The sequence below is a fragment of the Vulpes vulpes genome, chromosome 13 (genome assembly GCF_048418805.1).
Source record: "Vulpes vulpes isolate BD-2025 chromosome 13, VulVul3, whole genome shotgun sequence".
Taxonomy (NCBI): domain Eukaryota; kingdom Metazoa; phylum Chordata; class Mammalia; order Carnivora; family Canidae; genus Vulpes; species Vulpes vulpes.
Window position 1 is genome coordinate 56,044,498 of NC_132792.1, and position 130,191 is coordinate 56,174,688.

Here is a 130,191-nt window from a genome sequence, read left to right on the forward strand (position 1 = left end):
GGAAAGTTGCAAGTCCATACTATTTTAGCTACTACTTCACCCAGGAGAGGAAAAGATTCTTCCCTTTTCCCTACCACAGTCCAGTCAATGAGAGGCCCAGTTTAGCCAGTGTAAAACACTGTAGTCTGAACTCCCTGTTACTCCAATAGACTTAAAAAAAAAATTATTTATTTATTCATGAGACACACACAGAGAGAGGCAAAGACATAAGCAGAGACTGATGCAAGACTCAATCTCAGGACTCCGAGATCACAACCTAAGCAGAAGGCCGATGCTCAACCAATGAGCCACCCAGCTGCCTCTATTCTTGAGGACTTTTTGTTTACAACAGCCTCACAATTTCCTCTTTCCTTCCTTGAAAAAGTGTTCCTTTGCTTTGTTCTGCAGACTTGCCTATGGTTTTGCTGTAGCTTGCTTGTCTCAGATTGCAATGCTCTACTATTCCCAAAATAAACCTATTTTTTTTTCTGGTTAAATAACTGGCAGTTTTATTTATTTATTTTTACTTTTTAAAAGATTTATTTATTCATTTATTTAGAGAGAGAGACAGAGAGTTATGGGGAGAGGGAGGAGAGAAAGTATCAAGCAGACTCCTTGCTGAACACAAAGTCCTAGGTGGGCTTAAATTCTTACATCTTGAGATTACAACCTGAGCCAGAAATGAGAGTGGGGCACTCAACCTACTGTACCACGCAGGTACCCCAACCGACATTTTTATTTTTAAGATTAACAGAATAATTAAATTAAACCTGATTCATCCGAAAGTAGACGAGAGGAGGCACAAATGAATAAAAAACAGATGTGCAAATGGAAAATATATATCAGCCATAGGGGGTAAAAATATTTCAGAGCTGGTCAAGGAAAAATATATAACCACAGGTGGAAAGAGCACACACAAACTTTACTGGGCAATGAATGCTCTGACAAGTTTGCACAGGGGGACAGCCCTCACAACATGAGACTGATCAGAAGCAAAGTCCAGGGGGACAGAGAGGAAGAAAAGAGAACATAGTCGAGGGGCCAGGGGATCTCATAAGGGACTTACATGTCTAAGTGATGTCCCTTAGGAGCCCAGCGGGGAGCCTGTCTGGTTACTGGAAGCCTCCTCTGCAGTAGATGACTTCTTCAGGGCATTTGTTTATGACAAAAATACCTTCACACTTTGTACATGTTCTGAAAAAGATGTTTACATACAGAGATTAGACTGTCTATACAACTAATGTAAAAGATGCTGGCTATAGGAGGAGAAATAATTATTTAGAGCACAGAATCCAGAGCCATATTTTAGCAGTTCGAATCCTGGCTCCAGTATTTATTTTTGGGGTGATTTTGAGAAAGTTACTGAATGAACTCTTCTTGTCATCCATAAAATGAACATGATAATAACAGCATTCTCCTCACTGCATTTTAGTGTGGCATATATGAGTTTAGGTAAAAACTACTTAGGACAGTGCCTCGCACAAACACTATGTGAAAATAGCTATTATTCGTATTGTTTTTTAAAAACACTTGATAGGCTTCTAGTTCACACAGAAATACTACTTGTATGGTTGCTTTGTAATGTCTTTGAGAGTGTATATATGGTAAAGATGTATTTTACTTTTTAAAAAATAAGTTCTTGGGCAGCCTGGGTGGTCCAGCAGTCGAGTGCCGCCTTGGTCCAGGGTGTGATCCTGGAGACTCGGGATCCAGTCCCACATCCGGCTCCCTGCATGGAGCCTGCTTCTCCCTCTGCCTGTGTCTCTGCCTCTCTCTCTGTGTGTCTCTCATGAATAAATAAATAAAAATCTGAAAAAAAAAAAGTTCTCACGCAACAAATAAATACGCTCCTAAATTGACACATTTAAATACCCAATTAGGCTTATTTCTTATTAGTGTGGCACTCACCCTCACATGTACAGTATTTGATTACACTGCAATGGCTTTGGATATTTTCTGAAGTTTGTGAGGATGTATTCAAAGTATTTAGGCATCAGGACTCTAACATTTGGTTTGTGCTATTATTTCTGGCTGTATCTCAGGGGAATATGGAGAATATGATTGGAAATATAAAGAATTTATTTGAAATTAATCACCGCTCTATGTGACTTTGGCGAAGGTAGTGCATATTCGATGTTTCCATCAGCAAACTGGAGAGAATAAATGGTGGCTAGGTGAGCTCTCAGACATTTAGCCAACACAGCACCACTCTGTGACAAATGGAAATTCACACACACACATAAACTCACACACAACACAGGCAGAGGTTGTCCGACTTCAGTTCTCAAAGGAGCCTAAGATTTTTGTTTGTTTGTTTGTTTTGTTTTGCTTTGTCGATTAAAACCATATCAAAGTTATGGGGCGAACTTCCAGCACATCTGTTCTGGATAATATTTCCATAATCATTTCCTTCCATCGAACATCTCAGCAGTACCAAAGCAACGAGCCAAGGAGGAGCAGAAATCTTATTATTAGGCAGTAACAACACTCTCCGATTCTTTTCTTCCTTTCACGTATGATAAGTGAAGCCAATTAAAAACTTCTGGTGGAGTTCTTTCAATTAACATAAAGGTCCTTTGTACTCAACAGCTCGAAAATGGACACTCACCTCTCAGCCACGTGCAGATACGGGGCCTGGGGTCTGACTACTGCCAGGTCCAGGCCGCGCCGGCGCCCGACCTGGTTCCCGAGGCGGAGGGCGGAGCGGGCCACAGGTGCGACGTCCGCGGAACACACCGAGCCGCCCCGCCGAGGTCCAGGATGCCCGCTGCCCTGCGGCCAGATCGCTCCCACAGGGCGCTGTCGGGAAGTGGGCCGAGGGGCCCCTGGGGGAGCCGACTTCCACCGCGGGCCTGCGCGCCTGCCCCGCGCCTCTGGCTCACGCGGCGGCCTCACGCGGCGAGGGGGACACAGGAGTAGGAACCCCGGGCCCAGGGGTGGGCGGGGTCGGGGGGTGCCAGCATAGCGACTGCGCACGCGCGGTGCTTGCCGACTTCGCGTTCAGGCTTCCCGGGAACTTGCAGGATCTGCGTGCGCTGCGAAGAGCAAGGGCCGCCCGAGGGCGCCAACTTGAACACTCAGAGCTGCGAGGTTCCCTCTTCCTCCTCCTGCTGCGACGGAAGCGCTAAAGCCACGAACGCCAGATCTCGCGATACCTCAGAGCCCACGCTCCCCGGATCCCAGAAGCCAGCGCGGGCAACCAGCGCTACAGGGAGGCGCGTGGGGATTGCAGTCGACGGACAGGTGTCAAGGCCGCGGGGCCTTACGGAGTGTGACGTGATCACCTTTCCGGACTGCATCCAGAGACACAGTGGCAGCGCCCGGGTGCTTTTAAAAAATTGAAACTGATCTAATTTAGCCTTCAATTCTATTATATTACTGAAACGATCACATTATTTGGCTGAATTATTTCTTCAGTTCTGAAAATTATGATGCCAGCGTTGAAATAGCACCTCGGATAACTGTTTTAAGTCAACCTAAATAATATGATTCTTCGTGCAGCACATTAGTTTGAACTCCAAATCTGAAGTTTGGTACATTTGCAAAACAGGTAGCTCTGTTTGTTTAGCTCACTATGTTCAAGAGTTTACGGTTCTTTTAAAACCATTTTAGAAGTGCTAGATAACTCAGTATTTCAAAATATTGAAATATCTCCCAAATATTGAACTCAATATTGCAAAATGTAATATTGAATAGAAAAGCATACATTATAATGCGCCAATTATCTTAACAGATGAGGAGACAAATCTTGGAGAATTCTGCTTTGCGTGAAATACACAGATCACTTTTATTAGATGCAGATATTGAAATACTGAAATATCTCCAAATATTGAACTCGATATTGCAAAATATAATATTGAATACAAAAGTATACATTACACAGATCACTTTTATTAGATGCAGATATTGAAATACTAAAATATCTCCAAATATTGAACTCAATATTGCAAAATATAATACTGAATAGAAAAGCATACATTACAATGAGCCAATTATCTAACACATGAGGAGAGAAATCTTCTTGGAGAATTCTGCTTTGTGTGAAATACACAGATCACTTTTATTAGATGCAGAACATTAAAGAAATAACACATGGTCTGGTAAACTGTAAAAGTTGAAACAATAATGTTAATACTATTTTATAAGCATTGACCTCTGTCTTATGTCCACATTTAGAATGTTCATCAATGAGCTACTTTCATTAGCTATAGTATCTTCTGCTGTGATAATATGAAACAATATTCATTTATGTCATCAAGAATAAAATTAAGAACTGTTGGAATATTCATTTAGCAATTTTGACCATTTATAAAATGTAAAAATCATTGTATCTCTGGGGTAAAAAGATAACTGTTACAATTCTCAAGGAGCTTATCCTTAAGTTTAAAGAACTAAATATAATACAGGGCAAAAATCTAAAAATTTGTATGGTCAAATTAAAAGGGCATAATAAAGAAGCATTATTTAATTCTTACCAGGAGAATTGCAGGAAAATTCCTAGAGGATTTCACTTTAAGTGTGAAAGATCAGTAGTGTAGGATGCCAGATACATAGTTTCCCCAAGGTAAATAACAACAGAAATTATATTAATAAGAAGAACTAACATATATTGATTGCATACTAGTGTTTGATGTTAAGTACATTGTGCATAATATCTCAATTAATTCTTAGAGCAATCCCTATTAGGTATTATTCTTTCCATTTTTCAAATGAGGTAATTAGAGTGTAGAAAGTTAAATAATTTACTCAAGGCTGCATCTTGTGTACAAAAGCATAGGTAAGCAATATATACAAGACTACAGGGGTTCTTAAATGTTTTTATAAGATGATTTGATTTTCCGAAATAGGAAACAGAGTAATTCCAGTGAAAAAATTAAAGATGGATTGCAAAGGAATGGAAAGAAACTAAATGAGGCTCCAGTTGGAGACAATGTAATAGTAGAGGAAATTTATGATGAGCATCTAAACTAAGGACATTTATGAGAATCTTTATACTGACAAGAAAATATAGGGCTTCCCCACTGGGAGGGGGAAACAATGGGGAGCAGAAGATGAATATGGGTAAAGTTTTCATTTCAATCATGTTATTTAAGAAGGTGTAATGTGTCTTTTGGGAAAAAATGTTCCCACAGATCTGCTTTAAATTTTTATTTTTTTAAGCTACAAATGCTTAAGTTTTGACTACCAAATTTTGAACCACTTAATTTCTGGCCAGTGCTTGATAAATGATCATGATATTATTTCTTTACCATTTAGTCTCCAGCAAGGTCTATATGAGCCTCTCTTGTTTTTCCATTATTCAGCTCTCTTGTTTTTCCAGATGCCTGTATGCAATTTATCTCCCTTTTAACTGATCCTAAACACGTAGTCATTTATTTTCTGAAAATATATGAAGTATTTATTGCCTTGTCAATTTTAAAAAATTACTTTACATCCTTTAGTCTTTCCTCGTTTTATTCAAATTTTCACCTGATGCATCTAAATAAGTGATTGTCTTCTCTTTCATTACAAACACCTAAATAATCAAGTTGGCTTTGCAGACTTCTAGTATTAAGGATATTAATCATATTAATGTCAATAACCCCAATTTAAAAGACTTACAATAATTTTAATTTAAAATTATTTCTAAATCAAAATAAGGAATAAAGGGGACTAAAAATAATATTTTGAACATGATTACTTTTAATATGTTTACAGGGAAAGAGTAAATTCACCAGCAGAAAAAAAAATACCAAAATTAACATTTTACAGGTTTTTAGTCTCAAAGCACAATACATTTTTCATAGAAACAAATATATCACCATCATAGGTACCATAATATGGCAATATTTATACACAAGGCCATTTACCATTAATAAAATCAGTGGCAATGGTGATGCAATACATTAGTTTATCTTTGTTAAAATTTTGCTATCATACTTCCTGGCCTGCAGGAGTATTTGCCAGGATACAAAAGAAAAATGTGTGACCTCACTTTGAACAATACATAGAAAGCTCTGGCTGCCTGTGCTTAACCCTAGATTTACAATATTATCACTAGGAATGTTTCCATACCACTACTCTACCAAGGAAACAAATAACGCATTCCACTTACTATTAAAGCCATTCCCAAGGAATCAAACATTTTAATAGATTCATTTGGATATCAAGGTATTATTTTATACAAAATAAGAAGTGCAATATTAGGACATAATATTTGATCTGCCTAAACTTAACAGAAGAGAAAAACTATACAGGTATTAAGTGGAAAACAATTTCCCAATTTCAGATTATTTGGAGTAGGTAATGGCATAGTATTGAACTGGGGAAAATGTGATAATATGGTTCCTTTCATTTTTCAAGAGTTGTTTTTTTTTAAATGCACCAGATGATTTTCTGAGGGCCATTCACATTCAATGTTTAGATTCATTTTATTAGTGGCATATACAAAGCACCATATAAAATAACACATGAAATGTAGAACAATCAAGACTATGTAATTAACTATAGAAATAACTGCTAAGAAAATATAGCAATATTTAACACAGGATTTCTAAAACCATTACATATTCATTACTTTCCCCAAAGCTAATACTGTCCCATGTTTAATTTTTACAGAATTTATCTATCAAGATTTATATGCATTTGGCACTTTTGGGGGGGGGGCTGAAAATAGTTGATATCTTCTGTACAGTAATGTTACAATTTTATACAAACTTTAGAAATATGGCATTTGGAATAGTCTTTAGGATCCTCTTCCAAGTGTTCCACTTCACACAACAGCAAATACTCTGAATGCCTTTCCTCCTGGAGGATTCTGTAAACTGCAAAAAAATACAGAAAGTATACTGATGTCACCTCCACACATAATCCTCCAAATAAATCATGCTTACTTACGACAGTCAAGAAAGCAGCTCTATGAATCCAGATGGCCAACTTTCTTAGGCTACTATAATTTATAGTTATTGGAAAGCTTGAGTGAGGATGACATAATTCTTTAAATCTTGGCTCTATACTGGGCTGTAAGTTTACTAAAATTTAAGATGCACAGTGGTAATAATAGTATTTTATATAGAACTTAACAGATTCCAGATCATGTTTTCCTGAATTACCACCTTTGATTTTAATAAAGCAGAGTTCAGCAGCTGTTATTCCATTTTACTGGGGGAATATTGAGATCCAGGTTTAAAACTGACCAATATGGTTAAAACTTTACTGCAAGTTAAGAGGATAGTGATACTTAAGCAATATTCTAGAGTACTATTATTTTTGAGCACCTACTATGAATTTCCCAGATTAACAGATGCTAAATGCAAAGCTGTCTTTTTTTTTTTTACGGTGGCACTCAGATGGTTATGTGGAAGGCAATCTAGATACCCTGCAAAGCATATCCTTCAGTATCCTTTAGAGAAACTACTGTATATATAAAACCTCCACTGGCAATTTTAAATAACCCAGTAAACATCTAAAAGTTAGGGATTTTTCAGTATCTATACAATATACATGAAAGTTAATGTTACTTCCCCATGTACAAATGATTTGAAAAATGTGTATAGTTCTTTGCTCTTAACTTTTTAAAGATACTTGATAAAGTAAGTCATATGAATTTTCCTAAACCACTAAAATATATAATACTAATGGACTGAATAATATGAGATGACCAGAAGGTATTCATTTATGTAATACTAGATATCCAACTTCAATCAAAAAGAGAATATGGGGGATCCCTGGGTGGCGCAGCGGTTTAGCGCCTGCCTTTGGCCCAGGGCACGATCCTGGAGACCCGGGATCAAATCCCACGTCGGGCTCCCGGTGCATGGAGCCTGCTTCTCCCTCTGCCTGTGTCTCTGATCTCTCTCTCTCTCTCTCTCTATCATGAATAAATAAATAAAAATCTTTAAAAAAAAAAGAGAGAATATGGTTCTGGGGAAAATCAGACTCATTCTTTTGTCAAACACTTTGTCATATAACTGGATTAGAGAAATATCCAGTGCCCTGCTCACCTAGAAAGAATTACATATAAAAACTAATCTAGAAAATCCAAAGAGGATGAAAGAAATTTCTGTATTATAAAATCAATTAACAAAAGAGTGGTTCTGACTAATAATCCGATTTTCATGTTGATTTTTACAAGCCTGTAGGAGACAGGCACCTCTGGTACTACAGCTTCTCCCATCCCTGGAAGACCAACTATTTACACAGTATGCAAAGGAAACACATTGACGCAGCCACATAACTCCAAACCCATACTAAAATGAGTTGGTTATAAAGTGAGCATAAAGGGGTGTGTGTGTGTGGAAGGAGAAAGAGAGAGAGAAGGAAAGAGAGAGACTCTAAATATATAAAATACATGTGTACATTTTAAATTTTACCTTTCTGAGAAGATTCCATTCTGAAAAGAAGCAGTGTAAGTCTTTCTTTTGTCCACAGGCATGACGTCAACATAACCACCATGATTTCGAACCACCCCAGCATGTACTGCTGCTCTGCAGATACTGGACAGCTGAGGGGATGAGAAAAATCTTTTCGTTATTAGGAAATTCCTGCTGAACTTACCCTGCCTACTCTCCTATTAGGCTGAAGACACTGACACTTGTCTCTATATGGATATTCAGCAGTTACAGGTTGATGTTTTGTGCATAAAGGAATGTTTCAAAAGTCACAAAGTTAAAGCAAATTCTGAACAAGTCTGAAGCAGATCTTAAGGGTGGCTACAATGGCAAAATCCCTTCATCATTTAATCTAACAAACACTTGCCTTTACAAATAGCAGGCTTTTTCTGAAATGAAGCAATCAGATGCAAATTTGCCTCTTTCATCTCTTGAAGGGCCTATTTATCATTCTTAAATTTCAGCCTTGCTAGTCCCAACTAGAGTCACTGTGACCAAATGTTTACAGGCTTATTACCTGTACCTCATTTATGTTTAGTTTTGACTTAGAAACAGATCATAGCTCTGTATATCTTTACGGTCCCTTTTCCAAAATACAGGTATATGTTAAATGGGGAGTTTTCTTCTATGAAATAATATAATCTACTCAGAGAAAATTTGCCCAAGAAGAAAAATATAAAGAACAATCATAGCTTCTTATCTTTATTTGCAACATCTATCATCCTGGTTTAAAGGGTCGGATATAAAGTACTAGGAAAGTGCTATGATTATTTGTACCAGTTATATAGTCTTAACTGAATTGGATTTCTACGGAAGAGAAAATAATTTTCAGGTCTATGGATTTCTAGAAGTCGACTCTTTTCCTTTGCCCCATTAAAGTCTTTTCCAGATTTTGACATTTGCTTTAATCCTAATGTTCTACTGAAATTTGTCAATAGCTGAATACAGCCTGAGGAAATCCCACAAAATGAAACACTTGAACTGTTTCGGTAGAAAACAATACCCCTCATATCCGAGGGGTCTTTTCTGATCCCACTGGTGTGTTCTTTTTTTATCTCTATGAACATGTGAGTGACTTAATGTGCTTTTTTTATGTTCACATAAGCATGTGCATCTTACATGACCTTGCTTTATTACTGTGCTCTGAACTTTGTGGCATCAGTCAGAACTTATTAGATCAGAGAGCCTGAATGCCAAGCTGTTTAATCCTTTTCATGTTTTTGCTATATCACAAAATACCATATATCTAAAACCTCGTATCCTTACTCTGAGGAGGCATTTTATTCAGTTTAAAGTCCCTCATTGAATTAATGTTTGTATCCAATATGGTTCATAGTAGATGAAGTTAAAAATAATTCTGTACACATTTCAGTATTGTTCTGTTAAAAGAGTATTATCAGCATTTTCCCTAAGGCAATAAAAGTGCTTAGATATAACATTCACTAAATCCAAGCACTTAATATGTTTTGAAACTATTGTTTTGCCCATAACTATGCAGTCAGCAGGCATTCCTATTTGAGTTCAAAGGTCAGAAGAGGTTTTCTTTTTACGCCGCACTTCGTAAGAATTAATATATCATGAAAAAAAATTTATCTGTGAGAACACTGAAACATTTTTAATGAATTCGGAAATTAACTTTATTTCTAACAAATGAGAAAAGTTCAAAGGAATAGAAGGTACAAGTTGTAGCCATGTAAACAGAAAGAGACAGAGAGAAAAGTGGGGAGGGATGGAGAAAGAAGATATCTTTCCATATCTTGTATTTAAAGAGATCATGTATTTTGTGGTGGGTAGAAAGATTGGCAGTTAATGGCTGAATCTCCATCTGACTCTGTGCTGACCACACATAATAGTAATCTTTGTATTTCCAACTTACTCTTAAAAGGATCTACATAATAATACATAATCAACTCTGCATTGCATAATAATACATAATCACCTATGCACTGCACTAAGTAGGAAGATAAAATGATCTCAAGATGTAAGTTCTAACAAAACATTAACTCTAGAAAAATAGATGGCTTATAAGCATAGAAGTGTATAGGATATTTTGAAAGATTTTCACCAGGCATGACTAAAGGGACAATCTAAAAAGAATAATTCCTTTTGAAATCTCTGATGATTCTAGATAGGCTTATTCATGTACATTTACCTTTTTTTTCTTTTCTTTTGTACCTTTTTTTTTAACATATTTATGTGCAAGGTATGTGCTTAATTTCTAATGTCACTGTGTTCTCTAAGTTTGTTAAGGCAGGATGTAATTATGTCTTGTTCACAGGCTGGCACACATCAAATTGTTGATGAAAAAGTGGTGCACAAATTGCACAGCTGTCACCCTCAAGGAACTTCAAAATAATAAAAGAGATGGAGAAACAATCATAACACTAACAGAATCAGCTAAGTGCTAACAGGAAAAAAATAGTCATAGGGGTTGAAAGACAGGCTACATTATATATGTATTAGGAGATCCCGCAATACATTCCACAGAGGAAGTGGCAATAATTTAGGATGTGAAGAATGACCATGATTTTAACTAACAGAAAGACAAGATAAGCACAACATGAGGACTAATAAATTAGATACCAGCAAGACATTTCAGCTGCAGATAAGTGCAAAGCTGAAGTCTGGGAGGGATTCAGATGTGGAGAAAATTTCAGAGCTAAAGCTGAATTAAAAACAAAAAACTGACCTCAATGAACTCACCAACAGAAATAAGGTGGTAAATACTATTTCGGGCCTCTTTTCACAAACCTATTTCCATAGTACTCTATTGCATATATGCTTCAAGAATGTATTTCCTGAATTGGTTTTTGCAACTCTCTGGTTTAGGAATTTGTCATTTTTTTTTAAATGTCTGCCACATAAAATCTAAACTCTTCACCATGCATTCAGAACTCTCCCTTTACATGTTTCAAGACCCAGACCCCCACCATCCCTCACACAAAATTGGCTGCAGTCCCTTTGATCACCCGCTCAGAGATAAGCAAATCTATGTGTTATGCATGCATCTCACCTGCTGTCACTTCTCAGTCTTTGTAGATGCCATTCATCCCACCTAGAATGTGTCCCTCATCCAGTTTATCAACCCATACTTGAATTCTGGTTCAAAGAGCACTTGTCCATACTGAAGCCCTCCCAGCTAATTATCCTTGTCCAACTCCGTAATGTTGTCTATTACAACATCTTCTCAAGTGGTTTCCTTTTGTAAGTATTTTAACATATTATATGTGATTGATTATATGCTACTTAACTGCTCCTTTGGCAGAGAAAGATATTGTTTATACATTGACGATTTCTTAATTATCAAGTTAACACTGCAAATTACTGAAGAACCAAAAGTAAGATTTAAAAAAGCAAAATGAACTTTTCCTTCGGAAGGATGTCTCTGTACTGTTTAGTAAGTGTCTGATGTACAATGTATGGGTAGGATATAAAGAAAAATATAGTAAAAACAAATTATTATGCACTCATAATTGCAAAAGGATTGTCACTTTCAGTGTTATTGCTGACCAGCTTCTCTGAGAATGTCTATCAACATAGAATCTGTTCTCTTATTCTATGTATAAATGTACATACATACATTTAAATGTATATATACATATATATATACATGAAGACAGAGCTGCATAAATTAGGATACTTACATCAGAATAAACTCTAGTTCCAATTACACGAGCATAATGTGGATTTGCCTGCATACAGTTACGAGGACAGTAGACTCTGAAAAACAAAATACACATATATATTTTAAGTAGCTAGTTATTTCAGTCATTCTTACTAGTAAGGCCACAAACAGGCACGCACAATAGGTAGCAGCATTCTCAACCCTTCTCATCTTTTTTTTCTTCTGAAATAGGTCAATTTTACAAGCCAGGCAGTATATGCAATTGCTTCTGCTTAATTTACCCACTTCTGGCTTTTGGCACAAATGTGTTCTTTTCTTTTTTAACTTAGACAGGAAGCTTTCTAATTTAGGGATTAAGCAGAAAGAAACATCAGGGTGCATCTCAGAGTATCTGGGAATTGGTTTCCAACGTGTCTGTAAGAAATTGGTAAACAGATAACTTGAAAAACTTGACTCATTGTCTGCCTCATACATTTTATAGTTTCTTCTGTGTTCACATCTCTGGTATGTGGTTTTAATTATGATGATAAATAATTGATTCCCAAATTTATACCTTCAGTCAAGACCTCTTAATTCCAAATTTGCATGTCCTATTGCTTATTCAATATATCTACTAACCCTCATAACCATTTCAAACTCTAGTCTTTATCATCTGGTGTCTAGCTTACCACTATAGGTTCTCCTATGATCTTGCTTCCAACCTTGCCCCGTCTATTCTTTTATCCCCCTACTTAAAGCATACAGGTCCAAGCATATCATTCCTCTGCTCCAAATACTCCAGTGGTTTTCCATCTTATTCAGAATAAATGACAAGATCTTTACAAAATAGCCAATAAACCCTGCATATCCTGTTCCCCCACTACCTTTCTGATCTTATATCTTCCTCTTCCACTTTCTCCCCCAGATCCAGTCATACTGCCCTAATAGTTATTTCTCAAATGTACAAAAATAGTTTTTGCACTTATCTTTTCCTTTGCATGGAATATTCTTTCTCCAGATACCCTACTGCCTTACTGATATCTGATTGGCTTAGCTCATTTAAAAAACATATCCAAAGGCCTTTTATTTAAACACAGGGTCCAATTATCACTGTTCAAACAATTACATGTTTAAAAACTCACTCCAAGAGTTTAAGAAGCTATCAAGTGGAACTTTTTTTTAGCAATGGGCTAATTCATACATACATACAGATACACAGACACTCATGAACTAAAAAGAAATTAAAAATTACAACTGGAAAAAACAGAATTCATTTTAGTAAGTAGTAAATCAGTCTCAACAAAATGACTACATGAAAATCCTGTGTGATAAAGGAATCATTCATTTTCCCAAAACTATTCCAAAAAAACTTCAATTGTAACTACCTTTTCCAATTGAAGCAACTCGTTCTTAAGATAGCTCTTAAGAAATAGCTGCATTTTGGGACCCTTGCGTGGCTCAGTTGGTTAAGTGTCTGTCTTCAGCTCAGGTCATGATCCCAGGGTCCTGGGATCAAGCCCCATATTGGACTCCATGCTCCAGGAGTAGTATGCTTCTCAGCTCTTCCTCTGCCACCCCTCCCCACCCCACGCTCATGTTTTCTCTCTTTCTTTCTCTCTATCAGATAAATAAAATATTTAAAATAAAAAAAGAAATAGCTACATTTCTTATTTCTAAAATTTATATAACATTGTACACTTTAGCATATACACGTTTCTTATAACAACTAAACTAGCACCATTTAAATATAAATAATAAATGAGTCTGAGTTTTTATAACCTAAAGAGCTGACTTTTATAAAAGATGCTGTGGGGATTTCTATAGGAGGAATGTTGTCCCCGTTGACTGCAATGTTTCTTCCAGGTGTTTGAGAACAGCTGGGCATTCACTATCCATCCTGTAGTCATAAAATCATCTGCTCTGCCTTTAGGATCACACTGTGCAAGCTCTACCTTGACTATACTTAGCACTTAGTTTGTGAGAGGCAAAGGTCAGTAGCTCCAAACTGAGTTAGCTTCCACTTAGGCAAGTTCAGGTCAAAGACCGAAGGAGATTTTTACTTGCTTGTGTTCTACTCCCTGGTTTTAGCACCTTATTATGTACTTCTGAGAATGCAGATAGTGACCTGGTACACGTTCCTTTATACACAACTCAATCCTTATAAGCTTTGAATAAAAATTTTGATACATTTTAATGACACCTGCTTTTACATCTTGAACACTCAATAAGTTTCAAAGATAGAGTTCTTTATAAATATATGTAAATCAGGATATGATTTCTGCCCTTCCTCTCTGTGCCCCCATCCCCAGGCAAGGAAAAAAAAAAGATTTCTAGTAACACACACAAAACATATGATATTTAGAGGGCTATGGTATTAAATAATAGAGATTGCTTATTCGGCGCTATTTGCCTGCTAGGGAATCTCTCAAGGACACAACTGTACAGGTAAATATTGTTTCTTCATCCTCGTCTTGAGCTAATTTCCTTTCATGTATTTGCTCTTGGCATTTTCTCCAAGATTTATGTCCCAACTTATTTAAGTTATATGAAATTCTGAAACAGATGTACCAACCAGATGGTTCCCTAAAAGTTATAAACTGTTATATAAATAATACCATTATAGCATGCATAATTTATGAAACTATTAAAAATTCTATATAAGAAAAGAAAAGACAACCCTTTGTTTTACTAGACTTTAAAAGAAAACAGGAGGGAGACTTTCCAGACTACTACAAGGTCAAAATTATGTATAATTCATACTTCTACCAATTTGTTGTGTTGATAACAGTATGAGGTAAGATTAATTTTTTAAAGATTGCATTTATTTATTTATTTATTTATGAGTACCCACACACAAGGGGAGGGGCAAAGGGACAGAGAGAGAGAGAGAGAGAGAGAGAATCCCAAGCAGACTCTATGCTGAGTATGGGGCTCAATCCCACTACCCTGAGATCATGACCTGAGTGGAAATCAAGAGTTGGATGCTTAACCAACTGCCCACCTAGGCACCACGACTAAATTTAGTTTTAAAAATTTCTCTCTTGGGGAAATATTTCCCTTCCTGGAGAAACCAAAGAAATACAAAACATTTATCAATATTTTACATCAGTGATTTTTATTTCTTTTGAAAGAATGTTGCCATAAATTATTCCACAGATATTAAAATAACCATTTACTGAGCATCTACTAGAAGGAAGCTTTATGCTGTGAAGCTCTACAGAGATTTTACTTACTATTTGGTCCTCATAAGCCTGTTCACATGGCAGAGGTATGGCCTAGTAGCACACTGCATATAGCAGGTATTTTAAATATTTATAAATGGATGATTCTAAAATATTTGGGGTTTGTTTTTTCAGCATATCTTAATGGTAGAATTTACCAGCTTCACCTACTTGTAAGTAGTAACTACTTTTTATATCATCGTCTTTTATTACCTTATGAACAACCATTCTCATTCTTTAAGCAAAACACTGCTTTATCTTTAAAAGCTAAGTGATGAAGCTTTTCCAAAATAAACTTTTCCACAAAAAAGTGAGTTCCCTCCATTTTTAGTAACTACAGTTTATCAATTACAATTCTATCTCTAAATCTTACTACTAGTTCTTGGAATTATCATGTGCTTTCTTGGAATTAATGGAGGAAGTATGGATAGAATTATTTCTATCCTGGATATGAAAAGACGTATTTCGTCTTTCCTATGTATGGTTATGACTTATGGCCATAATACTTCTAACAATTTTCACCTTTGTGAGGTCAAGATAAATGAAGTACTTTTCCACTATTGTATAGTAGATAAACTCTATTATAATTTTCACAAAAATAGTAAACAAAACAAAAATAAAAGAAAGGCAGAAGATGGGCTTTTTGACTTACCAATCACACTTAAATTTATCCAATTTAGGAACTGGATGGTAATGCTTAAAAATATGTTACATCATTGTAGGTGTTGTAGTAATGACTTGTGATAGACCAAATGTTGGTGTCCCTCCAAATTCATATGCTGAAGCCCAAGTCCCAATGTGACTGTATTTGGAAATGGGCCCTTATGGAGTTAATTAAGGTTAAATGAGATCATCCTGATTCCAGGAAAGGAGAGTCTTCTCTCTCCTTCTCTGTCTTTGCCTCTCTTTCTCTCCATCCCTAACTCTCCTGCCTTGTGAGAACACAGAGGACAAGGCAGCCATCTGCAACAAGGAGAGAGGCTTTGGAAGAAACCAAACCTGCCAACACCTTGATCTTAGTCTTCCATCTTCCAGAGTTAGGTAAAGATAAATTTCTATTTTTTATACCACCCAGTCTGTGATATCTTGTAAGAGCAGCCTGAGCAGACTAAAACAAGTCTTCATGGCACAGGTGAACATACAGAGTATACCCACAGCCCTGGTAGTAGGAGAGAGCCAAAAGCACTCTGGTATTTGCAGAAAGCAGACTTGAAGTGCCTAGAGTGCAGAAGTTTGTGATGAACAACTGCTCCCTTCTGCTTCCCAGCTCAAGACTAAATACCTTTCATATCTGCAGACAGCTGAACTCCAGGCAAAAACAGGAATCACAGAGTAAGAGCCCCATCCATGTATATTCACTGGTCAAGAAGAATGAGAAAATTTAGAAAACATTACCTTGGACAATGTGAAGCAGGCTTATGAAACGGACAGAGCTGTTCCACAGTTGTTTCACAAGTGATAGCCTGGACTGAAGAGTTGAAACAGGAAACAGTAAGCAAATCTTTGGTAACAATAACATGCAACATGGTCTTAAGAAAATAAGATTTAAAAAAGTGCTAACCTGTTACTTTAGAGACTGTGAAGGAATTAGCAGACTGATATTTGCTGAAGATAAAAATATAAAGATGTCAATCATTTTTTAAATGAATCATCATCAACGTAACTTCTGGTATTATTTAGGTCTATGAATACTTTGTTTCTCCTGGAGCATTCTTACTTAAATATATAAATAAGCAGCAGTATAAGATTGCATCATCTATTTTAAACTAAGTTGATATTATCTTCAAGTAGGAACCAAATCAATGCCAACCAAATTAATCATTCTTGATACTGGAGAATGGTCTCTTCTCATGATCAATCCCAAAATGTATAAATAACAGCATAAAACCACACAGATTTATATCTACATACTTGTTTTAATTAAAATTTTTAAAGTTAAAATTAGAACTCTAAACATACAAATTCTGTCACCATAGAACTAAATTATTTAATCTCTCACAATAGTAAATACAAGGTAGTATTGTGAAAAGACTACTGAATCATCAGTACCTTAAAGGAGCGTGTTTTATTCACATTTTTGTTCCCCCAAGTATCTTGTAAAATATCTACAATGAATGAACTCCCCATTATATGCATCGTGCATCATTAAAAAGCAGGGATAGAAGAACAGGTAAGCTATTATATATCCAAATTTTAATTGGTTTATTTATACCCAGATTTTCAGAAAAATATCTATTACTAAGGCTTATTTGTGATAGTATTTGAATGACACACTCTTCACATTTCAACAGTTTCTGTTATAAATACAATAAAAAACTAAGTTCACACAAAAACAATAAATAGGATAAATAGTCCTTAATCCAACACCCAGTGTTTGGTTTACTAAAGCTAATAACTTTAATTATTTGTTGAAGGCAATTAATAAATGTCTGCTGAATCACTAATCTAATCAATAAATGCTTCTATAAAGTTTCACTTAAAGTAATCGCTAATGACTAAAACCACACATAAAGCCTTTGAACAAAATTGTATACATTGAATGTCATTCCACCAAATCTGTAAAGGTTTTTAATAAATTCTTTCTTATCATTATGAATCCTCTACTTGTGGAGTTTCATGCAATTCTATACTTAAAAGAAACTATGTCATATATCTTAAGCCATTCCATATGAGGCTCAAAGTTTGTTTTTTTACATAGAAGAAAAACACTACAAAGCTATTTCAAAAGGCCACATTGTTCTAATTTCTATAGAGTATATATCAAAATATGTAGTCTTCTAAAATATGTTTCATATATTTAATACAAGAAACATTTCAAAAGTTAATGCTTTTATGTTGAGTTAAATTACATTGAGATGGACAAGGGTACATGTATATGACATATTTAGAGAACTTTTCAGAATGCTCTTCTACCTATTAATCTAACTCATTAACAAAGTTACTGTTGCATAAAATAAACCATTTTCCATAAGGAGGGCAAGGAAAATATGCAAATCAATGAGCCTTCTCTGGAGTATTTTCTTTCACAGCTGAATAATCTGTTGCTTCACATCAGGAAAAACTGTAACTTGTACATTCTTAATGAAACTCCACAAAATGTGGAGCTTTAACATGTTCTTTATCAGTAAAACTGTTCAACTCTAAATTTACATACTTTGGCTCCTTTTTGTCTGGAAATTACAGAGCTCAAATGAGCCTTGACAATTACCAACTTCTCTATAAATTCTTCTATGCTTGGCTCTGAAAGAATCTGCCAACTCATTATTACAATTTAAAATCATCTCATCCAACAGGTCATTTGGGTACTTACCCAATTGTTTGAACACCATTTCTGTTGGATTTGATGAAATAATGTTTTCTTCCTTGTCTAGTGATATCTACCCAACCACCATCATTGTCTATTATACCATAATGAATTGCAGCTCTACAGATGCTGGATTGCTTGGAGAGAAAAAAAGGAAGAGAAGGATATTAAGATGTTAAGAGTTCTGCATAGGACACAACTAATTACTATTTACATGACTTTAAATTAAATGAACATATCTGAGCAAAATATCTATACTTATATAAATTGTTATTTTTGCATTTAAAAAATCAAATATTATAAAAAAAGATCCTATTCCGGGATCATTGTATTTATCGTACTTACCATTTCATAATGTACACTGCCAATAACTTTAGCTTTACTATCCAAACAGCCAGCAGGGCATTCATATCTAAATGAAAGAAGTTGGAATAAAATTTAGTTTCTCTATGTCAGTGTAAAATGAAAGTCTCTCTTATGTTTTTTCAGGTAATTTTGAGAATCAATAACAAACATTACCTATTGCAGGTTGTTCCTTTGCACTGATCTCTTAATCTTACTTCACAAGAAACAATCTGGGCTGAAAAAGAGAAAAATACCAAAATAATTTAGATAATGTAAAAGCTGTTGTTGTTCATCACAGATAATCTAATGTCAAGCTTTTGCCATCCCCAATTAATAAAATACAGTTGCAGATGCCATCTATGTCAACTTTAAATTTTGTGTAAATACTGCAGAGGCCTTACACATTTGCTGTGTGCTTATGACTTCATTTCTGTTACTATCATCTGCTCTTGTCCGAACGTGGGTGTCACGGACTTGGGACTGTTGCCGTTCAATTTCATTTGTTTCTTCTTCTCGAGGAGGGTAGTATCTGTCTGAGCCTTCTGTTAGAGAGAAAGGATTGAAGAACTGTGAACTCATCTGAAATGTGCACAAATTATCAAATAATGATATACCTAATCATATACCAATGATAGTGATATACACAGTCTATGGCTGTGTAACATTTAAAACTAGAAAAATTCATAGTTTTTGACACTGGTGTTGACTTCAGGTGGTCTACTGCATTGGAATACATGAAATACATGGATAAGGTTTGAACTCTTGAATCATTTATGCTTCTATGGGCTAACATTAAGTGGAGTCATTTCTAAACTCGCTTTATATTTGAAAGTGGTATCAGTGATTGCCTTTCATAATGGTACCATTTAGTCTACACAGTGATCTAATGAACTATTTGTGTGCTTAGTGTATTTGAATGCAGTTTCCCAAATGAAATCATTTTGTTAAGAGGATCACATTTAAAATTTTCAAAAGGGTCACATTTAAAATTCTTCCCAAAGGAAATTCAGCCTAAAGAAGGCTTGCGCTTTTAATTTACTACAATGTCAGTTTCCATGGAAAGTTTTTCCCTTTTAGAAGGAAACTTAATGTGCAAAAATTTATACTTAACAATGGAGAATTTAATTTTTTTCCAGGTTGACTTATATCAAGGCTTTGACAGTGAAATAATTTGGAAAGGTATGTTATTTTCATGGATGTCCAAGAACTCAGAACATAGAAAAGGGAAGTATGAATTCAGAGGAGAGTCAATTTTAAGTAAAATAGGGGTTTGTTGGTGAAGGGGCAAGTTAGGCTGGAAGTTTAGGGATGTAGAAGACAGAAAAACACACACACAATGAAAAATGCTTCCACGAATGAAAAATGGCTCATATAACAGAGTGAAATAAATTGTTACCTCTCATCTCATTATACTAATGAGTATTTGGTCGTCAAGGAAAAAAGACATCTCTTTATGGATACTAAAAAAAAGCTGCATTAATTTATTTTTTTAAGATTTTATTTATTTATTCATTAGAGACACAGAGAGGCAGAGACATAGGCAAAGTAGCAGCAGGGTCCCTGCAGGAAGCCCAATGTGGGACTCGATCCCAGAACCCCGGGATCATGACCCGAGCCAAAGGCTCAACCACCGAGCCATCCAGGCGTCCCTAATTCATATTTTCTAAAACAGTCTACTTTAATCTCCATTTGGTCGTTAATGACGAAAGAAGTACAAGGGAATAGAAATGTTCACCTGAATGCCCAACAAGACAGGATTATCACAAAGCTTTGTCATATAAGTTTTCTCTTCGTGTGCTGTAAACAGGATACCATATTTATATGTACATTTTGGCATGTCAAATACATTTCAGAGCACTGCTTTTACAACAGTTTTACAATACTACTATAGCTTTTTAATTTGTTACTTTGGCATGAGAAATTATGTATTCTGTAGTAAGGAACACAGAATTAGTATAATTCATTGAGCATGATTTAGTAAGATTCATGGATAGGTATTTTGGCAAAAACTCTTGAAGTGCTAAAACCAAACTGTATTAGACTGCTAAATCCTTCAAAATTGAAGACACTTATAAAAATAACTCTAGTCAATAACATACTAAGGTGGTTTTTAAAAATGTAAATGTATTTGGGGATCCCTGGGTGACTCAGAGGTTTAGTGCCTGCTTTTCTGCTCAGGGCATGATCCTGGAGTGCTGGGATTGAGTCCCACGTCAGGCTCCCTGCATGGAGTCTGCTTCTCCCTCTGCCTGTGTCTCTGCCTCTCTCTCTCTCTCTCTCTCTCTCTCGAATAAATAAGTAAAATTTTTAAAAAATGTAAATGTATTTGTCACTCTGGGGTAATTTCAAAGTAGAATTAGAAGTGGTTATCTGAAAAAATAAAAAATAAAAAAAAGAAGTGGTTATCTGATAGAATGATGAAACTTTAAGAACATATTAGGAATGATAGACTTCTAAATATTTTATTTTGAAAATATTTGAAATGGCTTCAAAATATTTCAAATAGAGTTCTGGGAACTTTACACATAATAGTAATAATAATTTGCTGTTTTTTTAAGGATTTTATTTATTCATGAGAGACACACAGAGAGAGAGGCAGAGATACAGGCAGAGGGAGAAGCACGCTCCACGCGGGGAGCCTGATGTAGAGCTCCATCCCAGGACCCAAGGATCCCGATCTGAGCCAAAGGGAGATGCTCAACTGCTGAGCCATCCAAGTGCCCTCATGTAATAATTAAATATGCTTTTTGCCTTTTAAGTACAAATGCTGGATTAAAATATAAATCACACAGATATTATGACTCAACGGCACATACCTTTGTAGCACAGATTTTCTCGACAGCCACCTCCAAAACTGGGTGGGCAAGCAGAACACGGACGTCCATGTTTATAGGGAGCATGGCCCCACCAGTTCCCCCTTAAAGAGATGATCCATTCTATTAAGAGGTAGTCTAATATAGAATCATTTAGAAGACACTGTAAAATATTACTATATTCTAAGTAATGATTTTGATGTATAGATTTAAAACATTTATATCTTCCATCACAGAGTCCCTTCAGTTACTAGGTTTATATATGAACTGCTGCCTCATTCTTTTGAAAATATTCAAAGTAAAATGCTATGTATACTGTTAAAAATTACAAATTTAAACTTTTACAGAATGCTAAGCTCTGTTATGAAATATTCATCCCTATTCCATTTGTTTTAATGAAGAGATCTGAGACTTAGATTTGACCCTAAGTACAGGTGTAATATTTTCAAACATAATCATTCAATGCTCTTTACAAAGGTGAAAATACATTTCTCAGTTAATCTGTCATTTTTTATCTCTAATAAATCCAAAGTATTAAAAATATTTATGTAATATAATAATGTAATGAGTAATACTGAAGACATAAAAATATAATTCCTGTCTTCACAAAGATCATATTTTCAATCTTTATATTCCTTTTAAGCAGATTTTATGCATTGGGCAACCATAATTGTTGCCATATTAAGCAAATAGAGTTAAAACAATACATTTTACTCAATAATTCACAATGAAAATGAGAAAAAATTGAGAATATAAAGTTACTTCATGTGGTCAGGCAAAATTTACATATAAAAGTAATGTTTTGTCCACTTACTTTGGGGAATAATTGCACACCAAATAGACAGCTTTGGGCCATATCTGCCCCCAGATGTTCATGTTATGACACAAATTAATGGCACAGCCTATTCTGCTACTTGTTGCCCACACCACCTACATTAAGAGAAATTTTCAGAAAAGGCTCAGAAAAAGTAGGCTGAGACAAAATAAGACAATATATCTCAGAGAGAAATGTATAAAACTGAACTTGAGAAATGAACCTTTATCATTCACGATGTAACAAGGCAATGTCAAAAGAATATTTTTCCTGAAACTTTGGGAAGTGTTTCAATTTAAAGAGTACTACAGGGCAGCCCCGGTGGCTCAGCGGTTCAGCGCTGCCTTCAGCCCAGGGTGTGATACTAGAGACCGGGGATCATCAGGCTCCCTGCATGGAGCATGCTTCTCCCTCTGCCTGTGTCTCTGCCTCTCTTTCTCTCTCTCTCTCTCTGTCTCTCATGAATAAATAAATAAAATCTTAAAAAAAGAAAAAGAGTACTACGGGTAAATAATCCTATCTGTAAAAGGTAAGTATCTTCAAAATATGTGTTTAGTAAATAGTTCAAAAATTACATCCTCACAAACCTAAATTGCTGTGTTAATGTTTCTATGAAGAGGCTTACCTAACAAAGAATAGAACTTCTCATCTTAAACTGTACTGGAACAAAAATGTAGAGGCTCAAACTTCTTATACAATGTACATTTTCATCGCATGACTGCTTATTAGGGAATTCAGTGCTAATCTTACTCTTGTCACAGGCAAAGGCGGAACAATTTGCTTTATATTCACTAATAATCAGCTATAGAAATTCTAGTAACTCAGATCTGTGGTGGGATTTATCTAGTTGAATTTAGCCTCAGTTGTTTGATTTAGAGGTTTACAACTAATCCAATACCAAAAGTAGACACTTAATAAAAATAAATAAATGTACATAAATGCTGCACATATGTAAATATTGAGTGTCCTGGTAAATAAAACTATATTTTTATTTTTTTGGAAAATAAAAAATAATGATACCTAACATTGAAGATGGTAAACTTCTCCCCATGTGCATTTCCTGGGGCCAGATTAAAAATGTTTCACACAGAAAATAATTGAAATAATGTCTTTTTTAAATTGATGTTTGGACTTTTCCTAGTAACTACGTTTATTATTTATAGAAATCGATAAGTCTATTCCACATAAATCAATATCTATGTTTTTTAACTAACCATACCAGATTACATAAGACACAAGTTTAGAAGCATAAGACACTTCGAAAAATGAAGTATAATATACCCAAAACATACCTGTGTATAATGAGTACACACAGGACCGGAACATCTGAATGGACAATATGGGTTGCATTCATGCTCATACGGGTAGCTAAAGTCTCTTACTTCATCATACCATGCTTGTACATGAAATGTTGGGGGCCTGTATCTATTTGAAAGACAATAACCACTGAGAGTAAGTAAAGTTGGAAAAAATGTAAAACCAAATATTGCAAAATAGATTGATGAAGTTTGGTAGAGAGATAGTCTTCTGTAAGTTATACATGTTAACTACTTTTGCCCATTACATTACTAACATGTCAATGATTTAAACAAAAATAAGTCTAAAATATTGTTGGTCATTCTGCTATGACATTTTAAAAAATTATTTGTATTATTTGTATATCGTGATTATTTGTTTTCCTTAGGCTCTAAAAGAAATTTTGGAAAATTTTCAGTGCTGAATTAATAAGCATTTCAAGCCTTTATGTTAATAAAAAAAAAAAGTTACATTTTACGCTACCTTCCCCAGTGTGCTCCCAAATTCTGTCCAATTGACGGAAGCAAATTTGCAGGTCCATGTTCCCATAGACAAGTTTCAGCCCAGGATTCTGCAGATCTTTCCAGTTCTACATCCCACGTCTATAGTTTAAAACAAAAACAACGTACAGATACAAACATATAAAGTATATGTAGAGTCTGGACATTTCTTTAAAATATTGTATGTTTCAGTTAGTTTCTTCCCTTCCTACTGCTTTGCAAAGTCAACATCTTAGTCTGCGTTCTCAATATCTCTCACTAGATTTTTTTGCGCTAGTCTCCTAACTAGTCTCTGCCGCCATCTTTTAACCCTCCAATCTTCCCCAAGGTATTTAGAACTACCTAAGTGAGCACAAATACATCTAGGTAATTGCTCTGTCTAAACACATTCAACAAATTCCCATATACATAGAGTCCAAGATCTCCTTGGTCCCATTGTTCCTTATCATAAAACATGCCATTTCTTGCTCTTGCTGGCATTGTTTGTCTTAAAACATCCTTCTCCCAATTATTTGTCAGACCCCTATTCTTTCTTCATAACCCAGCTTTACATAATATACTCTAGATACCTTCTCTACTTTCAGATGTAGGTTTCTCCCTCCTTGGGGCTCTTAAAACTTTGTAATACTTCTTCATTTAGCAGCTATTAGAATGCAATGCTAGTATTCGTCTACATGTCCATCTCTTTCATAAGACTATGAGTTTCTTGGAGGCAGTCATTTAATTCACTCCAGTATCTTTGGCCTATTTTTTGTACTTTGTGTCTATCATATAGACAAGATGATTAATAAATACTTATTGAGTATATGAATGATGAATTTGATTCCTATAAAACATATATGCATTATTATATACAACATTCAATGAGGGTGATTAATTTTTACTTTTAAAATAATTTACAAAGAAATATTTTTTTTAGTTTTTTTTTTAATTTTTATTTATTTATGATAGTCACACACAGAGAGAAAGAGAGGCAGAGACATAGGCAGAGGGAGAAGCAGGCTTCATGCACTGGGAGCCCGACGTGGGATTCAATCCCAGGTCTCCAGGATCGCGCCCTGGGCCAAAGGCAGGCGCCAAACCGCTGCGCCACCCAGGGATCCCCAAAGAAATATTTAAAATTACAAAATTATTACTGAAATTATTTTGAATGTCCTCGGTTTAATGTTCAATTTTTTATTTAGAAAACAGGCAGCATAGTGGTTGGTGTGGTGGTAAAAACATAGGTAGAGCTAGGTTCAGTCTTGGCACAATAACAGAACTCTGGGCATGTTAGGGGATAGGAAACTGGAACATGAGGACCCAACCTAAGGTGATAGCAATGCGACTGGAGAAATGCAGACAAACTGAAATCATGTTTCATAATTTAAATTCCTAGAAGTTGATGGATGACTGAAGGTAGGTGGTGAGGGGGAAAAAAAAAGGAAAAGATGAAGACGATGAAGGTTACCAAATTAGGAGAAAGAAAATACAGGAAAAGAAATAGATTGTTGCCATGGAAATGTGTTTAATGTATTTTGATGTAAATTTTGGGTGCCACATGAGATGTGTGTTATACATACAGCATGTATGTCAAGGAGAGAGTGGAAAGATATGACTGGGGTTCTGGGGAAAGAAATCTGTGAAGATATGAATTTTGAAGTTATTCACCTAGATATGACTTTCTTCAGGAAGATGATATAGAATGAAAAGAGGAATGAAAAGAAAATTCTGGGATTATTAACCTTGGAAAGGGAGAAAAAACAATGAATTAGTAAAATAAACCAAGGAAATTGGGATGAGAAAGGTGAAAGGAAAACTGTAAGAGGGTTCAATTGTAGAAGGAACGGGACAAGGATTCTAGGCGTAGAGTGGGCAACAAGATCAAATGCCACAGAGAAGTCCAGAAAGACAAGAGCTGCTAAGGGCTAATTCATGATCAAGAGTGATTTCAGATCAATGCTTAGGAGAAAAATCAGAGCACATGGGCACATACTTTACTGGAAGGAGAAACAAGAGAAGACAAGTATGCATTACTTTGTTAATGCTTCAGAAAGGAAAAAAAAAAAGAGAGAGAAAGAGAGATGTCCAGAAGCTAAAAAAAAGTAACATGCCAGATTCTAGGGAGAATTTGTTTGCTTTGATTTTTTTAAAGGGTGGAAGAAACCTTATCATGACTGTAGGCCAAAGGAAGGCACACTAGGGAAAAAGCAGTACAAAAAAAAAAAAAAAATTGGTGTGGTGATTTTAAAACACTCTTTTCCACAAAGGTGGAGTTAAATTCCCTTCCCCTCCCTTCAAATTTGAGGGGGATGGTAACTCCCTTCTAATACATAGAAGGACACTACAAGACTTCCCAGGCTAGGTTAGGAAATACAGCCTCTCTACAGTCAGTTCTTTATCTTTTAAGACACACATCTTGGGGCACCTGAGTAGCACAGTGATTTAAACATCCGATTCTTGGTCAGGGTCCTGATCTCAGAGTTCTCATCTCATGGTTGTGAGACCCAGCCCTGGGCTCCATGTTTAGCATGGAGTCAGCTTGGGTTTTGCTCTCTCTCTCCCTCTGCCCATCCACACACATCTTGACAGATCTGAGCCAAGAAATTAGAGTCTAGCTACCCTGAAGGGATAGCTGGCAAAATACTGTAGAGAGATCACACAGAGCCTAAAAAATCCAAGAGGGGTTTTGGTTGTTTGGGTTTTCCTAGCCCATGCATGAGGCCTAGCAGTTTGCAAGTCCAGGTCACTGCAAACTAACATGTGAGAGACCCAGAGTATGAACCACCCATCTGAGCTGGTAAAAGAGACCACAGTGATTAAGGGACAGGCAGGGCTAGACAAGGAAAGACAGACGGGAGGGGAGGGGGGGCTACGGAATCAGGTTCACAGAAATCCCAAGGATGCTGGGATATAAAAACCAGAGATAAGGGAATAGTCTAGAGGACTTGGCCCTGGATATTACGGAATATCTTTCTTAGACGGCTACAAAATAATCACAGAAATTCACCAGACCACAAAGAAATAAGTCATTAAGGATGCTATCAATAGTTCTTGCTCAAACCAAGACTGCACGACAATCTCAAGGCCACAAGCTTCCTAGTCAGTAAAAGACTGCCATTAAAGTGGTTACCTTCAGTGGCAACCTTGCCGGGGCCCCTCTCACTTCCAAGAGCTTTCTCTATATCCTCACTTAATAAAATTTTTATCACTTTACTCACTCTTTGTCCACAAGGTTCATTCTCCGACTCCATGAGACAAGAGCCTCGCTCTCTCACATCATTAAGACCCTTATTCAAGGCCAATCTACTCTTGTTTTATACATGATCCTACAATCTCAGATGTTAGTTTTTCTGAAGACATTGAAGATGGATGCTTTTCGTAGAGGATAAAGAACCAGCTCCAAGTTCACAAATACATTATATTGCAAAAGTTTGTGTACATATCTTTGTATAGACATTGAAATAAAATCTAAAGCATATCATTCAAATGCTTTAGGCTAAGTTTTCTTATTAGCAAAGTGAGTAACAGAAGATAACTCAGGTCCCTTCAAGGACTAAAATATTCAATTACTGAGTATGTACTATGGATAAGCTGTTTTTTAAGCCATGGCAATTTTTCTATGTAATGCACTACAAATATGAGGGGGAATCATTATCAAATGAACTATAATATAATGTTAAAATAAGGACACATTATTTTAATATAAGAACTGAAGTAGAGGAGCATGCAACTAAAATTTACTATTAATATTTAACAAATATTAATTAGTGACAGTTTGTAAAGTAATTATCTATTTAAAGAATATAATCAAGCACAGGTGTTTAGGTAAATTCAATAATACAAATCAAGAAGACTCTTTAAAAAACTTAATGAAAATACAGCTGTCCTGGAGGAAATATTATTATGAAAACAGTGTATTTTCATGCCCTAACATTATATTACGTTTTAAGGGCACCAATAATTCATAACTCATCCCATTTATTTTTTTGTTTTTTTTTTTACATTTGTTTTTATTTAAGTTCAATTTGCCAACATATCATATAACACCCAGTGCTCATCCCATCAAGTGCCCTCCTCAGTGCCCCGTCACCCAGTTACCCCATCCTCCTACTCACCTCCCCTTCTGCAACCCTTTGTTTGTTTCCCAGAGTTAAGAGTCTCTCAGGGTCATACCCATCCCATTTAAATGTAAGTTAGTCTCTACACGTTTCTATTTAAGTTCAAGTTTGTAAATAAAATCAAGATGGCCTGACAGACTTTTTTTTCTCTATGAACTATTCACCCAGCACTAATTTAAAGCCAAACCACACTTAAAATTACCATTTCTTTATAAAATGGGTACTTGAGGTGTGTAGAAATGAAAACCACTCTATTTTCCAATTACATCTGTAAGCTGTTCTTCCTTAGACCACAGTCAAGTGTTCAATGAATTTTTATTACTAAAAGAAACATTTAAAAAACTACTAAATTCTTTGTCTCCAATGATATTTTTAAAGCCAGTTCAACATGAAGGCTTTATCATTTCTTCTGTGTATTTGTGTGCCTATCTGAGGAATCCTAAATGTTAACAAAGGACTTTCAAAAGTAAACCTAGAAATAAAGTAATTTTGGCAATAAAATATTAAACTGGTAGAAATCAGAAAGTATGTAGCTATCTAAACACATACAGAAAACCAGGACTGCTATCCTCCCGTGAAACATGAGTGGACATATACAATTCATATTCCTATCATAATACCTGCAATCCTGCTCTAATTATAATAATCCACAGTGAGGACAGCTGGAAATCATTCAAGGATGTAGTTTTTAACAGAATTAATATTGGTAGGTTACCAGTAAGTCGTATCACTGTACATTAGGCAAAAATTGTCATTAGTGAATATTACCTTTTCCTTCTCTTTGATACTGAGAATAGTTCTGTCTCTTAAAATTGCTTAAGTATTTTCATATGTATCTTCTTGACCACAATAAGTTTATAACTCTTTCTAGATTAATAAAATTTGAAAATCCATGTCCTGGCTGGGATCTGTATCATGATAATTAGTCTACCAAAGAGAATACCCTAGGTGACGCTAAAGTAAAGTAGTTTTATAGAGTTAGATTCACCAACAAAGAAAATATATAAATGATTAAAGACATTTTAAGTAGACCAGCCTTAAATGGTCTGACACCTTTAAATGCACAAAGAAATTATTAACTAGAAACTCACATAATTTCATAACTTTAAAATCTCATTCTCAGTAGAGAGAAATAGGATTGTAAGATTTTCTACCATTTACAAAATTCTACCTAAGTGGACAAAGCTATAATAGGTCTTTTCAAAGACATGCTGAGAAAAATGCCTTTAAATAGTAAAGATAATTTTTTTTCCAAAACAACTGGAAAATATAATTAGTGTTGCATCAGCTATCTAATAAATGGAAAGAATATCTAAATAATATAGAAACAATACCTTATACCTTCTAATATATTATACTTTTTGCAAAATTGATACAGTTTTAGTGGATTTCCAACAGGGATAAATGCAAAAGACAAAATTGATCTTTGATTATCACACTATTAGGTAGCCTAATGAAATGACAAACATTAGTCCATAATATGATTTGCAATTTAATATAGACTTTTTAAATCTGCATTGCTTTATGGCAAAGTAACAATATTATAAAAACACAGTGGTTTGAAAAGGCAATTATGTTGGAAGTCTGGTCTAGGCTAGAAACTCTGGTCTACTTCTACCACTGAAAACTTGAAATAGCATGATGAAATTATTTTTAAAAATTATCTTAGCATTTGCAATAAATTTTGACAAAAGGAATTTCACAAACATTCTAGTTTTGAAACATATACATCTACATACCTAATTCAGAAAACTACCCTTATATCTCCAAGCCTACCTCAGTCTTGAGCAATCGATGGCTGTCAGAAATAATAACAGTATGCTAGCTTTCAATGGTATTGAAAATACCCTTTCCCTAGTGCTACGTCTTCTGAACATAAGCAAGTAAGGTCATTAGTCATAAATTTTCCTCTCGTTTTCTTGTATAGACAGTAAAAATAACCTTTTATTTGTTCAAAGTACTTCAATGGGTAATTCAAATAAATACACAGGGCACCTGAATGGCTCAGTTGGTTAAGCATCTTCCTTCAGCTCAGACCATGATCCCAGGGTCCCTCCTCGCTGAGCAGGGAGCCTGATTCTCCCTCTCCCTCTGCCTGCCACTCCCCCTGCTTGTGCTCTCTCTCAATCAAATAAATAAATAAAATCTTTTTTAAAAAATAAAATACATGATACACTCTGGAAGAGTTTTCTTTCTTAATTTATGTACTTTCAAATTTGTCTCTTGATTATGTCAAGTTTGGTTTCTGTTTCCTTATCTGAAATAATAAAAAGCTAGAATAAGTCTTTTCAAATTCTTTCAGCTTTAAAATTCTATTATTTTGCACTTATGGTTTCTTATAGAGTGCTCTGTATTACTTATAGAAATGGATAAATACTTGCAAACTCTAAAATAATCTTTCTTATGACAATTAAAGGCATTTCTAAGAAGCAAAAGCTATTTTGTGATTAAAAAGTGGGCAGATAGGGATCCCTGGGTGGCGCAGCGGTTTGGCGCCTGCCTTTGGCCCGGGGCGCGATCCTGGAGACCCGGGATCGAATCCCATGTCGGGCTCCCGGTGCATGGAGCCTGCTTCTCCCTCTGCCTATGTCTCTGCTTCTCTCTCTCTCACTGTGTGCCTATCATAAATAAATAAAATTTTTAAAAAAATTTAAAAAAATAAAATAAAAAATAAATAAATAAAAAGTGGGCAGATAAAAAAAAAGTGGGCAGAGGATTTGAATAGACATTTTTCCAAAGAAGACATACAGATGAGCAACAGAAACTTGAAAAGATGCTCAGCATCACTAATCAGGAAATGCATATCAAAACAATAATGAGATATCGCTCACACCAGTCAGAATGGTTAGCATTAAAAAAAAAAATAGAAAGAAATAACAAGTGTTAGAGAGGATGTGGAAAGAAAGGAACCCTCCTGCACTGTTGGTGGGAATACAAACTGGTGCAACCACTGTGAAAAACAATAAGTTCCCCTCCAAAAAATAAAAATAAAAATACCACAGAATCCAGTAATTCCACTACTGGGTATCTAACCAAAGAAAACAAAAACATGAATTCAAAAAGATATATCTACCTCTATGTTCACTGCAGCATTATTTACAAAAATAAGGTATGGAAGCAACCCAATGTCTATCAATAAATGAATAGATAAAGTAGTTATGTTATGTTATTAGAATACAACAGACTATTAGCCACAAAAAAGAATGAGATCTTGCCATTTGCAATAACATGGATGAACCCCTAGAGGATGTTAAGTAAAATAATTCAGTCAAGTAAAGAAAAATACCATATGATTTTATTTATATGTGGAATCTAAACAAACAAACAAGCAAACAGAAACAGACTCATAAGTGCAGAGAACAAACTGGTAGTTACCAGAGGGGATAAGGTTGGATAAACTGGCAAAATAGTTGAAAGGGATTAAGAGACACAAATGGCCAGTTATAAATAAGCAGATGAAAAATACAGCATAGAAAATGCAGTAAATAAAACTATATAACATTAAGGATAACAGATGGTAACTATAGTTACGGTAGTGAGCACTGTGTATCATATAGAATAGTAAAATTAGAGTATATAGAATTGTCAAATCTCTGTTGTGAACCTGAAACTAATATAACATTGTATACCAACTACACTTAATTTTTTTTTAAAAAAGCTGTACTGTGACTTACAAGATTGCAAAACCGAAAAGGTTTCAGATCTTCCAATTATGAATCTAGAGAAAAGCTCAACTATTTCTGAATTATCCCTATTTAAGAAAGTTTTAATATTGTCCAAAACAGATAAACTGAAACGTAACTGAATATGACAAGAATATATTCTCAGTAAGAAGTTAAAACCAGGCTTCTTTCAGTTTAATGCCGAAAACACAATGGTAAAACCTTTGAAATAAGACATAGACTTCTACATGTAATTTTTCTGCACAGCCAAACAGCACAGTATTTTTTAGTCAGCTAGTACATTTTTAAAAAATTGATATAGTTTTATGGATTTTCAAGATATAATATACATGTAACATATATATAATTTGTCTGCACAGCTAAAGGGAACAAGGATTTTTCAGCCAGCTCATGAACGTAGATGTCGCTGGAGAAAACCAAACCCTATGAAGTTATGTCTTTCTAAATACCACCTATGAAAGATAATTCGTGCTGTGCTATCACCTCTGGAAAAACAGGTTTGTAAATTATCCATCATGTGTCAAAAATAAATCCCTCTCCAAATCACTGTTGTGTTCTCCTATTTGAATAAGAAAGTGCAATCCAAAAATCTGACAGGATAAATTGTCAACATGATCCTCTTGACAGCAATAACTTGACCCTCAAAAAAGAATGTTATTCTATGCGAGTCACACATTTGACACTTCACGGGATTTCAGATTCAAATTCCAAATATAATGCCTCATTATACCTTCTTTGCTCCCTGTTGGTGGCATTATCTGAACTACAATGAAGAAACTGACATCAGTGAAATAAATAAATAAGCAAGTCAATCTATGTTCAAAGAATGTATGATGGTTTTTGTGTGTGTGTGATAAAGTCCTCCGGTATAGAAAGCACTATGGAAATCTGCAGCAACGCATTCCTTACAAACTACCTCAGGTGTTTAACTACTGTGCTTCACCTGTCCTGAAAAGACTTTGTAGTGACAGGGAAAATGCACAAGGCTCAGATTTCAAAGGGAACACCTGTGTTACTATGCACACAGGCCAGATACTGAGAAAGCTGCATTACCTCCGGGCATTGCACTTCTGAGGGTTTCCTGGAAGTTACAGAGATAAGAGGCAGATGTGCCAGTATTTTACTTAAAGCCCACTTTAAAACAAGGCCTTAAAACCTTAAAAAAGTAGCAACCTGTAATTTCAGGAACTGCCTCTTCATTTCTTTAAAATTGAAATATTATTGAAATGGAAATTTAATGTGTGGATAAACACACAAGATGATTTCAATTAAATCCACAGTTTGAATATTACACAGGGAGACTGAAAGTATAATGTATGGAAGAATGTCCTTGTGAGACAGCAGAGCCATTGACTGAACACAAGTCTTACACAGAAATGTCTATTGATTCATCTCATCTCACTGCCAATGCCCACACCAGTCTGGCCATAACTGACTCACATATGTACCACCCCTATTCAACAGGACCCTTAACAACTGACTCTCTGAAATTTTCAAGAGTCCATAAATCACCAGAAGATCTTTTTTTAAAATGTTGATTCTCAGGGCATCTGGGTGATTCAGTCAGTTAAGAAGCTGACTCTTGATTTTGGCTCAGGTCATGATCTCAGGGTCCTTGGATCATCAGGCTCCTTGCTCAGCAGGAAGTCAGGTGGAAGATTCTCTCTCCCTCTCTCTCTGCCCCTCCCCACCCCCACCTCATCCCCGGGGCCATGTGTGTGCACTCTCTCTCTAAAATAAATAAATCTTTAAAAAAATGCAGATTCTGATTTGGTAGTTTAGGAGACAAATCTAAACTATAGTATTTCTATATATCTGGTCCTAGGACCATACACTGAATAACCACACTTAGAGTTACAAGGTTCTAGCAAGGTTCTAGTCCAGTTTCTTGGCCAATTGAATCCATTAGAGATTTTCCCCAAAAGGAACTGTCCTTTTTCTGCTCTCCTACTTAGTTACTTAAACTTTATCCTTTCACCAAAGTCCTATTCACAATCTCTCTCCTTTTGGAAGTCATTCCAACTATAATATTCCATTTATCACACTCTTCTTTGAACCTTCTTAAACATGTAATTTATCAGTTACTATATATTCCCCTTGATTTGTCTCCATTGTTTTGGGTCTTAATTCCCAAACTAGAATTCAAAACAAACAAACAAACCTGTGTCTCACACTTTTTTGTGTACTTTTCATGGCACCTAATATAAAACATGGCATAAAATACATTGCCAGTATGTACTCATCAATTATCTCTTGTCCCACAACTGGCCTGGGAATGAGCAATAACTTAAATCAAAGACATATGACCTAAATTCTATGCTTCAAACGTACATGTGTGATATAAACTCAGATGGAAGGGTATTCATAATGTACCTATGCTAAACAAAAGGTAAACCTCTGAAAAGCTGACCTGTTGGATTATTTTTGTACATGTAATATCTTTGTTTTAATTTTGTGATTAATCCAAGGTGATGATGCTTTCATTATTTTTATTGTCATTTAAGACTGAAGTAGTTAATCTTCAAGACTATGTTCTGCATGTTTGAGGAGACTTTAGTATTTAAGGAAACCCTTTAGTAACTGAGAAAGTACCATTTATCAGTTCTCTAAGTCTCCATTTATAGCACTGGGTCAATTTGCAAGAATTAACGCCTGTGTTTTAGTTTATTTATAGCTCATAAATTTTAGATAGATGCAAGATTGATCAGTAAGTCAAGCCTAGAAAAACAGATGCAAGATTGATCAGTAAGTCAAGCCTAGAAAAACAGATGATAGGAAAGATAACCTCTCATAATAAATCACTCTACAGTATCTACTTATGCATTAGTTTATATTTTACATTTCAATGTTTCAACATAATGGGTTTTGAAAGTAAATATTAATTGCTTCTATTTATTGTACTTAGAGATGCTTCTCTACTTCTCAGAAAGTAAGAAATAGGTTAGCAAATGAAAAACTTCTTCATAGGCAGATTAGTAAAAGAAAAAGCTGATGGACACATAGAAACCGAGACTTATAATTTAACACCATAACTTTAATTTAAACCAAACACTAATACCAGAAACATCTAAATGAATACGTTTACATAGTTTTCATGAATATGCTATAGTAAGTTGCTCATTGTTCCTATAGTGAGAATTTTGTTAACTCTTCACTAAGAATTCCTCTCTCAAGAATGATAAGGTTTGTTTCCCAGCAGTCAATAAGAGCTGTGTTCCCTGTTTTCCTTGGCTGCTGGGAAACTCAACGCTAATTTAATAACCATAGCAATCAGGTTTTTAGGTGTCCTTTAGGAATATGCCTTTAGCTTTTTCTTCTTCAGTAACTGAACAATGACAAAGATGATTTTAAGAAATATGATTTTCAAAAGTCCTTATTTTGAAAATCTGAGAAAGAATATGTGTACAATATTCTTCATTTGTTTCCCTAAGCACCATTCTTTATGTCCCCAAAGGCTGAATTCTACATAGTAAGTCTCTTCAGGCTCTCAGCCTCTGGATTCCAATTGGATTTGGCTAAAGGGAGACACAAACAGTAAGTCAGAGGGTGTGAGGTGAATTTAAGTCTGTATTACTCCCTCACCAATTCTATGCATCCCCTTGGAATTCTACGCCTCACTGTGATGGTGACAGTGTCCTGTCATACAGCCCTACTTCCAGGCAATAGTCCTGACCACGCTGTGACATCACCATTCAAGCCTAGTTGACCCCTGTCTCTTATGGCTCACTTTAGGCCTAGCCACAATTCTGCCTATAGATCTTCATTTTTTTTCTGGTGAACTCTTGTTATTGTGGCATTTGTTTCCTGCTAAAAAATAATATTTGAGAATTAGACTATCTCACAAAATTTATATTAGCAAACTGCCTAACATATTAGCCGATACCTATTAGATCTTAATAAATGTTATCTTATTCCCTCATTCCTTTAAGAATTTGCTAAATTTTCTATGATTTGCATAGCCTTTTAATGGAACATTGCTGATATCCATGTGACTAAGGAAGAAACTCAAATCCAATATTTTGAATGACTGAAAAACAAGATAATCATTGTCACCTAAAATCCCAATGAAAAAGTAAGTAATCTCCTTACAATTCAAATTTAACACAATATTAATTACACAAAGTTTAGAGTAAGTTATTCCCGGGTTTGCTTTGAGTCTATTAACAATAAACATTGAAACCTAAAATCTTTGTTCCTATTAAATTTCTAGGATGATAGTTCCCACAGGAGCCCCCAGCTACCTCTGAAGTTTAGGTATATATGATACACAAAAATACATATAGGAATAATTTTAAAAGTGTTCACAAACCTCAAGTTTATAAACCCATTGTCATAACTTTCACTCGCAAAAATCAAATGAATACTGCCAAATTATGTCAAAGAAAATGTTTCTTTTTCCTTCTTTTTAGATATGAATGGAAAGATGAGTAGGGTTATGCCGCTCCAATCTGTTCCATTTACATTTGAACAAGGTTCTTTTCATCATACATAGAAAAAATACATCCCCAGATATCTCCATAATAGAAGCTTGGATCAGTTTTAACAGAGTGTGGCTACAATGTCCTTGCCTTCAAATCACCTGTACACATACTCTTGTATCAACCCCTTTGCTAAGAAGGTTCTCATCCTCCAAATGCTCTCTTCCAAACTCCCCACCACACAATAACTATAACATCTTCCAAATGCTATTTTAAAACATACCTCTTCTATGAAGCCCTTCCTGATTATGGCTTTATTCTGAAATTCTTTAAGGTTTATAGGCACTTTAAAATATATGAATTGTAACCACATTATGATTTACATCTTACAAATAGTTTCCTGGGAAAAGCCTTTTTTTTAAGATTTTATTTATTTATTCATGAGAGACACAGAGAGGCAGAGACAAGGCAGAGGGAGAAGCAGACTCCCTGCAGGGAGTCTGATGCAGAACTTGATCCCAGGACCCCGTGATCATGGCCCGAGCCAAAGGCAGACACTAAAGAACTGAGCCACCCAGGTGTCCCATCTGGAAAAAGTCTTCATAGTCTGGTCCCTATATCTCCTGAAAGAGTCTCTGTACTTGCTGAGGGGTCTAAATATCCTCACTTCATGAGACAGAGTTGTCCATAAATCAATGTAACTCTCAAAGTCACTGAAATCCAGTGCCAATTTAGCCACCTGTCATACTTATCTGACCCAAATGCAACTGATTAGGATTATGTAGTATCTGAACACTTTAAAACTCGAACTCCACTAACATGTCTTTAATCACCTCTTTCTCATATCCAGAAGCTGCCTTAGTCAAATGTCTTCAAAGGTCAAGCAGGTGACATCACACAAAGTGCTTGGAAAAGAGTGATGGGACCTACAGCAAGTCAGAGAAGGAATCATTACTTTAAATGTAATTTTTTGGAAACATTCTGACATACTTATATAGGAAACCTATCTATATCTGTCAGTTTTTAAACTTAAAGCATTATGAACCAAATGAACTACAAACATCTCAAAGCATCCCAAACATCTGACTCCACATGGATCTTCATGAAATATGTCCAAAATTACCATTCTGTAATGTCCTATCCTCACACTCATCATTCCTGCTTTCTCCATCTCTGCTGGTGATCTCGTTTTATAATCTCACTGGGAAAAAACAGAAGCACCCATATGAAAATTCTCTTCTCTCTCTTCCTCATCAAATACACCAAACCGTGTATATAAGCTTCTGAACCTACAGTCTCAGTGCTTCCTGTTAAATAAATGAGGTGACTTTGTAGTTATATTTTCTCCCTTCCATTGCCAAGTATTTTCTCAACTTATTCATTCTCATTAATCTACAAATATACTCTTTAAAAAAAAATGGAGAAAAGCCCATATTCCCCTCTACCAATAGCTAGTTTCCCTTCTCTGATCTTCATAGCAACATCATCTTAAAGAGTTACTTGAGGTAATTTCTCTACTACCTCACCTTCCATTCTCTTCTTCCCACTTGAGTAAGACTTCCAGTCATACCCCATCACTGAAATTACTCCTACTGAGATCACCCACAACCTCCATGTTGGCAAAAACATTGTTGGCTTTTCTTCATTTTACCCAGCCTCTCAGCAATACTGAAACACTGACTTCTACCCTGATGAACTCTTGTGCTTTCTGGGACACCAGGCTACCCTGTCTTTTCCTCCAATCTTGCTGACCACTTTTTCTCAGCTTCCTTTATTAGTTGCTCTTTTCTGTTCAACCTCTACATATTCCAGGACCTCAGGGCAGGGCTCAATGGAAGGCATTCAACTCTTGTCCATAAAAATCTTCTCCTTGAATGATTCTGTTCTGTCAGTTAATGAATAACATCTACATAATTTCCACATTTTATCTCCAGTCCCACCTCCCTACTGACCATTAACATCCAAATAAAGATGACCTTTGGCATCACAATGAAGCTTGACCAAGAAGAAACTCACGATTTCATCGTCACCTACTCCTGTCTGCTTCTCAGAAAATGATTCTACCATCCACCAATGCGCTTAAGTAAAACCTATGAACATTTCAGACTTCTCCTTTTCCTTCATCCTTCACATTAAAGCTATCAACCAGGGATCCCTGGGTGGCGCAGCAGTTTAGTGCCTGCCTTTGGCCCAGGGCACCATCCTGGAGACCCGGGATCGAATCCCACGTCGGGCTCCCGGTGCATGGAGCCTGCTTCTCCCTCTGCCTGTGTCTCTGCCTCTCTCTCTCTCTCTGTGTGACTATCATAAATAAATAAAAATTTTAAAAAAATAAAGCTATCAACCAAACCACTGACAATGCCATAAATCATATCTTGAAACCACCCACCTCTCTCCATCTTTACCACTATCACCTTGGTCCCAGTCACCATCCTATCACACCCAGAATATAGCAAGGGCTTCCTAACTGTGCTTTCAGCTTTAGCTATCCTTCAGACCACTCTCCATAATGTGGTCAGGAATAATTTTTGAAGTGGAAACTGACCAGGGCAATTCCTTGCAAGGCATTCTCCAATGATTTCCAACTCATTCAGCATAAAATTCAAAAGTTTCTTCGCCTATAAGCCAAAAGGACTTCTGGCCCATGCTACCTCATTTTCTAACACCTTACCCATTATGGAATAAAATTCAGTCATACTAGCCTTCTTTGTGACCCCTGAAAAACCGCACTTAATTTTGGATTTAGAGACTTTGTGTCTCGTATTCCTTCTGCCTAGATTTCTGACTTTTGTTTAGCTGACTCCTTGTAACTGAGCTCTCAGCTCAAGAGCCACCAACACAGGGAAGTCTTCCCCAACTACCCAACATGATTAGCTCCACCTTTATCCTTCTCTATCATTCATTCTCCTTATTTTCATTAAGTTGTTGAACTTTTTATACACTGATGTATTCTCCAGCATCAAGAACAGTGCCTGGCACAAAAATGCTCAATCAGTATTTGTTGAATTAAATGCTTTCTTTCTTTTTTTTTTTTTAAAGATTTATTTATTTATTTATGACAGAGAGAGAGAGAGAGAGAAAGAGAGAAAGAGAGAGGGAGGGAGGGAGAGGCTGAGACACAGGCAGAGGGAGAAGCAGGCTCTGTGCAGGGAGCCCGATGTGGGACTCGATCCTGGGACTCCAGGATCGCGCCCTGGGCCAAAGGCAGGCGCCAAACAGCTGAGCCACCCAGGGATCCCCCGAATTAAATGCTTTCTAAAACACAAGGTTATCAATAACAAATTGGTTTAATCAATTTTAAAAGCTTTTCTGTAACTTATTAAAATTTTGAATGCAACAGACATACAGGAAAATAAGGAAACAGTTACTTAGACATATTGTAATACCTTCACTAGACAATTCATTACCACCTGAATTTGTACATTTTCGTCCAATGAACCAGTATTATATATATATGTATGTATTATATATAACAATATGTAAGATATATATGTCAATTTTAGAAATATTTGGTTTTAATTGAATTAGTAAAAATTATTAAAAACATGAGAATTTAAATTTTAAATCACGTATAATTATTTGTATAAAATCTAAAAGGACTGTGTAAGAGGACACAGCTGAACAATAGCAAAGAATGTTCTTAAACTAAATGTCATTCAAAATTTATAATTTATAAATTATTAAAAATGATTATTTTTTAATGAAGGCATTCAGTAAAAGTAAAAAAAAATAATAATTACTTAAACAAATTGCATTGTCCTATTACCATCATTATAAATTTGGGATGTGTTCCCTATTTGAGTTATATCTTCTAAAACTAAGTTGAAAATTTTTGGTTAGAAAACAGTTAACACTGCAGATACCACCTGGCCCATAAAAAATGAAAGACACATGTTTGATGAATAAGTGAATGAACATGCATGCTTATTTTTTTCATCCCATTCTGCCCAGCTGCCCCTGAATCACTAGGAACTTACCCAAACTGTTTTATCAGACTTTCAACGTGGCCTCCATATTGTTAAACTCAAACCTCCTCATTTTATTTAATCTTTATAACCATCATCTAACAGAACTGATCATGATTTTTCCCTTTCTTCATTTAGCTTCCAGGATATCGTGCTCCCACGTTTTTTGTTGTTGTTATTGTTTTTTACTAATTTTTTATTCTCTTTGCTGTTTCTCCCCACCTCTCTTATCTCTACACTATAAAGTATATCTAGGGCTCACTTCTCAATAATCTCTATCTATACTCACTTCCTTAATGATCTACCTCTATTCATGGCTTTAAATACCATCTAAATGCTGATAAACTCTAATTTTATGTTCCAGATTAGATTATATCACTTTTGTCTAATTGCATACTTGACAAATTCACTTGGATATTTAAGCTAAATTTTAAGTTTATACGTCCAAAATTGAGCTCCAGCTTTCTCTACCAAAAGTTGATCTATCCACAGTCTTCCCTATCTTAAAAATATGGTAACTCCAATACTTCTAGTTCCTCAGGCAAAAACTATACAGCCATACACCATATCCAAAATCTGTTAACTCCAAAACGAAATAGAATCCTAATGATAACCCCCATGACAAAGAAATGGGTGATTACTGGACAAGAACTAGGCCACAGTCCTATTCTGCTTCTCATGCTAAAGTTCTCATCTTCTGTTGTTAATGGAGGGAAAGAGAGAATAGACTGGCTTTTGGAAGAGGAGAGAAAACTATGTGGGAAAACAGCAGGCATCCTTATCCCGGGAAGTAAGGAGGCAGAGGTTGGTTACACCTCCTCTAATCTCTTGGAATTTGGTTGGCAAAATGGGTAACAAGTAACTGGGTGACTTCTGGGATCTCTCTAAACATTCTGGAAGCCACCAAGTTGAAAGACACAGAATCTTGCCCATTGATCTTTAAACCAGAATAGAAAATGACATCAATGGGACGCCTTGGTGGCTCAGCAGTTGAGCTCAGGGCGTGACCCTAGAATTCTGGGATGGATTCCGACATCAGGCTCCCTTCGTGGAGCCTGCTTCTCCCTCTGCCTATGTCTCTGCCTCTATCTTTCTTTCTCCCTCTCTCTCTCTCTCACGAATAAATAAAATCTTTTCTTTTTTGAGATTTCCCCCCAAATCCTCTGATCATCTTAATCATTTTATTTTGAAAATGCTCATCTACTGTAAATACTCTACTGATTACTTTTTTCTAAGATTTTATTTCTTTATTCATGAGAGAGACAGAGAGAAGGCAGAGGAAGAAGCAGGTTCCTCACAGGGGACCCAATGTGGGACTCAATCCCCAAATTGGGATCACGTCCTGAGCTGAAGGCAGACACTCAACCACTGAGCCACCCAGGCATCCCAATAAATGAAATCTTTTTTTAAAAATTTTATTTATTTATTTATTTATTTATTTATTTATTTAATTTATTTATTTATTTATTTATGAGAGACACAGAAGGAGAGAGAGAGGCAGAGACACAGGCAGAAGAAGCAGGCTTCATGCAGGGAGCCTGATGCGGGACTTGATCCCAGGTCTCCAGGATCACGCCCTGGGCTGAAGATGGTGCTAAACCGCTGAGCCACCCTGGCGTCCCGATAAATAAAATCTTAAAAAAAAAAAAAAAAAAAGAAAGAAAAAAGAAACTGCCATCAATTTTCAAAAAACTGGATTGAGTGGATTTAGATCTTGCGTCAGATGCAGAAACTCCCAGCCTACTGGCTGCCTGGCTCACCAAGGCAATTTCATTAGTCCAGCAACCAGGCTTCCTTGAATTTTTCAAACTGATGTTATGATTACAAAGGAGTTTTGGTGTGTACTCACACTCTTACCACTTCTCACCACCTTCATGTCTACCAGCCAGCAGTGTTAAGTTGATTACTGCAAGAGCTTTGTCTACCTGCTTACACTTTTGCCCCACCTCCCACCACCCAACTTCTATTCCCAACAAAGCCAAGTGATTCTGAATAAGTATAAGATTATAGTATTCCTCTGTTCAAACAGTTCAGATGGCTTCTTACTGCTCAGACTAAAAGTGAGTTTCTACAATGATCTGTATCTGTCCTTCTCAGTTAAATTTCTGATCTCATTTTCTACATTACTTCCCACCCTCACTCTGTGTCAACAACATGGGGCCCTTTGCTGGGTACGGTGATTTAGGGTCTTCACACCTATTCTAGGCAAGGAAGAATGTTTGTTGTGTTTACTTCTGGGTTCTAAAGGTGCCTGCCATATGGTAAACTGCTAAATGAAGCAATAAATAACAACAATTTCAAAATTTTGTGGCATTTTCTTGCTTTGAGTGTTCCATTCTCCTACTAAAACTACTTCTCTTTCCTTTCTGAGACCCTAGGTTTTCTTACATTTAAGGAGGCATCTTTACTCAGAACTCCAGGGTAATAACTAAATTACATAAAACTGGCCTGTAATGTCACTTTCTTCCTATCAGTATTACCATTTACAATGCAACTTCTGAAAAGAAAAATACATTAAATATAAGTATCATTGTCTTTAAAAAACAATAGCTATCTATTCAAATTAAGGTCCAGTTTCTATGATTATCTACTATACTAAAATATAGGAAAAAACAGTAACAACTAGACTTTACTTCCTGTGTTAAACATAGCCATAGGAAAAAAAATCTAAGTGACAAATCGGAACCAAGCTATTACAATATGCACCATGGATCAAAAGTACCAGTAGTTTTTTGGCTCAGAGACTGGATGCCTAGCAAAAGGAGAGGTATCCAGATATATTTTGTTTTACATTTAGAAAAGTGCTAAGCCAAAGTTCTGACCATAGTTTCGCCCATATGTGAGGTGAGAACAAGCAGGCACAGCCACCAACCCTCCCAGCAGTATCTGTCAACGGTTCCCTAAAAGACATGGAAATAGATTTAATAGCGGAAAATGGCTTATATAATTGGCCCATGTGTCCCTTTTTAGGCAAAGTATCCTGGCTGCTAAAGCACATTCTAGACTTAGGTACCCTTTGCATCACAGTGAATTACTTGGGATTTCAGTCATTCTACAGTGTTGTAGGGGGTCTATGTCAAAAATTTGTAGCAAGAGGTAAATATCCATTAACTCATTTTAGTATCTGAATTCCAGAACATTTGAATATATTTATTATTATCTCATTAGCTCCATATTATAGGATAATTTTTAGTGTACCATAAAATAAATATTTTAAATATTGACTTATTTGAAACATTTATTCCCTCATCTCTAGCATTTCCAATTTCAGTGTATCTCCAGTGTTACTGATATCCTACCTTCCACAACTTTTATTATTTTAATTCCTCTTTCTTATTGGTCCTTATATTTATCTCATACATAATCTTTACTCTTCCATCCATCCCTTCATTCAACATATATTTATTGAACAATCAACAATATTCAGTCAAAGAGTATTTAGTGAGTACTTCTATCCATCAGCCACAGGATTATAAAAATAAATAAGGTATAATGCTTATCCTTCTAGGAATTTAAAGTCTTAGAAAGGAAAATAGACACGTAAATATTTAATTGCAACAAAATTTTGATACTACCAATACGTTTGAATAAAATACTTTAGGAGCATAGTAGAAAGGCAGAGGAATGCATGCACCAGTGACAGCTTTGCAGAAAGACAACATTTGAGCTTAGTCTTGAGTAAGACATTATGAGGAGACAGGAAATGCAGAAATTCTGGGCACAGAAGAAACTGATAAGCAAAGAGACAGAGGAAACACAACCATCTTTAAGAACAGTGAATAGATAAATGTGAACACAGATTTAGATATACACAAGGGAGCTGAGGGCCATGTGCAAAACTGACAGGATATATATACCTCCTTTTATACATTAATCAAGGTAAGCTTCAACTTGTGAGCATCCAGAAGTTAACAGAAGTGTTATGCAGCTGAGTAACCACTATTATAGAAGTGTTTGAGGAAAAAAAAAAAAAACAGACTTAGTAACAATGAGGAAGGTGGACTCAAGTAAAAAGTAAAAATAAAGTAGGAACAAACTGGTATAGTCCGCTAGGTGAGAAGCTGTGGTACCAATCTTTAGGTGACATAATTAGCAAAGCTTAGGGTGAAATGGAAGAGATGAATTCAAAACACATTTCTGAGACAGAATCTACAGAGTTTGGCAAGTAATTGTATATTTATGTTTGCAGGTATATGTTATGTGAAAGTGGGAAGAATGAGAGTGTGGCAAGAGCTGGGGATGGGCCCAATTTTCTATTTTGTAAGATGTTTTGCTTTGATTTGCTTACAGAAGACTCAGCAAATGTTGATGAGATCCACTAAGAATCCAGGAAAAGAAGCAGGATCACAGATAAGGGAGGGGGTGGTTCATTTTCTTTTCAGACACCTTAAGCCTAAACTAGTAGGCAGCAGGAAATATGAAAATGAAGCTCAAATATGAAAACGGAGCTCAATGAGATGACTGTTGGATGGAGATAAAGACTACGCTATGGACTAAATACCATCAATGTATGGATGGTATTTAAAGTCAATGGAGTAGATATGGTCCTGTAGGAAGAGAGATGGCCAAAAGGAAAAACCTGAAAAACAAAGTTCCAAGAAACGAAGAAACAAGAACATGTTGATGAAATAACTAGAAAAACAAAACAACCAAATGATAAGGTGAAAACCCATGGGAAAGGAAAGGCTTGAAAAAAGACAGTATGTGCAACAGTATCAGATGTCTTATTATAGATTGTGGTTTTATTCTTTACACCAGTTTTACTAACAAGAAAAGCAATGCTAAGTATGGTTGCTGGCTAAGTTCACATCCCAATAAGCAGCAGAGGCAAAGTGAACCTACTGCTACTGAGGTCCAAAGCTAGTATTTTTTCTTTTAAAAATCTATTGCCTCCTCAGCAACAAGAGTTCTAGTTTCTCAATTTACCTAAAATCAAGTGTAAAAAAAATTATAGGACTTCTTCATTTATGAACTTTTAAAAAGCCAATTAGGGAGCCTTTCAATCATCACTGATTTCCATAATCAATAATTTATTTCTCCCCTTCCTTATCCTGCCACAAGTCTGTGTTTCTTCAACCTACTTTTCTTCTGGAAGGTTCCCTGGAACAGCACTTGTCAGTTTCTCTTCCTCTAGTTGAGGTATGCCCTCCACTCTCTGCCATAATTTAGGGTGCTGATCACCTTCCAGGAACACCTATTAACCATCTTCCTCACTGATTAACTCTCACCATTAGGAATATTCCATTATTTTGGGCTCCTTTGGCATTATTCATACACTTTAGCAAAGAATTTTACAACGTTGTTTACTTGAGCATTTTCAAATGTATCTACTCTTTCTTCTAAATCAGCCTATAAGCTCTTCAATGGAAGATGTGGCTTTCCAGAGTCCATTTTTGACCCTATTATTTAAATGAAGATAAGAGTAGGGGTAGGTATGTGATGTTAATAAATGTGGATGTGGCTTGGCTGCCAGAGGTTCCAGGATAAACAGTACACTAAATAAAGCACCAAGTATGAATAAGGTAATTGGCTATTCACATTTTTAATGTGATATGGCAAATAGCATACAAGCAGACAAAATCGTGGCACCTATAGGGTATTGCGTATTTTACAGGAAATAGCTCTTTAAGCCAAATTTTAATTTTGTTTTCTCAGAATTAATACATTTTAAATAACTATTTAAATAAATATCATTTTCACAAGGTTGATCAACATCTGTACTTCTACTGCTATATATGTTAACAGTATTTCAAATAAAATAGAAGTGTTCTTTAAGACTTCCCCTTAAATGTGTATTCTAGAAAATGTGTTCCAGTATACTTGGGCAACGAAGTCTTTTGCAGCCCAGTTAATGGCCAAGACACAGTTCCAGTGCTAATAGTATCTAAGGGCAACACAACATAAACCCTGGCTGGTTTCTAAATCTACATTTCAAGGATAGAATGAAACCAGTGAAACTAAAAAGAAACTCATATAAACACCCCAGACTAGACATCATACAATAGGCAGTTATTTTCTTTGGATTTGTTTCTGTGAAAAACGAATCACTGAACTAACTTCTTTCATTATTTCCATATTACTTAAAACACACACAAATATTCTCAGATTTCTTTTTGTGGGTTCAAACCCCCAAGGTTTTCCTTATTTTAAGTAAAAAGCAACGGAACACCTATCTACATGGAATAAGCATATGGTGGCCTACTTGGAAAGACTCCATAATTGGCTCTTTCTGTTTGAAAGCTCACAGTGAAGAACTCCTAGAATTTTTTACTTCGGACAAACATTTTAAAATATACAAAAAGGAGAAATGTATCATAGCCTGCACAGAATTTTGAAAAGAGCTAACAATTTCCTTATGTATTTTACTTAAACAGTATGGGGAGACACAGAATTAACTATCAGTCTATAGTAACATTTACTAAGACCTTGCAATATGCCTGATAAACTTTACTACCTAGGTTATCTCCTTCAATCCCCACAACAACCCTCTGAGGTGAATATACATGCTAGACATGAGGGAATGGAAGTAGAAAGAAATTAAGTTTCCCTAAATCACACAGCTAATGCATATCAGTGCCAAAATTTAAACCTAGATCACTAGATTGTCAAGCCCCATTCTTAACCTCTCATGCATTTTCTTGAGTGCTACCTACTTTCTTCAGGGTAAATTGTTTTTCTAGTTAAGGTTAAAATAATATGCTAGGGATCCCTGGGTGGCGCAGCGGTTTGGCGCCTGCCTTTGGCCCAGGGCGCGATCCTGGAGACCCAGGATCGAATCCCACATCAGGCTCCCGGCGCATGGAGCCTGCTTCTCCCTCTGCCTGTGTCTCTGCCTCTCTCTCTTTCTCTCTGTATGACTATCATAAATAAATAAAATTAAAAAAAAATTTAAAAAACAAAATAATAATATGCTAAATTTTGTAATGGGTAATGTGAATTTAGAACTTCCATATATCATGAAGGTTGCCTAGAGAATATCCATCAGCACTAATGTGAGTGCAGAAGAAAAACTAGAATGCATTAAAATTAGCTATACCCTACAATGTATCCAAAGGAGAAATGTAATTCCCAATGTTTATTACACATGTGTTGCTATCACCAATGATTATTTATCTCAGTTTTTGCTAGTACATTCCTAATTTTAGTATAATAGATATTTGAATTTTTTTTTCTAAATTTTCAAGGTACAAATATATTAATGAGCCAAATCCTAATAGCCTTTAAAAAGTAAGTGTGTGTGGTCCCTGGGTGACTCAGATGATTAAGCATCCGACTCTTGATTTTGGCTCAGGTCATGATCTCAGGGTTGTGAGAGCTAGCATCTGGCTTTGCACTGGGCAGGGAACCTGCTTAGGGGATTCTCTCTCTGCCCCTCCCCGCCTCTCTAAAAAAAAAATTATAATAATTAAAATAATAATAAAATGTAAGTTTTATTATTGTTTGCTACTGTACTTTAAAAATAAATGAGATTATTAAGGATAAGTCACATATATATTTTGTAAACTTTGTCCAAGCTTGTTTTCACATGACAAAGTGCATAAATAAATCCACAAGAGAAAAAAAGTCATTTCCAAAGCACTCCTTAATATAAAGCAACCAGAAAAGTGTACAATTTACAAGGTAATTTACATACTGGTAAGCAGCAAGGATCTATTGGAAAGTTATCACCAATCCAGAAAACTGCTTCAAAGTATTGGTCCCTGACTTTTCAGATCCACCATTCATAAGTTCCATCAGCTAGGAAGAGGAATTAGGAAGCAATTGGTTCTACTAACTCACTTAAAAGCAAATGTGTTAGCTGTTCAGCATTTCAGTATAGGAATCTTCCTGGTAAGAGTAGAATTCAGAGTTTTTAGTAGGAACATTGCATCTAAAGGTATTTAATTCTACTATGAAATTCAAAGAGCTCTTAGAATAGAGGGAACACTAATAAGAATATACAGAGGAAGATACTCCCCCAAAAATCTTTTTTTTTTTTAAATTTCATACAGGACAAATGGCAAAGATTAAATAACAGCATGAGGAAATTTAACCAGGAAGATTGAAAGCATTAATAAACATTTTTTGTACATACCATTTGAAAAATTTCCTTACCATATATTGCATATTAGATGCTGTTGGATACACCTGACTCCGTAATTTATTATGAAGGTCCAAGATACTCTGCATGTCATTGTCTGTGATGGCCCTCTTCCCTCTTTGCTTGGCCATCCACCACTCACCATCCTCATCCATGTACTTTTCCAAAAGTTTCTCCAATAAAGTAGCATTAGGAACCACCATGGCTGGAATTGCTTTAGCCATGAATAGCACTGTGGTCACTCTGAGCCACTCCTGCGCGGTACACTTCATAATGAATGATCTCAGGATTTCCCCGGGAAAATCTCCAAGACAGGCTCTTCCACTCCTTTTGGCTATAAGGACATGCAGTGTGATTAAGGTGAAAATCTAGGCAGGTACTAACTTTCCAATAACAAAAGTAAAATAGCAGTTATAAAGGAAGTGTGCCAGATGGACTGGTTTACATAACACCAACAAACAGACATGGGTTTTGGATTGGAGAGAAGTTATTTTTAAAATAACTTCTCTCCAATCCATTTTTCCTCCAGAGGTTTTCCACAATGCATTATTTTCATAAAATAGACAACTATATTTACCAAGATAACACGCAAGAAGCCAAGATAAATGGCAAAAGTAGCCCCAAAGAGTCAAAGCTTGAGATTCTATTTCTGAGTGGAAAGGCTTTAAGAGGCTACATATTACATACATACAGCCTGCAAAGGGGTATCATCACCTTACAGCGTTTTCTATCAACCGAGAGGTCCAAATTTCGTTGTCTTAAGGTATTATTTTATACCAGAGTCCTAGCTCCAGTTCGCAGACACTCAGGATGTCCACAACATGCTGAAATTGAGGTGAATGTTTTGAAGGAGTAGAAAATGTCATTCATAGGTATATCCACGGGTATAAGCATCTAGAGGGCCCATGGGAACTAATGCGAAAGAATGGCCCGGGAGGAAGTCTCCTCTTCCCCAGGCGCAGGGCAAGAAGAATTCAATCATAATTTCCTAGAAAGTGTGTGCCCAACCTGTGGCCCGCACCCGATAAAGCTAACAGGTCGCCAGCACCTCTAGCTCTTCCTCCCACACGCTGCAGGCGCGCGCTCCCCACTTAACCCAAACGGAAAGCGCAGGAGGATGAGGAGGAGGAGGGAGAGGAGGAAGAGTTGGAGGAGGAGGGAGAGGAGGAGGAGAGAAGGAGGAGGAGGGAGAAGTGGAGGAGGAGGTGGAGGAGGAGGAGGGAGAGGACGAGGAGGAGAGGAGGAGGGAGAGGAAGGAGAGGAGGAGGAGGAGGGAGAGGAAGGAGAGGAGGAGGAGGGAGAGGCGGAGGGAGAGGTGGAGGAGGAGGAGGTGGAGGAAGGGGGAGAGGAGGAGGGAGAGGACAGGACAAGGAGGAGGAGGGAGAGGAGGAGGGAGATGTGGAGGAGAGGAGGAGGGGAGGAGGGAGAGGAGAGAGCAAGGACGAGGAGGAAGAGGTGAGGAGGAGGTGGAGGAGGAGGAGGAGAGAAGGAGGAGGAGGGAGAGGACGAGGAGAGGACGAGGAGGAGCAGGTGGAGGAGGAGGAGCAGGAAGAGGCTAGGAGGAGGTGGAGGAGGAGGAGGAGGGGGGAGAGGAGGAGGGAGAGGAGGAGGAGAGAGTGGAGGAGGAGGAGGAACCCACGGTCACTTGGAAGCACCAGCTCCGCAGATCTCCATCGCGCAGCTTTGCAAGCAGCCCACTCACCCTCCGCGTCCGCCCATTCTCTACAAGTTGCCTTTTTTTTTTTTTTTTTAAAGTGGAGTTTTAGAAGGAAAGAAAGGTAGACGGGGGAAGGTGGGAGCGACGCGTTCTCGAAACGCCCTCACCTGTCCAGCGCGGGGCTCCGAGGAGAGCGGGGGAGCAGGCAGCAGCACCGCCGGCCTCCCGCGGCCGCCCCAGCCCGCGCAGAGTCGGGTCGGGAAGGGCCGGGGCGCGGCGCGGCGCGTCCCGGGGCGGCGAGGGCGCGGGCGGCGGGGGCGCGGGCGGAGCGGGGACGCGAGCCCGGGCCTCCGGCGAGAGCCCGGGACTGGGGCTGCGAGCGGGCTGCGGGGCTGGCCGGCCAGGGGGCGCCGCGCCTCCGAGCGGCCGCCGCGGAGCAAGGGGCGGGGATGCGAGCGCGGCTGCGAGGCGAAGGCTGGCGGCGGCCCCGACTCCCGCCCGGTGCCGCCGAGGTGCGCAGAGCCGGGCGCCGAGCGCTTCCGCCGCTCCCGCGAGCTCCCGGGCATTTATTGCGGCCCCTGCGCGCGCACGTGACGTGAGCGCCCCTCCTCGCCCACCCCCACCCCACCCCCACCCCACCCCCACCCCTCCCGGCCTGGCCCCGAGCCCGCCGCCGAGCGGGGAGCGGCCGCCCTGCGTCTCCCCCGGCCCCGCCAAGCCGGGCGCCGGGCCTTTGTGGGCGCGCTTCGGGCGGCAGAGCCCGGCGCGCAGGTCTGGGCCGCGCGGAGGCGTCGGCTAGGAGGGCCCCAACTCCTCCCCGCCCCCACCCCACCCCCAGCTCCTCTGCTTCCAGGGTCTTCCTAGTTGCTTCCAGGCGAGATGCAAGGATGACTTTAGCAACCCCCGGGAGCAGGCGGAGGGGGAGCGGGGACGGCTTCGCATCTCAAGCTCTTGGAGATGCAGAAGAGGTCCTGGGGCGCGGGGTGGGGAAGAAAGGAGGAGGAGAGGAGGACTTTTATCCTCTCCAGGACATCACTTCTGTTTCCAGGACCCAGTGTCTAGAAGAGAGACGCTGTTCCTTTTGGTTCCATTAAACCTTTATGATGACCAGATGGGGAAGGAGTTTCACAGAGGGATGTAGTTAGGGATGTGTCCCTTGGGATTGCCTGACAGTTGAGAGTCTCACTTTATAAAACACGTGGCATTTGCTTCCCAAGGTGACCAGAGCACTTTGTTTCTTTCTTTCTAATGATGTAGGTACTTTTGGAGTTGATATATGAAGGGTACCCTCAATTAATTCATCAACGTTACATTAACAGGGATTTAAAACCCAGCCCTAGAACTGATAGTGAAATGAGTGCCGATTTCCCGGTTGTCCATATTGTAATCCGGAGTAAAAAAAAATTGCTATCTTTAAATTCATGAAGACTCGCCCTACTGACTATGGTACTGTGTCTACAAGTAGGTTTCTTTAAATTAAGAAGCATTTATTTAATTCATTTACCTTTGTTTGCCTCTGTAGTGACCCATGATTTTAAGTCTTTATTTCTAAATGCTACAGTATATATAGCATGTGATCAAATTAAGTAAATTAAGTAAAACATTTTGATAGTAACTCCCAAATCATCCTGAACTGCTACCTCTTTCCACAACTTACTTAAACTTTATCAAACCTAAAAACTGAGATTTAAGCCTCTAGTGAACTTGAGACCTTGCTTCCTCTCACAATGAAGAAAAGGGAGGCATCACCTATTAGAAGGACACAGGAGGTGAAAGGTTTTGGTGCACATATGACTTTCATTGAAGGTTTGTGCAGCTTCATAGCAGTTTAAACAAAAAGATTGTTGCTTTGTACTTTTTCAGTTATTTATAACTCTTTTGCACAGGATTCAGAAAACCCGCTTTCCCTATTGGAAACTACAATTTTAATGTAGTATTGAAAAGTATACTAAGTATCAAATTAAAAAATCTTGAGAGTAATAACATTACTTGAAATATTTTCAAAGTGAATTTGAATTGGGGTGCAGGGAAGTAAGATGATAAGGACCAGAAGCTAAATGCATTGACTCTTGAATGTTTCCCTCACAAGCATTTCCACACAATATACAAATCAGACACCTAAAGGATTACATTTAAAAAAAAAAAAAGATTTAGTTTTAAGGCTTTATTTCCAAACTTTCCAGACAAGAAAAAAAAAAAAGTTTATATCCCTTGACTCAGCATTTAAATTGGCTTCCAATTTGGTACTTCAGGTCATATTTTTATGTAAAAGAATGATTCAAATATTCATTACATTAAACATTAATTTTTGGATAGCACAGCTTTTCGATCTGATTTAATATATATGCCTGAACTGTTTTGAAGAGAAGTGACAATATTCTTGAATACTTAAAGATGGTATTTTCACATTTTTATTTGTTATTGAGAAATCTGTATGTAGACAGGGGAAACATCTCCACACTGAATTCATGTAAAAATGGCACTTTGGTTTGTGGCTAGGATGTTACTTATAAAGCCATGGTTGTTTTTAGCATTACTACTTTCTTGTGGCAGAGGCTGTTGATTGCCTAACCAACAACCAACCTTCCACTCCTTTCTTCCAACCTTCCAGTTTACTGAAGCGGTCACTCTCTCGCATGCTGTCCAGCTGGCTTCTTTGGGAGGTGAATGTTGATTAGTTAAAGCCAATCATCACAATTTATCCCTGCTGGCGGTGACTGATTTAGCAGGGACATGCCTGCAGGGACAACCTTGGTTACTGAAAGGGTGGAAGAAATCATCTTAGGTATGAGAAGAAGGGTTGGCAAAGTTTTCTTTGTGATAAAAAGAGATACAAAAAGAGAAAATGTCCCTGAAGGTGCTGGTAAGTTTGTGAAATTTAAAGAGACAGCTGTTATTGTGCAAAGAAGGGCAAGCCTGAGAGCAGAGACCTTGGACGGACATATTGCGTCTGACTCTCTTTGCCACTGACCAGTCACTGAACACCTACTCTCCATTTTTCTGCTGACAAGAGATAGTAAATGCATTGTTTAGGCCACATTGACTTGGGTATTCAGTTACCTGCAGCTCTAAGTACTCTAACAGACATATCCCACCAAGAAGATACCTTCCTCTGGAAATGTCATTTTGTCCACGCTGCTATCATTTTCTGCTAATGTCCATACTTAGGTGGTATGTTTCAATATATTCTTATGTGTTTTTCTATCCCTGCCCTTGCAAAAGTAGGTACAGGCATACCTCAGAGATATTGTGGTTTCATTTCCAGACCATTCAATAAAGCAAATATTGTAATAAAGCAAGTCAAATGAATTGTTTTGTTTCCCAGTGCATATAAAAGCTATGTCTATACTATACTATAGTCTATTAAGAGTGCAATAGCATTATGTCTAAAAATACATATAAAAATGCCTTAATCAAAAATATTTCTAAAAAATGCTAACAACCATCTTTTTACTGATGGATGTTGAGTGTTTCTGAGTGCTGATGGCTGCCAACACATCAAGGCAGTGGTTACTGAAGGTTGAGGTGGCTGTGCAATTTCTTAGAACAACAATGAAGTTTGCCATGTTGATTGACTCTTCCTTTGAGGAATGATTTCTCTGTAGCATGTGATGCTGTTTGAGAGCATTTTACCCACACGAGAACTTCTTTCAAAATTGGAGTCAGTCCTCTCAAACCTTGCTGCTGCCTCACCAACTAAGTTTATGTGATACTCTAAATCCTTTATTGTCATTTTAAAAACCTTCACGGCATCTTCAATAGGAGTAGACGCCATCCCGAGAAGCCATTTTCTTTGTTCATCCATAAGAAGCAACTCCTCATCCATTCCGGTTTTACCATGATGTTACAGCAATTCAGTCATATATTCAGGCTCCACTTCTAATTCTAGTTCTGTTGCTATTTCCACCCTATCTGCAGTGACTTCCTCCACTCAAGTCATGATCCCTCAAAATCATCCATGAGAATTGGAATCAACTTCTTCCAGACTCCTATTGATACTGATATTTTGCCCTTTTCCCGTGAATCACGCATGTTCTCAATGGCATCTAGAATAGTGAAATCTTTCCAGAGGTTTTCAAATTTACTTTGCCCAAATCCACCAGAGAAATTATTACCTATGGAAGCTATAACCTTATGATATGTATTTTTTTAAATAATAAGATTTGGAAGTCAAATTACTCTTTGATCCATAAGCAGCAGAATGGATGTTGTGTTAGCAGGCATGAAAACAACATTAATCTCATTGTACATCTCCATCAGAGTTCTTGGATGATCAGATGCTTGTCAATGAGCAGAAATATTTTATAAGGAATCTTTTTTTCTTAGCAATAGGTCATACCAGTGGGCTAAAAAAATTCAGTGAACCATGTTGTAAACATGGTAGATGTGCTATCATACAGGCATTGTTGTTTCATTTATACAGCACAAGCAGAGTAGATTTAGCATAATTCTTAAGAGCCCCAGGATTTTCAGGATGGTAAGTCAACAGAGACTTTGACTTAAAGTCATCAGCTGCATTAGCCCCTAACTAAATAGTGAGCTGTCCTTTGAAGCTTTGAAGCCAGACATTGACTTATCTCTAGCTCTGACAGTCCTAGATGTCATTTTTTTCCCTAATACAGGGCTGTTTTGTCTACATTGAAAGTCTGTTATTTAGTGTAGCCACCTTCATTAATTATCTTAACTGGATCTTCTGGAGAACTTCCTGCAGCTTCTACATTAGCATCTGTTGCTTCACCTTGCACTTTGGTGTTATGGAGATGGCTTCTTCCATAAACCGCTTAAATCAATCTCTTGTATTCACAGCTTGGCCTACTGGCCAAGAGGCCTAGCTTTGGGTCTGTCTCTGATTTCAGCATACCTTCCTCACTAAGCTTAATCTTTTCTAGGTATTTTTATTATTATTATTCAAAGTGAGAGATGGTGATTCTTCATTCACTTGGACACTTAGAAGCTATTATAGGGTTATTAGTTAGCTTAATTTTAATATTGTTGTGTTTCAGGAAATAGGAAGGTTCAGTAAAAGGGAAAAAGACCAAGTAATAGCCAGTCAATGGAACAGTGAGTCCACACATTTATTAAGTTCAAAGTTTTAGATGGGCATGGTTCATAGCACCCTAAAAGTTAAGTTACAGTAGTAACATCAAAGATCACTGATCAGAGATCATCATAACAAACACAATACCAATGAAAAAGTTTGAAATATTTTGAGAATTACCAAAAGTGTGACGTAGAGACAAGAAGTGAGCAAATGTTTTTGGAAAAATGGCATGATAGCCTTGCTTGACGCAGGGTTGCCACAAAACTTCAATTTGTAAAAACGCAGTATCTATAAAGTGTAATGAAACAAAATACGATAAAATGAGGTATGCCTTTATATTCATCTGTATATATTCATCTGTATGTATTCCTCTGTAGGCATTTCATCTGCTGTATGGTTTCATGACCCTTAAACCTGAATCTCAAGCCAAGGCCCTGGTTGTTCTGTTAATATATCATGATAAGCCCATCCTCCCTAGTGGGTTTTAAGAGATGGAATCAGTGTAGTGGAATGTTTTAAAACATGGAATTATAAATTAAGATGCTAGAGTTAAGCTCCATGACATGCTGCTAGTTGTGGAATGTTGATTATGTTACTTGGCCACTATTAACCCTTGATCCTTCCTCTTTAAAAGGAAATATAGGGGTACCTGGGTGGCTCTGTTCTGTTAAGCATCTGTCTTCAACTCATGTCATGATCCTGGAGTCCCAGGAGCCAGGTCCTGGAGGGATCCCGCTTCTCCCTCTGACCCTCCCTGCCTTGTGCTCTCTCTCACTCTCTCAAACAAATAAAACATTTTTTAAAAAAAGGAAATAATAATAGTAGCTATCTTAAACTTTGTCACTTTGTGTATTAAGATGAGTTAATAATAAAAAAAAAATAAGATGAGTTAATAGGGGTGCCTGGGTGGTAGAGTTGGTTAAGAGTAAGACTCTTGGTTTCGGCTCCACTCATGATCTTGGGGTTGTGGGATCCTTGAACTCCATTCTCAGTACAGAGTCAGCTTGAGACTCTCTCTCCATCTCTCTCTCTGCCCCTCCCCACTGCACATAAACTCTCTCTCTAAAATAAATAAGTGGATCTTTAAAAGAATGAGTTAATGCATGGGAGCACTTAAAACAGTAACAAGTAAATAGAAAGTACTCAATAAGAGTTAAAAATTATTATAAGAACCAAACTAGAGACTTTATATATGCTATTTTATAAACTCAATGGGATTTAATCAAAGTACTGTGCAGTTTAGAAATTTAACTTTTAAATAGAAGACAAGGAACTGGCCAGGGTGCCTGGGTGGATCAGTCAGTTAAGCAGCTACTTTCAGCTCAGGTCCTGATCTCACGGATCGAGCCCCACATTGGGCTCCCTGCTCAGTGGAGAGTCTGCTTCTCCCTCTCCCTCTGCTGTGCCCTCTTCTTGTGATCTCTTGCTCACACACACTCTCTTATAAATCAATCAATCTTTAAAAAATTAAATAATTGGCTATAGACATGATGAAAACAATCTAGAATATTTCTGGCAAATTTAGTCAATTTTCTTCTTACTGCGCATATAGAATTTAATTCAGCTTACCATAGGAAACCATCTCCCTTCTTATTCAAAGCAGATCTAAACCAAGATCTGAAAAGAATATATATATATATGTATATATATCTTTCATATATATGATAGACTTTTAATAATAAATGCCATACTAGTCTTTCTATTCTAACTGCAAGAATATAATGTTATTAAACTTGATTATTGAAATGTAATATACATACATTAAAATGCAAAAAAATTGAATGTGCAGCTTGATGGAATTTTACAAAGTTAAGACACCTGTGTGAAAACAACTCAGATCCAAATAGAGAACATAGTGATTTTAATGAAGTTCAATTCATCAGTCTTTTTCTTTTGGTAAGTGATGTGTGTGACCTGTTGGGGAGATATTTACCTATTCTAAAGTCATGAAGAAATTTCTCTTATGCTATCTTCAGGCTTTATTATTTTATACTTTACAATCAGGTCTTTGATCCATCTAGAATGGATTTTTGGAGAACTTTTTTTGAAATTGGACTCATCTACAACCACTGAGTTCAGTGATTCATTTTTAAGATATCTTCTTTTACCACCAGTGCTGTCCTTTATTTGGAAAAAAATGTTTGTCAATAATTTCCAGAAATACTTCTGTGCCTTTCTTGATCCTGTTCTCACTGCTGGAAGTCTCCTCAATTTATTCTTTTCTGAGTTCCCAGTCTCTAACCATTTTTCTCCACAAATATTTTAACTGATCCAGCCAACCATTATCTGTTATTTCATTTTCCTCTAACTCTTATTAATATCTATGGTATAAATGATCACTATTGATGTCCTTATCTCTAACAATGCCAAGCTCCTAGAGAAGGGAGATCATGTTTATGTGACTTTTGTATTACTTACAATTTAGATTAAGTAAACAGATAAATTGGATTGTTAGAATATTCAGTATTTCTCAGAACGGTACGCACATGTCCCTGGATATACAAGCCTGTGGTAAGGAGAACTAGAATCCACAAAACAAGGCACATAGTGCTAGAGATGATTTTTCACTTGGAGCTTTTTTCTTTAAGGAAAACATGTTGAAAAAAATGTTTATTCATAAATGAATTGCAAAGCAGATGTGCAATTCAGATTAATTTTAAAATGGAAACCAAGCTTGGCATAACTTTTTTAAAAAAGAAGAATGCAATCCACTTTTAAGCCATTCATTCTTTTCAATATATCACTTCTAAACATTCATAGGAAAATTATGTTTGCTAAAGTAAAGAGAAACAGGTCAAATATTAATTAAAAATTATATTTCAGAATGATACACTACTTAACTGATATCCTCCTATGTATGTTTTACCTATTGATGTCTTGCTCATATTTCCATAGATCTCTTTACAACTTATATAAAGACCTTGGCACCTGTGTGATGTTAGCATCTACAACATTATAAATTACAGCAGAAGCCAGACATGTGAAACTGAAAGAGCTATTCGTTGGTATAAAACTGTCCAGCCTGGTTGAAACACTTTATTTTAATTTCTTTAAATTAGAATATCCAGGACAGCTAAAAACTTTTAAAAATAAGCAAGTGTCTCTGAAGTGCCTTCATGATGGCCTAAGAAATCAGGCTGCAACTTCATCTTTTATTTTTTATTTTAAGTTTTTATTTTAATTCCAGTAGTTAACATACAGCATTATATTAGTTTCAGGTGTACAACATAGTGAATCAACACTTCCACACATCACCCAGTGATTATCACAACAAGTGAACTCCTTAATCCCTTCACCTATGTCACCCATCCTTCCACCCCCTCTTCCCTCTGGTAACCATCAGTTTGTTCTCTGTAGTTAAGAGTCTGTTTCTTGGTTTGCCTTCCTCTGTCTTTTTTTCTTCTCTTTGCTCATTTATTTTGTTTCTGAAATTCCACATTTGAGTAAAATTATGTGGTGTTTATCTTTCTCTGACTTATTTCACTTAGCATAATACTCTCTAGCTCCATCCACATATTGCCAATGACAAGATTTCATTCTTTTTGTGGTTTAATAATATTCCATTGTGTATATATATATATACACCACATGTTCTTTATCCTTTGATCAGTCAACGGATATTTGGCGTGGTCCATAATTTGGCCATCATAGGACTACCCTACCATCCAGCAATTGCACTACTAGCTATTTACCCAAAGAATATAAAACACTAATTCAAAGGGATGTAGCTTCCTTCATCTTTTAATAATCACTGTTCTATCTAGATCTGCAGAAGTGCTTCACTATGTGCTGGGGCTAGAGTTTGTCTTTCAGGTTTACCAGGAAGGTCTGTTGTAAGGTAAGCATTATAAAAGGAAATATATTCATCCTTTCATTTATAGAATTAATGTCAAAGACAGGTTTTTCATCCTAATATAAGGAGAATGAGAATGAAAATGTTCTCCACTATTGTTAGCTAACAAAACCCCTGAAGTCCATTTTTAATGATAATTTTAAAGGATCACATTTTAACAAAAGTGAAACAATTAAAATGTCTGATGTTTTCTACAAATACGGACTCTCCACAATTAAAAAATATATATGGTTATAAAATACAAAAAATCACATATATAAAGTATATATATACATATGTGTGTATTGTATCTGAATGTTAAACATATTATTTTGCTAGATGATGGGAGAGATGAAGAAAATTTAATTTTAAGTTGATAAGTTGTAGGGGAAAACACTGGAAATATGGAAGAAAATGTGCAAATTTTGATTTGCTATATGTTACCTTCGGTTCTGCTCCTGAATATAAACCCAAGAATTAATACAGATGTTAAAAATGCTTTGATCTAAAATAGTTGAAATAACAAGAAACTGAAGGCTTTGGAAAATCATAACTTTATAAATAATAAACAGAGCACATGGGCAAATAAAAAATATGCTGAAATAAACAGCTTCGCAAATAGATCTGAAACATTCATAATCTCAATATCGTGTAGCTGAATTTACACGAAGTGACCTTTGCTTCTGCTCCTGTCTGGCTTCATACTGTACCTTTAGCTTCAGGACCCATTCTTGGTATGTCAATGTACCTCTCTGCCTCCTAAATATTACTACCTCCGTGCTCTTTGCCCAAATTCTTCCCCAAATTATAACATTGTTCTGAACTACTGCATGGATATCTCTGCCCCTTTCTTTAAAGGTTTCATCTCAAATCCCAGTTCTTCCAAGAAATCATTCTAATTGTCCTCCTATATAGTATTCTATCTATCCTCTAAAATCTCTGTGTATCTGCAAACATCAAAGGAAAAACATTTTTAATAGTAAAAGCATACTTTTTAGACCTAAAAAGGCCCTATTTTTTTAAGTGGAAGGGTTCATCACACTGGTGATTCAGATATTAGAATCTTTAAAATATAAACCCTTTTATTTAAAAGAAATACTTAAAAATCTAAAATCATGAGAAACTCAAAATAAGAAAAATGAAACTTAATATATACTTGTTAGAATTTAGGTGAAAATGTGACATTTTTAAGGAAGCGTTATGCTTTTTTTTTTTAAAGCACTCACTGAAAACCTAGCATATTTTAGCTGGTGTTAAATTGAATTATTTGCCTACAAATATTTCTCTTGCCATTGACTTTGGTCTTGTCCATATTGCTTTGCTCAATAGAACGCAGGTAGAAACTGAGACTTTTGGAGGCTTGGTAATTTCTACTCAACCTTTTGGAGCTTCTGTCTTCTGTCATGAGAAGAGCATGCCCAGACACCTGTTGCTTTTTTAGTTCCCAAACCTTGGAGTTCAGCCTTGTCCAACTGAGGCCAGCCAAGACTAGAGCCAACCTTTCAGATTTATTTAGAAGTAAATAAAACTCCTAGGGTTTTGTTGTGTGCTGCATAAAACTATCACAGCAAGACTGTTGAGTAAATATTTTTATATTTAATGCATCCATATTATAACAATCCTGTGAAATATATATTGTTGATGTTTAGAAAGACTAAGTGACCTGCACAGAATGAAAATAAATATTTTTCTTAAGACCAATGTGCTCACCACAACCCCCTCTTCCTACCTCGACCCCACTGCTCTTTTCCTTTCTTTCTCAGGTACAAGTAAATAATCTTTTCAAAATGCAAATGTTGGTAGTAGGAAACAGGAGGTAAGGAGTAGCAAACTAATAGAGAATATCTATGCCAAATATATTTTGTTTTGAAGCTTCCAGTTCTTCCTCATGGCTAAATACCCTCATTTGTGACTTCTAACAATATGAGAATATTTTTGTGAGCCTTAGCAAAATGCTGATTTATGTATCTTAACAAAATTACACTGCATGTAAGTAGTACTATATATGTAATCTAATGGATAAGAGTAAAAGGCAGATGGTGGGTGAAAGGTTAGGTTGTATCATGAAACCACAAATTTCAAGAATTTGATATTGCCCCTCTTTCGCAGAACTGTATCACTCCTTTAAAGGGTTTTTAATTTAAAAAGTTTGTTAGGCAAATTTTTGTTTTAGTCCATCCTAGGATAATGTTATATTTTAAGACACAATAGTGTTATATATTTTTTAAATCACATTTTTCCACGTTATAGAAAAACAACCTTGGGAGACTGGTTCAATCCTGAGGAGAACTGTTGAGTTCAGAAGGGTCTGACGGTGCAAAGAAGTATATTCAATTGACTGAGGAAACGAACAACAGGAAGCATATAGGCTCAAATCCAAGGCAAGACATATTTCTTGATATTGGAAAAAGGGAAAATGAAGTACAAAGGCTCTCTGCCCTCAACAATATTATATAAAGGAAGTTATGTTCTGAAAAGTAGAATCAAGCTGGTGCCAGGCAGGAAGAGGTAGGTGTGCGTGTTTTGAGATGTGAAGAATGGCTGTTATCCAGATGGCAGACAGGACGACTAAAGGAGGAATCAGAAGAATTCAAGACACGTTCCTCGTTTTGCCAAAGCAGCAGTCTATCCAAGTTTACTCAAGATTTAATACTTTAAATTTGAGGTGAAACTTTAATTATACATTTGGAATATTTGAAAATTAAGATTGCCTGTAGTTATAAAAAGAACATCTGGAAAGAAATATGTAAGAAAAACCATTACTTGTGCAAATCCCATAAGACAAATTCAATTTCTATTTCAAATTAATAGCTTATCTGTTAGTAACAATTCAGCTCACAGACCATCTATTAACAAGATGAAGCACTTCTCCCACATGTTGAACAAATTGCCTTCGCTTTATCAAACCAGGTTTCCTGTTCCACTTCTGGCTTCTCAGAATTTGTTTAAAGTCTGCCCTTGGCTTGCTTTGTTAGACCAAGGGATAGGAATAGAATTGGAAGAATGCAAACACAAAGAAAACGAATTCCAAGTTATACAATATACTCTTTTTTTCACTGTTTCCCTTTTTACTATTCTATCTGCTATAACTCTTTTCCTATCTCTTTTAAGAGACAACTCATTTTTGTGTCATTCTATTTTAGTTTTAATATCAATGTGTTTGTAATTTAAGCGTGCATTTTTAAAAAGATACTATTTATGTATTTGACAGAGGGAGAGAGCAAAAGCAGGGGGAGCGGCAGGCAGAGGGAGAAGGAGAATCAAGCTCCTTGCTGAACAAGGAGCCCAATGCAACGCGGGGCTCAATCCTAAAACCAGGGATCATGACCCAGCAAAGGCAGACGCTTTACAGACTGAGCCACCTCGGCACCCCTAAACATGCATTTAACTAGGAATCATTTCTGCTTTTTAAAGCTATTTAATTTGGTAAATAATACCTTGCTATTGATCTTCAGTTTGTGGCATAACACTGGCATCCCTTACTACTGTGGCCATCTAAGGGAGATTATAATATCTTTAAACAGAAGTAGCTCTGTTTTGGCATTTCATGAATACTCAGTAATTATGACTTACTACATGACTTTGGTTGCTTTCCATTGGCAATCAACACCATGAAAATACCTACAGAGGGCTTCAATAAACCTCTGCAAATGCATTTTATTCGTAACTTTGGTTTTTACTTACTCATCTGTTTTATAATAACATAGAAAATACTTTCAGGTGGTATAAAAATGAATAGCTTCAAATTATAGTCATAATGATATATAAAAAGGCAGGTTAAAAAGAATTTTCTTTATTCATGTTTATTGAAAAGTAATCTCCAGTAAAAAAGATAACCATTCACCATTGTTTATGCATTTACTAAACCAGCTTATTTGCAAAGCATTGTTAATTTTTAAAAATTAAAACTTCACTGCCTTCGAGAGTCTTATTATGAGAAAATGTCATAATTTGGTTTGATGTGGTCTGTTCTGAAATACAAGAATCATGTCTTTTATTACTATAAGAAAATAGTGAAATCATCTAGTCTTCAGGCTTAACCACTGGAGATACTATTTCAAAAGACAAAAGTGTTCAACATACCAATTTTATTTTTATGGGCAGTTATTTAAACATGACAAACTCAAAGGCTATCATGCCTGCTAAGGGCAGCTAGCAACATTGGTTCCGTATTCTGAGATAATATTTCCCCCTATTTTGCACCTTTATTAAGTCTATTTTCTTTGGTTAATAGCTATTTCTAGATTTTCGGCACAAGAAATAACTTTGTTCTGGACTCAAGTCTGCTAGAATCACAATTTAACCCATAAAACTGAATAAATTCAAAAGAATGGAGGACTCAGTACATGAACATTTTCTATAGCCCTTCGTATTTTTTATAGAAGAATAAATTTCTAATAAAATCAATCACTCAGCTTTGCATTTATTCTGTCTAAAAGTTGATTTCTTAGAACTCTAGTCAAAGCACTCTCTACTTGGTTGAGCTTCTCATGGAATTATTACGTTACCTTCAAGAAAATTTGAATATTAGTCCTCAAAGCTACATTAGATCAAGTTCTCAGGCATATCTGCCAAAGTGATGGCCTTTTACCTACTATCAAGATCAGACACCTTATCTGCCGTGGGTGCTCATAGGATAAAGGGAAAGTGGGGGAGACATCACTGGGAAAGTGAAGTTTTAATGAATTTAATGGGTGAACCATCTGATTATAAAACTGGTCTGTCGGGTTCTACTCCGTTAGTATATTTAGGTGGCAAATTTTCAGAGATATTCTAATTGTTTTGTACAGAACCCAGTTTATGGGGATGAAAATTCCATAAATCTTGTATGAGGATTTCAATTCCTTCCATGTAGCAAAGTCATATTCTTTTTGACTTCTGTTCTCAAAGCAGGTAAAATACATCTACATAGAAGCCAATTCTCCCAAGGACAAACCTTGAAGAATGGAATAATCCTAGCTACAAATTCAGGTGATTTTGGAAATTTGGATTTTGGGAAAAGTAGAAAACGATTCCAGTAATGATTCAAAAGAGGTAACTTAAATGAGACCTCTTCTGGTCAAGACACGTATTAAAAGATTAGGTATTGGGGAAAGCAATGCTTTCAAGTTGGAGCAGCATGGTTGGCAAACTTTGGTGGAATTTGTTTTAATAATGAACACTTACAATAGATTTTCTATGATTCTATCTCTCCAAGTTCATATTTTTTCAGAGATCAAATATATAAGGGAACATCATGATCATTGATTTGGAAACTCAGCTGGATTCTAATAAGGATTTTAATGACCATGAAAGTGGTCAGCAAGTCAAGAATTCAGAACAAAGTTGGCAAAGAGCCACTTCATGCTTAGATAGCATCCTATGATGATTTCTGCACAATGGAAGTGAGGTTGTTAAAGATCTCTAAGTATGACCTGAAGGAAAAATAGTCAATGCTATCCATGTGTTTGGCTGCAGACCTTCTTGTTAATTACACTCTATTAATAAAGTACTTTCTACCTGTCATTAAAAATGCTCACTGGTGCAGGTATTGACTATTTGAACCAATGTGTCAGAACACAATAATCTAAGGCATATTTGGAAATTTGGTATATAATAAGTATGGCATTAAATATAAAGAAGTGGGACTGGATCACTCAATAAATGGTCCTATGAAAAATTGCTTTAATTGTGGAAAAATATTAAAAATTTAAAAAAAAAATAAAATAAAAATTAAAAAAAAAAAAAAAAAAAAAAAAAGGGATCCCTGGGTGGCGCAGTGGTTTGGCGCCTGCCTTTGGCCCAGGGCGCGATCCTGGAGACCCGGGATCGAATCCCACATCAGGCTCCCGGTGCATGGAGCCTGCTTCTCCCTCTGCCTGTGTCTCTGCCCCTCTCTCTCTCTCTCTCTGTGACTATCATAAATAAATAAAAATTTAAAAAAAAATTGTGGAAAAATTAAATTCTGTACTTATTTCACATCACAAATATAAACAATATCAGTTTCATTAAAGACATTCATAGGGGAGCTTGAAACTTATAGAATAAATATAGGTGGGATAGCTTTTTAATACTAGGAGAGGAAAGAATTTCTTACAAGATAGAAAAATCACAATATCCGGAAGAAAACTTGACATATTTAACTATTATAAAAATTAATGGTTTTTGTATAATAAAAGAACCATTAAAAGAATTAGAAGACAAATCACAGATTAAAAGAAGATAATAGCTTATATAGCTTATATAACTAATAGATTTATATTCAGAACAAGCAAAGAAACTAAAACATTATTAAGAAAAACAGAAATGACCCAATCAGAGAAAATGACCTAAGAACAGAAGAAGAAAATTGAAAGGCTAATAAATTTCTGAAATGTATTACCCCATTATTAATGAGGAAAATTCAAATTAAAATAATAAATATCATTTTAAATAATCCTGTTGGCAATATCAATATCTGACACCAGCATGCAGAAAAATACTCTTAAACTAACATAATATTTACTATACTTATGATAGTCTCTGTTAAGGACATACTACTACTAACACAAATTTACATATGGATAAATTATAAAACATGTAAGTACTACTTAGTGATAAAAAAGAATGAAATCTTCCCATTTGCAACATCATGGATGGAGCTAGAGAGTCAAGTCAGAGAAAGGCAAATACTATCTAATTTCGCTCATGTAGAATTTAAGAAAAAAAACAGACAAGCAAAAGGAAAATAATAAGAGAGAAAGTCAAATCAAGAAACAGACTCTATTAGAGAACAAACTGATGGTCACCAGAGGGGTGGTGAATGGGGGAGATGGGTTAAGTAGGTGATGGAGATTAAGGAGTACACTTGTCCTGATGAGCACTGGGTGATGTATAGAAGGGTTGATTCACTATATCGTATGCCTGAAATTAATATCGCACTGTATATTAACTACTGGAATTAAAATTAAAACTTTAAAAAATTATAAAACATGCGAGGCACCTGGGTGGCTCAGTGGTTGAGCATCTGCCTTTGGCTTAGGTCATGATCCCAGAGTTCTGGGATCCAGTCCCACATTGGGCTCCCTGCATGGAGCCTGCTTCTCCCTTTGGCTATGTCTCTGCCTCTGTCTTTGTGTGTGTCTCTCATAAATAAATAAATAAAAATATTTTAAAAACTTATAAAACATGCATAGGAATGACACATAATAGCTTAGAGTAGAGATTGCCTTTAGGAATAATGATAGAGGAATGCAATCAGGGAATACAGTTCCAAAAAAGGTATGTCTGCAACTGTTTGTTATCTTTTTTTTTAAGATTTTATTTATGTATTCATGAGAGACACACAGAGACAGAGAGAGATAACATGGGCTACCCATGTTATCTTTTTAATTGAAAGAGATAGACAAAGACAGAAACAGAGAGACAGAAATTGGAGCCAAGGGGATAATTATTGGATTGTGGGCCTTCTGGCGTGTCCTCACCTCTGTCCTTTAACAGTCTCATCCCACAACTTGTGCTCTTAGTATCTCTAGAAATGCTCATAGCAAGTTGAGATTATTATTATTATTCCACTTAATGTAGAATGAAACAGAAACTGCAAGATATTAATTTATTTGCTCGAAGCTAGCAATTGAGGAAGGCATAATTAGAACCTACATTTGATATGGCTCAAAAAAAAGTCTGGCAAGGCATTCTACGACCTATGACCGACTAAATGAGGGGACACACTGGCATCATCTGTAGCACAGAGGGAAGGCTATGGGGTCCAGGAGGTCTAATCCAAACTCTGCCCTTTATGAGCAGCATGACCTCAGGAGAGTCACATAAACTCTCAGAGGCTCTCTGAGACTTGTCTACTCATCTCTTTAAAAAAAGATCCAATAACACCTACTGCAAAGAGTTGTGTGGGTCAAATGTGATGCTAAATATAATGTACTTTATCAATGCAAAGAGAGGGACAATTTCCTTTAGAAAATGAAACAATTTCTTCTGCTTAGAACTTAGCAACCTCCAAATTTCCATTACCTAGCCCAGTGTTTGCACATAGATACCATTGATAAATATTTGTTGTGATGTTGACTAGTCCACACAAGAACCTAGAAGTCAGTCATAACTGGCAGCTCTCATATAAAGGAGTAAAGGATCTCAGGTGGATATATTTGGGCTTGTTGCTAAAAGTCATTCATTTAGAAAATAAATAGAAGAACACGGAGGAGGATGTCTTGTTGGGATCTCAATAGACTCCCGGGACAGAGGGAAAAGCAGGACTGGGAGGATATGCATATCATATATTTGTTTGCTTTCTTCCTTAAATACTCATGATAGGATAAAATGCGGAAAAATTAGGAAGTCCATAAAGTTTATGAAGGTCAGGATAAAAGTACCTATGTGTAGCAGATGCATGGTGGAAGGTGCCCACGTTCTGACAAGAAGCAATTAATTTCATCAGGTATAATCAGGAATCTACTTGTCCTTTGAGTCGGAGCCTGAGCTTTTGTTGACAAATCTATCAACTTAGAAAAATCTTGTGGCTCTCTTTAAGAAAAAGAAAACAAAATTATGAAACAACAAAATTCAACAATGACTATTATTTAAAACGAAAAATAAATTAGAGTTCACAGCAAAGTGCAAGTTTTAAAAAACCAACAAACCATACTAATATCTAATATAAAATTAGAAACAGAACATAATATATTTATCAATTACCATATGAAACACTTCTATAATATATAACCTTTGAGTCTTTGGATGCATAGTCTTTGATTTGCCTTTTCATAAGGCAACAGTCTTGTGGTATTTCCTTTTTATCATTGACGTATGGTTGATACACAATGTTACCTTAGTTTCATGTCTTGTAATATTTTCTAAAGGGACAATGGAAAGGTATTTAGTTTTTCTTCCAGCATGGTTGATCAAAGAAGCCATTTCCAATGCAGACAGCTTGTTGTAAGCTGGTTGTAATAACAACCATATCTAGAAGAGACTGTGAATCACATGAATATATTCTAAACTAAATAGGTAACTGCCTAACTCAACTCCTATTTTCCCAACAGTCCCTGGGAAAGCTTCAACATAAACCCTTTAAAAAGTGTGATAAAGGGGAGTTCTTAACAAGCTGTCATAAAAATACAGTATTTTGCAAATTTTACAAAAATATAATACCACGTGAATGTATTTCTTGAGATTCTGCGAGGGCAGAATGATGCAGGTGATACACCATGAAGCATTATCTTCATCAGCTTCAGTTAATCTTTGTTCAACTTGCCCTCTGCCCACCAAGATACCAAGGAGTGTAAAATCAGGATGTTGGTAACTAAGGGTTAGGGAGAGGAGGAGCATCCCTCCCAGTCCCGTTAGTTCTTATTGCCATTGTAATAATCCTAGTTGTCAATCCTCCCTGAAAACTGGCCAGAACTTCAAGTCTGCTCTCCAGTGGAAATTGTAAAAAGAACACCACCTTCCTGCCAAAGCTCATGCTCTTTCACTGTTAAAGAAATTAAAATCAGAATGCCATTTCATTGATGTTTAAAGTAACTTAGCCTGACAGAAATGCTTTTTGTTATCTTTGGAGAGAATTTTATTACTCCATGATAATGGGTTAGGTAGATGCCTCACCACTCAGGCTTGAAAAGTCTGACTGGCACTATTAAAGCTCTGTGTTACCAAACTGTGTGCTGAAGGAAAGATTGGAATGCAACACGTGTGAATTCGATTGCCTATTGGGTCGCCATTAATGTTTCCTTCCATGTGCTACATGGAATCTTGGTGGTTTACAGAATCACTGTCCACCTAGATTATCACTGCCAAGCGACATAACATACATGTTGTTATAGCTAGAAGACACATTGGCATAAAGGAAAATAGGGATTGATGTGAGATGCAGCTCTCTTTTGCCTTTCCATCTAGGCTACAAGGGAGAAAGAACCAAGAACCGGAGGTTCAACTAGGGACAGCTTCACAAGGCAACAAGAAAAAAAAAAAAAAAAAAAAAGAAAGAAAACGAAAAAGAAAAAGAAAAAAACGAAAGAAAAAGAAAAAAAAAAAAACCTTAAAACCAAACCACAACCATGCTCATACTAACCTGGCCCTGCGAAGCCCTAATTCCAGTAACACCCTTGGATTGCATCCACTCTTCCCAAGACTCTCTCCAAGACCGAATGAGTTGAGTAGTGCCTTTTTGCTCAACAGAAACAGTGAAGAACAGATTAAGAAATATGGTAAATCTCTTAGTTCTTGTGGGCAGAGGAGCAGGGTGACCAGCTTTGAAGGATACATTGATTCTTCTGACTCACGGGCCTCAGGTTGATAGCATGTGGATAACAGTCACCAAAATTTACCTTCCTTCATGGTAGCCTCTGAAAAAATCATTCCTGTACTTAAATCTAACAGGTGCATTTCATGTTACACCTGTATGTTCATGATTTCATAATTCATATATTTTCCATAATTCTGATAGTTAATATGGATAAGCGATTTGTTATTTAAAGGACATATACAGAGAAATGTAACAATCTTCAAAAGCATCTTATCTATCATGGCTAGTTTAGTCATGAGGCAAATCAGGCTGACATAAGTATTTTCCTCATCATTTAAATTGAAAAACAATCTTTCACACATTTTTGGGCGAGGTCGTCTAAGACAATATGTTGAATATATCATTGGTAATAAAAAGTGAAAACAATGAAAATTTATATCAGATATCATCCCTTTCCTCAGTCTTCAAATGGCTGGTCTAAGGTAATTTTATATTGGCCATGAATCCATTTCCACATGTTATATTTATTAAGATATTATAAAAACAAGAAGTAAAAGAACAAAAGCATTATCTCACACCACTTAATCTGTCATTGGTTAAATAGTAAAAAATGACATTGATGCAATGGAAGAAAGATGGATAGCAATAACTATCTCAAGGCCATTAAACTATCTTTTGGCATTCTCTTTCTCTGTGGTTCCATCCTGTGTCAATAGCTTATTTAATTTTTTCAGGAAAGGAAGGTAATTAAAAAATGATTTGTTCCTCGAAATTTATTGCAGTTTCTTATTATAATTTAGAAACTCTAATTTTCTTACCTTTTAAGGACATTAAAATTTAAAGTTCCAAAACAGGTCCAGATAAAACTGTAGCTAGCTTTCAAAGGTTCCATGTTGGTATAAATTATAGGAAGGTAGACAGATCAAGTGGAGACTAGATAGATTGCTCCCTCTTCTGGCAAATCAATATATTTGAAACATAAAATATGAACGTGTGGCACACGGTTTGCAGTAGTTTTAATTGTTCAAAGAAATAAATGTTACTATAAACTATTTAAAAACAATTATAATTAATAGAGTCCCCAAACTGAAACCTTAAAGGGTAGCTTTAAAATAGGATCTCTGAGGGCTAAAGTGAAGTTCTCTTGCCCTTGGTAAACAATGAAAATTTTTTATCCTAAAAACACTTAAGTATGCTGCTGACCATTACTCTTGCATATAATTACAATTCAAATTAAAACTTGAGATGTTTCATAAGCACTGTATTGTAGCGAGGGTGGATAAGAAAGGAAAGCACTGAAGCAAAAATATGTTTTTCTGATTCTTTATGAGGAGGTCCAAAAGAAGATATTACCAAAACTCACTTTCCCCTGAGATTGTATTTATTTAATTTTGCCTCTTGATCAGCAGGGCAGATTAGGGACTGGGTATAAATGTGACAGAGCATGTTATAGCCAGAGAAAAGCAAACCAGACACTTTGGAATAAAGGATGAAAATGAAAATTTTTTATCCTTTTCTTTGTTTGTCTTTTTTTTTTTTTTTTAATTTTTATTTATGTATGATAGTCACACAGAGAGAAAGAGAAAGAGGCAGAGACACAGGCAGAGGGAGAAGCAGGCTCCATGCACCGGGAGCCCGATATGGGACTCGATCCCAGGTCTCCAGGATCGCGCCCTGGGCCAAAGGCAGGCGCCAAACCGCTGCGCCACCCAGGGATCCCTGTCTGTCTTGTTTGTTCGTTATTTCTGAGAGTCATTCATTTATGAATGGATTGTGTCTAAAGTCAATTTGTAAATCATTGATTTGGAATTTGTAATTTTTTTCCGGAGAATCAAGACTATAAATGATGAATAGTTTTATTTTTATAAGTTATTAAAAAGCCTAATAAACATGTAACATAGTAGAAAAGAGACTTTTTTTACTTTACCACTTGTTATCAAGAGGTAAGAGTTACTCAGGAAAATATCTCAAGAGGCTCCTTTGGAGGAGGAAAAGCTATAGCCCTGAGGATTTAGTTTGCAAAGAAGCACCAGATTTGAAATTTGCTGTGTGCTGAGAAATAGGAAAGGAACCCGGAGAGCAATAAGTGAAAGGGGTGCAACAGAGTAGAAGACCACCTTGGGGAAAATAAAGGTGATCAAAGGAACTATCAGGAGAATAATGAACTTGTGATAGTAGTGATGTCTTCTTGGTCTTCCCCAACCTTGATCTAAAGTAGTGAGAAGGCTGGTGCCCTCTAGAGGACCATTCTTGAAATGCGTTAGGGTTTGAAGTTTGGGGAATTAGTTTCATGGTTTGTTTGGGGGTGGGGAAGATGTCCCTGGTCTGGTGTGGTCACTGGCCTGGATACTAGGCAACCATGAATGTTCTTATTCAAAGTGGTCTCTCAAAGTAGTTCTGTAAATAAAACATGTCTCTCCTTCCAGGTGCTACAATAACAGTTTCTTCAAATCAGCTACGTTTACTACATGTACATGTTAATTTGCCTTTTAAACTTGGGTTAAGAACTTACCACTATTTGTGGCCTTGTTTCTTAAGAAAAAGAAAGAGAAAGAGAAGAGGAGAGAGAGAGAAAGAGAAAGGGGGAGAAAGGGAGAGAGAAAAGGGGGGAGGGAGAGAGAAACAAGAGTGTACAAATTACATAGTGATTGAACAAGTCTCTACGTTAGCTCTGCTCACCACAGGCATAGCTACCATTGGTCACCGTAGCCCATTACTATACCATTGACTGTATTCCCTATGCTGTACAGTTCACATGTTGTTTATTCTTTTTAAATATTCTATGATTTGAGGTTTGAGATATCACTTTGGTATAGAATCTTCATTATTTTATCTCTGTTCCTGTCTAAGGGCTGTTTCCTATCAAAATTGAAGGACAGTTTTTAGGCTACTTTTAAACAATAGAGACTGAACGGTCACCTTGACATATGGTGTGGTTTTAGACAGGAGCAATGGTTTCTTTCTTTCTTTTTTTTTTTTAAGATTTTATTTCTTTATTCATGAGAGAGACAGAGACAGGCAGAAACATAGACAAAGGGAGAAGCAAGCTCCTAGAGGTGAGCCTGTGTGGGACTCGATCCCGGGATGCCAGGATCATGACTTGAGCCAAAGGCACACATTCAACCCCTGGGCCACCCAGGTGCCCCAGGAGCAACATTTTCTCTTTTATTTATGAAAAGTCATCAGGAATTAGTTTGATGCTACATTTAAAAATAAAGTTCAGTTTATTTGCAAGTACTTCCTTATTTCTTCCCTTCAACAGTTAGTAATGTTTTTTGGCACAATATACTTACTTCAATTATGGTTATTTCCACCTTCTTCTTACTACACACAAATTACTCTGGTTGTTATTATTTGTCCTAACAGTTTCCTATTTCTTCTAATTGTCTTTATCTCTTCTTTCCAAAAGTTTTATTATAATTATGTTCAGCAACCATCATCGTGTCTCCCAGTATAGTCAACTAAGAGTTTTAACAATACAAATGCATAGTTTCATTATACATTATTTTCCTTCATTTCTGCTTGCTGCTTTTAAACATTATATTTTCAAGTTAAAAATAGATTATATGAGATACACACTGGCAATAAAAAAAAGGGCAAGCTATCACTTCACACAAAAACATGGTAAAAAGGTAAACAAATCTTCCTTAAATTCTGAACAAAACCCTCCCGCATTTTACATAGTCGTTGCATCTCCAGAAAATTCAGAATATACTAAAACCAAACAAAAATTCCTGTTTTTATCAAGGAGAAAGATTTCAGCTCACATAATTAAAATCACATTTTTCATCTATGTTGAAGCCTAAGAAGACATTTGAAAGATGCATGATCTGGAAAAATTCCTTATTGTGGAGGATGGTTCTACAAAGTGAACTGTTATATTACATCATATTTTTCTACTTTTAAAATTAATTTTTATCTCTATTATATCTAATTTGAAAATTCTGTATTTGATATAGATAATCATGACATGGTAACTTACATAAACTTCTAGTTATTACTTCAAAACTAAAAACCTGACAATATTATACAAAAATATGTGAACTTCCCAGATATCAGTTTGGTTTCATATAAAGAAAATCTATAAAACCTAATTAAATTATTTTTGATGAAATATTTTAATTAAATTATTTTGATGGTTTCCTATTTCACGTATGGGACTTTCATCCACTTTGAATTTATTTTTGTGTATGGTGTAAGAAAATGGCCCTGGTTTTATTCTTTTCCGTGTCACTGTCCAGTTTTCCCAACACCATTTGTTGAAGAAGAGACATTCCTTTTTCCACTGGATATTCATCCCTGCTTTGTCAAAGATTGACCATTTAGTTATGGGTTCATTTCTGGGTTTTCCATTTTATTTTATTGATGTCTGTGTCTATTTTTGTATCAGTATAATACTGTTTTGATCACTACAGCTTTGTAATATAACTTGAAATCCTGAATTGCGATGCCTCCAGCTTTGATTTTTTTTCAAGGTTGCTTTGACTATTCAAGGTCTTTTGTGGCTCCAGGCAAATTTTAGTATTGTGTGTTTCTGCTCTGTGAAAAATGCTGTTGGAAATTTTGATAGAGATTGCATTAAGTGTGTAGATTGCTTTGGGTAGTATAGACATTTTAACAATATTCATTCTTCCGATCCATGAGCATGGAATGTCTTTCCATTTCTTTGTGTTATCTTCAATTTCTTTCATCAGTGTTTTATAATTTTCAGAGCTCAGGGCTTTTAAAATATTTAATTAGATTTATTCCTAGGAATCATATTGCAAAACTAAAACAATTTGAACAAGAAATAAAGAAGAACTTGATATAACTAAGATGTAGATAGAGATATAACGTAAAATATCCATGAGTCCATACTGATATTAATGCATGAATAAGCAAATAAATGGGAAGAATAAACAGTCTTTCTAGCAGAAAAATTCAGGTAATTACTATAGCTAATCTGCCCTCATAGTGGAGCATAACTCCCCACCCTTACGAATGGACTTGTGCACGATGACTATCTTCTAAAGCATACAGAATGGAAGGAAGCATAAAAAAATAACTTTGCAAGTGGAGAAACCTGACAAATATTACTTCAATCGGGTAATCAAGGTCAGTATTTACAGTGATAAATCATGTTGAGAGTGTGAACATTTGATATGATATGATGAAAATGGTACTTTACCTCTGTGATCTTCCTCCCCAAATGACAAAACTACTGTCGAATCATGAGAAACACCAGATAGATCCAGACAGATCTTCATTAAGGATATTCTACGAAAGATCTGATCACGATTCCTCATGTCTGTCAAGGTAATTGAAAATAAAGGAAGTCTGAGAAACTGTCACAGCCTAAGTAACAAGCCTAAGAAGACATGGTGCTAACTGTATTGTGATATCCCAGATGGAAATTTGGAACAGAAAAAGGACATTAGGTAAAAACACAGAAAATCAGAGTTATGTTTTAGTTGATAATAATGTGTCAGTATGTGTCTACTGATTGTAACAAACATAGCTTCCTAATATGAGATATTAGTAGCATGAGGTATATGGGAATTGTTACTATCTTCAATTTGTTTATGTTACAATCTTCCAATTACTATCTATAATTTTTAAGCTGAAACTATTTTAAATAAAATGTTTATTTTAAAAAATGTCTTTATTCATAGATCTCATTTTCTAAATAATATTACCCAACAAAAAGAACCAGAGTTTCTTGGAGAAATGCCATTTCTTCAAAGGGTGAGACATGATATATGTAAGATGAACTTGGAGCATTCTTTTTGCCAGAAAAGTAAGGCAGCATTTTCCTCAAAAAACTACAAAACAATAAAAACGAAATAGAGGTAGGAACGTGAAAGAAGAACATAGGAGTCAAACCAAAAGAACTCCAAATTGCCAAAAGTAGGACAATTTAAATAACAAAATTAGTAATTAGAAACCGTGAGACAAACACAAATACAAAGACATCCTACAAACTACCTAACCAGCACTCTTTGAAACTCTCAAAATTATAAGAAAGCAAGAAAAAACAAACTGTCACAGATCACAGAAGAATAAGGAGAAAGGGGGGGAAATGCAACATGGTGCCCTTGATAAAATCCTAGAACAGAAAAAAGGACGTGAGAGGAAAACTGGTGAAATTCAAATAAAATTTGTAGTTTTGTTAATAGTGTCACACCAATGATTTTTTTAGTTTTGACAAATGTGCCCTGGGTGTGTAAATTGTCACCATTAGGGGAAGCTGAGTGAAGGGTATGTGGGTATCGTGTCTACTATCTTTGCAACTTTTCTGCACATCTAAAACTATTTTGTAGTAGCTGTCTTTTTAAGACAACCAAGAATTAGTAAATCTATTGACTTTTTGAATCTGGATATGAGGAAATCAACAAAAAGAAAGGTGGATGGGGGGATGGGGTAATGAATGCCAGGCAATGAGGAAGGTACTATACTATATGTTGACAAATTTAATTTGAATTTTTAAAAATGTAAAAAAAAGGGGGGGAGGTATTTTGAAAAACTATACTTTATGAATAACAAAATATCCAATAAATATATGAAGACCACATCTGATAATTGGAAAAAATGAAGTTAATATACTCTTACCTAACAAATCCCAGGTTTTAGACAGAATTTAATGGTAGACTTTTTCCATTTAAGCTGACCTCATATTATAGAACTTACATATTCCATACGAACCATCTTTTGTCACTTTTTAATATAATTTGAAATTTACCAACTGAAATCACTTTATTCTACAATTTTCAATCAGCCTGATGAAATATCCAAGAGAACATGGGTAACAGTGATTTAGGCCCCCATTCATTTACTTATTTGATAAATACTTGGTGAGCATCTACTAAGTTGATGAGTATTTGACTTTCAGAATACGTAGTGCTCTATTAACATCAATTCTCTCATATCCATGTGAAATGTAACTCTAGTTATTGACTGCTCCATCAGTGATTAGAAAAATTTTCAAGCTCTGTTTATTATTGCATCATTGTGAGGGACGAGACAAGAAGAGTAGGAGTCAGCTTGTTATGAGGAATGTCCAAATGAATACTATTTTTATGATTGTCTCACTTGGGAAAAAAAGTCTAAAGACGGTTAGTTTAGAATATGTTATTTTTAATGATTTTGAGCATATAATTGAGACTTGGCCATGGAATTATTTTGATTTCAACTCATAAATTCAAAAATTGAGGGGAAAAAAACCAGTAGAATTGACAAATGAATGCCTTAATTACAAAAATGGATATTTTTCAGAGGAATCACAAGGGTTTAAAATTGACCAGAGATAGAATATTTGAATAGCAAGTGATCATGAAAGGAACTAAGATGGTTGCCAAATAACACTACTCTACCCCCAGAGAAAACACTGGCACAGGATGACTTTAATGTAAAATTCTTTCAAACTTTCATGGAATAAGAATACATATTCTATTTAAAATGATCCACAAAAAGAATTATTTTTACCTGAAGACATGTATAAAGCTAATACAAGCCTAGAAAAACATTATAGAAATACCTCAAAGTTTACAAAAAAAATTACTAGAAAAATAAGGAAAAATGGAAAAATGGAAAAATTAAAAACAATACATCAATATTACCGATCACTTGTGACTCATAATCTAAAATAAAATTTAGCAAATTGAATTTAGCAATATATTAATATAATCATTCAGTATGGTCAGGTAAGTTTTATTCTAAGAATTCAGTGTGATTGAACATTGAGTAGTTGATGGGCATTTTCATTACAAACAAGGCAGTTGAAAAAATTATATGATAATCCTGATATATTTTAAAAGTTATTTCATAAATCTTCAGGTTTATTTTAGATTTATAAAGGTATTAATATAACGGGAATCAGAGGATGATTTAGAAAACTCCATTTCAAACTCACAACCAAGATTGTTTAGGAGTTTGGATTAATATCACTCCCATTAAAATAATAGTGTAATAATAAAGATAAGGTAATTACTGTAACAAACAGTCCCCAGATTTTAGTGGCTTACCTAAGAGAAGTTCTCAGTCTGACAGTTCTACTAGGTAGCTCCTTTAAGGGGTGACACGAGAATTAGAATCTTCCTTTTTTTTTTTTTTTTTTTTTTTTGCCTCAACATCCACTAAGGAATCAAAACTTTTTCCTCTAGCCTCAGATGAGAAAAGAGAAGGAAAAAGGAAGATCAGTGGGGAAGTTTTTAGGGAACAGGTCTGGGAATGATGTCTATTATTTCTGCCCACATGCCATCCATTTATATGGTCTCGCCTGACTACAAAGTTAGATGGAAAATATAGTCTAGTTGGGTACTGAAAAGGATAAGAGGTTTGGTAAATGCATAGCAGTCAGCAGAAGCTACAACTCCCCTATATCACTCTTTAAAACCATCATTCCGGAAAATGTTAGCTAATACAACCATCTCATATAGTTACAGATTGGTAAAAATACTGACAAAGGTAGGAAAAATTATAAGGCATTTTTCCTAATATTTAGAATCATTTGATTCAAAGTTTATATTTATGCTAATGTCAGAAAGCAAAAATAAGAAATGTTTAAGAGATGCCCTATAATTATTTGGATGACTGCACAAAATACTTGCTTAAGCTTTAGAAGAGAGTGTGGAGGACTTAGAGAAAGTGTATGGAGGATTTGTTATTTAGACAAAGTGTACAGTACTTAATACATACTTTAAAATATTTTCAAATTCAACAATCAATGTTGGTCTTTTTTTTTTTTTTTTTTCCATTTCACCCTAAAGAGTTGGGAGGAATTCACTGTCACTCAGACATGACTAAGGAAGTTTCTGGAAACTGATAAGATAATCAGCTTTATAATTTATCTTTTTATAACTTAAATTTTGAAGAACACCATCTATTGATTATTTCTAGAGTGTTATTCATTAATATAAAGAGCTATTTTTCCTTTTGAAACTTCCACTGTAGATTTTTATTTTGATCACAAATTTTACTTGGCTTTGGTTCTTCTTCTCATTTCAGGACAGGCTGGTATTTAGAAGTGTATCCCCAAATTTGAAGGAAATATATTTCTATCTGAGGTACTATAATAATCTATTTTTAACATTCTCTGATGTGTTTTGAATCATGCATGAGGTAATATTCACCTTAGTGTGAATTCTCCTAGAGGATGAGTTATTAATGATAGTGAGAAAACAAAGAGTACCAAAGAGTTAACAAATACATTTCATGAAATATTTTATTGTTAGTGTGATTGATATAAAATTGCTGAATAGAACAGAGTAACCATTTGTTACTTTCTATTGCAACATTATTTCAAAAGGAGTGAGAAAGGAATTAGGTGGTAGAAAGAGAAGGATAGTAGTCGAGCATACCTGAGACTTTTTGCTCTTGGAGTCAGACGTTTCATCATAGCAATCCATCTACTTACTAGCTGCTTGTCTACCTTACTTTCCCTCTCATAAAATAGGCAAAATAAAGAAAATCTCCATGGTCTGTGGTGAGGATAATTGAGATATCAAAGCACCTGCCATATAACAGTGTATTCTTGTTGATTTTTTTCCTTCATTGGGTCACATAGCTAGTCTGACAAAAGTAGGACTGTATGTCAGTAGGTGGCATGAATGTGACATATAAGAAACAAAATAAATGTGTGTTGAAATAGACAAGAAGGATGAGTAAATATAATATTTGATATTATAAAATGGAAAATGAGATAGTTTTGGTCAGAGACTCTACACAAGACTTCTCAAACTATATCCATGTGTGTGCAAGTAAGGTGGCCTCCTGTACTATTCAACAACTAGTACTTCTCCAGACAGTCTCTTTCCAGTGTCTAATCCTAATTATATTTTCATTTGTAATTATTCTCCATTAGTGAATATCTACTTGAGGGAGATTGAGGATTAAGGGATGGGCTGCTGGATATTTAGACAATGATAGAGTCAGACTATCTATGGAATTTGTGATAGAAATATTTACTTTATTGAGGGCACCAGGATATAGAGAATTATTTACTCATTTATTTATCAAATAATAACTGAGTCTGTACCATATACTAGGTACTATTTTAGTTATCTAGAGATATATCAGTTAATGAAACAGATAAACTTAACTACTCTCAAAAACATTATACCCTAGAAGAAATTATGCAAGTATTAAATAATATAATAAATAGTGGATTATATGGCATTTCTTGAAAAAATGTAAAGGAAGGCTATCTGTACTGATCATGGAGGAAGTAATATTTAATAGGTAAATAAGGTGGATTTCACTGAGAAGATGAGATTTCAGCAAAGAACTTGAGGTGACAGATCAATCTTATGGACATTTGGGGGAAAGGGACCCTGCACAGGCATTAGGAACAACTGGAGGAAAGTCCTGAGAGAAAACATACCTGGAGCAATATCAAGAGGAAAAGGTGGTAACACATGACAAAAGAAATTAAGAGAGACTATATCATGAGGGCCTTGTGAGCCTTTGTCAGACTTTGGCTTTACCCTGAGTGAAATGAAAAGATGATGCAGCTTTCTGAAGAAAGTTAACATGATAGGGCTTAGATACGAAAAGGTCCACTCTGACGGCTATGCCAAAAAGAACTGTAGGTAGACAGAGACAGGAGCTAAGGTATACAGTAAGAAGGAACTGTAGAAAACCAAGTCATAGAAGTGATGACTTGCAAAAGTTTACCAACAGTGGTCAGATTTGGGGTATATTTTAATGGTAGAGCCAAGAGATTTTCCTGGTGGCTTGGAAGTAGGGTGTGTGGAAAAGAGGTTCAATAGAAGACCAAGGTTTCTGTTATAAACAACTTCAATGATGGGGTCAACTGAGAGTAGGGAGGTAAAGTTAGAGCAGTTTTAGGGGAAATATTAGAAGCTTAGTTATAGAAATATTAAATTTCAGATTCACATCAAGTCGTGGCAGGTGGATTAATAAATCAGAAGTTCAGGAGAGAGTTCTAGGGTAGAGATATAAATTTTGAGCTTGTTAGAATATAGGTGAGATTTAATATCATTTATATGTGATGAGATCACCAAGGTGGAGAATATAGATGAAGAAGAGAAGAGTACCAAAAAATTAAGCTCTATGGGCATATTGTACATGGATAATTTCACAGTAGTAAGTCTAGTCTGGAGAGCATGCCTCCTTATTGGATTAGGGACTACTGGTGACTCCAGACAGAGTGTGCTTACTTCTAATGGAATAAACAATCTAATTTTGAATCGTCATAACCAAAGTATAAATCCTTAACAAGCTGGGGTGGTGTGAGTTTGTTAGGTCTTGGCCAAGGCCCTTTGAAAGGAGATGAGAATAAAAATAAAAGGATAGCCTGATTAGTTGGCTGATTCCAATCAAATGAAGATAATTCCCAGTAATCCACAGGATTTTGCTACAGATGCAACAAACCAATTTGTTTTGCATTACTGCCAACATTTATGAATTCACTGAGTTCTGTAGTCCCTTGCAAAGATTTTATAATCTGAAAATTACAGAAGGACATTCATGCAGTGGCACAGCGTAAAAACATCATTCATGCCAATGTTATTTTCTTTGGCAGAAAGTTTATGAGTTCCTGTTTCAACTTTAAACAGCAGGAGGGTATACATGACTCATAGAGTTTATTTTTTACCTTCATTTAGTAATCATTGTCTTAAATGGGAGCTCTCAACTTTTCAGAGTGATGATTGAAGTCCTGGGAATAAGCTTTATACTTTTCAGAATTTCACAAGAAAAAACTGCTCTGATGACGACAATGACAGACAGACAGAGAGAAGGATTGGTAAACTGTTCTTTTGTTGTTGTTTTGTTTTGTGTTTGTTTTTTAAACAACGTACCAGTAGCAACTCTCCCAGCAAATTTTTGCTAGTCCCCCATCTGCCTTCATAGAAGTAATCATGTGATCACTCTCTGTAATCACATGATCAATGGGTTCTGTAAGAAGGTTTCAGTGACACGGGGAACTAATAAAAAAGGACAATATGTTTTTACGCTTATGGGTTTATGGGTCATCTCCTGTGCCCACAGTAGGAGAACCAAGAAAGTTCAGCAGACAGGAAAAATTAGAATCAGCTGGTAAAAGGCCTTATTTGGACAAATAAATATGGAGTTGATGGGATTAATTAGATGAAGTTACTTTCTAAATAAGTCGACTTTTTTCAAAATAAGGAGGGCATTTAATAACCATTTCTACCTTTTTTTGTAAAGTCTAACTTAGGAGTTGTCTTGTCCATTCAATGATCTATCGTTCATGTACGTGCTTCTCAGAGTCTGTTCGGTTCCCACATCTGCCAGCTGCTTTGCTTCACCTCAGGCACAGCTGGTCCATTCATATGCCTATTTGCTCAAGTTATTGAAAGACTTGACCTTAGTTTGCCTTATGAGATTTCTTATTAGCAGTGCATGTGCTTTTACCTCTGATTTCATTATTTACTCATTATTTAAGTGAAAAATAAAAGAGCACTGCTTCTTAATGCAATTAAAAGTGACTTGATTAAAATAGAAAATATTCTTTCTTTTTTTTGAAAAATACTCAAAATTTCTTTTTTTCTCTTTTTAAAACCTAAATTCAATTAGCCAACATACAGTAGTCTCAGATGTAGTGTTCAACAATTCATCAGATGTGCTTAGCACCCAGTACTACTCATCATATCACTTGCCCTCCTTAATGCCCATCACCCAGTTACCGCATTCACCCACCGACCTCCCCTCCAGCAATGCTCAGTTTATTTCCTATAGTTAAGAGTCTCTCATGGTTTTTCTCCCTCAATTTATCAATCTTCTCCTTTATGGTTTGTGCTTTGGGGTCTATCTCAAATATTTATAAGTAAATATTTATTTATAAACAAATCTGTCAACATTTTCCTAAACATTTAAAATGTTTATTTTTCATACTCAATTATATAATATGACTAGAAAGTATTGATACCTTTAACCCGTCTCCACTAATTTACAATGTCACCTTTGACATACATGTATGAACCTATTTATTAATTTCTTTTCTATTCCATCAGTTTATTTGCCCATTCTTTCACAAATATCACACTGTTTTAATTACTATTGCTTTTAGTGTCTTTACTTACTCTCTGATAGAGGAAGCACTTCCACTTCAGCATTTGCCTGGAGATTTTTGGTCATCTGTTCTAATATGAATTTTAAAATTAGCCTTTACATTTACACAAAAATTGTGTTGTACTTTTATGTGTATTGAATGAACTTGAAAGAATTGGTACCTGGATACTACTGAGTCTTCTCTTACAAGTTTTACATCAGTGATCTTAAGTAAATTTTATAGATTTCTCCATAAACATCTTACACATATTTCATTACATTTATTAATATTTGCTACATATGTAGTATATGTACTATCACATATATATATATTACTACATATATTTTAATATATACATGCTATATATTGATGAAGGCATAGCAAAGGGGCAGAGAAGCCAAGTGAAAGATATGGGGAGTAGTGACATCAGTCCCAGCAGTGACTCAGAGGAGGAAAAGGAGAGTGAAATATGTACACAAGTGGAACTGAAAGAAAGCCTCTCCAAGGGAGGGGGGGGTGGGGGATCATTGCAAAAGGACTACCCATGGTCCTCTGAGAGCTCCCTACTCAATGATCCCCCTACCAGTCTGTGGGCACATCTCAACCCCAAGCGCTAGGTACTCCCCTTACTCTGCTACCATACCCTCCTTTTTTTTTTCTCTACTAGCTTTCTTTTTTTTTTTTTTTTTAATGTGTGGCTCCCAACCTTAGCAAGTTAGCTCTATTACAATAAATCAAAAACTTGTTACTATAATGCCTCCTTCTAGAAAACAGACTCCTATTTATCAACTGTCAGAATCAAAATAAACAAAGTCTTACTACCTTTAACAAAGAAATTATTGGTGACTTTAAATGCTGGAGCAGTCTCTTTTCTTCAAACACCAAGAAAAATTACAGTAATGTGGTATCACAAAAAGAAAAAGACAATTTTCCATCAAGCAGACCCAAAGACATGGAATATTGTAATCTCACTAATAAAGAATTCAAAGTAGCTGTTACATGAAAATTCAACAAGATATAAGAAAACACAGGAAGACAATGTAATGACCTCAGGAATAAAGTCAATGAACAGAAGGAGTATTTTACTAAGTAGATTGAAATTCTTACAGAAATTCTCGGGGTAAAGAACTCAATAACTGAGCTGAAGAGTGCATTAGAATGCTTTGGAAATGGAGCACATCAGCTGGAAAAGAGAATTGGGGAGCTCAATGCTAGGACTATAGCAATGATTCAGGTAGAATAGGAGAGAGAACTAAGATTTTTAAAAAGTGAAGAAGCCCTACAAGAACTCTCAGACTCACTCACATGAGCCAATGTAAGATTAATGGGTATACCAGAAGGAGAAGAGAGAGAAGGGGGAATAGGTGGGTATTTAAAGAGATAATAGCTGAGAATATCCCATGTCAGGGGAAGAAACCAGATATACAAGTGCATGAAGCCAATAGAAAAAAGACCTTCTCCAAGACACATTATATTTGAACTATCAAAAGTCAACGATAAAGAATTTTAAAGGCAGCTGGGTGGGTCGGGGGAACTAAGTAACCTGCAACAGTACTTCTGCTAGGCTATAAGCAGATTCCTCAGCAGAAACTCTAGAGGCCAGGAGAGAGTGGAATGACATATTCAAAATAGTGAAAGATAAACAGCCAGCCAAGAATACTCTATCCAGCAATGTTATCCTTCAGATATGAAGGAGAAACAAAAGCTTTCCCAAGCAAACAAAAGCTGAGGGAGTTCACTGCCACTAGACTTGCCTTTCAAGAAATACTGAAAGGAGTTCTTCAAGCTGAAATGAAAAACCAAAAGTGTACAAAATTCTAAGTAAAGGCATAGTCAGAAAACTCTAACTCTTTCTTAGAATAGTATTTTAAGATGATAAATTAGATTCGATCAACATTTTAAATTTCTGCTTAATCAGAACAGTTCCTAAATACATAATCCATACCTCAGGACAAAATATCCATAAAATATATACATGGCAAAGAACTATATATATATATATATATACATATATACATATATATATAAACATTGATCACTTAAGAATAGATAAATATCCCAAATAAAAATGGGTAAATGATTAAATCGCCCTTCACAAAAGAAGATAAATCAATAACAAACAAATACTTAAGTGCTCAATATCATTAGATACCAAAGAAACTAAAGCTAAAACCACAATAAGATATCATTGCATAGCAACAATAATGGCTAGAATTTAAAAGAATGACAATACCAAATGTTGACAATGTTTTATAAGGAAACTGGAACTCTTGTACATTGTTGGTAGAGATATAAAATGATACAAATACTTTAGGAAAATCTGACAATGGCTCATAAAACCAACGTTATACCTACCCTAAAACAAGTAATTTCACTCCTAGATATTTACTCAAGAAAAATAAAACCACATTTTCACAAAAAGTTTTGTGTGTCTTAGCAGGTCTAGTCAAAACAGCTTCAAACTGAAAACAACTTGTGTCCATCAACAGGAAAATGTATAAACTAACAGAGTCTTGCAAATGAATGGCACTCAGCAATAAAAAGGGAACCAACTACTGATACACAAAACAAACATGGGTGAATGCCCAAACCACACTAAGTGAAATGAGTAGTACATAAGGAGCATGTGCTATGTGTCTCCATGTGAAAGTCTAGAAAGAGTGGTGCTTGGGTGGTTCAGCTGGTTAAGTGTCTGCCTTCAGCTCAGGTCATGATCCTAGGGTCCTGGGTTGGAGCCCAGCATCGGTATCTGCTCAGTGAGGTCTCTCTGCCTGACACTCTGCGTAATTGTGTCCTTTTCCCTCTTTCTTTCTATAAAATAAATAAATAAAATCTTTTAAAAAAAGAAAGTCTGGAAAACAATATATAATCATTGTTTTTTATTTTTATATAACCAATGTTTGATGGAAAAATGAGAAGAGTGGTTTCTTCTGGAGTAAAGATTGGAGACTGGGAAAGAGGTGAGGAAATTTTCTGCCATCATCTTAATGTTCTATATCTTGACATTACCCAGGTGTATTCATTAGTGAACACTTTGCAAAGTGCCTTAATATTTGTACATTTTGTTTATAAATTTATATAATTTTAAGCAAATAATTGAACTACAGCTAATGACATGAATGCTAAAGTAGTTAGGCACAAGTGTATTGATATCTGCATCAACAGAATGAGAAAAATGAGATAGATTAATGTTGGCTAGAGGGATGGAGATGTGATAAGGCAAATGTAGTAAAATATTAATGATTAAATCTACATTATAGATAAATGTTCACTCTAAAAGTCTTTCAATTAATGTTTGAATTTTTAAATAAAATACCAGGGAAAGTTGATGTTGAATATTAGCTACAATATACCCTTGACTAAGTATAAATTATCCTCAGAATGTATCATAATTTTTTAAAAATGTGCATCAACAAAATAAAAATATATTTTTAAAATTTTTGGTTTGTCTTCTGTTGGAGAACGTGGTAAAAAAGAAAAAAAAGACGTGACTGTCAATGGACCCATGAACTGGGCCAGGCACTCTGACTCCTCACTGGCTCCATTGTCCTTGGAATGCGGATTCCACTTGCCTTTCCCACTCCCAGAGGCCGCTCTAAGGACACAGCCTTGAGATGGTGATGTGATCTTGAAGCATCCGCATGGTATTATGTGACTGAGCCCAATAAGTCCTCTTTATAACTTTTAAGATTTGGAGAGTGAGTACAGGGATCCATTAATCCTGCCACCACCAAAGGCATGCGTCATATGTAAGTTCCCTTTGCTATTACTAAAACTGCCACCTACCAACCTGGAATGGACTACCTCTTCTCCTTTGATCTCCCCTGCCCTCTGTGTATGGGGGATGCTTTCAGATTATACCTAGGAAGCTCCTGAGAGGGTTGTGAACGTACATCTTCTAAAGGGGATGCTGAGTTACTGCTGCATGACACCTCTCAAATTGTTTGAAGATGTTTATTGAAGTACACTAGCACGTATGAAAAGCTGTATGTAATGTTTTTCAAAAATGATTTCTCAAGATTTGGGTCTCCTCCAATGTTCACATTTCTTGCCCCTTATCTACATCTTTCTCCAAAACAGAAACCTATCCACCAATATTGCCAAGTCCTCTCAAATTATTAATAACCTCAATAATATGAATACCTTATTGGCACATTTCAGTTCAATCCAGGGGGAGAAAATCTTTGACTAGTATGAATTTTAAAAAATAATCCTATCATTTTTATCTCAGTCCTGTGTATTGATTGAGACTTATAACTATTATAGAGAGTAAGAATGGAGGTCCCTAGATATATTTCTTGAATAGAATAGTCATTCCAATGGGCTTATTCTCAATAATACAGGGAAATTTCATCTTACTCAAAAGGGCACATACCTTTATCTCCAAAGTACACAGGACTGTTTAATGTAAATTGATCTGTACATGAGAAACTTAAAAAAAAACACAAAGGATTTTGGATACAGATGAAATCCAATAGATGGCAGTGAAATACAGAAAATTCACTGATTCTTGACTTCTTGCTCAATTGCTTTCAGCAGTAAGCTGCTAGTCTATTGCCAATTAAAAACTCCCATAAATTGTAGAATCTTTTTAGAATCCTATTACACTTTTAAAATACTGTGAGGTCTTGGACAAGGAATAGCTCCAAATTTACTGGGTCCATGAGGATACTGTGGCTTTGTGGGATGAAAGGACTTGTTTGAGGTTACATAAGCAAGTTTGTGGTAAATTCAAGTGTGGCATCAACATGATTCAATGGTCCTTGTGTGAATTCTAAATCCATCTCACAGCTGATGATTCTTGAAAGATGAAAGCTGTATTTAATTAATACTAATAATCCGTGGGTGGAAAAATGGTGCAAGATGAGCCTGGAGATGGGCAGGGATTATGCTATACAGGACCTGCTAGGCTCTATTAAGGATTAGAGGTTTCACTGTTAAGTGCAAAGCATAATGCAATGGAGCTTAACTCTAACTTTTCATTTTTATAACTATTTGAGGAGTAAAAAAACAAAAACAAAAACAAAAAAAACAAAAAACAAAAAACAGCCCACTTGCCTGCAGATCTCCAGAGATAACCGATTTGATTTTTCTGGGAAGGGAGGGGTTTGGGAATTGGCATTTTTAAGTTTACCCAAATGATTCTAATGTGCAGCCAGGGCTGAGAACCTCTGGCACAGTAGTAAAGACCATGGGCTTTGGAATCAGAGAGTTGGAATTTGATCCGTGCTCGCCCCACTTCCTAGATCAGCAAACTGAGTTTTTTTTTTTTTTTTAAGATTTTATTTATTTATTTGAGAGAGGGATAGAGAGAGAAAGCATGAACAGGGGGAGGGCAATGGGAGAAGCAGTCTCCCCGCTGAGCTGGGAACCCAACCTGGGGTTCAATCCCAGAACTCTGGGATCATGACCTGAGCCAATGATGGCAGACACTTAACCGACTGAGTCACCCAGGCACCCCCTTAGTGAACTTGTATGCATAATTTCATCTCTTTAAGCTTGAGTTGACACCAATGTAAAAGGGTGGTAACAGTTTTACCTATCTCATAGGATTAGTTTTGGAATTACATATAAATCGTGACATTTCTGATCTTTTACTTTAAATAGTTCTATGAATTCAATGTATATGTGACTGCTTTTGAATGTGTTCTTTGCCTCTTGTCTGTGGAATTCTATTTTACTTTTATTATTACTGTGGCATTTTCTGTTAGCATCGATTCATAAATTGCATAGTTGACATTTATATGATTCATTCAAAGACATTCATGGTGACATGAATACACATTAGTATTATCAAATTTGAAAGTAATGCTATTGAATCAAATGGTATTTTTCTGAATAAAGTCACCATAGAATTGTTTTTTACAGCACAGGTGTAAAGATTGCCACATTTAAAGGAATTTGTCTTCATATTACTGAGGCTTAAAACCATTTATTTAACTTTCAGTTCTGTCAGTCAATTCAGGCTGGTCTCAGATGGGCAGTTCTGGTTTCAGGTGATCATCACTGCAATTCCTCATGAGTCAAAGCTTAGCTATTGGGTCTGCTCTGGGCTGGCTCCAGGTGATTTCTAATCTTCCAGAGTGCTAGTTTGGGTTTCTTCTCATAGCATGGCAGTGTATGCAAAGCCTCTTGATGCCAAGGCTCAAAATTGGTATACATTATTTCCGGTGCTTTCTGTCGTCAGAGTGAGTCACAAGATCAGCCCAGATTTAAGGGGTAGGAAGTAGTCCCCATCCCTTTATGGGGAGAGATGCAAGGGAGGTAGACACAGAGAAGTGTGAAAGATTGGGGCATTTTTGCAATTTACCATGGTCTTCTTTGGGGTTTCCCCCCAAATAAAAACTCTAGTTAATTACTGGGAATTATAGAGACAAATATCAGTTAATCTTCAGGAAGAACTTTATCATGGTTGAAATGATGAGCTCCCTGTCACTATGAGCAATCAAACTTGGCTAGATGCCATTTTGTACACATAATGTGGGAATGACTGATGCATTAGTTAGAAGATTTGGTAAGAAGCTATTGACATCGTCTTTGAATTTTAAAGTTTCATCCTTTGAGATATTGTATTCTGGAAAATGGAAAGTCAGTAAAAATATAAATTATAGGTGAGTGAAAGGATCAAATAAGAAAGGTAAATCTAGAAATTTTTAGATAAAATATCAGAGGATATCTTTATGACACACACTAAAAAACATTAAAAGCTGTTCATCTTCATGCTAATAATAATAAGGTAGGTAGAATAACCAGGGGAATGTAAATTAAATGATAGTGAAATACTATTACATACTTCCTAGATTAGAAAAAATAATTAAAGATCTGTCCCTATTAAGTATAAGTAGGAAGGTGGATCAATAGGAACTCATGCCTCTCTTTTGTTGGGTGTACAAATTAGATGACCACTTTGGAAAGAATCTAGCATTTTCCTATAAGGCAAAGATAGGCATAACATGTCAGCCAGCAATTTGATTCCCAGCTTAGGAGAAAATATTTCACATGTGCACAAGGAAGCATAAAAAAGAGTCTTCAGAGGAGTATTATTCTCAACAATAATAATAATGCAGAAACAAGCCAAATGTCCATCAGCAGAATGAATAAAATAGCAGTGTATTCACAGCATGAAATACAATTCAACACTGACATAGAGGAGATTACAGCTTCAATTATTGTGGTTTCTACAACAGTGTCTTAGCTCATTAAATATCAACCTTTTGCCCAGATGCCAACCTCTGTGTCTGCAGTCCTGCTCATCTGCAAATGATAATGATTAAAGGCAGCACACTATTCTGACATGAGTTAGAACTGATCAGCTATGTGGGGCTCCATCATACTGCTGAAAGGGATCTGGAAACAGTCTGCTGTTTCCAAAACAAATATCCTTAGAAGATAGTTGTAGTGAAAAGAATTCAATCCTAGACTACCTGCTAAAGCATCAACCGTGGTTTCTCTGCCCAATCCACACTAATTAGGATTATTCTGACTGACTGGATTCCTACCTTCATTCTTAGTGTTTATTTCAGATGTTTGCTTGGACTAGTGCTCACACCTCTCCATTGGCTCTTCCTGCCTCACTATCCCTAAAACTATTTCTAGCATTCTTCTAGGGGATGTGTGTGGAGGGGAGCATCTCACCAGTGCTGATGAATTAATCCTCCTGCTGTTACATCATCTTTTACCAACCCAGTGACCCCAAGTAGTGACTTTAGCTTGAGTTGAACTCAAGTCCAAATGTGTCTGTTGGTCTTACTGATTTAGACAGAGGCCCTCCTGCTGGCATGGGCCAGGCCTTCTCCCCAGATTGTTGCCTATGCTCCATGTATTCAGTTCCATCAGATTTTGCTCACCTGCTGCCTACCTAGAAGGGCCTTCCAGCACATTCCATGGTATAGCCATGTGACTTACAAAAACTGGTTACTGGGATATCTGGGTGGCTCAGCCGGTTTTGCATCCAACTCTTGATTTTGGCTCAGGTCATGATTTCAGGGTCTTGAGATCCAGCCTTGCCTTGGGCTCTTGTGCTCAGTGGGGAGTATGCTTGAGGATTCCCTTTCTTCCTCTCCCTCTGTCCTTCCCTACCCCTGCTCACACACATGATTTCTCCTTCTATCTCTAAAATAAATAAATAAATAAATCTTAAAAAAAAACAACAACAACAACTTGTTTTCTACCAGTTCTCCTGGGGAGTCCTTCATGATTCACATCTTGTTAACTTACTGTCATCAAGTTAACTCTTAATTCTACCCTGAAAGACTGATAACTCCATTCTCAATTTCCACCAATTATTACAGAAATTTAATTCATGAATATATTTCCACATGTATATTTCTTGCATTTCAATTTTTTAAATTTTCTTCCTCTATCCTACACATACATACACGCCTACTCATTTTGAACATAATACCCTGCATTACAGTAAGCACGCTACAGGTGTCAATATTTTGGAAAATAAGTCTCTTTAAGGCTTAACTGCTTAAATACACAGCTTCCTGGAATAATTTAACTCTCTAAACATCACTATAGTTATATCCCTTGAGCTGCAAACATCTTATTGGCAGTTAATTTGCTGGTTGCCTAAGATTGAAGTTAGAATTATAGCATTAACCGGAAAATTTTCTAGCAAGTCTCTAGATATAATAAAGCATATTAACCATGAGCCCTTCATTTTTCTCTGTGATCGCTATCTTTGGAAGGGGCTTCCTAGTGAAAACATGGAACTAATTAAGGCCTTTTGAAGCCATTGGCCTCAACTGGAGTGGAGAAAAAAATGTTTAAGAGAAGAATCTCAGAAAATGGCTAGAAGAGAGATATCTGTGGAAAGGGTGTCAAAATAAAGAAAAAATAATGGTGGGGCACCTAGGTGGCTCAGTCGGTAAAGTGTCTGTCTTTGCCTCAGGTCTTGATCCCAGGGTCCTGGAATGGAGCCCCAGGTTGGGCTCCCTGCTCAGTGGGGATCCTGCTTCTCCTCCTCCCTGCTCTTGCTTTCTCTGTCTCTCAAATAAATAAAATCTTTTTAAAAAGGAAAAAATAATGATTATTGAAATAAAACAAACACTATGCAAAATAAACACATTTCTTTGCTACCTAAGCTGATAGGAATCTTAATATACAAATATGAAGGGCACCATAAGATTTGATGGTAGTATCATCAGGAACTGTCTTGGGATGGGAGGCAGGGACACAGTTCCAATAGTTTTCCCATCCTTTTTACCACTTCAGCCCCATTTGGTAGAGTAGAGAAGTTGTCAGAAGCAAGTGGAAAGAAAGTTCAGAAAGATAAAGAAAAAAAATTCCTTGTGAATTCAATTAGTATTTACTGAGTCCCCCCACTGCATGCCACAAACTTTCCCAGGCACCAGGGTATGCCACTGCACCAAGCAGACAAAAATCCATGTCCTCTTGGAGCATTTTGTGGTGGGAAAACACACAGAATAGCACACATTGCACGTCATTTTTAATATTTGGTGTAGCTGAAAGGGCTTGTGGTGAGTGAAAAAGACAAATATTCATGTGATGTTGTTTAAACAGTATTTATAAGATCATCTTGTTCCTCTAGACTTTCAATATTTTTACTGCATTAAGTGCTGCTATATGCCAGAAACCAGTGGAAGCACACGAAGGCAGCCTGCAACAGCCTCTGCCCATTCCATCCCTCACAAAGCAGTCAGAATGCTTATAAAGTAAACAGACAAAGACAAATAAAAGTAGGAAGGAAATGTAGGGAGGAAGAGTAAGAGACAGAAAGGGAGAAGGGAGGGCAAAAGGGAAGGAGGAAGGAAGAGATGAAAGGTGGAAGGGAAGGACAGGAAGAGGGGAGGGGTGGAGGAAGACAGGAAGGGAGGAAGAAAAAGGAGAAAGGAGTGACGGGATGCATGGTAGGAGGGAGGGAATTAAAAACCAAATCTGATTACATATTCCTTGTCATGGGACCCTAAGGATGCTTCCCTTCATTCAGGATAAATTCAAATTCTGTCTTGATATACAGGAGTCTGCAGAACCTGGTCCCTCTTACCCTCTTCACATTACTTCACTCTCCTTCTCACCTGAGGTGCACCAGCCAGGCTGCCTTTTTTTTTTTTTTTTTTTTTTTAGTTTCTCTACTACCAAGTGTGTACCTGAAGGTCTGGTAGGAAGTGTTCCCTGTACCTGAAAGACCCTGTTGCTGGCTCTTCAGAGAGCTGGTTAATTCAGATCTGAGCTCAAATACCACCTTTCTGATCACATTTACAAACCATGCTTTATTGTTCTACCTTATTTTCATTTTCTGTGGATCCCTCTCAATATCTGTTATATTTCTTAATTATAACTTTATTTATCTACTTATCAAACCCCATTAGAATCTGAGTTCCATGAGATCCTAGATGTTGTCCACTTATAAAAGATGAGAGGGTATCATTCTCGCCTCACAAATCTCTATATAATGTGAGAAATACAGTTAAATAACATTATTTTTATTGAAAAGAAAAAAAATACCATTTGATAGGTACACGTAGGATTCAATGAGACATATAGAATGATGGAAAAGTGATCTGCACTGGGACTATCAAAATATTTCCTGAAATAAGTAAGCAGTAATATTTAAAGTAGCAGACTTTGAATATAGGGAACAAAAGGGAATAATTTTTTTTTCTGGGTTGAAAGATGAGTAGAAGAATTCCACATCTTAGAAAGGGCTACAAAACTCTCCCATGTTACCAAGAACAGGGACTCTCAGGAGGTCATAGTGAGAGTTACAGTTATACAAAATCCATGATTTGGACTGAGAACGCCCTTCATAAAGAAGAAGATGCCCCCTCCTTCACGTACATCCAAGGAAATAGTAGAGTCCAGGCATCCATCAGAAGCTTCTCTCAGGGAGTAGTGAGTATGTCTCATGATCTAGAAAACAAGGTGCCAGTGAAGGATCTATGTAGTTCATCCACTAAGTGAAGTGGCTACTGACAACTTCCAATTTTCATTTACAAGGTAGAATGGGAGGAACATGCTAATGAAAATAGAAATAAACTTTGGCAATAGAAAAGATGTAAGAGAATCAAAGATCTTGAGTTTCTCAGTGGAAAAATCAGTCTATCTATTGTTTTGTTTTAAGCAGTAGCTGTGAAGTACCTGCTGTATGCCAGGAGATAATGTCTAGTAGTGAACAAGGCAGATAAAGTCCTTACCACAATGTGTACATTTTAGAGTGTAAAGACAAGAAATAAGTATATAAATGAGTAAATATACAATATGTCCTACACTGAAGAGTGTGATTTCAACCCATCTACCCGATGACCAGGTTTGTTCTCCATAGAGCCCATGTGTAGCTCAAACTGGAACAATCAGAACTTCTATGAACATCTTTCCCAAACAAAGTTGGGAGCATTAGGTTTTATAAATTTTTGCAACTTTTAAAAACTTTCCTCAAAATCTGATAAGAATCATTGCAATGCTTGAGATAATTCTATTATATACATATAGCTCATGATGAGATATCCAAGATCACTTTTAATTTCTCTTCAATGTGCCCTGTCACTCAGGTGGATATTGGACACATTCTAAGGGAATTTAAGAATGTTTATGTAATAGTAGTCCATGTTTCAGAAGAACATGAAAAGTGCCTACTCTCTTGCAATATTTCCTATTGTACACTCTTGGATCAGATGGACTTTTGCTCTAAACTATAGCATTTCTGGCATTCATATGTCTTCAATTTTGACTCTGGAGGTAGTGTTCGTGGGAAATGAGATTTTATCCTGAAGCTAATGAAGTATTCATTTAGAATACAAGAAGTTGGACCGTGAACAATTAAATCTGAGGTAAAATGTGACTGTATTAAAACAGAAAAATCTATCTGAAGAACTTTCTGGAAAATTATCAAGTACTCTTGACATGGAGGGTGAACTGTGGAAAAGGATAAATGCATTTATCCCTATGAAAAAATTACTTCTGTCTTCTCAGTCTTGATTTTTCTGATAATATACAGAGTTCTCATTGGGCAATATGTTTTACAGCATCATAAAATTAGAGAACCTCCCAATTTTTTCATTTCCCTGTTGTTTTTGCCTTGTTTTAAGTTTCACTTACTTCCAGTGTTGGTGCATATATACTTTCCACGATTCCTCATGCTGAGAAATATGACACTGTGTAACTCTCAGTGTGTGACTGGCTCATAATAAGAGAGCCTGGAAAGAATCAAATATCTTAAGCAAGAATAAAACATGTCTCTCCTTCTCTGAAATCCTTTGACTCTTATGATTCTTTAAAAGTATTTTCTTTCTTTATTCCCCCAAATAGACTATTTAAACTATACTTAAGAATGTTACTAACTATAAAATTTATTAAAGATGGACATAAAGCCATTATGGTTTATGGAGCTCTGTTTACTATAGTTCATGCTGCAGAACAAGTATAGAATGGTTCACGGTTTCCCCTTTCTATTAACAATTCAATGGAAAAACATTCAATAAAAATTGAAATAATTAAGTGGAAACAATGACTGTAGAACTACGATTTCAGAAGAAGATGTTTCTCCAAATGGGCAGTGGGGATGGCAGGCACTTAGTTTTCTATGGACATGTCTTTTGTTGTCTTCATAAAGTCTTCATGAATGCTTTCATAAAGTGGAAACCAATACCTTCCATATTGCTACCAGGAACTACACTAATCAAGAAATCTCAAACTCGTATTTGGAGGGGACTTTGTAGCTCTGAGAGATTCCAGAACTCATAATTAGCACTCCTACAGAAAAGTTATGAACAAAGCCACATTTACTCATTTGTCTTATTCTGCAAAGGATTGTGATCTCCAAGAGCAGACACAGCTGGGTTGAACAAAAGAGCTACACAAATTACAAAGAAATGTTAAGAAGCTTATATACGTAAAGCCAATATGTTTCACTTATGACCATCATCTAGTACTGCTCCATGTGCTAGTATAACAACAAAAAAGTAAATGTTTAAAAAGGAAAGAAAAAGAAAAAAAAAGGAGGGAGAGGGGGAGAGACAGAGACAGAATGAGAACTACATCAAACTCACCGACCCATGAAGACAATTCCCATGAGTAAGTGAATATATTACAGGGGGCTATACAAAAGTGAACAAAGCTGCCCTGGAAACAGTGAGTTGTTAGATTTGTTACCATATTTGTGTTCAGGTCAACAGTAAATATATTTTCTCAGGGACAATTACCTAATTGAGTTCTGGTATAGCAGAAAGGACAACAATCTTGGTGTCAGAAGTTTCATTTCAAAATCTGCCTTAGCCATTACCACTGTGTCCCTTTTTTTCTCACCTGTGCAATAAAGCTAGTAAAGCAGCCTAGGATTCCACCTCTCTCACATCTCACTTATCCAGCTCCACTGCAATCACACTGTTGCTGCTTCATCCTTGGGTACCTGCTTTACCTAATATCCTCCTAACTGGACTCTGCATATTCTCCACTAACCTTCTAAAGCAGAAATATGAATATGCCACACCCTCCATTCTTTACTTCTATCCAAAGTTAAAGACATTAGGAATTTTAATTATCTAAAGAGTAGTTATGTCTTGATATGGAAAGACTCTTAATCAAGAGTTGGCACCATATTTACTCTTCAGGACAGAATTTCTTACTTTGGAAAATGTCTTGTTGCACTAAAGAGCAGTGCTGATAATTTCTGGTATTACGAGCCCTTCTACACTTAAAAAGTATTGGGGATCCCAATGGGCTATTGCTTCTTTGTGTTGTACCTATTCATCTTTACTGTATTCAAAACCAACCCTGAAAGTTTCTAAAAAACTAAAGTTTTTTAAAGAATAACCAAACATTCCATTACCATGAGAAGGATGCTGTCTGTCATCTCATGTCTGTAGCACCTAGAAAAGTCCACTTAACCCTTGTGAGACAATGAAAATGAAAAGGCACATCATTTCTTAATAACACAATGAAAATAGTTTTGACCTTGCAGAACCCCTGATGACCACATTTGTAGAATTGTTGCTCTGAGAGCAAAAGAATCCTAGGAATTCACAGGAATCTGGGGAGGGTTTCAGTGTTCCACAAGCCATGGAGTTAGCAGTCATCTGAGTATGCTTATCAAGATCTTAAAAGTCTAGAAAGCCCTTAAGTGGCATAAGGGTTAGGTTTATGTATAATGATAATACATTGGAAAGAACTCAGTAACCAACAGTAATTGAATGATGTAATAATTGTATGGTTAGGCCAAATCCAACAGCTAAAAATAATGGTTTCAACAAATATTTAATGGAAAGTAAAACACGAATACATTAAGAGAATAAAACAAAACTTAAATGATTTAATTCAAGTGATAAATGTAAAATATACCCTTAAAACACAAACAAAAAATATGCTAGAAGGAAATATACTTCAAAATTGATTTCCTCTGGATGTAGATTAATGAAAGATTTTCCTGTCTTTACAGTTTTCTGTATTTATTTACATTTCTACTCCAAATACATCATATATCAGAAAATTTATAAAACCAGAAAATAATGTTTAAAGATCTTTTCACAGTTTATTGTTACCTTTGGGATACAATCCAAGATGTTTAGCATTGCTCACCAGGCCACTGTGGTAGTTGCCCATCTTCCCAGCCCAAACTCCTCCTCTATATCCAGGATATACTCATCTTTAGTGATACTGGCCTGCTCAGAACTCAGGCCATGGTCTTCATGACTCCATACTTTTGAGCACACTTCTCTGGGTATCTGAAATACACTTTTACCTCTTTTTCCGTGTGGTTAAACATTACCATTCAGCACTTGGCTTGTCATTCCTTTTCTTTAAGAAGTTTCTCCTCATGCTTCTGTGGCAAACTTTGCATGTGTGCATTTCTGTGTTAGGTTCTCTGTTTCTCCTTCTAAATGGAGAACTCCTTGTAGTCAGGGACTTTATTTTTGTTATTTTGTTTCCTGTTTGTTTGTTTGGTTTTGGTTTTTGGTTGTTTGTTTTCCTATACCTAGTACTGAGTAGCAGATTGAGTGAGAGCATGGGGGAAGCTGGAGGAGGAATATGTTTCTCTGGAATACAGTCTCCCGTGTGTTGCCTCTTCAACAGTATTTGAAGTAACACGTTGCCATTGTTGTTGTTCAAACTGATTCGAAAAATAGATGAAACAGCATGAGACCCAGAAGTTGAGATATGTAGAGAAGGATTCGGGGGTTAAGGCTTTTTTATGTGTTTCCTTTCTTTTTTTAAAAAATATTTTATTTATTTATTTATGTTAGGTGGGGAGAGCACCAGTAGCAAGGTGAGGGGAGAGGGAGGAGGAGAAGCAGGCTCCCCACTGAGCAGTGAGCCCAATGCTGGGCTTGATCCCAGGACCCAGGATCATGACCTGAGCAGAAGGCAGACGCTTAACCAACTGAAGCACCAAGGTGCCCCCCTATGTGTTTCTGACAAGACATTTTAGTGGTCTTATCTTCTACCCCCAACCATGGCTCATTTTCTCTGATCTTTAAACCTGGCAATTCTTTGATTAAGAATGGATAAGTTCTCATGAAGGTTTCTTTTCTTTTAATGACTGGATAACAAATAAAGGAATGACTGGTGAGGAAAATTTAAGCTGTGATACATTATTGAAGCAAAGCCCATTGCAATAATATTTTATTGACATAGACATTTATGAATAATAGATGGTTGGAGACATTCAGGTAGCTGCTATATTGTGAATAAAGTGGATCATCAAATGGAAGGAAGATGCACAGAATGAAAAACACTGTTTAAAGAAACACTGAAGCACAATTTCACATTCTGGACCACAGTTGAAGTCGGCCAGGAAACCGCAGTTGGAAACCAACTAACCCAGCACAGAACAGTCCAACTTTGGACAGCCTAAGAGATAAAATTCAATGTAGGAAATAGTTCCAGAAACCAAAGGACTTTCTTAATGATCTTCACCATAATGAGGAAAACACTTTTGAGCAGTGATCAAACTCAGTGTGACAATCTCAGATGCAAAGAGCAATGTGAAACAAATACCTGTATTCGTTTATAGGGGATTCAAACTTTTAGCAACATCTTTAGTTTTCATAATAGTGGCAACTTATTTGCTCAGTAAATTTTAGATGACACAAGGTTTCATCAGTTACATTCATGGCTGGAAAGAAAATTCCAACCTATTGATTTAGAAGTCCATGATGAAAAAGTTTAATACATATGTATGAGCATAATAGTACAATTGTGGTTTTTCACTTCAACTTGTATCTGGATCACTTAGCCACTTTGAATTTCAGGGTTTGGTTTGGTTTTGTTTTCTAAAAGTTGAGGGGTTGGTATAGATGACCTGTAAGATAAATTCCAAGTCCAAACTCACTCTATAATTCAGTGATGGATTTAATCATTCTTAATTCCATTTTGTTCTGAGATGTTAAGAATTTGAACTCATGGGGGAAGAAAGATAATTTTCAAATAACACTAAATCTGATTTAAAACCACAGACTCCAGAGAATTTATTATATATATATATATATATATATATATATATATATATATAAACATATTATATATATATATATAATAACCATATCTCTATCTTTATTCAATTGTCCTTTTATACTGATTGGCTGGTCGTTTCAAAATGTAAGCCTAATGGGGTTAATTAAGGACCTCAAATATAATTTGAAAATGTTTACAGACAGCACATTTTAGGTTGCCAATCCCATCTGTGGACACTGCTATATTAATGACACAATATTTGTTTTAGAGGTCATAGTGCTATTTGCCAGGTTAAACATTTGTAATCTGGATCCAGCTTTAATATACCCTTTCAAAGAAAGCCACAGGCTGCTATACACTACATCAACAGTACTCTTCAATCGAACGGTTTGTCAGGTTTACAGAGGCAACTGAGCCAACAATAACAGGCACCTTCCGTGTGGATGCTAATTAGAATGTTGACATAGTAAAACCCCTTACTAGGGACAAGTCAGTGCTCAGTACTCACAACCCAACATCATACTGAAGGCAAAGCTGTTAATAGAATTTGTCCCCAGAATGACCAATGGTGGAGCACAAAGAGCTTCAGCCCCTTTTGGTGGTGGTGAGTGTGTGGTGTCAACTCCTGGCTGCACACTGCCTTCTGATGACCACACAGTGGTTAATTTGTATTTCTCCTCTCAAATATCATTTTTAAAGGTCTATCTTCTGTTTACTAAACTATACATAGGTAAGCAACATCAGAATAGAGACCTAAGAGTGCACTGCATTTCAGGTTCAATATCATCATACTTTATAAATGATTTCAAGGATGTATAACTTTTATTATACTTTCTATGATATTCTAGATTTTTGTGATTATATAGTGTCTCTCACCCTTTTGGGCTTAGCATTATTGCACATACATCTCATGATCTCATCCACATTTTTAGCATTCCTCTGAAATATGAAAGAGATGTTTTCAAAAAATTTACAACGATATAGACAAAGAAAATAAGACACAGAAAGATAGAACTTGTCAAAGTTGAAAGAGGAGTTTTAGCAGGATACGATAGCAATAGCAACAAAAACAAAAAGGCAATGAGACGGAATATCAAAGGAGGTACATGACTTTTAAGACTATGCTTCCCCGATAACTTCTAAAATCTCAGAGTTGTGGGATATAAAGACAACTGGCTAAGCAACCATTATTAGGCATCTGTGACATGCCTGGTTGTATTTGCTACTTTTATAGTAAACTAATATTTTAATTATATTGAAAAATTAATCTTACTTGGATATTGCCAAAGAGTAGAAACAGTATAAAATTACTTCCCTCTTGTAACTGTCATGAAGTAAGTTCTATCTCTCATTGTCTCTATGGTGACCAGAAACTAAGATGGTCCCAGATGATCCCAGTGTCTAATCCCTTCCTCTTGAGTGTGCAGTAGCCTAGTGACTTGCTTCTAATAAACAAGCTATAGCAAAAGTAGCAGAATGTCACTTTTGTGATGAGATGACATGAGATAGTAACATTAAAGCCTTGTTGGCTTTGAGGAAGCTAGCTGCCATATGGAGAAGCCTTATGAAGTTGAGGGTGGCCTCCAGCCAATGTCCAGTGAGAAACTGAGGCCCTTAGGTCAGCAACCCTCAAGGAATTGAGTCTTGCCAACAACCACACAGGCTTGGAAGTGGATCTTTCCCTACGAGAGCCTTCATATGAGACCACAACCTAACTGATGACTTAATTGCAGCCTTTGGGAAACCCTGAAGGAGAGAATCCAGATAAGCTATGCCTGGACTGCAGGATAACAACTATGTGTTGCTTTAAGCCACTAAGTTTGTGGTAATTTGTTATGCATCATTAGATACCCAATACTGTCTCTGACTTAGTGAAAATATGTTTCAGGTTTGAGATTTATAATTTACTTCAAAGGATGTCTTGGCCTAATTGCTGGCACAGGATAACCCACAAGAATTTCACACCCTAAGGATATGCTAGTAAATAACCAGATACTAGAAATCACTGTTCATTTTCATGTCTGAATTAACTTCACAATAATTACCTATTGTCGATACCACTAGATGTTACATAAAATGCACTAAAATCTTTTACACATTAGTCTATCACAGAAGCTCTTTTCTGTGTTGAAATATCAATGAAAGTAGAATATTTAACTTAGAAAAATATTTTTATCTAATTATAGCATAGAAAAGTATAGGAATTAGAGATCAGATCAGTGAATTCATTCTAGGAATGTTATTTGTAAAAGTCAGTTTGTGTGTCCCGATGCTGAAACTTAATCAAAACTATTTTAAAGGTGGGGCACCTGAAGAGCTCAGTCAGTTACGTGTCTGACTCTTGTTTTCGGCTCAGGTCATGATGTCAGGGTTGTGAGATTGAGCCCCATGTGGGGCTCTGTGCTGAGCATGGAGCCTGCTTAAGATTCTCTCCCTCTCCCCCTACTCCCTCCCTCTCTTAAAAACAAAACAAAACTATTTTAAAGTCTTAAAAACCACAGTGAAAGTCCATGGCACTGTTTGGAATAAGGAGGCTACCAGTGCTATTAATTGCCATATAATATAATAATCCTTAAATTTGATCCAAATATAAATTCTGGAGCTTTATCTCAACCTCCACGTGCTAATTTCAATGTACAGTGGTGAATTTCGAAAAGTTAACATTTACACTATTCACAGGATTTCTGACTTTACACCCTTGGTTTATATTAATGAACCACTGTAACTTTTATACATTAAGAGCTCCTATTTTTTAAAAAAAATGTTATTACATCATACATGAAGACTCTTTATTACTTTATTATGCTAACTACACTTTCCTAAAATGAATCCAGTTTATACCATCCATGACCTGCTAAAATATTCCAGATGCAAAATATATTTTGCATATATATTTTTTATATATATTTTGCAAATTATATTGTCTTCCAGAATCCTGACTAAGGAGATGGCCTATTTTGCTTGACCATGGTTTTGCTACATGGTCCCACTGAGTTCACGTATTGCATTGACCTTGGGAACAGATAAACTTAGAACCCACTATGTGGCCTTGGGCAAAAAAACCTTTACACTTTAGATTTCCATTGTAAAACAACAACAACAAATAACAATAATCTTTGTTTTGAAGACTTATAATAAATGCAAGGAGGGAAAATTGTTTTAAAACTCAAAACTAGGGCTGCTTGGGTGGTTCATTGTTGAGCGTCTACCTTCGGTTCAGGTCGTGATCCCAGGGTCCTGGGATCGAGTTTCACATGGGGTTCCCTGTGGGGAGCCTGCTTCTCCATCTGCCTATGTCTCTACCTCTCTCTCTGTGTCTTTCATGAATGAATAAATACAATCTTTAAAAAAAACCCTCAAAACTTACTGTAAAGAAGGGAGTATATAATTTCTTTCCAGATGACTTTATCTATAACTATGAAAATATGAAAAACTCAAGGGACAATTTCAGAGAGTGACACAAAAAGAAATCTGAACTTTTCTGCACAAAGAAAATAAATGGCAATGTTGGTGTGAAGGAGACCACATAAGAGAGGGGGTGGATGTGGGGCAAGACAGGAGAATTAGGAACACAGTGTTTCAGTGAAGAGGTGGATGGCCATGGAGATCTGCAGGAAAATGCCAGCAACAAACAATTCCAGTGATGAGTGTTGTGAAGTGATGCAAGTTATTCTTATTGTTTCCAAACTTAATAGATTCTCTCACACACAGAGATTCCTACTGTGGATATTGTCTGGGGACCACATCTGGCCACGGGAATGGGGGGAGGTTGGTTTGGGGATGAGAACAGCTAATGGGATTCAATGAACCAGAACTGGGAACAGAAACCTGGAGGGCACAGGGATCTGGAGAAAGAACTCAGGGAGATCACAAACCACCTAGAATTTAGGGAGAAGAAACACCCCCAAGGAATACAGGAGAGCGAGTTTAAACTAATTGTTTATGAATCTCAGAGAATACAGTGACCCCAGCTGACATCAATATTATTTAAAAATTTAAAATACCTGGAATAGAGCCGATTTCAGCACTTTGTGCTTGACAAAAACAAAAGCTGAGACAGTCTAGGGGAGTTTAAGAAATCACTTTCCCAGATTGTTGGAAATCAGTCAGAGATTTAGAGATTTTGACTTACTAAAGAAATTCACCTGTTTGGATTTGAATCATTTCTAATCATTATATGGATATGTGAATTGATTCAATGTGGGGAGTACTATCACAATGTGAATACATATCAGGTCATCACATTATACATTTTAAATATTTTACAATTCTATTAATCAATTATACCTCAATAAAATAATAATAATAAAATCAGTTATAATTATAACAGCTTATTTTTCAGTTATATTCAGTATTATGTCTATACAAACCTATAAGTATTAAGAAAAAATTAAATGCACTGAAATTCTGTTATTAGTATATATGCTGTGGAATTTATGACAGTCTTCTGCCTGTGGGCACTAACTGTTCCCTCTCCTGGAATTGCTCCTTCTCTTACTCCCTCCCTCTGTTCAAATCCTGTCCTATGTGTTAGGCCTCCCTCAATTGTGCTCTTTAAAATCACAATGCTCACCTTCCCAGAAAATGGCCCACCTCACTGCCTGCTTTATTAATTAATTTATTAATTCTCCTCCAAAGCATTTACCACTACCCAACGTATTGTGTGTTACTGATTTATTTTTTGACAGTTTTCTTTCCATAACATAAGCTTCCTGACTTTGACAATTTTATTCTTTTTTTCTTTAATATTGTTTCTCTAGTAGTACAGTGCTTGTCACTAGTAAATATTCAATGACTCTTTGTTGAGTAAATAATTGAATTACTGAATCCTTACCTGGGAATGACATTAGGAAATGGCATACCGTCTGTTCTGTTAGCCCTATTTTTGAGTTAATATTACAGGTTTGGAGTTGCTTGCTCACCTGGTATGACATTCTTTACCTTTTTCCACTTCATCACATTTTCAAAATAAGGCTTTGCTACAATAGGACTTGCTCGTCGTTTCCATCCACTTATTTTCAATTCAAATTTACTTTTTTTAACTTTTTAAAAATTGTTCACAATTCTACTACCTATTAACTGTTGACATCCAATTTTATTTTTTTTCAAAGATTTTACTTATCTATTTATTTTAGAGAGAAAAAGAGCATGTGCATGCAGGCGAGTGGGGGAGGAACAGAGGGGGAGGGAGAGGGACAAGCAGACCAGGTGCTGAGAATGGAGCCCAACAGGCAGGGTTCCATGCCACAGCCCTGAGATCACAACCTGAGCTGAAATCAAGAGTGTGATGCTCATGCTCAACCAACTGAGCCACCCAGGTGCCCGTTAAATTCACATTTCAAAGGCAAAGGTTTTTTGAGGTTATCACTCTTAAGAGATATATATGTTTTATGTGTGGTGATGAAAGCTATTTTTTTAAACTGGGAAAATGTAGTTGCTGAAGTTTATCCATTTATTTTTAAACATATTACAGGAGAATTTCCATGGCAGGGAAGCACATTAGTGGTTTACAGTGTCAGTGAGGCTTTTTCTATAGGGGGCTTGTTTGTTTTCTTTCTGTCCCAGAGAGATTCTCAGCCACTGCCCTTGAAGTCTGCTAAGCTGTTGTTGCTCCCAGGTCTTTTACCTGGGCAGGCTCCTCCTCCCTCTAGGACTACTCTGCTCAAGAGTCTCTCCCAGGTTCCTCCCCCTTCTATTATCAAGATTTCATACTTGATACCACTATAGAAGCTAAAATTTTAGAGACCCTCCTAGCACAGACCCCTTCCAAGACCCTGTACCTAATTTTATATTTTTTGTACTCTTTTTCTTATATCACTCTACCGCCCGTACACATATCAAGTTGTGTAAGCTTCAGACCCCATGTTGAAGTCAACTCAGCTACTAAAAGAAAAATACCATAGACTGGATAGCCTAAATAAGACATATATTTCTCAGAGTTCTGAAGGCTGGGAAGTCTAAGATCAAGGAGCTGGCTGATTCAGTTGTTGGTAAGGTCCCTCTTCCTGGTTATGTCCTCAGAAGGTGGAGAGAGAGAAGAGCTCTGGGGGTTCTCTTTAATAGGAGGTTTAATCCCATTTATGAAATTTTCATGCTGTGAATGATCTAATCACCTTCCAAAGGCCTATCTCCTAGTACAATCACATTGGGAATTATGATTTCCACCCATGAATTTTGATTGGTGGGTGGGGGGAATACGAAATTCAGACCGTAACACCCCACAAAACAGATCTGTCCTGCTATTGCTCCATAGAACTTTGTAGAGCTGAGGCACATGGGTGGCTCAGTCGGTTAAGCCTCTGCCTTCGGCTCAGGTCATGATCTCCAGGTCCTAGGATGGAGTCTGCATCTGGCTCCAGCTCCCCAGGAAGTCTGTTTCTTCCTCACCTTCTGCCCCTCCCTGTCTGCTTATGCTGTCTCTCCCTTTCAAATATAAATAAGTAAATAAATAAATAAATAAATAAATAAATAAATAAATAAATATCTTAAAAAAAAAAAAAAGAACTTTGTAGAGCCTAAAGAACTGACCGTATGTTATCATAAATACTTATCTCTATGTGGATTGTATTTATGCAGAATATGACACTCTTGAGTCCAGGGTTCCTATCATATATCCTTTACTCCTGAGTGTGTGGTATGCAGCAGTTTCCATAGTGGCCCCTCAGTAGGATCCTGGGAAAATGATTTTTTTTAATTTAATTTTTATTTTTTTTATTTTTTTGGGGGGTGGGACAAATGATTTTTTGAGGAAGAAATAGCCTCAGAGTTTCATGATTCCATCTTACTACCTTCTCATCCTATGATACAGGGCTGCACATTTTCTTCCTGCTACCTATTCAAATGGTTTCTTTTGGTTAAGAACTGGCTTCGGAAAGAGTAGTCACATTTTGCATTTCACTCTTCAAGTCTGAGTTAAACTGTTTACAGACTGAGAGGGAGCCCAGTGTCATGGAAAGCAGGGTGAAATTTTTAGCTTTAGATCTAGAGCAACCACCTACTATTTGTAAATTCTGGAGGCATGTCTTTCCATCTGTAAGCTTCAGTTTCCTTATTTATAAAAGACAAACAAACAAGCAAACAAACAAACCAAAGTGGGAGAGGAGCCCAGGGAAGAGCAATATTTGACCTGGTAGGATCACAAGCTATTTGGTAATCAGATGAAATTATATATATGAAAATCCTGTCACAACATGAATGTAAAGTGTTAATATTATTTTGAAAAGTAGAGGGAGAACCCTATTTATATAACTTTATTTATATATAAACATGGGTTAGCATTACTCTTTAGTTAAATGATTATGATCTCCCATGTTCACAAATTTAAACTCCAGAATCATAAAGTGATTCAAAGATCAAAAGAAAAAATACATAAATGTACTCATAATTAAAATGTCATAATAATAAAGTTTACTTGCTACTTTTGATTTCTCAGGGCTTAGAAACAAACAACTTGCTCAGCATATTTTGGCAGAACTTCTTTTTAAAAAACAAGACGGTTAACTACCAAATTATGAGAACAGCAAATGGAAAAAAACAACCGTAATGCTGCTAAATAAAGATATGAACACAAATTCTATATTGGAAATCAAACTAGTATGTTTTAAATTGAAGGTTCTGTGGGTTATTTTTTTATTTTCTTCTTATATTGGATAATTTTTCCAAGAGTCTTATTATACTTATAAAGGAGTTCCATTTTTTGGTTCTTTCCCCAAAAGTATGAGTATTTTTTTTAAAAAAACTCTGTGACGTCTATTGACAGAGAGAGATAAATATGTTCATCTATTTTAGTCTTATTTAAATACATGTGGTACATAAAGGTGTGATTCATACTAAAAATACATATTCCCTGTTAAAAATTGTATCTTCAGAATATAACATGTAGAAACGTAGTTAGAAACTTACAAATTACACAGTGTACATGAAATAATATTCCATAGCCATGTACTTTTTAATTGGGGATATCAGTGTGTACTTTGCTGACCAACTAGGAAGAAACATAAAGGGAATCATCTCTGTGGGATGAAGACAGATAACTATTTTTAAAAATTCGTATCTCTAAGGTTTACCACAAGAACATCCCAGGGTTCCATCAGTTCTGGGGGATCACATTGGTGAATCCACTGCTAACACCATCACACGTTAGTATTTCTAAAGTCAGTTTGTTTAAAAAAATCCCCCTTTATTGCCTGATTGACGGGTAGTTTTAAAAAGATTTTACTAGTGAAGTCAATGAGAAAAACAAATTGAAATAAAATATTAAAACAAAGCAAACAAAAACAAAGCACTGGCTTACAGAGCACAAAATTGCTATGCTAAGATAATTGAAGTCTCCTCAGGCTTCTTGGCTGACACTAGACAAGCAAGCACTCTGGTTCCAGTTCTTTCACTAATTGACTTGACTTGGTTGAAACTCAAGGACATTGAGACTCCAGAACTGAAATAGTTTCTGGAGCTGGTGTGAACCAAGCCCCTAGCAGAAGCATCTCTGGGATTACTTTCTGAATTGAACAGGTCGCTTTGAAACTCTGGTTCCAGGGTTGAGTGTATTTCTCCATTCAGCTTCCTTAACTTCCCTGGAGATAGAAGATATTTCCATTTCTGGTCCCTAATTTCTGCCTTCAAGTTTTGAATCACTTTTTACTGACTCTATAGGCAAGTAAGCTTATACCCAACTCCTTGTATTCCCTGGGCCCTCTCTTCTGTTACACTTCCTGCTCTCCTGTTTGGCTGATTTGAAACACATTTTTAGCCAGTGCTTCTCAAATTATTAGAAGGCGAAAAAAAGAAAAAGTGTTTACATGTGAAAAGGATTTCATGGTGAAGTAAGTTTGGAGAAGTGAAACAGACATCTTACCAAAGAAGATATACAAATGGTCAACAGGTACATGAGAAGTTACTCGTCGTTACTACCCATCACGGAAATGCAAATAAAACCATACTGATATTCCACCTCACACTTGTTAGTATGTCTCTTATCAAAAAGATAAGAAGTAACAAATGCTAGCCAGGATATGAAGTAAGGGAACTCTCATACGCTGTTGGTGGGAATGTAAACTGGTACAGCTACTATCAAAAAGGGTATGGGAATTCCTGAAGAAATTTAAATTAAAACTATCATATGATCTAGTAATCTCATTTGTGGGTATACATAGGAAGGAAAGTAAATCATTATCTCAAAGAGATACCTGTATTTTCATTTTCACTGTAGTATTATTAACAACAGCCATGGGATGAAAAATGTGATACATATATATTTAGTGTTCATTTTAACATTCACATTATAATAATGATGTTTTAGATCTTTATTTAACAAAAAAAAAGTGATATTTTGCAATGATGCAGGACAGAGAAGTGGTTCCATACTAGAAAGTTACTACATACTGTTATGTTTTTGAAAATGGAGGTAAATAGTAGTAATAACAGGAAAAAAAAATAACACTGTTCCCTCTGGGAGCAGGATTGTGGCATTGTGGGGCTGCTCTCTGTCTCCTGTTAGCTTCAATAATAAACCTTTTGATAATATTTGCTTTTTCAATCAAATGTCTATATCTGATAAAATAAAATTTTTGATAAAAATAAAAAAATTCTTAAAAAGTAATTTAAAAATGCTATAAAACTTCAACATACAGTCACTATAACTGTCAAATAAATGGAACAGACAGAGAAGACAATTAGCCATGGACAACTCAGAGAGTTTACAGTTTTGCTGTCATTAAAGTAGATTTGTAGACAACAAACAGTGAGAAGTTCCCTGTAGCAAGATCCAAGGTTATTGATGGGAGAGACTAGCTACAGAGCAGGTGATGATGAGCCTTGAAGATCACCGTTAGTTGCTGGAACTAATCTACACTATGGTGAGTAAGAAGCTAGCTGGGCTTGTAAACAGAGGAGAAAGAAAATTAAATTTACTTTTTAGAAAGATACCTGGCACCAAACTATAGAAGAGAAGGAATTTGGGAATGCAGAATAATAAATAGCTCTTGCAAGGGTTTTGAGACATGATGAGAGTCACAGAGGCAGTGGAAACAGAGAAAGATCCAATTCAGGAAATATTTCTAAGATAAAATCAGTAACACCATGAAAAATTGGATGCAGAGAATGAGGGACATAGTCCTGGGTAATTCCAAGCTTTCTAATAAGGAAGTTGAGACGCTGGTGACCCATACAGTGAGACTACAAAAAGAAGACAAATCTGCTTCTGAGGATCTCTGAAAGAATCAACAGAACATATGTTTCTCTGAGGAAGGTGGCAAACCTGGGGGGCTGGCATGGGCACATACATTACACAGTAAGAAACTTAGATGTGCTAAAAGTAACTTTCTTTGTTTCTCCATAATGGAATTCACCTTGGTTTATAAGACTTCTATTCCAGTTGTATAGCAAATATAACCTTGCTATTTTAATGTAACTCAATTGGACCCAGATAGATTTCGGTCAACGTTAGGTAACTATTTGGATTCTTCAAGGATTTCTTTAGCTTCCTCTTCTCTTTTTCTTATTACCAAGTAAAGGGAGTGATCTTGGTTCTTGGTTCAGGATACCTCGTAAGGAAGCAGAGGTAGATGTGGTGGCTTGTGAATTTCCTGGCACCCAGGGAACTGTATTCATTTTATGGTCTTACATGTCCTTGCTCACCTCAACTTGTCCCCACTGTCTTGCACAGTGACCTCAATCCCTAGTGCATTTGCTGCCAATGTCCATGGTTTTGCTACAGACCCCACTTCTTAGAGCCACAAGTTATTTATCTTCCTCTCCCTCGATGAATGGTCATTTCTTCTCTACTGACCCTCAAAGCTATTTCCACACCTTACTCAAAGGGTTTTTGAATTCTCCAGTATTTTCCCTACACTATAGGCTGAAACTCGTAAGCCCACACTGCAGACACCTCCCACAGACTTAGCAACCCTGGCAATCATGTTGAACTCTAGGCTTTCCTTTTAAAAACTCAACATACATATAGGAAAAAAAAACATGCTTTTCTCTCTTAAACTGTCAGAATTGTTCTTTATTTTTCTCTAACTGAACAAAATTTATTTCTTAAGGATTTATTAGGTCTCATTTATTTGAGCTATGGAGTTGTTTATGCATATTGCAAGGCTACTTAAAACATAAGCTATCTTTTCAGCGCAAAATTATTAATAGTTAATTATTATATTTAGGTCTCTTGGGTCCATATTTACTTTTCTTTACTTATCACTGACCCAGTGTTTTTATTTCAATTTTTAGTATATATTCTCTCTCTCTCTCTCTCTTTCTCCCTCTCTCTCTCTATATATATATGTATATCTATCAATAGAGAAATAGATATAGATACTGAAATATAGCTAAATAGATAACTTTCAATGATATCCTTTATTTATTTTTTTTTTAAATTTTATTTATTTATGATAGTCATACAGAGAGAAAGAGAGAGGCAGAGACACAGGCAGAGGGAGAAGCAGGCTCTATGCGCCGGGAGCCTGATGTGGGATTCGATCCCGGGTCTCCAGGATCGCGCCCTGGGCCAAAGGCAGGCGCCAAACCGCTGCGCCACCCAGGGATCCCTCAATGATATCCTTTAATGGGGATGGGGAGGCCCCAGGATACATAAATCTGACAAGTGGAGACCATGCCAAAACTATGGATATCAATAAAATGCACTAAGGACTAAGACTAGTGGTTAAAATTTAGAGGACAGATATTTACCTTACTGAAAGTCAGCAAAAACAAATGATGGCACACATATTAGATACTCCACTCATAGCTATTTCAGGACAATGTTTCACTATATACCCCCTAGTGAAGGAAAATAGAAGGAGCTTTGGTGGAGAATTCAGAATTGACTAAGTAGTTACACAAAATAGTTAAAAATTGATCATAAGGACAATTTTATTTTTTTTCAAAGAACAGAGATAGCATGCATATTCTTCTAACCAAAAAAAAAATCTATCTATACAAATAGGAACTAATAGCAAAATGAGATAAAACATACAAGACACAACCTTCCACCTGGAAACTTAAAAAAAAAATGTTTTCTTAACGTATCAGTGTGAAAATAAACTAAGTGAAAAATGTAGTGAGTTTGACAATAAAGAAAATTCTACATTTCAAAACCTAACGGATACAGCAAACTAAGAGTAAAATAATAGCTGTAATCAGGGCAGCCCGGGTAGCTCAGCGGTTTAGCGCAGCCTTCAGCCCAGGGCCTGATCCTGGAGTCCCGGGATCTAGTCCCACACAGGGCTCCCTGCATGGGGCCTGCTTCTCCCTCTGCCTGTGTCTCTGCCCGCCCCCCTCTCTGTGTGTGTGTGTCTCTCATGAATGAATAAATAAATAAAAATCTTTAAAAAAATAGCTGTAATCATTCATATAAACAAGTGATGCATAAAAATGAATAAAAATTCAACCACAAGTTTGAAAAAAACAATAAAATCAACCCAAAGCACAGAAGAAATATGTGAAGATAAAAAGAAAATTATAATATAATATAATTCTGAGTGTTTGTTGAAAATGCCAAATTGTTAAAAATGTATATAATCTACACAAATTCAGCATGTGCACATGCTGAATGTATAATTACAGATACTTGGGAATTAAAGGAAGTATAACATATTATCTTGCTTAAAGTTATGCAATTATATTTAAAAATCTAATTAAAGTTAATTTTTTCTATGAAATCTACCTGAGAAGAGCTAGAAAATGGAAAGCTATAATAGCTGCAGAAAAAAATATTGAAAGCCCTCCTCCTCACACAAAACATAATAAGCCCAAATAGCAAAATATATAATTCCTACTGAAGCTTTATTTATTATCATTTCAGAGTATTGCAAGAAAGGAAAATATTCACAGTTTTTTATAAATCCAGTACAACATTGGCACAGAAAGCAATTAAAATATAGCCCAAAATTAATTTTATGTCATAGAAATTTAGGAGGTTCTGCTTGAAAACAATACTAAAAAGAACTAAAAATAAACACTGTGAAAAGAGCCATTTTTAATAGGAGTTCCAGACAAGGAGCTAATATATTTAATAATCATGAGATTATCCAAATGTGGAAGCAAAAAACCAAGAAGCAAATAGGAAAGTGGGTAAACACCTGAGATTATTTTCAATTTATGTTAAAAACCACCCATGAAATGAAAAATACAATTTAATCTATAATGAGGCATCATTTTTTTTCTGATAAAATAGGCAAAAACTGAAAATTATTGATAAAAAATAGTATTCTGGCCAGGGGGTGGATGTGAATTAGAGATAAATTTAGCAGTATCCAATAAAAATTTTAATGCATTTTCCCTTTGATTTAATAATTTTACTTTTTATACTTTAAACCTACAGATAAATGCACAGAATGCATTTCAAAATTCATCTTAGCATTTTTAAGGTAATAAAAATCAGACACAACTGAAATGTCCATCAATAAGTTAAGGTATGTAAATTCATAGAATGTGTACATTTCATATTCATTAAAAGCAACGAGTCAGTTCTGTGTTGTTGGTGGGGACTGACTTCCAAATATATTAAAAGAGAAAAAACAAGATGCAGAATAGTCTGCACATGTTATTGCTTGTGCCAGAGGACAACACAATCATACATGCATTCTTTTATTTGCATTGAATGTCTGTAAGATGATACACAAGTAACGGGCAAGGACTACTGCCTCTGAAGAATTATTTTATATTGTTTAATTTTGTTCTTAATGTGCTCATGAATTATCTATTTAAACAAAGAAAAAGAAAACAAAGAAGCAAAGAGAAGGAAGAGAGCAAGGGAGGAAGGAAGGAGTCACTGGAGAAAGGCAATGAGTTAAAGTTTTAGACCAGCTAAATCTGTGCTGCCTCCAGGGATATATTTTCAGTAAGCAGATGCAATTCCTGTCTAATGAAAAGAAAGAGAGACTGGACTTAAAAAGTGGTTTTTGGGGCACCTGGATTGCTCAGCGGCTGAGCGTCTGCCTTCAGCTCAGGTTGTGATCTTATGTCCTGGGATGGAGTCCCATATCAGGATCCTCGCGGGGAGCCTGCTTCTCCCTCTGTCTATGTCTAGGCCTCTTTCTCTGTGTCGCTCATGAATAAATAAATAAAATATTTTTTAAGACATTAGTGTTATTTTTTTCAAAGTAGGAGAATTTGGAGGAATGGGTAAGATCACTAGAGAGAATAGAAATATTAACACAGGAAATATGAGGAACACAGCAATGAAACAGCAGTTGGAGGAAAAGGGGCCAACAAATATCACAGATGAATGGCCAGAGGAAGGGAAACTACAGTAGGATGGAAGGAGTTTCAACAAGAAAACACACGCCCTTCCACATGTTCTCACCACTGGGAAAACCACATGGCGTGCTGTACGAGCAGTGAGGGTGGAACCCAGGCCAGAAATCCTTTTGTTCATATGTTAAGTATAGTGCATTGACGCTCATGGGCAAATCGAAAATACTACGTTTTGAATTGATGAAGTAAGCTGCATCCCTATTTAGGATAACTCTTATTTTGCTTTGTAGGGGACTAACAAAGAGTCCTACAAAAATCCAGCATTTGGTCTCATGAATCAAAGGGTGAATCAATTTACAGCATTTGACGTAATATAGGATATCAGGAGGTAGCTGTCGAGCCAATGTTGAATAAGCACAGTTGCTTTGGCGAGCTCAACAGACAAAATGTGAATAGTTCAATAGTTATAATATATCCTGCAACTGTAAGTTAAATCAAGCGGCTATTAAATTGAAAATTAATCAGCTATGAGAGAGGGTTCCACTTGTATCCTTTCTTCTACCTAATTGTAAGCAGCTAGTTTAAGACATGTGCTAACTTTCCAGATGTGGTGCAGGAAAGCTTGGGAAACGGGAAAAGGAAGATGGGATTAGGGGAGGGGCTGTCCATGCATCACCACCATTGTGTCACAGATAATTGTGCAATTAACAAAGAAAAATACACTCAATTGAGCAATTTCTAATTTCCATATTAAAAGTGATTTAAGATGACATTTAATAAGTAGCTATTATAAAGGAAAGGAGGTACTTTGGCAGACATTTTGGCAGTTTCTTACAAAAGTAAACATATTCTCACCATATGACCCAGTAATCACTCTCCAAGGTATTTGAATTGAAAACTTACGTCTACTTTAAAGCCTGCACATGAATGTTTATAGCAGCTTTATTCATAATTGCCAAAACTTGGAAGCAACCAAGATATCCTTCACTAGGTGACGGAGACAAATTGAACAAGGACCTGAAAGCTGCCCCTTTAAAATGAAATCATTAAGAAAGATAGCAATCCGGGCGCCTAAGTGGCTCAGTCTGTTAAGCATCTGCCTTAGGCTCAGGTCATGATCTCAGGGTCCTGGGATCCAGCCCCATGTTGGGCGCTCTTCCCAATGGGGAGTCTGCTTCTCCAGACTCTGTGCTCCCCTACCCTGCTTATGCTCTCTTTCTCTCTCAAATAAATAAATAAATAAATAAATAAATAAATAAATAAATAAATAAATAAAATCTTGTTTATAATAAAGGAAGATAGCGATCAATCAAAATTCTTGGAATACTTAGAACCTGACACCATTGTTGAGCCCCTAAATGTGAAAAGAATATTTTTTTTCTTTTTTACAACTTTAGGCAATTTTAAGAAATATTTGTTGTTTTATTTGTTAGTTTGTATTTCAAAGAGTTTGATTTTGGACACTTTAGATACCTTATAATTGACTATATTTCAGGGAGATGTGGACACAAATGATTTGTATGAAATTTTTTTTTGTATATTTCCTTTTTATCACTATTTTTTTTTCTTACATAACCAAAATACACCAGAGGTCATCAGTTCAAACAAAGCCACAGCCCATTTATAGTTTCCCCCAACTATGCCCACTGTAGATTAACGCTGTTGTTGATTGGCTTTCCAATCAATCAAGATTTGTTTTAGCTTTGCTGAATAGTAAGAGAGATCTTGAGCTTTGTGTGATGGGTGCAGTTGGATGTCGGTGAAACATGACTTCCTCAGAGGGAAAAAGAGCTGTTGGCCCTAAGATAACTCTTAAACCTTGGTTTTGATGAGTTAAGTGTAAATGAATCAGAAATGTATTATATTTCCCTTGAAGTACTTGGGGATTTAAAAATTAAGAAGCTAACGGCTTGGCAAAATGTGTTAGGAGATTTTGCCAAACCCAAAACATTAAAAAAAAATTGTCTGGGTATTTTCAGAATTCTAACTGCCACCAGTTTTGCCTATAACTAATTTTTATAGTTTGACATTTAATCATGGAATCTAGTGAAATCAGATAGAAAATTCTGAGGAAAAGTAGGTTACTACCTTGTTGTCACTTATTAATACCATGTTTTCTGTAATTAGTTCCAATACATTTAAAATCTACATTCAAAGCAAAAATTTTCTATTCTATCTGGGTTCCCATGCTGCCTCTTCCAGTTACTAGCTGTTTGACCTTGAACAAGGAGCTTAACCATTCTGTGCCTCAGATTCCTTATCTTTAAAATAAGCATTGTTGTGATGTGCAGTGGGTATTATACGTAAGTGATGAATCACTAAATTCTACTCCTGAAACTAATATCACACTAAATATTAACTAACTGCAATTTAAGTAAAAACTTGAAACAAAAAAGAGAAGAAAAATGAACATAATTATTTAGAATTACCTGCACATATTTTTAAGCCCCTTAAGCAATACCAGAGACATAATATGTGCTCAATAAATATCAGTATTTTTAGATGGCACAACTGCTTTAGTTACCAAAGACAAGCCACTTGTAAATAACTTTGCTTCCCTGATCCCTACTGGGGTTGGAAGACTTAAATATCCAGATTCTAGTTAAAGTATTTGGCCTCAAGCCTCTGCTCAGTTTTGATTATGAACTCTCTAGTTCCTCCTCTCCTCTCTATACCTTTCCTGTGAGGTTGCTCTTATATCCCATCTTCAAAGGAAAAGTTGTGGTTACTAGATCCGTATGGGTGGTTGAAACCATGTTCTATTTCTCTGCTCCCACAGTCCCAAGATTTACCACATAACAGTAACTCCATCCCTGGTTCCCTCTGCTGCTCTTTCTGGGGAAGAAAGGTGCCATCATAAAACATCCCTCAACTCCTGCATACACCCCCACTTCAACCTTTGACATCACCAGTAGAAGCATTGTTATCAGAAAGAAAGTCATAATCTCATTTTGAGGTGATGGCAGTTCCCTGAGACAGTACTCAAACCTAATCTTTTGTCATTCGTGCATTTATTTATCAAATATATACTGAGAATGACTATTTGGTCTATTAGAGGAACCATGTGTTGTTGCTGTTGTTGTTTTCAGAGATGGGTTGAGAGAGAGAGAGAATCTTAAGCAGGCTCTATACCCTGTGCAAAGCCCAATGTGGGGCTCGATCTCACAACTCTGAGATCATGACCTGGGCTCAAATCAAGAATCAGAGGCTTAATCAGCTGAGCCACCCAGGCGCTCCTAGAGGAACTAGATTTTATAAAAGACAAGGAAATCCATTTATCCTTGCCATTCAGAAATATGCTATGTAGATGATGAGATGATGCACCCACAAATCATGGTGCTATAGAGCAGACTACCTTTAAAGGACACACTGAATGAAACAGGCATGTTGGCTGAGACCTGTCTGCAAGCTGAAGGGGTCCCTAAAAGCTCATGGAAAAGGTGGACTAGAAAGCTAAATCTTATGAAGTCAAACAGTTTTTAAATAGATTGAGGAAGGCAAGGGCATTCTGAGAACCCAGAAGACACAAACTTGAGACTAATGGGAGGGAATTCATATGGGACAATAAGACACAGCTGTCTGGAAGAGAGCATGGTAAGAAAGTAGACTAATGTCTTTGAGGATGATCTACACGTGGAGAATACACACAATAAGTCATGCTTCAAGTATGCACAGTCCTAAGTGAAACTATTAGCTGGTATTTAATGAATAAGAACACCCAAGATAAACTGGGGTACTGAAGGGGTGCCTAGACCTGTATTTCTAGTTCTCTTGGTAGTATCCAGTAGCCTGTGGACGCTGAATTTAAAGCATCCTGTATCTTGTCAATGACAGTAAATAATGTAAGTTTTTGGATAGATCATGATAACCTGACATGCTGACTGGTTTGCCCATCCAGTTGCCTAGCTAGTCAGTGACCTGAGTGAAAAACATGTGCCACTTCCATCTCCTCTCCTTTTATGCTCTGAAATGCTTTTATTTCTTCTGAGTCCATACACTTTAACAGACAAAAAAAATGGAATTGTAGTTTATAATGCAAACTATGTATCTGAGTTTACCTACCATCATGTTGTATGCTCTACTATTTTTTCAATCACTGCAAGCAATTTGCTCCCCTTTCCCCATATCCAGAGAGTGCTCAGTGCTGTAATAGGGAGTGGATAGAATGACATATAACCTCGGTTATTTTTGGGCAGCCCAGGGGGCTCAGCGGTTTAGTGCCACCTTCAGCCCAGGGTGTGGTCCTGGAGTCCTGGGATCAAGTCCCACGTAGGGCTCCCTGCATAGATTCTACTTCTTCCTCTGCCTGTGTCTCTCTCTGCCTCTCTGTGTCTTTCATGAATAAATGAATAAAAAATCTTTAAATAAACAAAATAAAACAAAACAAAAAACCTTGGTGATTTTGTAATGAGCTTCCTTCCCATCAACTCTTCAACACACACACGTACATACACAATTAGTACATATTCATTTTATTCCTTCAGTACTTATCAGGCACCTAATAGTTCCAGGCACTATTCTAGGCACTGAGAAAGTAGCAGCGAACACAATAAAGAAATTCTTGGAAGATTCATTCTAGCAGGGGAGAGAGAATAGAAACAAACACGATTATATCATTTGTCTTGTGGGCATAAGTATTATGAAGAAAAACAAGCCTGAGAAGATGGTCATCATCACATACTACACTACCACTACACTGCTAATCTTTGTTTACAGGATAATTTTTTTGTCTCTATTAATCTAGAGGCTTTCATTCTGCCCAGAGATAGAACTGCAAAAGAAGATACATAAGTGACCCATATTCAAATGTTTTCCTTTTACGAATGATGAAGCTGTAGTTCATGACAATAAGTATTTCTGTTCCATTTGAACTCAGGAAGTTATGTATAATTTCCTAGTTAACTTCCTAGTGTAATTAAAATGCTCAAGAGTCTGAATTTTGGTGTCCTAAGAGTCTGAAAATTGGCCTCAACTCTCCTGAGTTTTTTCACCCAGGGTACATGAGTGTTTGTATGTAAAGGAAACTCCAACTGACCCACTTGCTAGACTATAGTTCCCAAGTTCCAAGGAAGGAATTTCACAAATGTGTGTGATTACACACAGGAAGGGAGCAAGTGACAAAAGTCAGTTGGATGTTGTCAGCTTTTCTAGGAGGAAAAAAATCTTTTATTAATGAAGAAGTTACCTGTATCAATTGATTAATAAAAGTGCTTTATAAATGCTAGTGACATAATCTAGCTATAAGAAATTTTAACAAAACTTTTACAAAGATTTACAGAAAAGGGCCAAGAAGAATTATACCACTAACCAGGAGAACTTGTTCTGTAAACCTTGCAAAGGCACTCTTGGTACATGCTGTTCCCTCTGCCTGGAATGGCCTTCCCTTTACTTAGTGAAACCCACCATTTACAATTCATTTTGTGATCTACCTCTGCTTCTCTGATAGCATGCCCATGTAGATTTCAATGCAGTTGTTCCAACCCAGCGCTAAGCTTTCCTCTGTTGCTTATTTTTAAATCAGAAATGTAATAACTCAAACCTGACTCTCATTTCCATTTTTCATGGTTGGTTGAAGTTTGTCCTGAAATCTGTTTCTCAGTCATGTGAAAAAGGGAGGCTCATTCAGGAGTCACCAGTGTTTCCAGGCAGATTTGGAAGTTATAGGATCAGAAATTATGATCACCATTGTTAGACTGAGGTGTAGGTTGAAATATAATACGATATTCTTTAGGTTAAGATTTCACATTACTATAGAAGCAATGAATCAAATGGAGATTGATGAATTCATACATGCATGCGTGCTTGCAATCATGCATTCAGGCATGGTACTAAGCAGAATAAAGAGTTATTATAATTTCTTAAAAATTATCTAAACACATGATATAGGAGAATAGAATTGCCTGCCATTAAAGAATTTGAGAATTTTGGTCAGAATTCTCATGGAAAATCTGAGATCATTGAACTGAGATGAGACATCTACAATAAAAACATAAAATAATATTTTAATGGTTTTCTCAAGATTAAGGAGAAGATTGCTCTTCCAGGCTTCTAATAGTTTTGCTCACTGGCAGGACTTTTACTAAGAATCTTGTAGGTCAGTTTAAATACTTGCCCATAAAAAGAAAGAAATTGAAATTGTGACTTAATTTTCATTATTCCCCTCTGGGATATCTGGCTAAAGTTGAACCATATCATAAAGTATTTAATTGTTTTTTTTAAATTATTTTTTAATTAAGGTGGTTAGTCTATAAAGTATTGAGACTTAGCTCTGCAACATTAGAGAATCCAACTTGTTGATTTTGCCACTTGTATTTAAGATGATAATTCCTTTTCCTCCCTAACTTTGTACAATTACTAATTAAAAATTTGACTTTTTCAAAATTAACTGGAAAGGCTCATAAACCAAATTATAAGGTCTTGTGGTAAAACATGAGCATACATATTACCACAAAACTCTGGATTTAAAAGCCTCTGAAAATAAGTCTTTTTCGTGTGGCTTTTTTCATTCAGTATAATTATTTTGAGATTCATCAGTGTGTCTTTTTCATGTACAGCACATAATTCCATGCATAAAACTCTAGTAAAATACACACAGAAAGCCAATTATGGGCCTTGGAATCAACAAGAGGGACTTGTTGGCTTCCTCAGAAGCCAGTACAAAAGAGCATGGGAAGGTTTGAGAGTAATGCAGATATTCTGTTCCCTATCTTATCATGCTGATAGTTCCATAGGTCCACACATATGCCAACACTTACCCAGTTGTATAATTTGAATATGTGGGAGTTTGTTGTGTGCTCACTATAGCCTGAAAGAGCTGCTTACAACTCATAAAAATAAGCTTTTCACATTCAATTTTTTTTTGCAATATACATCACTCTGGTGCTTCTTAAAATTAAAGTACATTAAATTCATTAATTATATCATATTTTCAAAAATGTTGCCTTTCAGAGTTTATGAAACAAGGGAAAACGTTTCAAAACTTTCACTAAACCCTACACTAGCATATACACATCCAGATGACAAAACCTCAGTCCAATTTTTGGCTTATTTTTAAGAACTAATAGAGCTGAAAATAATGACTTATGCCCTTCAAAAAGGCCTAAGAACCCTCTAAATCTGAAATTCATTGTTATGTGGTCAAGTTCTAGTGCATGTGATATTTGGGGCCACCTCTGTTCAAGTCCCTTCTATGAAAGCACTATGAAAATCAAAACTGGGTGAGACCAATGGCTAACTAGACATCAGAGTATTCTTTGTGAATATCAGCTTTTGTGGAAATATCGGTTTTCTGACACCATCAAAATTAATAAGTAGCTATTGGTAATACCAATCTATATTATGGTAATATGAGTAAGTCCTATTGAAAAAATTGTTGTGTGTTCTTAAGCATGAAGTTTTGGTTGGTGGAAGCTTCTGGCCAATAGAATTTCTTGATTGTCTGTTTTAAAGTGCCCCTCATGCCCTGAATGCAGCAGATCCTCACAGCCTCAGCTCCTGCCTCTGTCTCATGGGACCTTGGCTTCAATCTCATAGTGCTACTCACAGTTTCTCAAAGGTACTAGGGACTTTTCTACTTCTATCTCTTTTCCTATACTGCCTATCTCAAACCACAAAGTACATCTGGAAAAATCAGTTTCCAAGCACAGATTTAACATCAAATGAAATAATTTCAGTTAAAAAAAATAGTGTCCAGTGGCTCTGTATAAATTAACTGTGCAATAAGTGGTAGTTAAATAACATTTTTATTTCTCAGCTTTTAAATAGCAACATAATTATTATATTTAGTAATTCAATTAATTATCTATTTAGTGTATTTAACAGCCCTATTAGACTCTATCCTCAAGAAGTTCAGGGACAGACTACATCTTACCTGTATCCTTGACAGCTCACTGCATTATGCCTGCACCTGGACACTTAATAAATACTAGCTGAATCAAGTTGCCTTGACATTTAAACAAGGGTTTGAAGATATTCAGTGACTCCTAGGGCATATCATCTTGGTGGAATATAAAGTATTAAGTCATCTACTCTAGCCTTTCTCTTTTGTTGTAAGCAGGTAATTAACATAAGAAAAAGAGTATGAAGAAGCTGAGATACATTTGCACACTTGGAGAATAACATTGCATAGCTTTTTAGTCTGGCTCCAGCAATCCCAAGATTTGCTAGGTCAGGTGTGGAATTTGCCAATTGATCATGTTTTAGACAATGCTTTAAATACACTGCAATGTGATATCAAGTTTCAATTTAAATTTGCATATAACAAAGTTAGATTTTGGATTTAAAAAAGATCAACAAGACTATAAAATGCTGAATCAAAGTAAGATTATTTGGGGGAAAAGCAGGGGAATAGTATTCTGAGGATTTTCCAAATATCTGCATTTCTCCAATTTTCCTCAAAGAAGCAAATATAACATGGATGTTCTGTTTTGATATTTCTTACAGTCTTGTGATATTTTAACATTTATTCAATATTAATCAATATCTGTTGACCAATCTATTGACCTCTGTATATAAAACTCAGTCTCCACTCCACTTTGCTATCCAGTAGAGGAAAGAGATCAAAAAGTTAACTATCAAATTGAGAGAATAGGAATAAAGTATGCTATGAGGAAAAAGTAACAAGATCAGAGGTAGAAAATAGGGGCAACTTCACACAGCAAGGCCAGGGATAGAATCTTTAAAGAAGCACTATTTATTTATTTATATATTTTTAAAGATTTTATTTATTTGAAAGAGAGAGAGAGAGCACACACGTATGCATGAGGTGGGGGAGGGCAGGGCAGAGGAAGAAGGAGAAGCAGACTCTCCACTGACCAGGGAGTCCCAGGATAGGACAGGAGCCTTGGTCCCAGGACTCTGGGATCATGACCTGAGGCGAAGGCTGATGCTTGACGGACTGAGTCACTAAAGGTGCCCATAAAGTGGAACTGTTTAAATGGAGTTCTGAATGATGAAAGGTAATTCATGTAAAAGTATGGGGAAGAGAGTTCTAGGCAAAGATGAAGGATATGTCTAGAATGAGGATGGAAAGCCCTGAAACAACTCTGTGGACTATTGTTAGCTTAGGCTGCACTGTGAGATGGGCAGATCTACCCAAGAAATTGCTACATTTTCATCAAGAGCAAAGACCATATGAAATAGCCAACATTTCTTGAGAGATGTCTATGGGTCAGGCACTGTTTAAAGTCCTTATAATTTTCTTAATCATCTTAACAACCTTGTGAGGTTGTTTTTACCCCCATCTTATAGATGACAAAACTGAGACGCAATGAGGATAAGTAAATTCATAAAGATTCAAAGCAAGATTCAAACAAGTCTTCTGTCTCCAGAGTCTATACCATTGTGCTATTATGCCTCTTATGTTCTGTAGCTTTTAGGAAGGTAGTATGGAAATGAAATCAAACTTGCTTGGTTAGTAATGGGATGGACCAGAAGAGGATATGAAATGATGAAATAAAATCTACAAAGCAATCTCTCTCCCACACATTCCCCTTGCCTTCTCATTTTGCTCCAGGACAGAGAAGAAAAAAAAAAGTCAAGCATCAGGCTTAGTCCTTTAGTCCAAAGAATATAAATCTGAAAGGAATTCTAAAGCAGGAATAGCAATTAAAAGAGGAAAAGACATATATACACACACTGTTAGTAAGTCATTTCATATTCTGGTGCCCCAAAGTTCATTTATCTAGCAGTGGTGGATTGAACCAAAAAGGCAGACAATCAAACTCAGGGTTTCAAGTTGTATATGTGTTGTTTCATAGAATTTTTCTAATCGATAATAGTTATGTAATGAATAAGAAGATGAACTGGAGTTGAGAGATGGAACTTTATTCAGTGGGAGAATTAGAAGGACAAATTAGGAACCCAGTCAAAAGTGAAAAGGGAGATCCTGGAGAAAAGATGAGTTCTAATACTAAAGAACTGGGATACCAAGACCCTAGAACGACCAGTAGTATTATGGACATTAACCTATTACTGATCTAAAGTCCTTGATGGTCTTTCTGCTTAGGTAGAAGGTACCAGACCTTCAGTGTTAGTGTATGTGCCTCCTGATCCAGTCTGAGAGTCATGACACTTGAAGATGGAAGAGGCACTTGAGGTCACTGAGCAACAAAGCAGAGGCTATCCAGTCCACCCATCTGTTTTGAGACCCACCACATGCCCGCTAATGTGCTGGTCCCTTTGTGGCTATCTCCCCTAGCAAGCCAGTGGAGAGACAAAGGCACCCTTGGACTCTCCTTGACTGTCTTCCCCAAGCTGGACCCTTACAAATCGGAGAATTAAGCACAGTAAATGCTATAATTAAAAATTATTATATAATTAAAAATTAAACAATCATGCACACAATGTGTACTTCTGCCAATTAGGTATTCTTGAATGGATCCCAGCCAAAATTTTGGGACTACAGAGAAATAAAAGAAGCAAGCAGCCCAAGAGCATTAGAGACTGCTGGGGCAAGAGGATATTATGGTGTCTCACAATATCCTTCTCTTAACTCATCCCAACTCCCTTTCCAGAAATCTCCAGTCCACTCTTCCATTCCATTGCTCAGCTGTAGGTGTTAGATCTCTGGAAGAAATGCAGTGTTTGAGAACATAGCTTTTCCCAGCTATTCTCCTGGACAAAGTAAGTGTAGTAGACTCCACCAGAAAAATGTCTCCAGCTCTCTTCTTTATCTACAACATTCAAAGAGGTATTTTTTATGTTGCTATGAGCTGAGACTGCAGAAACTTCCCCCAAAATGTCCCCACGACAGTTGTGTGTGCATAAAGACAGAATATTAAGACAAGGGTATTCTGGTGTGTGGAAGATTTCATGTACCTTAGAAACTGCCAGTACTCAAAATACCAAAAAAGAAAGGGCAGATGGGATAATTAAAACAATCCTGAGTGCCTGAGCAAGGCCTCAGCATCATGTATAAACTTAGAAACAGTACAAATCATTTAGTCACTGAAACACTTTTCCAATCACTGTTTCAATAAAGTAAATAGCTCCTTAAGAACACGAAGAGCTAATACAACTTTAGAGAACAAAGCCGGCCAGTTTTCCATTCAATGTGGTGGCTGGAGTGCAGAGAGGGGGACTAGTATATTAAAATCAGGTGAACCCATAGACGTGTCTGAAATTGGAAGGTTAAAGGCAAATCCACAGCTGTTTAAATCCTCAAAGAAATAATGGGCTAATATCCCAAATGCAGAGATGTGTTATATGTAGGTCAAAAAGAGTGTAAACTTTTTCCCAAGGTTCCTCTAAGCCAGAAGCTGGTTTTCTACCTTTTGAAACATTATTGTGTACAAGCAGACACTGAGATCTCTGCTCAAGAACCAGCCAAACTGCCGACCGTGGTTAGTGGAAATGCTTATTTGTTCTGGGAAGCAAAACTAGTGGGAGAAAAAAAAAAGTCAACTTCTGAACAAAACACTAAAAAGAAACAGATCTGAGGAATCTGGTGAAATTGAAACTTTTAATCCAAGGAAGATAATAATGACTGAATGGAAAATAATCTTCGTACCCTCATATTTTCATTTCAAACATTGGAAATTATTTTATGGTCTAGAATTGCTGCCATCACAGTGGATAATTGTGCTCGATCGGCAGTTGCTTATTGGAGTTATTTCTTCACTTAACCTCAGTTAACTGATGGCAGCAAAAGAATTAGTTGGGGAAATTACTTTAAAGATAACTATTTCAAGTGAAAGCCTGACAACTAATCCTAGGCTCCTTTGGCTTCCACTGGAAGAGTGATCACATTGTAAATGAAGGACGAGAGCTATACACAGTCATGGCTAGCTTCTAAGCTGAGTGGCTGAGCTATGCTCAGCAGGCTTGCTTCCAGAATTGCTTCCAGGTAGTCACATGATCTTACTAATGAACAAATTGGCTTACGCTTTAGAGGAAATATCCATGTAGATATTTGTCCATTCATAGGCCATGTCCCAAAGTGCCATGTTGTTCTCCTTTTGGCAGATGCAGGTGGGGAAAAGACTGGTACCACTGGTACCACTGGGAAAATAGCTTTCCTACTTATTGCTCATACTGAGCAAAGGGCTTCCTATGGTTTTAGTTTAAGGGTTCTTCTTCCCCTGTTGGATATAATTAGTTATTTATATATTGTTAGCAGGAATTTTAATTGTCCTTTAATGTCTTCTCAATCCAATCCTCCAAGGAAACCCCGTATTAATTAATTAATTTTGTCTGTGTAAAGACTTGAAGTGGAAGTGTGGTGAAAATTGTATCCACTTTTTTTAGTGAATTAATTTTTTATAACATGAACTGATAGCAATAAATATATCTTGTATCTTGTGTTCACTCCTTACCTTGTTTCTTAGATCATTTGATCTCTCAAAGTATTTGTGTGAATTATTCATCAATGTACAGTGTAGTGTCTTTAAGATCTCAAATTCAACTCTTTATGCAAGTAACTGTGAACTTGAGATAGACAGTAGAAAAGTTCTATTTCATGATGAAACAAACAGTAGTCGAGAAACAATGTGAATCTATCTGGCAAAGCAAGAGTTAACATTAGTTCCTTGTTATTATAAAAATGTTAACCTTGCATATTCTTTGACATCTGTTTAATGGGCCTCAACTCTCAGTCTACCCTTTGTCCAATCCAGACATCCAATTAGTCTTCTGGAGTAACAATGTAGCACATAGTCAAAAATCTAGTCACCTAAATTTTATTGCATTGTGATTAAATTACATATTATTTCTATTTTTATATTCATGTTGGAATCTGGTTAGTTTCGACATATAAAGTTCTGGATTGGAAAACTATTCTTACTCTCTTGAAATTTAGAATGGAAAATGGTATTCAAAACAACCAAAACCAACTTTCAGTTAGGTGCTAAAGGCTTTTTAACTGTACATAAATGTGAATGCACTTTCATTATCATTAACATATTATATATTGGAATTGATTCTCAACAGTCTCTACATGAGAGTTCAAATTACTGAAACATATACTCTTTTAAGCTTGTAGGGAAAATCTCTGTTTGACAAGACTATTACAAATTTTAGGAGATCTCTAAAATTGAAAAATTACCTACCAATATTTCAGTGGATAATGTGGGCAAACTGGTAGTTTCATACACATTTTATAAAATTAAAATTGCAAAAATGAAAGATTTGTTTTGATTTGGGAGGAAGAAAGTCAAAATGTAAGAAATGTTTTATTTTGCAAATGATATGATTACACCAGAAGTTAAATTATGGAGAGCAAAACACATAAATTCAGAAAAGGATCAAAAACACTAATGAAAAATTGATGATTTAGTGTCAAATAGTGGATCCAAAGGTTGGATCATTTCTCTTAATGTAATTATGGGTGAAAACGGCAACACATGAAGAATCTTTTTAAGATGTGGTTCCTTGTTTTTCTTCACTTTTATAATCACTTGAGTGTTATTACCTATGATAACAACAGTCATGATTTACAACCAGTTAACTAGAGGCAATGTCACTATTCAATATTTGTCAACTTTTCACTAATTCACTACTCATTCTGTCAAGAAATCTACATATGAAATTGAGTAAGGTTAACAACACAGTCTGGACTTGAGTTGCTTGGGTTCAAATCCTGGCTCTGACACTTACTAGATGAAGACTCTCTTGTTTATATTATACAACTATTCTTTCAAGCCCTATTTGAAAAAGGAGGAATCCAAAGAATGTGATAACGGGATCCCTGGGTGGCGCAGCGGTTTGGCGCCTGCCTTTGGCCCAGGGCGCGATCCTGGAGACCCGGGATCGAATCCCACGTCGGGCTCCCGGTGCATGGAGCCTGCTTCTCCCTCTGCCTATGTCTCTGCTTCTCTCTCTCTCACTGTGTGCCTATCATAAATAAATAAAAAAAAAAAAAAAAAACAAAGAATGTGATAACAAAAGAGGAAGGAGGTGGATAGTCTCATAGGGGACAGTCATATAAAGCTGGTCCCCATCAGCCTAAGAGAAGATGAGAAATAAACCCACCACACAGGAGAGGACAGCTGGAAAATTTGCCTGACTTCATCTTGGCAGTAGGTGGTAAGAAAATAAAATCGTCCTTGAGAATTTGCAACCACAAGCTAGCCCTTACAGGACAAATGCTTTTAGTCCAACTCTGCTCTGTCTTTGTGGTCTGAAAAATCTGAATCAAGCAACTTAATTTAAAGTAGTTCCAGATTGGTAGCATCCCTATGAGACTAACTAAAGCAAAGGAAGCTCCTCTTAGAAGAACTTGGCTTTAACCCAGGCCTCATATAATCTACAGATAACATTCAAGTTGTGTGTGAGTAGAGAATAGAATTAGCAGATATAAAGCATAAAATAACTACATTTAATTTCTGCAAGAAATTAAAGAAGCCTATAAATATATAAAGGAAATAAGATGCTATAAATAATAGCCAAAAATTTTTCAGTTAAAGCCACTGTACCATTGAAAATACAAAATCAAATGCTTTGTCATTTCTTAGAATTGTGTTTTTTTATATTGATTTTTCTTAATAGTTCAGGATATAAAAACTTCTAGAAGTGCACTGTAGCCTGTTTCTCGCAGTTTGTGCTTTGCCTTTCCATTTTCTTGCTGCCATCTTTTGATAAGCAGAAGGTATTAATTTTAATGAAGTTCAATTTATCAATCTATTCTTTTAGTTTTAATGTTTATCGTATCCTGTTTAAGAAAGGTTGTCTACCCCAATGTTGTGAAGATAGTCTCCTAACCTTTCTTCTAAAAATGTGATTGTTTTACTTTTTGCTTATATGTCTATAAATCTATCTCAAGCTAAATTTTGTATGCAGTGTAAGGTAGGGCTCAATTTTTTTTTCTCAGTCTTTCCCTAATGCACTGCAATGGTGTCTATGTCATAAATCGGGAATTATATATGTATGTGCTTGTTTCTGGACACCCTATTCATTTTGATTTGTCTATCCTTGTGCTACCCTGACTTATCTACAGTAAGGTAAAAAGTAAGTTGTAAAAATAGTACTGAGAAATGGTAATGTACTCCCTCCAGTTTTACTCCTGCACCTCAAGATGTTCTGGGTTCCTCTAGGTTCTTTGCTTTTCCATATACATTTTAGCTTCAAGTGATCAATTTTCATAAAAACACACTAGAACTTTAAGACGGATTGCATTGAATTTTTGGATTCATTTGGACCGTATTGTCATCTTAAAAATATTGAATTTTCCAAAGCATTAAACAGATATATACGTTGACAATCTGTTACGATTTCCCTCAGACTTTTTCTGTACTTTTTAAATTGAAGTATAATTAATATACAGTGTTATATTAGTTTCAGAGGTACAATGTAATGATTCAACACTTCTATGCATTTCTCAGTGCTGATTAAGATAAGTGTACTCTATTTTTTTTATATATTTTATTTATTTATTCATGAGAGACACACAGAGAGAGTGGCAGAGACACAGGCAGAGGGAGAAGCAGGCTCCACGCAGAGAGCCCGATGTGAGACTCGATCCCCAGTCTCCAGGATCACGCCCTGGGCTGAAGGCGGTGCTAAACCCCTGAGCCACCCAGGCTGCCCCAAGATAAGTGTACTCTTAATCCCTTGGATCTATTTCGCTTATCTGCCCATTTTTTGTATTTTTTACTGGTAAAGCCTTTGCATATATTTCATTATATTTAAAACGAGGCATTTGGTATTTTGGTACTATTGTAATTGAATTTTTAAATTTTTATTTACTTTTGTTACTAATAAGAAATTCAAATAGACTTATATTCAGTGATATATTATTATTAATTCTAATTATTTGTAAGCTCCTTGGATTTTCTTTGCATGCAGTTATATCTAGTGTTAATGACAGTCTTAATTTTTCTTTTGTATTCTTTGTATCTTTTATTTCCTTATCATTTTACCCAGGGTAAGACTTAAGTACAATGTTAAATAGATGTGATGGTAATGCACATCATTGTTTTATTGTTACCTCAGTAGAAAATTGTGCAATATTTAACCAGCATACATATAATGGTAGCACGAAGACATTTGTCAGTAGCTTTTATCAAATTAAGGGAAGTTCCCCCCCAAAAAAATAAAAAAATAAAAAAGGGAAGTTCCCTTCTTTTCCAAAACAATGAGAAATGGTTTTTTTTAATGATAGTATGCTAATTTTTATCAAATGATTTTTCTGCTTCTATTCAGGTGATGTATGAATTTTCTCTTTTATTCTAATAATGGTAAGAATTATATTGATTGATATCTGCATGCTAAATAAACTTGAAGTTGCAAAACCAAATTTCTATTGGTCATAAGATGCATAATATACTATCATATATATATATATAAATATTATATTACTAGATTTGGATATTTTATTTAGGATTTTAGTATCTTGTTTCTCGAGAGGTATTGGCTAATAGGTATTCTTTCATGTAATGTCCTTGTCAGATTGATGTACCAAGGTTATACTGGCCACATAAAACAAACAGGCAAGTGTCCCTCATTTTACAACCTTTTGAGAGTCTTCGGAATTTTCCTATTATTTCTTCCTCAAATGCTTAGCATAATTCACTTGAAAAATCATCTGGTCCTGAAGAGTTCTTTGAAAGAATATTTTTTAATTACAAGCTATTCAACTTTTTCCTTTCTTCTTATGGTAGTTTTGATGACTTTTTCAAGTAATTTTCTATTTTATCAGAATATTCAAATGCATTGGCCTAAAACCATTTATGTTTTATTATTATTTTTATTATTACTTATTATTTTCAATATTTGTGAGATCTATAATGGGTTCTGGTTTTTCATTCTTGGCATATCTTAAGGATGTATTACATTTATTAATCTTTATGAGGATTAATTTTTTGATTTATCCATGTTTTCTATCATACACCTGATTTCTCTCTTGAATTTACTTTTTTCCTTCTACAATCTTTGAGTTTACTTTGCTGTTTTTTGCTAGCTCTTTGCGATAGAAGTTTAAATCGTTAAGGTTTCACTTTTCTTCTTTTCTGCTACATACATTGAGAGCTATACATTTAGAGTTAAAACACTACTTTTGTTGCAGCACCCAAGTGTTTATGTCATTGTTTCATTATCATTCATTTAAAAAAAATCTTAATGATTTCCATGTGATTTCATCTTTGACCCATTGACAAACTCTTTAATTTCCGAACATTAGGGATTATTTCCTTTATATTTATCTCTTTTGTTCCTAGTTTAGTTCCATTGGTATCAAAGAATATACTCTTTATTTCAGTCTTTCAAAATTTGCTAAGTCTTGCTTTCTGGCCCAGAATATGGTCCCATTCAGTAAATGGTCCATTGTTAACACACATATAGAACGTTTTTCTACAGTTGGATGAAATCCTCTATATGTATCAAATAAGTCATGTTGGCTGATC

At 36.1% G+C, this 130,191-nt stretch overlaps 1 protein-coding gene across 1 annotated transcript; it reads right to left on the reverse strand.

Annotated features, from left to right (window-relative positions):
- Positions 1-5,641: 5,641 nt before the first annotated feature.
- On the reverse strand, positions 5,642-50,756 carry CRISPLD1 (cysteine rich secretory protein LCCL domain containing 1). Its single transcript, XM_026012729.2, has 15 exons — positions 50,316-50,756; positions 48,506-48,825; positions 24,229-24,347; positions 23,742-23,874; positions 22,450-22,565; positions 21,639-21,739; positions 19,224-19,364; positions 18,997-19,057; positions 18,823-18,889; positions 18,484-18,614; positions 16,735-16,778; positions 16,569-16,641; positions 11,993-12,068; positions 8,331-8,461; positions 5,642-6,782 (listed from the first exon to the last, which is right to left on the reverse strand). Exons 2-15 carry the CDS (start codon positions 48,761-48,763, stop codon positions 6,731-6,733), a joined length of 1,503 nt encoding a protein of 500 aa, XP_025868514.1. The 5' UTR covers positions 48,764-48,825; positions 50,316-50,756; the 3' UTR covers positions 5,642-6,730.
- Positions 50,757-130,191: the final 79,435 nt, after the last annotated feature.

Coding starts and splice junctions, on each gene's coding strand:
- CRISPLD1 (XM_026012729.2), bottom strand. CDS start 48,763: ATGAAGTGTACCGCGCAGGAGTGGCTCAGAGTGACCACAGTGCTATTC. Junction 19,058..19,223: donor CATAAGCACACAGCAAATGT/GTAAGGCCTCTG, acceptor TCTCTTTTTCAG/CCCAGATTGTTTCTTGTGAA. Junction 12,069..16,568: donor CCTGCTTCACATTGTCCAAG/GTAATGTTTTCT, acceptor TTTGTTTTTCAG/AGTCTACTGTCCTCGTAACT.